We start from the raw sequence: 144179 nt of genomic DNA on the forward strand, positions 1-144179 counted from the left end.
ATGAAGAGAGCTTTGTGGCTCTATTTAAATGATACATTGAACTGTCCGAGCACAAGTAGCTCTGCTAACTCGCTTTTCTGTTGACCTTAAAGTTCCCTTTAACTGTTTTTAAAGGAAGTGTGTGTGTGTGTGTGTGTGTGTGTGTGTGTGTGTGTGTGTGTGTGTGTGTGTGTGTGTGTGTGTGTGTGTGTGTGTGTGTGTGTGTGTGTGTGTGTGTGTGTGTGTGTGTGTGTGTGTGTACTCTGATTGACTATAAACTGTGTGGAGTTGCTAGTCCAAACTTGTAGCTCATCACCTAGGCAGTCGGGGTTAGAAAGCGATTTTGTTTGAATGTTGTCACAATGTATTTGCGGTCAACGCTCATTTTAAGTCACCAAGGTGATTTGGAGGAAAAAACGTGTAAAAAAGTAATAAAGGCTTTGCTGAAGTTGTCCATGCTCTCAGTGGTTCATATATCCACTCTAAATAATCATTTTTCTTTCATAGGATCATATAACGCCATGCCTTTTCCCAGTTTTTATTCATTTAGACTAAATGAACCAAAGGTTTTATTTCACCTGTGAGTGGAAGCGCAGGAGTAGAGTAAGAAATGTGAGTGAGCGATAGGGCTGGGCAATATATCGATATTATATCAATATACAGTACAGGCCAAAAGTTTGGACACAGTCTCATTCAATGTGTTTCTTTATTTTCATGACTATTTACATTGTAGATTCTCACTGAAGGCATCAAAACTATGAATGAACACATATGGAATTATGTACTTAACAAAGTGCGATATAACTGAAAACACGTCTTATATTTTAGATTCTTCAAAATAGCCACCCTTTGCTTTTTTTGATAACGCTGCAAACCCTTGGTGTTCTCTCAATGAGCTTCATGAGGTAGTCACCTGAAATGGTTTTCACATCACAGGTGTGCTTTGTCAGGGTTAATTAGTGGAATTTTTTCCCTTATTAATAAAAAAGCAAAGGGTGGCTACTTTGAAGAATGTATGAGGCTAGATATCATCTTAAATTTTGGATATCGTAATATCCTGAATATATGACACAAGTGTGGTCTCTTCCTGGTTTTAAAGGTTGCATTACAGTAATGTAATTTTCTGAACACACCAGACTGTTCTAGCTGTTCCATTATTTGCCTTTACCCACATAGTTATTATATCAACATAACGGATGATTATTAATCAAAAATCTCATTGTGTGCATATATTGTGAAAGCACCAATTGTCAACCGTACAATATCGCCACAATATCGATATTGAGGTATTTGATCAAAAATATCGGGATATTTGATTTTCTCAATATCGCCCAGCTCTAGTGAGAGATATTGTGTGCAATTTGAGTCAAAAACATACGTCTTCCCTGAGTCAATTTCTTAACACACAGACACGATGCCCGTCTTTTAAGATTCTGTGTGACTTACACTTCCCGAGGTTATCATTATTTCCATCCATTGTGAATAAATGTGCATAAATCTGCTTAGAAATGGTAGGAGAAAAAAACTCCTTATAACGCCAGAACTTGCCTGAGAATCATCACGTTTTTATGTTTCCTTTTACAAAGTAGTATCAAAGCAATCCAGTGATGGCTGTCTGTATATCCATAGGTAGATTGCAAAGAGGAACTGCTAATAGCTAATTCTTATATTCCTGCAATACTTAACACTCCTCTTTCCATTCAAACGGGGCGCGGTTGTTTTGTTTTTGAACAAACAGTCGCGGCCATCAAGCACACATAAACCACGCCCGTAGCTGCCAGTAGCTCCTCACCAGTCTGTACATTTTGTAAGTTTGGTTAGCTGGTAGTTCAGACATAAACTCAATACCTGAAACCTGATGAGATGGATTTTCGTGTTATATGTGATGTCGCGTTTCTCGCGTGATCTCGTGGTATTGCAAGAATTCAGCTGCTGTCCAAGGTAACTTTCTCTGGGCTTAGCTGCACCTTTTGAAGGAGACTGTCGACCTAAATTATTATTACTGTGCCCTATCACACACAAACACACCTTCACCTTACAACACACCCTAAATCACTTTCTCTGAGTTGCAAAACACTTTCTTTCCCTTCCCTAATCCCAGAAATGTTTTCATCAGAAACCTAGTCTAAACCCTCTTTGACATGGTTTACAATTAAAAGTGACAGTATAGTAACGTGCCAATCCGTCTAAAAGATTTACCTACAGCCCTCTATGTCTGCTCGCCCTCTCTATCTACTCCTCACTGGCAGTGTTGTATCCAATAAATATACAGTAGAGAGCCCATATGTAAAGGCGTGTACATCTTATCTCAAAGGCTCAAGCTGGGGCAAATAATCAAAGGCCTTCCCTGATTGTTCTGTACAGTCCCGACTCTCCCAGAGGGGCTGGAGGAAGAGGGAGCTTTTTTTCTTTTCTTTATCTTTCATGGTTGGATTATTAGCATCTCTCTCTCTCTCTTCCCCCCCCCAACCGGTCGAGGCAGATGGCCCCCTATCTAGAGCCAGGTTCTGTTCAAGGTTTCTCCCTGCTTGTCACTGTCGCACCAAATGCATGCTATTGAGGGAATTGTTGGGCCCCTGTTCGTTATAGAGTGTGGTCTAGACTTACTCTATCTGTACAGTGTTCTGAGATAACTTCTGCTATATGTTTGGCACTATAAGTAAAATTGAATGAATTAAATCTCTTGGTTTACAAAATTGCACCACTGCTGTTAACAGATTTTCCAAAGGTCACCCACTACAAACGCGTTCAATCCTCCATTCAATCTGAACATCTAGAAAGCACTGGAGGACTTGTTTAGCTTCAATTAACTCAGCAGTTAAATATGAGACTATATATATATACTAAGTCCAATATGATATAATGATCTGTTTTGAGTGGTAATCCAAAGCGACACGAGTCATCGCAGCTGTTAACAGATTTCAAGTGTCAGTTCAGTTGTCGGTTGATATGAACATACAAAACAAAGCCTAAATATTTGCAAACTACTCGTAGTCTGTGGGGTGATGCTGTGTGAAAGAAGTGCAATGAGAAATCCTTGTGTCGTTTAGTTTGTTGCCTTCCAATGAAATTGATTATTCCATCATCATGATGGCCAGATACAGGCCAGCTTAGTGAAGCTTAAAACTACCTTTTAAGGATGAGATACCATCACTGTGCCTTTCACAGATATTGCACAAATAAAATTTCAGCAAAAGGAGATCTATTGAGATTCTTATTTCTGTTTACATTGACAGACAGGGTCTGCAGGGTGAAGGCAAATAAATGCAGTCCCAATATTGCTAAATATCGGTAAACAAACCAGTGTTATAAAGGATATAAAGGATGGAGGTGTGAAGAGGATTGTCCCAAATGAAATACTTCTTGAAGTAAGGTTGCAGTTCAAGACCATCTCTGCTAAAACTTTGTTTTCCGAACACTACAGTTTTTTTTTTTTTTTTTTTTTTAAATGCTTGTTGGTCCGTCAATATGTAAGACCTAGCTTGGGGGGTGGGTGTTATGGGAATGGGGATGGTATGGGCTTGGGAAAACAAATCTTTATTTTATCCTCATTTATGTTGTATAACTATTGTACAATGTTTGAATCTATTGTCCTGACTTCATATTATTATTATTATTATAATAATAATAATAATAATAATAATAATAATAAAAAAAAAAAAACCTTGAACAAAAAGAAAAAAGTATTTTTTTAAAGGCTTTTCTATAACTAATGTCTTAACTGAACTTCTCAATGAATCTCTGTGATTGATCACAAAATCAATACGAAGAATTTCAAGAAGAATGCAGGTGTCTTTTCGGGACATTAACAGACATTTGAACAAACCCATTAAACCCTAAAGTTTCATTGATTGTAACCTGCCATCGACTCAGTGTGTCATCATTACTGTGTAAAAGTTTGTTTGTCTTAAAAGAACATGCAGGAATTCATGAAAAACTGCTACCTTGCGGATTGACTTTGTCTTCCCTCGGGTACTCTTACACTGTAATATCGTTAATCTGCAGTGTTCAGTAGGAATGAGGGGGAATCCATTCAGTTAAGCACCAAATTAATAACCAGGTTGTATCCATGACACTTTATAATATAACATAATGCAAAACGATCTTAACAAATTCTAGTATTATGAGATGTTTATTTGCAACCTAACTTTATTTTATTTATAGAATGTTTAGTTTTTAATTTTATTTTACTTTACCCAGTCCCTTGTTTTTCTGTCTACTTATATTGTAATAAACAGCATACTACACACACAGCTGATTTATTGATAATTTTTTTCAATTGCCCACTCTCTTGGATTAAAGGCTTTATTATATTGTTAAAGGACAAGCCTCATCCCCAATAATCTTCACACAAGAATTTCCTGGCAACCTCCTGAGGTGTGAACTGGAAGCAGGTAATTCCTGTAATGTAAATGTGCCACCCAGCCATGTAGCAGAAATCTGAATATACATAATACTTTGCTATCTTTTGACGTAAATTGAAAATCGTCTCATTAGCATAAATAAATATCAGAATATTATATTTTTTAGGGCGGCTCCAGTTTACCCGCATTACTGCCTTAAAAGCGCTATAACTAGATTATCTATGTGTGTGTAAATCGAGACTCTGCTTGAATGTCTGCAAAATGATGGGTCTTCAGAAAACTCTTGGCCTTTTGAATTTGAATTCGAGAAGCTGACGAGACAAGATGACATCTACAGCTGAGCTGATTTTAGAAAGCAAAAAATATTGGCTGTATTAAACTCTGAATGTATAGTGAGACATCATATCACCTGCAGTTGATACAAAATACAACAAACAACCCCCCCCCACCAAAAAAAAAAATCCATATCATCAAATGGTTGTGTTATTGTGGTGACATCAAAGGACTTTCTTCTTTCCAGTTCACACCAGTGATCCTGCCGTGGGCATGCTGGGTCTAGTAGTTGCCAGTAAGGCAGTGATCACACTGAAGCTGTTAAACCTCTAAATTGTGGTAATAGTAGACCCTGGAGGGTAACCTAACATACATAATATTAATATTTGTTACAGAAAAGGATGCTGTTTTGCTTCATGGTACCTACATTTCATGAATTATCTTGGAACCATCCGTGGGAAGCTCGTTAGTCCTCCGTGGGAGGCATAGTGATTGGGTGCCCATTCACCAGTATTCAAGCTAGACTGTCTCCTGCAGTGATGGAGAGAGGGAAATGGGCAGGAACAATAGCAGTTGGGGGTCGAGCGGTGGAGGAGGTCCTTGAAAAAGCTGGATTATTAAATCACATAAAAAATAGAAAGAATAGAGGAGGGAAGGCGGCAAAATGAGCAGCATTCTGATGATGAGGATTAAGATATTGTGAATGGGAGCACGAGGACAGAGAGATATGGTGAAATCGTTTTTGTCAGAGCATTAGGGAGGCTAACTAGCTCACTTTAATTTTAGGTCATGATGTCACTTAGGGGAGATGAAAGGGCAGAGATTAGAGGAAGAGCTAGAGGCGAGATGAAAGAGGAAGGGGACGATCTTTAACAAAGTCGTCGTCGTCAGCCATGCAGTCTGATCTGGAATTAATATCCGCTGACTTGATTAGACACTGCTCGGTTTTTCAGTCCTTTCTCCTCCCCCTTGTGTGGTCCGTGAGTCAGCTCCCAGAGCTCGTGGAGGAAGAGACCGTCACATCACACGCAGGCAGGAGGATATGAGATGCCGACCCAGGACCCTTTAAGATCTGAAAGCTGGGCGGGCTGCTTATTTGATTGCTGTGACTTCCATTCCCCCGGCCCTCCAGGTGGGCAGAATGATACATGGTTCACAGACGCTAGCCCACTTTCTGCAAACAGTCCAAAGTCTGTGTGAGAGAGCGGGCCGCTCCACACATGGCCCCTTGGCACAGGACCTGTGAATATTTGATGCTTGTTGTGAGAATGGCCTGGAGTGAAGCTTTTGCTAGTTGTTATTTACAATCTGACAAATCTGTCCCAACAGAAACAATCCTAGACTAGACTTAGAAATCTCTAAATTCCACCAATAGTCAGCATTATTTACAGTTGTTCCAAAGCTGACATGATTCATTATTAAGTAGGGCTGTGGTCGAGACAGTTGAATGTTCTGCTCACTGAGGATTAAAGCTTTACACCAGAAAGTGGCACAGCAAAGTTCATCTCTGCATCCCAGCGAAATATGTAATGCTAGAAGCCATGGTGACGTAGAGATGGCTCGCTAGGCTAGTTTATGAACCCCTATAGCTGGTGAGTTAAACGCTAACAGGCTAGCCTAGAACATTGGTTCCCAAACTGGGGTACGTTTACTCCCAGGGGTTCGCAAAGTGAAGTAGGGGGTACGCGGGGTAAAAAAACATATAAGAGTGCAGGGGTGGGGATGTTGAAAGTATGAAGGGGTATGGAACTGTAAAAGGTTTGGAAAACACTTGCCTAGAACATGTATATGCTAGTCAGTCACATAGCTCTCTGAGCTAGCTTGGTCGCTAATGGGGACTAAAAATGGGGGTTGTTTGGTTCGATCCCTGGCCCCTCAGTCCCGTGTCCTTGGGCAAGACACTGAACCCCCCGAATGTGTGTGAATGTTAATCTGATGAGCAGGTGGCACCTTGTACGTAAGGTGTATGTAATGGTGAATGGTTCCTGTACTCTGTAAAAGCGCTTGGAGTAGTCGTTAAGACTAGCGCTATATAAATACAGTCCGTTTACATTTACATTTAATGGGTCAGTATTTGGAGTTGAAGTTACTCTAAACTGTGAGCCAGGTACCATGACTACTTTTAACTACTACTGTATGACACAGATCTGTAAATATTCGATTTAATTCTGCTCACTTGGCTCTAGATGGGTAACATTCCTACACATTCCACTCCATTTTCAAACTAGCAGCCACTGCAGTTGCATGTATTATATTCTCTGTGAAGGGAAACTTTTTTCATATTTATTCATGCAGACAGGAGAGGCATAGATGTAAAACACTAACTGACCACCACAGAAACGGGGCTCAGCTCTTGAAATTGTTCAGGCAGATAGTGTTAACCATAACATGCTCTCTACTGTTTCCTTGCTGTCAGGTCAAAGGAGCAGCTGCAGACTGCATTGAGGAGGCATATGGTGGTCTTCAGACTCCCCAGGCTTAGCAAATGGTTGAGCAGTGAAAGTGCTTAGTGAAAATTGGCAACAGCTAAATTTGGATCAGTCATGCATATCTTGAGAGAAAATTCCATCCTGACAAATTTATAATTTGTTTTTGTCTGTCACATTGACTTTGTCTCGTAGCTATAAATAATCATCAAAGTTAGGAAAGATTGAGGCTGTTTGTAGCTTTTGCTACAGTAAATGTCCCCACAAGGAGAGCTGTGTATTACTATGCTCTGTATTAGTATGTTGTGCTGCAGCTTTCCCTCCGCTCCTTCAGCCTGGTCCAGTCTGAGTGACATCATTAGCCCAGTTTTAGCTCTGGCATGTCTGCATGCCATATGTCCACGTGGGCCGCAGCAGTGTAAAACTCTGACAGACTCCCTGACACGGGGCAGCAAGTTACAATTCTGTGGATTCAGTTTTCCAGACGCTCTACTGTAGTCCTCTCCATGGATTGATAATCTGGACCGTTTTGGCTGTGCTTTTTATAGACTTTGTACCTTTACAGTCCAAGTTGTGTTAATGGCATGGAGGGCCATTGGAAAGATGCCCAGAGAGGAAGAGCACTGTTAAAGTTCCTCAAAAGGAGCAATCCCATGCCCCGCTCCGTAAATAACCGCTTTAGGAGGAATTCACAGCGGTTTGTGAGACACTGTATGCTGCCCTGGATGTCACCTCGCATGCTCTCAGCGAGCAGAGACACAAGCATCAGTGGGTCAGCTCTGCATCAAGGGAATGTTGGTAAAACATGCACTGTTCTAGCTTCTTTTTTGACCATTTATGGTAGCTGCTTTGCTGTCATATTAACTAACAATCACAACTCCCCCAGGCCCTCTTATGGTTTTCAGTATGCAGGGAGAGAATGTATTAATAGTCTTTATATGACAGCAGATTCCTAAAAATTATATAATCATGCCATTGCTTAAATTGTGAACCCAGACCCACAATGATCCCCTGATTTATCAAAGTGCCATGTACATTTGACTGTTTTTTTTTTCTTCTTTTGCATCCATCTTGTAGTCTGAGGGTGTGAATCGTTTGGCTGCACCTTACAGCAGAATGTGTCACCACTGGCCTGTCCAACAATACTGCAAATTTCACTTCACCTCATCGCTCACTACAAAGCTTAGAAGAAGAAGAAGGACCAAGAAAAAAACAAAAACACTACCCCCAGTTGAGATTAATAGCCACCTGGCTGCCTTGAAATTTAAATTTGACATTTTCACTGTTGAGTTTTTCTGCATGTTTTGTCTCGGCTGACATTTAATTATCCAGTCACTCAACTTCACAAGTCCAGTGAAAAGCTTTGCGCCTCTTGAAAAATTAACTGAAAGGTGAACACTGTTGATTGCCATTCTCAGAAATGTAGTATGGAAAAGATGCAGTATTGCAAACTTAAATTTTGGGCTGGAACCAGCAGTTATTGTTATTATGGATTAATCTATTGATTACCTTTCAGATGAACTTTTTAGTCTATAACAGAGGAAGGGCCCTCCCCAGGGAGGCACGGGAGAGTTGAAGTTGAGATGAAAGGGACAGGTGCATGCTGGTATTCTGTAAACAACAGGAAGTCATTATAAAAAAAAAAAAAGCCAGAACAGAAAACACTGTTAACAAACTGCTCAAACAGCTCTGTTGTAGTCCAGCCTTTACTTCCGTGACAAACGTGCGTCACTTTGTAACACGCGTTATAATGCTCGCCTAGCTGCTAGCGTGGCACTCCCTCATACTCTGCAACTGAAAAGCTAGCAGTACTTACTGCGCATGTGCGACTCCCAACAAAGATGGTACAGAAGTGAGATGCCTCACTCTGTTGCTAAAACAGAGAGCTCAACACACAGGGTGAAAAGAGGAGCTGCAGCAATCTGCAGTACAACAAATATATGGTGTTTTCTGAAAATTAAACCACATAAACCTATTCTGGTACAACCTCTAAATACAATTATGAATTTGAGAATGAGCATAATATGAGCACTTTAATTACTTTAATGGCCTTACGGCCTGATTACTGTAATGTGCGTAAACATTTTTGCTTATTTTTGGAGTCATATCTCAGTGAATTCTGAACACAAGGTCATGATGCACATAGTTTTAGATTTAATGTGACTTACACTTCCCGATAATATAATGTATAATTATTAAGCGTAAACCTTCATAAATCTACTTAAAAATCATAGAAAAAAGACTCTGAAGAACTTGCCTAAGAATTATCACGTTTTTAAGTTTTTTTTTCTTATTAAAGGTGATAAGTTGTGTTGATAGTTATGTTATAATAAGTTAAGTTATAATGATAGAGGTCTGTATATCAATGGGTACACATTGCAAACAGGATTTGCCGATAACTCATTTGGCATAATGGTGACATCTTCAAATTGCTTGTTTTTTTTGACCCATTGTAAATGACTGTATGAATGAATGAATGTATAGATTGACTATATCTGTCAATTGACCATCAATCAATCAATCAATTAAAATTTTTTAGCACTACTAAAAATGAATGATGCAGAATATTGAGAATGTTTTAATAACCTGGAATATAAAGCATTATATCTGAATTGTGAACCCAGAACACAATAAATATATTTATTAACCATGATTAGATGACGGTACAAAGCTTGTGTGTCTGGCTTTTTGCCAAAACATAACTTGGGGGGGTTAGATTATGAAAGCAAGGCAAGAGATAAAAGCCGCAGAGGGAAAAGTGGAGCATCTTGCACCCTTCAGCATCCCAGATGAAAGATAAATCGGCGATGACCTTATAACTAATGCGTGTGCTCTGAACATGATATTTTATTCAATGTGGGTTCTAATAAAAGTGATCGTGAACTTTAATTCCTGAAGGGAAGGTTTTTGCCAGGAATCCTTCGAAGAGTTGTGCTTTGTGTCTTTTTTATTGGACTGGTTATATCCCACACTTAGAAATCATGGCCGTTTCAGAGACCATCCCGAGGCCAAACTTTTCTATAAACCTAGTGCTGTTTCTCCGTCGCCTAAAGCAGCTTCAGCAGGAACAATCGGTGTGGTGGTCACAGAGGACCACTGCGCTGTCTGAGAGAGAACAAATGGGAGGTACATTACTCCTCAATTCAAAACAAGTGTTTTATCTTCCACTATAATTAAAGCAACCAAAAAACAATGGGGAACGTTGTTGCAAAATGTGTCTCTGCTCTCAGAGGTGTGATTGCAAAGAGGATAACTATAATGGTGGATAGCAAGGCTTCTCAGGACAGGAGTGGTGGTGGGAGAGAAGAAAGCGAGGATGATGAGAGGTGAACAGTGCTTATTCAGCAGCATTGATCGGTGAGTACATATGATGTGATGGAGCTGCAGGGAGCTTTTCACACTCTTGAGGCTTAATCTGGGTTGTTAGATCACCAATCAGACTTAGACTGAGTGAGTCTGTGTAGTGTGCATAGTGCAAAGCATTCCTTAGATGCATGTTTATGAACATCAGTATGGTCTCACTTACTTTCAAAGGGGGAAAACTGCTAAAGCGAGAGGGAGGAAGAAAAAATAAAAGGAGAAGAAGCAAGGAGAAGCTCCTTCATCTTCTCCGCCACACTAGGTGAGGGGCTGAGTGTTGCGTGACCTGACCTGAAATTAACACTGACACAAGCAGTTAGTGCCATCAGGTGTATGAGCAATCAAAGAGGGTAGGCAGACTGAACTTACACACACTAGCACGCATACTGTATAGGTACACGTTATGCATGCAAACACACTTTTCAATTCCTGCACCGCTCTGATTTCAAACAGGACCCAAGGAAGTCTGAAAAGGCAGATGCTGCCCCTGCAGCCGGATTGAGTCCTTCGAGGAGCAGAGTTGAGAAGCACAATGGCCGAGCGCTGGTTGTCTTCAAAAAGAACGCACCATTATGGTGCGTTCTTTTTGTCTTGTAATCGCGACTAGCTCGAGTGTGACGTCACATCCATGTCGAAAAACAAATAACCGTGGGTTGTTGCGTTCTTTTTGTCACACAATACTATGAGTCGGAGAAAAGATGGACTTTTGTAACATTTTTAGTAACATTTAGGATTCTATTCACCCAGTTATTGACATATTACACAAATATATTTCACAGTTTGATACATGAAAATTACGTTTTGATTATCGTTAACGTTAGGCTACTGCTCTGCTTTCTGCTCAAGACTCTGCTTAAAGCCATTGTTGTCATATAGCAACCGAGCGTCTCTAGCCAATTTCAGCTGCACAAGCTACAAAATAACTAATGAGGCGGTATTTAACTCCTAATAAGACTGTAGCGACATGCCTATAGGTAGCAGTATACAGTGCTATGTGTACGACTTCTTCATTTGGTTACAAGAAAGACAAAAGTGCTTAAAATTGTAAAAAACCACAATGTTTACTACGTGTGATGCACGACGTAGCCATCTTTGAAAGTGAACTCGGGGTCCTCTGAGTTCAGACGACTTGACGATACGACCTCGGTGGCGTTCTTTTTGCAACTTCCGGTTCGTAACTCCGGAAAACAACTCGTAAATCGACTTCGGTGGACAAATAGAACGCACCATAAGCTCATGGGTTAAAAGCCTGCACCACTGTTGTTGGTCCCAGGGAGGGGTGTAGGGATGGTGTGAGGATAAGGGGCCTTCTGGCCCTTCTGAAGTAGCCCACGTGCCATAGAAATGGATTCATTCACAGCTGAGAGATTTTATCCCATGGATTAAGCAAGCTATGAGTTGGCATTAATTAATCAAAGCATGTCCAGGGTCTGAAAGGCAGTTTATTGAAATGGGATGAAATATTAAGATGGGATTATTTATATCTTGCTGTAACTGGTATGGGGGTTTGATGTTTGAGCCTAATCAGGTTTTCACCATCAAGTCTGCATTGCAGTGGAGAGGTCACATTGGTCCAGGCCTTTTTGTGGGACGTGCTGTGCTTTGTTGAAGTTTTCCCTCTCCATGTGTGAGCGGAGATTACTTAATACTGTGCCGTTCAAGGATGTGACTGCAGATTTCATATCTGTTAATGGCTTTTACCAGACAAGGAACACAGCGGAGAGAAAAGGCAGCATTTTCTTTCATTACATAAGCTCGTCGTCGCTGAGGCGCGAAAAAATGACTGAGTGATTACTGTCACACTGTACTCATGTCCACTTTCTTCTGTAGCAATTGCTGAGTGCCCGCCTTATCTAGGTCTATATGTATTTCTGAGGGAACGGAGAATGTGGGAGTGTGCAGGAGGATTGTGAGTGGCTTTGAACGGGCGCAGCTGTGCTTTTCAACTTGTTAACCCCACAGTGGGAAAGTGGAGGCTGCAAGGAGCTGAGTGGGCAGGACCTCGCCCCCGGAGCAGAGCAGATGGAGGAGATGGCATGCGGCACAGGAGTGAGATAGAAAACTGGACACATCATCCGTACTTTACATATCACCTGTATAACTTCCTGTACGTGTGAGTTGCGAGCTAGCAGTTTAATACGTTTTCCCTCAGTGTGAGGGGAATTCAGTTTGTCAGTCAACAGAAAATAAATCTATTTGATAATCAATTAATCACAAAAAAGAAAAAAAAGACAAAACATGTTCTGACTTTTTGTCTGATAATCAATTTGAAGATGTCCCCTTGGGTTCTAAGTAACTGTGAGGGACATTCATACTATTTTCTGACATTATCGATCAATTAAACCAAACAATAGTCTTAACATTAATTGGTTATAAAAAAGAATCATTTGCGTCTTGGCAGGGATGAATTAGGAGTGTCCCGGCTAAGATTTACTGTGTTCAGTTCTGAATCGTCAACTTAAAACCCATGTTCAATTGTCAAGACAGACTGCTATTTCAGAACATGTCTGATTGTGTACCTTTTGAAAATTGCTTCCTTTGTTTGGGGTAGGATTAAATAAGTTTACACTTCTTCCTACTCCATTTTCGCGCATGTAAATTAAGGAAATTCGCTAATGATATTAATTATGTTATCTCTTTCTTTTAACCATTTTTATAAATTTTTTTTGGATATGTTTTCAACAATTGATGTAGTCTTTTTTTTATGTTGAATTTGACATTCTCTAAATAAATAAATACAAAAATACAAAATGTGTTTGTGGTAGTAGTCTGGCTCAACTGGTCATTGCTGTCCAGTCATTGTCGCTATCTCCACTATCTATTTTGCAAAGAGCACCGTCTTAATGCTGCCCAGGCCGGTTGTGATTGGTTAAAAGGAATATTTGCTGACACAGCGCTATAGTGAGATAGGTAAGATGTAAGACTAGTAAGGTAGTGAAAAGTATACTCACGCTTTTAAGTGATAAAATATAAATAATATATAATCATATAGTTTAGTTGATATTCAATTATTTCTGTAAAATAAAATACTGCACATCACTGGAAATGAGTTTTCGAACAGACACAGTCAGCAGTCTCTTAATGTGCTATAAAAGAGTAATAAAGTTAGAAGGATACAAAAAACTTAGACATTACAATAGGTCAATAAATGAGAGCGTCGTCCACACACATTCCTTCCAGCAGCTGAGATAGTGGACATGGTGTATTTCCAATTGAGTAGCTCATAAACCTCATTCGCATACTCTAACAATCCACATGGAAATAGTAAAGTTGAGTCGGCAGCTTGTCGCAGCTGATTATTGGGGATGTACTGTAAATTCTGTTCCTCTAGGTTCAGTTATATAAGGCACTGAGTTTCTTGTTTTTTAGTCAGCTTTTTTGGTACACCTCTTGGATGAAAGTAGGGTGCTGTCTGTCCTGTCCTCCAGACTGGATTTATATTTATCTATCCCAGCATGTATTGTCATCGACATACAGTAACCTCGCACTGCCCCCACCTCCACCATGCTCTCCTCTCTCAGCTTTGCCTGTCATTGTAGCATGATGGAGCACCACACCACACCTATCCTTGACCCTAGCCTTTATCAAACCACTGGGCCATTGGGAAATTGATCCCAGCTCCTTTGATTGTAAATCTATTACGTTATGACTTCTACCAGTGAAAGGAATTGAAAAGAAGAGATGAAAAGATGATTTAAATATATGTGTGCAGTGATGCCTAGAATAGTATGTGCACTATTGACATGGTTGAGGTATCCCTGAATGACTTTGTATGACTCTGGCGTTATCTGGCCCATAGGCGCTTCCCAGGACAGCACATTACCACATAGATGGATGCAGTCATTGTGTAGATAAATGACAGAGGTTTGCACTCCCCCTGAAGGGCACCATGAAATGGGAATTATGTGACTGACATTATTCCTCAGCGCTGGTGTCTGTTACACACTTACCCACACAAACACATTTTTTCGCCGTGCTCGGCAACCAGATTTTCCCTTTGGCGTTTCTGGAGATAAAAGGATGTGTTCTAAAGGGAGAGGGGATTTTGAAATAGCTGTGTCATTTTGTGTTCAGATCCAGCCATAACAACAAAACTAAAAGAAGCAGCAGTCCATATATGTACAGTAATACTTTGACAGCCATGGGTACTTATTATGCCCCAGGGGACACTTCTGCAGTTTGTCGTGTGGCTATTAATTGGATTGCTGTCCTAATTGCCTTTATATGTTATCAGGCACTTCTGTAGTTGCCAAGGGGTACGTGGACAGATTGGAGAGAAGCTCAACTAATTTGTAAAAATAGAAATTATGATTTCATTGAAATGTCTAAATTGAGTTAGCTATATCACCTGAACACGTCATACATTTTCTCACTTGCACAGAACTGCTAAAATAATTATAAATAAAAATAATTTCTTTAGTATTTCTTTGGCACACTGGCAGTAGTTTCAGTTCACACTCAAAGCGGCTCTGCTAACAGGAGGAGGAGCCTAATGTAAATCAAATTCTCCACATACATAATATGGACCGAAATGAGAACAATGATTTCATTATGTTACTGAAACACATAGGGGAAAAACTGATAGTAACCAGAGCTGCAGCAGTTTCACTCTCAAATGTGTCGATTCCCTCCCCCAGGTTTATACAGTGTGAATGCGTGCTTTTTTTCACTGAAACCTGGCACGTCTTTGTTACAGTCATACTGTATGAGGATAATTCATCTTTACTGCAGATCAATATCATACCTCTTGTGTGTGTTACTACGTTACGTGAGAGCAGGGAAGGACTCGGTATGTAGCACCTAGCCTGTGCTACTAAGAAGCCATTTATTTGTCTCAGTGTATCGAAAAATTATTTTTGTCTCCCAAAGTATATACTGTATGATCTACTGGGTCCTTGCTCACTGGGCTTTTACTACACTGAAAGCGAGGTTATGAATTGGGGAGAGGTTTTCTTAATTGAAGGGAAATGCACACACGTGGTATGATGAAATGCAGTGGAAGTTAAAGCGCAGTGCAGATGAGATTTGAGAGAAGATCAAAAACAGCACGTCAGGATTCAGTGCGAGTAAGACAGAGATGGAGGGAGGGAGATATGGAGCAAGGGTGAAGGCGAGGGGCAACCCCCCTTTTCTAGATGAGGGATTCCTTTACTGCAGTGATCAGCAGTCCCCCCTCCCCCCCCTCTCCCTCCATCCCACCCCTCCCAGCACTTTCCTCCGTTTCCCTTCATCCCTCCCTCCCCCTCTCTCTTTCTCGCCACCATCTCCACTTCACACACAGAGTACAGTCACGTTCCAGTGTGGAGGGATTGTCTGGTGCAGGGTACAGTGCAGCACATGGTTAGAAATGCAGGCGCACTCGTGACTCACACCGTTTTACTCCAGCCTTCATTTATCTCTATCGCTCCCCTGCTGCTGCTCCATTTATCCTCAAATTCTTTTTCCTCCTCCTCCACACCTCTTTTCTCTCTTCCAGCTCATCTGTTCATCTTCCCAGCCATCGTCAATGCCCTTTTTCTTTCTTTCTCTGCCCCGCTTACCCTTATGACAATGATTCCAAGGTTGCTGTGCTATTGACTGCTGCTACGCTGTTAAATATTTCAGGCAGTGTTTCAGTGGCTGTGTGCCGAGGGAGAGGAGGCGGGGGGGCTTCGCTCAGTTGCTCTGCAACTACTGCTGACAAACAGGCTGGTGAACAGACGGGTGGACACACACACACACAAAGACACACGCCACCTGCAAACACACAGAGGTACATTCACACGTATATGTCACTCCACAGATGGATATACACACGCCAGCGCCATATTTGCTTATGTGTGCAATGCTGCCCTGTGTCGGGGTGCGTGGGTCGGTGCCACTGGTGTTGTGGGTATTTCAGTGAAATCTTTCCTCCTGGCTTCAAGCAGCTGAAATTAATGAATGAGTGAAACAGTGCTAGACTGCTCTCTGCAGACTGTGCAGTTCTTCAGTCATCTTTGGCCTGGTGAAACAAGAGTTTTACAGTCCTGATGCGTAGACACACACATGCATACACCCCTCTGATCCCGGTGGTGGTGCTTAGTTTACACTGGAACTGCATCACAGCTGCAGTGGTAGAAGTTACTTTTCAAAAGATGCTTTCAGACTTCTTGTTCTTCACTATTCTCTGCATTTGCAAGAAAGTTTTCACGTTTCTGTGGACCCTCACTGAGCCTCTGCATGGTGGATAGTCAGTGTAGCATTGCTCGCCTGGTGAGAAAAATCTCTCAAAAAAGAAAAGAAAATGGAAGTCGTAATCCTGAGCTGACCGCAGACTGTTTAGCACCTCATTGCTAATTCATGTCAGTCATGGTAAGCTACTGACAATCCTCAACAATTTTCATTGTATCAAGTAGTGACAGGTGGCTAACTGTCATTGTTTGTGTTAATCTTAACATTTATCCCTTCCACATCATCTCTATGGTTTGAAGATGTGATTGGCAGTCTCATCCCCTGATTGACAGCCGGGACATTTAATCAGCAGCGCTTGATTGGCGGCTGTGTATGTCAAGTCGATTCTGAGTTTACAGGAAGTTCCACTGCTGGCCCTGTAAAAAAGTATTTTCAGTTTTGTGGTGATGTGCATGGTTAAGACCAGGATGCATGTACTGCAAGACATAACAAAACATAAAAAGTTCTGAAAGTACTATTGTAATCTGACCCAGACCTATGAAACACGAGCCACTATATTCCACCACCTTCATGCTTTGTCACTGGGCCCTCTTATGAGGCATACAGCGAATAAAATCTATCTCTATATCTCTCTGTTGTTGCCTGTATCACAGAGTTAGCCAGGATATCTACTGCTGACTGATGATAGAATCTGGCCTCAGCTGTCAAGCCTTGATCTTGCTTCTTTGAAGTCGACCATTTGCTGGCTGCCACTGAAGAAATGCCTTGACGGGTGGATGCTGGGTATCCACGGTGCTTGTGTTTAGCTCAGTGCTACGGATACAGAAAGCATCGGTTTGCAGTGACATCATATACTAGGGCTGTGCTCGATTGAAGAAATTCTTAGTCGACTAACACTCATTCAATTGTCTCGACTAATCGAATAGTTGATTTAATCGACCAATCTGTAAATCTGAGTTTCTCCGCAAGGAGTCATGCAAAAGCACCACTTTAATTCTTGTGTTTACCAGAGATGTGCTCGTATTTTTCTTGGAAATAAGTCATTCAGCATGAAAAAAGCATAAAACATGACTAATCGACTAAAGAAATCTAAGTTGACTAAGACCAAAATGACCGATTAATCGACTAATCGACTAAGAGGGAGCAGCTCTATCATATACACATCAATGCACAAACGTGTACACCTGTTCTACCTGGAGATAAGTTTTCACTTCATAACTGTCAGTGTGAAGTCATAAAGAGACGTTGTGAAGAGCTTTGAATCTCTGCTGATGTGGTCGGGCTCAGTGGCGGTCAGATTGTGTGCATATCGTAAATCAGATATTACCACAGTTGTACACAGAGTGAGTGCATCAGACCGAGGCCTGATGGGTGCTAAATGCCATGCAGACAGGTCTGTTTTGAAAGCCTGTGGTGACTCTTTGCACTCATAGGACAACATACTGTATAAACATCCAGTTGACAGCACACACACATTATATACACACAAACACTTATGTTGTATTCTAATTTGGCTTTTCCCTTGCTCTAAGGGTTAGGGTTATGGTCGTGGGCTTGTGTTTGGTATCGTGGCAGCATTTATCACAACAGAAAAGAAAGCAATATTGATGTAATCATTTACAGCTTAATTTCAGATGATTGTTCATTTTCTGTGGTCCAGATGGTTCATATTACAGCACTACGGTGTCACAAATCAGGACCAGTCGGTAGACAAACAGAGCCTTTTTTGAGGTGCAGTAGAAGCAGATTTTATTAACTAAAAATAGGGATGTAACGGTATGAAAATGTAACCTCACGGTTATAGTGACCAAATTTATCACGGTTTTCGGTATTATGGCGGCATTTTTAAAAGTGTGTTCAATATGTTCAGAAAGCACTGACAGGCCTACACAAGCTGAACTAGTTTCAAAAAGTGTAACAGTGTTTATTATATTACAAAAAATATAGGCAAAACCTTATCAAAAGTGCAACTTTTAACATCAAATGTCCTGAGCGCCCGTCATCTCCTCCTTCCGCCATGATTCCAACTTCAAGAAACGCACGTTGTAGGCTACGCAGTGTGCCTGCGCGGCAACAGGAGACTCTGATGAAGCTGGGAAGGATTAAACGCACGGTTTCCACACCGTGGTAATCCACCGTGATAATCATGATATTTTAAATGAAAACGGTAATTGTTATCGTCAACATTTTTATTGTGGTTTACCGTTACACCGGTAATCGTTACATCCCTAACTAAAAGTACATTTCTGTTTTGGCACTCTTTCTTTCTTTCTTGCTTTATTTCCGATGTCTCATCCTCCTCCCAATCGCTCAGTGTAAGTGTGAAGGGAGACAGCCTGTCTAATGCCTTTTAAAAGGCTCCATCACCGCTCGGCAGAAAAACGTGACGAGCTCTGTAATTCCAAACGTGTGCAGACACACCTACTTTGCTGTGCTGACTGTATACAGTAGCAAAACAGGAAAAAGAAGGGTTTCCCCAAGCTCTGCTCCCGCCCTCCCTCCCTCCCTCCCTCCCTCCCTCAATCACACCACTCTATGACACAAGTGGAGAATTCATACTAAACTACATTGTTGTTATTCAGAATGCATTTGGCTGCCTTCTTTCTGTGTCTCCCACTGGGCTGATTTCCTCCAAGTGGTGGTTTGTATGTCTGAGTACCGGTGTATTTAGATGTGAGAGGCTCTGCTTGTGCGTGTGCGTGTTTTTATGTGTTATCCCGTTGTAAAATATTTGCGGGCTGCAGTTGGATCTCCGCTTCTTGGGTGTGGCTCCAGCCTAGATATGGTAATGTTTCTAGAAACTGCAACAGAGGAAGCCATTTTGTAACATAATACTCAGGCAGTCTAGCAAACAAACAATTATGTAGAGAAGTAAATTGCATAGAGTAGGGTAGTGTTAAGTTGTGTCACACACTGACTTACAGCACACTGAAAAATAACGGAAACATTAGATAAGAAGAAGCTGTGCACAAGTGGAATAAATGAACAGGTTGTTGCCCTTTGGTCTTCCTGTCTGCAGGTTTGGAGGGGCGCCCCCTCATGGCATGGACAGAGACTGTTGTGTTCCTCTGCTGCTCCAGAAGGTAAGTCCTTTCCCCCTCTCAGTTCATTCAGTTTATTTCGGTCCATATGAGCTGTATCAAAGCGTTTCCCAAATCAAGCCTCTGTCTGAGACAAATTAGTTCTGCACGTAAATAAGTTCTGCATTGATCATTTGGAATTAACAGCCAGTAGCCATGTTAATATGGAATCTGTCTCGGGGAAGCATCTGCTCGTCTGTGTGAGAGGCGGGAGAGATGGAGAGCGTGAACAAAGGGAAGAAGAGAGAGGGGGGCTGAGATGAGAAGGCAGCAGCAGAACATGCTGATGTGATTTTAAAGTGGGATTGATAGCTGTAGGAATAGGAGCAGAGATAGGCACAGGATCCTCACACTTTTAGCAATGTGGCTGTGATGACAGGATTTTGGAGGACAAAGGGAACAGGTGCAGAAACAGCTATGATGCTCAGGGCTAAGATTCAAAATTGTCACCGTAATGAAGAAGTAGGCGTGAAATGAAATCTCTGCACCTCTGCGTCTTTGAACATGGTCAAGAGACACTTTTGAAGCCGAGCCCAGTTGGTGCTGCCAGTGGCAGCCGATGATTCTTCACGTTTTGGAGCCCATGCAGAGATCTGCTGATTCACTGCAGTGGTCCCCCTGAGCAGGAGGAAGAGGTTGTCGTGTGCAGCAGCAACAAGGCAGCTTGGATCACCTCCGCCGTGGGCGCACAGCTCGCTACATTGATTCATAGCTCTGTCATTAGGGGACATTCAGCATGGTGATGGTATAAGCTGTACGGGCTCATTATAACCAGAGTTAAATACGGACCAAAAGAGCTGGAATACAGACCATTAACAGTATGCTGGAAAAATAAAGTGCAACTAAGCAGAACAGTAGCTCAGCTGTTTGGGTTAAAAATTACAATTCTTATGGTGGTGCTACAAAACAGCGCTGGAGGCCCACACTAATCATTGAAACGCACCACGAACTTCAAAATAGTGTTTGGAGTCCATTGTGTTATTCCCACGCACACTGATTCATTTCATTCTTTTTCCCCGTTTGTTTGCTACTATGAAAAGCCAAAACCTTTTCAAGAAATGAATGAATAGCATTGTGTTACCTCAAGGTATTTCTGATTGTCAGTCCCACCACACAAGCATCATTTAGAGATCTTTTAGCCTTTCTATGGGAATGAGAAATATCAATAGTTGGCATCAACAAATGGAAAGGTTAGCAATATCATACTGTGTTGATCTTCAGAACCCGACAGTCGAGAGTGGGCTTATTTTTGGCAAAATCAGCAGTCGGTGGATGTCTGTGTCTACATGTATAAGCCTGTACTTGCATGTGTATGAGCAGCACACTGATAAATAAGTTTGAGTCATCTATTGAATCAGATGTCCTGTATTTACAAATTACTCTTGAATTAGTTGCTGTTTGCAGATACTGTACGCAGTGTTTACAGCAGTTAGATCCTATCAGATAATGTCAGTCACAGAAGAGTATACTAACTAAGTAAATTCAATTTTCAGTTTCTTCAATCAGAGGGAGCAGAGTACATGGAAGCTTATTTCCATGGTTCATTTAAGACATTGGGGTGTCATTTCACATTTCGTGTGTGTGTGTGTGTGTGTGTGTGTGTGTGTGTGTGTGTGTGTGTGTGTGTGTGTGTGTGTGTGTGTGTGTGTGTGTGTGTGTGTGTGTGTGTGTGTGTGTGTGTGTGTGTGTGTGTGTGTGTGTGTGTGTGTGTGTGTGCGAGCGTGCGTGCGTGCGTGCGTGCGTGTGTGTGCGTGCGTGCGTGTCCACAGAGGTGACAGTGGTGTATCAGAACGGGCTGCCGGTGATCTCAGTCAGTTTGCCGTCCAGGCGAGAGCGCTGTCAGTTCACCCTCAAGCCTCTCAGTGACTGTGTGGGAGTTTTCCTGCAACAGCTCCAAGCAGAGGACAGAGGCATCGACCGGGTAGCAATCTACTCCACGGGTATGTTCGCAAACACAAGTAGTGTACACACACACACGCCGCCACCGCTGTATCCATTTACCTCTGCAGGTTCTACATATGCATGTCATTACATGAAGTGTTCTTGTGTTTTGATACTGTTAAGGGTTCCTGCAGCTGGGGCTTTGTATCAGAATTTAATACCACTGCATGCACCATGACATTTTTCATTCCTAACTCTGCACAGAGGTTTATTATTATACAGGAACAACTGGTACTTGAAATCTTACTCGTAGTGTGTAAGGGCATCTGCTTTTACCTCCAGTGACAACAAGCCTGATTATCAAGAGATGTCAAGGGTATTTGAAGTGGCTATCCATCACTGCATCCTTTTACATTTCTCTCTGTCTCTCTCTCTCTCTCTCTGTCTCTCTCTCCAGATGGAGCGAGGGTCGCCTCCTCCACAGGCATAGACATCCTGCTGCTGGATGATTTTAAGCTAGTCATTAATGACACCACACACCTCGTGCGGCCACCAAGGAAAGGTGAGGACTGGCAAAGAAAAGGCAGAGTTTGTACTGTTTGCTCTGAGTCATTTGCACACAGTGGGAGTCACTACCAATAAGAGGAAGAAATGGTTTGTGGAGGATCGTATTAAAGACGCTCTGTATTTGTTTGCATTTGTGTCTCTGTGCTTCAGAGCTGCTGCCCCATGAGGAGGCGGAAAGGCTGAATGACGTCAAGTTTCTGGTGCAGCAACTCTACACCACTCTGCGCATCGAGGAGCACCAACTCGGCAAGGAACGGGAGCTGATTGGACGACTGGAGGACCTCAACTCTCAACTCCGCCCCTTAGAGAAGGTCTAACTTCGTTTGAATATACTGACATTTTTGTTGCTGGGTGTACATGTTCAATGCTGCTCTTAGCTAGACCCACAAACCATTGCAAGGTTTTTAACCAGCCAACCAAATGTTTGACAAATAATTGAACAGTAAAACAAAGTGACCTTGCAATGAAAATCATCCGATTTTGTGATTTTCCATGGAAGCCAAGAGGCGTGGTAGATGCTCAGAATTTTGATGTGTATAATCCTTTTATCTGCAGATAATTATTATTACCTCCACCAGATCGGGTTGTTTTTTTCAGTTTGGTTTGTTTGTCTGTTTGACAGCAGATTTTCATTAAAACCCATTCATTTTTGGATCTGATCCGAATCATGAAATATATGAAATAATCACTCACTTTCGGTTACATTGCGAGATAGGGCATGGCCTTGGCGGAGGTCTACGCTATCCGAATGCCCTCCTAGTTATTTTATTGTATCATTAGTTTAAGATATCAGGCCTTGTTTCCACTCAGCCATTGAGGATTACTAATTAAGGTCTGACCAGTTGATTTATCTTAATTATGGGTAAGGGGCTATCAAGGGTTTAAATAACTTATTACAGTAGCTCCCGGCCTCTATCCTTCTTCCTAACTCAATTCTCATATCCACATATCCACTTCTTTTGTTCTATTGAAACTGGCTGACTGCTTGCGTTCTTCTTGACTTCTGTGTAGGTGAAGGAGGAGTTGAATAGGAAGGCAGAGCGGCGTACCACCTGGGTGCTGTGGGGCGGCATGGCGTACATGGCTACCCAGTTTGGCATCCTGGCCAGGCTCACCTGGTGGGAGTACTCCTGGGATATCATGGAGCCCGTCACCTACTTTATCACTTATGGCACGGCCATGGCCATGTACGCCTACTTTGTGCTTACACGCCAGGTAAGACCCAACGAAACACAACAAGTATGCAAATACATATTCATAAGTGTAATAAGCATCTTCTGCTGGTGCTTGGGTTAGAGCTAAAATGATTAGTTGACAATTGTGATAGACAATTAATCATGTAAGTCATGTATTAGACTTAAGGTCAAACTTTCTGTGGCTCAAGTTTCTCAAATATGAGGATTTGCTGCGTTTTGTATTACATTTGTATTGTAAATTAAATCTTTTGGTTTTTGCAATCTGAACATTTTACCTTGGTCTGATCCTATTTGTGATTTCCTGACATTACGGTATGTATTCTAAACAATTGGCCGATTCATCGTAAAGGTTTTCATTTTATTATGTCTATATCTATCTATCTGTCTATCTATCTATCTATCTATCTATCTATCTATCTATCTATCTATATATATATATATTAGTGCTGTCAAACAATTAAAATATTTAATCGCATTGTCATAGTTAACTCGCAATTAATCGCACATTTTTATCTATTCTAAATGTCCCTTGATTTCTTTTTGTCCCATTATTTTTTTGTCATTTTAATGCTCTTATCAACATCGAAGCTTTAATGAGGGGATGGAGAATTTGCATCAGCTGTGTGCTTGGCCATCAAGTGGCATTTCAGACTGGACGTGGTGCGAAGATAGTTTAGTTCACAATGACAAAACACACAGATCACTTTGGTCTTGTCAATGGAACCATTTGGCAACTTTGTAAAAGTAAACTTTCCAATCAGAATCTTATTGGCATCCATTGCGGTGTCTCGCGCTCGCCATCCACTCAAAACGTAACGTTAGCCTACTACTCTTTTGGCCGGCTCGCAAGCCCAAACAAGTGTGTGCAGCGTGCCTGTTGTTTTGTTTCCGGCCTAGCTAGAGCCGATGTTGTGTTGTAGTTTTTCTAACGTTACTAGTTGTTGCAACAGCATGTGAAAAAAATGACAAAGTTTGCTAGGCCAAAAAGAATGTTAATCTCGCCATAAAAATATTTACGCCGTTAAAATAGGTTTGCGTTTACGCCGTTAATAACTCGTTTAACTGACAGCACTAATATATATATATATATATATATATATATATATATAAATAAACATATTTATAACCTTTCCTCTAGTGGGCACTCACAAAACACTTGTGTTTTAGGTGCTTCCTTTGTGCCAAATAATGTAATTTATTGAGGTAAATTTTCCTTTTTTTAACGTTATGCTGTAGCAACTAGAGAACAAAGCATTACGCTAATGAAAACCAATTGTTGTCCTTTCTTTGCAAAACCCTGCATTCAATTGTAATATTTGTAGCTATTAAACAGGCTGGTCTGGTGATTCAGCATTCATGAATTACCGCTAGCTTTGTACTCCGAGGACGTGGAGTCCATCTGATGTTGGATTTCTGGTGTGTTTAGACCCATGGGATAGAAAGCAGAACATGGATGATATCTGATAAACTGGTTCTTCTTACAAAGTGCTCCATCTGTGTTTCTTCATAACCTGCAGGAGTATGTTTACCCCGACGCTAGAGACAGACAGTATCTGCTGTTCTTCCACAAGGGAGTGAAAAGGACACGCTTTGACATTGAGAAGTACAACAAGCTGAAGGATGATATCGCTGAGGTACAGTCGCTTGGTGAAAGCTGGATGTTCTGTGATGTAACATGAGCACTGCAGTCACACTGGGGATTCTCACATTTTACAGTCCAATACTTTGATTTGTAACGGCTGTACTAAGACCTAGTTTCATACCATTTCCCACTTACTTTCTTTTCATATTTTTTACTCTACCCTGTCTCTCTCTCTTTGTGCGCCCTGTCCAGGTGGAGTTGGATCTGAAGCGTCTTCGGGACCCGCTCCAGCTCCAGCTCCCAGTTCAGCAGCTCACCGCCAGTAAAAATTGATAGGAATTGATAGGGACTTCCTCCTCTCTCAGCTCCGGCAAACCCCCTTTCCCTCTTCCCTCTTCCGTCCAACACCCTTCTCCCTTCCCTTTTACCCCCAACTCTTTCCTCAGACTCCTCCCTCCCACACCCAAAAATCCCATCCCTGTCTTGACTGTGGGAGTTAGTTTTTTCTCCTTTTTTTCTTTTTTTTTTTTTTTTTTTTTTTTTACTTTCCTGACTGAAAACTTCAGTTGGAATTGCAAGTGAAAACCGCTTAAAGACGAAGAAGGATGGCGAGAGTACCGGGAATTTAAAAACTCTCACGGCTGAAGGATGGCGAGGATGATGAAAAGGACAATGATGATGAAGGAATAACACTGGGCACTATGGGTATGCCTAAAGTCTCTGGAGGGACAGCCTGCAGGGAACTCCAGGGGAATTATTACACCTCTAGACAATCCAGAACAGAGGACATGCAGAGGGGCGTTAAGTGACGTGTGTGTGTGTGTGCATGTGCGTGCGCATTTGGTGCGTGCGTGTGTGTGTGGGACTTTTGGGGTACACTGGGACATCGACCCTGGCCACTCAGCCCTGGTCAACACAGCAGTGTAGTCCTGCTTCCTCTAGCAGTCAAACTGTCAACACACGCACACCTACTCTTGGTAGGCTCCAGAGAGAGTTCCCACCCCACACGTTAAAGTTTACAAGGAAGTCCTTACTGCAGTCGCACCATCAGGGGGGGCCTTCGTCTTCCTGTGGCTGAACTCTGCTGCCTCCCCCTCCCTGGGCCACGCCTTCTCCAGGTGACGGACAGCTGTCCCTCCCAGTGTGACCTTTGTCAGGAGCTTGTCTCGACTTGCAGGACATAGGCATGACGACGCCTGGTTTCCTCTTCCTGTTGACGTCTTGTAGCGGCCCGGTCTGCGTATTGAGTATGAGAGTACTACCGACAACAACATCACTGTGTGTTCTTTTATTCCAAAAAAAAATATTTTGGCACTTTTTATTTTGAAAGCCATAGTATATTTGTTATGAAAAGAATATAAATATATATATATATATATATGTATACAATCAAATAAACAGATGACCAGAGGCTAGTTTTTTTCAGTGGGGGGAGGAGCTCTCTTACAAACATCAGAAACTCATTTACATCCTCTGAAGATCTCCTGCCATGAAGGACACCCGCTAACAGTCCAACGCACACACACACACAAAGCATAATAATGTATGCATTTACTAACTTGAACTAACTATTTTATATTTTGTTATGACAAACGCACACAATTTAATTCACAGTAACAACGTCCTAGGCTGGATGTAAGGCTCCTGTGCATGGCCACCAAAGAGAGGGAAACCATGTTGAAGCCAAATCAGGGTGAAAATGGCTTTGATTGGAATTGATTTTGAGCAATGCAGATGGGATGGGGATAAAGCCATGCTTGACCTGTATAATCATCTCATGAATACAAAGATTGCTGCGGAAATGCTTAACATAATGGAGGCGTTAAACTGTGTAGTGACCATTGTCTCAGACGAACCCACAGGCAATGTATACAGTAGTTTAATACATCTGATGAACTGAGAGGCTTTTAAAAAGAGTAAAGCCGCAATATACAGCAGGTGCAGGATTTGAGTAAATTGCCTGCAGTTCAATATTTTCTCCTTTTCCAATCGAAAGTATTGTTCTTAGAGGTGTAGGTTATCAGATTTTCAGTGACCTGGCCTTTAATTTAGCAGCATGTGATGTGCATTTCAACAATGTTTTCATTATTCTCCCTTTACAACGCTTATTGACAAAATAACAGAAGGCTACATCTAAAAAAAAAAAAAAGCATCATGGCACTGATTCCCAGAGGCTTTTTTGAGTTTTCTCCTCCCACTGTTGCTGTAATGCCCCCCTGCTCCCCCCCGATGACACGGCAGGGTAGACTGCATGCTGTGGTGTGCCCTCAGTAGAAATTTGTGAATGTGTAGGAGCATTATTGCAATTTTGTACCTAATTGGACACTTTTCTTTGCCACATCTAGCTGAAGTCTCATCCCCTCCCCGATGGGTTAAATCAAAGGTTATAGAAGCCATATGTTTATGTTGTCCATTTTTTGGGGATGGTCACTAAATAAACCTTTGTCAGCTTCACTTAGTTTTCTGTTCAGGGTGAGGATTGAAGGCCCCTGTAAATGACATGACGTCCCCGAACATAGTCTAATTCAAGATCCTGCTTGTGTGTCTCGTGGCTGAATCCTACTGAACAGATCCTTGTGTTTAACTTCTGATTTTCGATTAAAATGCATGCTTTTAGGTCAAATCAAAAGTTAGCCATGCAGATCTCAAGGCAGGATTTGGTCGTGTGTGTGTGTGTGTGTGTGTGTGTGTGTGTGTGTGTGTGTGTGTGTGTGTGTGTGTGTGTGTGTGTGTGTGTGTGTGTGTGTGTGTGTGAGAGAGAGAGAGAGAGAGAGAGAGAGAGAGAGAGAGAGAGAGAGAGAGAGAGAGAGAGAGAGAGAGAGAGAGAGAGAGAGAGAGAGAGAGAGAGAGAGAGTGTGTGTGAGTGTGAGTGAGTGATCTCCAAGGGAAACCGTGCCTTTTGGATGATTTTAAAGGTATAGATAAGCAATTTGGTAAATGGCAATGATATGTCCATTGACATAGTTATTAATCTCTTATTTGGAATGAAACCTTTAAATAAAAGGAGGATTACATTTAAATGTTTAGGAGTGCAAATGGGAACCTGTGTGTTGATGCGTGAGTGCACTGTGGGCAAAGTTTAGACCACCATATTCATGAATCCTTCGCCCCTAATCACCAACTGTCAGTAGTGGTAGAAATCAATTCTGCCCTCATCTAACTTCATAGCAGTCATGTGTTTTTCCTGAGTAGGCCAGTTTACACACACACAAACACACACACACAAGGACGGCGGCGTTTCCTTGGAGATGTACTGTGGCAGGTGAGAGTCTCTGTCTGCAGTCCAATCCTTCCCTCTGCTGTTTCTACACTTCTCGCCATCATCACCTCCTTCTTTTTAATCACACCATCCACCTTTTTATTGCCTGGTTTTTGTTTTCTTGTTTATTTAAAAAAAAAAAAACGAAATATATCAAATATAGGGAAACTTTATTATAAAGAGGGTGTTGCATGAATGTATGTTTACATGAGAAGTTATGTGAAAATAAAAAAAGATGATTTTATCAAAAAAAACTGCAAAGATAATTTAAGAACGTTGTTTGTAGAGATTCCTAGTTATAAAGGACAGTGGACAGGGCTGCGTCTTTAGAATCTGCCCTGCCAAATCTGACTTAAATTCCAGCCAACCAACTGCTCAAACTACCATCTTCACTTGTTTACTCCCATAAACTCCTCCCTCAGCGTGCATTTATAATCCCCAATGAACGGAACAACACCCTCCATCCTCAGTGCACCTATAAAGGAGGAGACCTCTTGACCTCAGTTACTAACGTCCTGGATTTAAGTCCAAAGGAAAAGTGTCATGCACTCTCGGTTAGCTTATTGGGGAACGCCTCCCATTCTCGTCCCTCTCTGCTGTCATTTTCATCCACCCTCAGCCTTTTTTCTCCAAAGCGACATTATTATTCAACGTTCTGAATATGTGTTATGTTTTGAATATCTTGTTTGTGTGCAAGTACAATAACATATGTTTAAAATGCCTAAAGAGTGAAGCAGAATGTAGGAATTGAAATGACTCCATTCTGACCTCATATTTTTATTTGATTCGTTTTTCTTGTCTTTTTTTTTTCCTCTTCTGTTGACATATGATGCTGTAATGTTGGCAAAAAAAGAAAAATGTAAAATCCTGTATCATTTATGAAATATGTATAAAAGAGAAATGTAATTCAATTATCAATAAAATCCTTATCCAGTTTTTGGAGCCAGTGGTCCACTTGAGGTTTGTGTTGTTCCCACTGGAAGTGAAGTGATTTATGGACATACAGAGCAAGACACAGCTTTTCAAGGTCTTGACCACGTCCTCCGACTCTCCTTGGCCTCCAGCTTTTCCTGTACAGGACATCCTATGAGATAGAACTGAGGGGATAAACTGTTCTCATACAATAGGTACATGAAGCATGACGGTCTATTGAAACTCCATTCACGTCTAAAAATCGAAAGGTTTATAAAAAAATGCCAATGGAAAAGAAAAGGCTATGATATTTTCCTTTAAAATTTGTTTAAAAAAGTAAATCTTTTGTAAAATATTGGTTTGATTATTACTGTAAGAAAGTTTTTCAAGTATGCCGAGTATGCTACGCAAGCGGCTCTGTGAGGTTCTGTACTCAGGCACAGCAGTGCTATGAGCTAAATTCTGATCTCAGCATGCTATCATGCTGCTGTTGAACTGATAAAATCCATATACCATATCCACAATCTTAGTTTTACATTTGAACAGTTCCTACGTACAGCTGGGGGTAATGGGAATGTCATCAGTTCTGCAGGTGTTTGGTCATGAACCAAAGCATTGGACAAATGTTGACCTGATGATGGTTCTCGATAAAAAGTCAGGGGATCACCAAGGTTGTTATGTTCATCATTTTCCAAGTTCCAAATTGTATGACACTCCTTTGACATTTCACTAAAAGCCCAAAAAGTTAAGCGCCTGTTGGCGCTAGAGGAAAAGTACAGGGATCACTAAAGTTACCAGGCTTCAACCTCCTGGGACCATGAATGTTCGTTCAAAATCTGTTGAAAATCAATCCAGTTTTCGAGCTATTACAGCCTGGCCCAAAGTGATCGACCAATAAATTTACTTTGCCTTTCATATGCCTCGCCTTTAGTGTGTCTAAAAAAAAGAAAAGAAAAAACGACCAGTATCTTTAACCTCATCCTGCAACACATTTCACAGTAGTGATATCAGTAAAACAAACCTAAACCTAGCCTCCCAATGAATATTCGAGAGGCGCAGACTATATATACTTTTAAGTCCCTGCTAAAGAACACCTTTTTACCATGGCCTTTGGTCCTAGGTGAGTCTGGGCGTCAAATGTCTTTTAACATGTTTTGTCATTTTATGTTATTTGTAACGATTTATTTTAAGTGATAACTTTTGTATTTTATATTTTACCATGTTCAGCACAATGGTTAACCACAGTAGTTAAAAAATCAAAACTCGTAAAACTAAATTAAGCTGAAATGTAGAGGAAAATTGAACACAAGTGAAAAACAAGGGGACAATTAAACATGAAAAACTATATACACTGTATGCTTTTCCTGTACAATGTGTGGTTATGCAGTAGTACAGTATAATAAAGTGCTGATTGATCTTTGGCCATAGGGACCTGCCGCCCGGTGGGCTAACGGTGTCTTACTCCCAGGAGTAATCAAAAAAGAAGAATGGAATGTTCCACCTCATTTCTTCTAACAGCCTGTTGGATCAACGTCTCCATTGATTTATTTACATATGAGAAACAAAAACTGCAAGCATCCGGTTAGTTTGGGCACTTTCGAAATGAAATGGGCTTGAATGGGCTTTAGACATTTTCTGGCCAGGAGTAATGGTAAAGTAATGACTTAGATAAGAACATTTGCACTCTATTGGCACAGTGTGTCCTCAATCTACTCTATAGTAAATCCTGAATGTGCAAACCTCACTGTCGCCTTGGAGCAAAAGATGCCTCAGCACGGCATTAAGCAGATTAATCAGATTGGTTTAATGCTGCCGCAGATCAGATCATTGCTCAGTTTTACACGCCCTTTAAATCAGGAAGGGTGAGACAAAAGATTAAGACACAACCACACTTTCACAGCATGGTTATCAAAAAATGATGTAGTTTAAGGTCATGTGCGCAAGGATGGAAGGAGTAGACTGTGAAGACTGAAACAATGGGAGGATGGTCCTGTCACTGGATTTGGGGAGACCGACAACATGACAAAATGACACACACAGATAAGAGGCGCCTATTAAAAACAGACTTCCCCTAAGGATGAACCAGAAGAGGGACACACACATGCACACTCAGTCCTGAGCTTGGCTATCATTTAGACAACACAGAGAAAACGCATCACAATGTTTTGGGTAATTACCAGTCTGCTGCTGGAGGTTGTTGCGGTTGCAGGTGTAGGTGAGTTAAGATTATTGTGTGAATGCTGATTTAGCAGCATACGCAGTATTGTTAACCGATTCTTCTGTATGATTGTTGGTCACCTACTACTTCTGCATAGTTTCAGCTACAAAAAGCATTGAAATATCAAAATGGTCAGCTCTTTAAAGGACATTGTGCTTGTATTCAACTTTTCTCCACCATTTATACTTTTTAAAATATTAAGCTTTTTTTCTTTTTACATTGAAAGTCAATGGAGCAATCTTTAAATCCTCTTCAGACTTCTTCCACTTCTAAATGCTACTCTTCCCACATACTTTCACCTACAGATGTCATTCAAACTTTAGACTGTTCACAAAACCTTCATATATTACAGTGTGATTCAGCTTTTCAATATATTTTACAATTATGTTATCACTGTTTAAGTATAGTGCTTTTTTCTGGCTTTTTCTACGTTTATAATGTCGGTGTAGAGTAGTGTGGACCATGCTAGGACTGTTTTTGACATGCTTTATTTGTTGGCACTGTAGCTCAGTGGTTAGCACTATTCTACCACCAGCAAAGTAGGCACTGCAGACTCTCACCCTTTGTCGATTCCCAGTATGGGCTGGGCCTTTTTGTGTGGAGTTTGCATCTTCTTCCAGACTTTCTTTGACATACTATACAATGACTTTTTTCATCACAATTTTTTTACATACAATACTACGACTTTTAATCACTTTTTTTGAATAATATACTACGGTATAACATTTTTCGATGTACTATTCTATGACTTTTTTCGACATACTATACCATGATTCTTTATCACTTTTTCGACTTACTATAACTATTTTTGACATAAAATACTATGACTTTTTTTCAACATACTATACAGTTTCTTTTTATCACATACTATACTATGAAGTTATGTTTTTTTTTCGACATTCTATAATAGGACTTTTTGATATACCATACTATGACTTTTATAATTTTTTTTCAACATACTATGACTTTAACACTTTTTCGACATACTATACTAGGACTTCTTTTATCACTTTTTTTGACATGCAATACTATGACTTCTTTTAAGATCAATTTTTTATTATTTTTTTTCATTTCAAACATTCAGAACAGACAAACACACTTGGACAGGAACAACCACCCTCTCCCAACCCCCACCCTCCGCGGTCAAGGAAAAGAAAAAAAAAAAAATAATAACCAGATATCACACCTTGCCCAGTCACTTTCCTCTAATTCTTGTGATGCTGAAGTCTTTAGGACTGATAATACTATGACTTTATCACTTTTTTCAACATGCTATACGAAGACTTTTTTTGATATGCCATACTATGACTTCTTTCGACATGCTATGACTTTTTTATCACTTATTTCGACATGCCATACAATGACTTTAATAAATTTTTTTCAACATACTATGACATTTGATATACCATACTATGACTTTTTAATGGCTTGTTTCAACATACTTTGACTTTTTCAATATTCTCTGTTTGATATCACAGTGACTCAGTAGTTCCAAATAGCACTATCGACTAGGAACTACAGAGCCAGAATAAATAACATACATCCATCAACATACTATACAATGACTTTTTTGACATACTATACTATGACTATTTTTGACAGACTATACTGTGACTTATTTTTTTTCAACAAAAACCACACACAGCAAAAACACACAGTAAGGCCAAGTTAGACGGGCACACATTGTTGCTTTCAGCAAATGTTACTCAAACCGAGGTAAATAGTGCATTTTGGAGGGACTACTTTCAGCAGTGGATTAACAAACATTTGGAGCTCTAGTGAGTGTTTACAGCAGTAGGTTAGTGTATGTGGATTTTTAGAATGGAAGAGGTCTTCCAGTGTAACTGTGGCACATAGAGGAGTTACATACAGATGTAGTCTTTCCCATTTTTTGTTGTGAAAAGAATATACTCAGGTGCCTCAAAGTCATCTATAAAACTATTAAAAAATATTTTGCAGAGCTTTCTTTCACTGAGAATTTTGTTTTCTAACTTAAGAAAAGACGCAGGGTCCCCATAAATCACAGCAAAATACCGTAGATGGGGCCTTAGGAGAGGAAGTAAAATTTGTCTTGCCAAAAGAGTGGTAAAGGCTAATATGTCTCAGTGAAAAATTAAATAAGAAACAGATCCCAACTATTGCCATTTAAAAAAAAGAAAGAATAGGAGGCAGCTGGTGAAGCGCCAATCAAGTCAGGCACACCTGACTCTGCTTGAGTAGTCAGCTACACTGAGATAGAGGGAAAGGTTAAGCAGAGGGCTTTTACCTCAGGATATCACTTCAAATGCCATCTCTGTAGTGACCTATAGTGAACCAAACAGGTCTGGCAAACAGGTGGCTTAAAATGCCTGTAAAAACAGTAAAACCAATCAATCAAAAGTCAATTTAAAAAGTCAGCCTTAACACATACCTTCCAGAACAACCTGTTTCCTAGCCACACTGGACCATAATACATGACGAGGTTCTGAGTGCTCCCTATATACAGTATAACCTCTTATAACCAGGTGTGTGCTTGTTAATGGAAAGGCAGAGGGTGGAGCTTCCCTGAGGGTGAGGAGCTAGATGGTGGCATTACTAGACCACAAGCCTACCTATCACTACCTATATCAGGTTACAAGTGGAAGCGTGACAGCTCTCAGATTTGTGTCGAGATTTTGAAAAATGAACTCTGTGTAACACCTTGAATTGTATAAGTTCCAGCCTGGTACAAGGTGTGCTTGATCGTATGAACAACTTTATCCCACCACTGATCTGTCAAATCCACCCACAGTTTCTGTTCCCAAGCAATTCTAGTAAGATTTGGCAACAGAATGAATGTCAAAAGCCATGAATTACTCATATATCTTGGATATGAGTGATTTATGGTGGTGTTTTAGGGTTAGAAGGTCATCGTATGGCTGGTTACAGTAGTGGGGAGGGAAGGATAGCATGGAAAAAGAGAGGAGGCACAGTGTCTAACTTGAAAGTAACGAAACAAGCAGGATGCAGGCAAATTAAAATCTGAGGATACTGAAAAGCTACAAACAGGGCCATCTCTGTAGAGGTCTCTAAAAAGTGTAACACCTCAACACAGTAGCATCAATGAGTGATGGGAGAAATAGGAGATTCTTCACTAGAGGCATCAGGGTGGAGGTTGACATAAACTTAAAAATGAATGACGTCTGAATTAAAATTTTAAGGGGAGACAGCATCACAGGGCTGTTTGTAAATCTGGAAGGATTAATTGGTAAGGAGGAGGGGAGTAGAGCCAAGGGAAGATGAGGAACATGATTGATGATTGAACCTCCAACCTACACTTAACGACCCTGGTGATTGAAGCCAGTAAGTCAATTTGAGTGTCTGTGCTGACCAATAGTAAAACAGAAAATTAGGTAGGGTAGGTCCGCAGCTGAATTTAAATGTTTGCCATAATGATTTCCTCAGCCTGGCTGCTTTCCCACCCTATAAAAACCTGGTAATGATTTGGTCTATAGATTTGAAGAAATGTTTGGGCAAAAACAAAATATTCAAACAATAGGGAAATCTAGGCAGGACATTCAGTGTTACCGCATTCATTCTAATTGATGAGGTTTTAACAGTTTTTCGACACTACTGGCACAGAGGAATAAGATATACGTATCAGGTGTTGGCCACAAAGGGAGTACAGGTGTTAGTAGGATCAATTCATTGTTGTTTTTTGTCTTTTCATGGGATGTTTAGAAATTAGGAGAATTAATAGAATATCATCAGCTACATCCTTTTTTACTTTTCTTTTTAACATTAAATTAAATAATTTGTTTGCCCATTTTCAGCCTTTACTTTGATAGGACAGCTGAAGACATGAAGGGGGAGAGAGGGGTGGAGGGGGGGAATGACATGCAGCAAAGGGCCGCAGGTTAGAGTTTAACCTGGGCCTGCTGCGTTGAGGAGTAAACCCTCTATATGTGGGTGCACGCTTTACCAACTGAGCTATCCAGACACCCAGCTTCATCCTTATTTATAAAAAAATATTTACAATGAAGAACAATGGGGTTGGACACTGTTTACTCTGGGTCTTCATCTTCATCTGTGCAAATAAGAGGCTGGAGTCTGACTCAGGTCAGGCTTGGCTCCACGTTTCCTTAATAGCCATATTAAGTTATTCAAGCCCCAACTGGAAGATTTAACGCCACCATTAGCATACACCTGCATGATTCAGCTATGTCCTCTGCCCCTTCTGTGCTGCTGGAGCTGAAACACAGTTGGTTAGTCGTATGTCTCCAAAACTGGTCGTTTCTGCTGTCAGTGGGCCGTGGATTGATCCCTCTGCTTTTGTTGGAGCAGCAGGTAGCAACAAGATGGACTGTCCATTAGTGGATGGAGGGTAAAAAACGTGTGTGGTGACATCATTTATGGTCACAAAATGAGTCCCATCTTACACACATATTTCTTCATAGATTCCAGGAACTAAGATGTCAGTCAATTTTTCTAACCATAGTTCAGATGTGTTTTCATGTTTATTGGGAAAGGAACTGTTACTGAATGTGAGATAATACTCATATAAGACTCATATAAGGCAGCATGGTGGCCCAATGGTTAGCACTGTGGCCTCACAGCAAGAAGGTTCTGTGTTCGAATCCAGGTCGTTCCGGGGCCTTTCTGTGTGGAGCTTGCATGTTCTCCCCATGTTTGCGTGGGTTTCCTCCAGGTGCTCCGGTTTCCCCCACCGTCAAAAACATGTACTAGGTTCTCCAGTCAGTGCCCTTGATCTAGGCTCAGATCTGGAGTTGGTCCTCGGGCGCTGTCATTGGCTGCCCACTGCTCCCTTGAGGGATGGGTTAAATGCAGAGAATGAATGTACGTATGTGACAAATAAAGTACCTTTACATCACAGCTGCACGTTGCACAACCTTGCCCAATAGGTTTATCTACATCCTATCATTACTAGGGAAACAGTTGTTAATTTTTACTCCCCAACTTGCACATTAAGTTTTTCTATATCTATTGAAACAGTTGTACATTTTATTTCCAAATTGTATATATTTTAAATATTGCTCTTGTAGTATTCAATTATTGTTTAATGTATATTGTTTCCTATTATTTAATGTATACTCTGTATGTGTTCTGTGTGTCTGATATTTTGCTGCTGCAACACCGTTATTTCCCATTTCTTTGGGATCAATAAAAATCTATCTATCTATCTATCTACTTTAAACCTCTGGTCAACCTTGGCCTCCATTAGATGTCACACGGAAAGCACTTTTGATTAAAGGTACGGGAAAGCGTAAACATGGATACTTTATATAGATCAATCCAACTAAATTGAGTTTGGTTACATGGCTGGTTACTGCTCCAGTAAAGCTGTCATGTTTCTTGACTCCTGGCCTGTCGCTGAAGTTGCTTTACTGCCGGTTTGATCAGCCTCCAGCTGTTTCTTCATCCCTGCTGATTCTTAGTGATTAACTCTAACTCTTGCCCACTTTGCCTCATCTATTGTTCTTTCCTTTTGTTTTATGCCTACCTCTTAATTACACTGTTGAGAGGGCATGAAGGGAGGGAGAGACTATTGATTGTTTTTGCTGCACTTTGTTTGCTCTGCTCATTCAGGTGTTCTCCTGATTCAGCAAATCTGGCTGTAGTGAAAAGAGTCACCGCTGACAAGACTGGATAAAGAGTTCTTTGTGGTTGGCTTTTAGTTCAATTAGAATTGACTATGTGTTACAGTTTATCTTGACGGTTCAAAGGTCTGCTTAATGGTAACACGTTTGCTCAAGTGACCTGTATAGGTTAAATGTGCAAAACATGAGATATAGTGCTTGGATTTGGACTGGGCAGAAATGTGAACCTTTCTAAATGGTCACGTCACCAGAATAACAAAACATATTTTCTCTATCTATCCATGCAGGTAGTTTTGGTTTCTGAGATTTTTTTCTTTTTTTCGGTACTTACTACTGAAAAGTATTGGCAATGAGGACCCTGTTTTGAAATAGTTTTAGCGCGCATTTTATGCCTTTCTTAGAGAACTGACTTTAGAGGAAATGAAGGGGAGCGATATGGTGAAGGACTTACAACAAAGGTCCCTGACTGAATTCAAACCGGGGGTGTTGTGGTTCATGGTTGACACCTTAAATCCTTAGAGTGTCCCTGTTTTGAATGTTTTTTTAAAGGTAAGTTTTCAATGCTGTGAGCACCAGAAACATTATTTATTTATTTATTTCAAAATAAAAAATACATAGATAATTTGGGTGAACTGGTCCTTTAACAGTGATGGTGGCAGTATTTAGAACCTTTAGTTAGGTAAAAGTAGCAATACCGCAGTATACAATGATCCTCTGTATAGTAAGTATTGCATTCAAAATTTTACTTAAGTGAAAGTAGGCAACATAAGTATTATTAGCTAAATATGCTTACAGTATCCAAAGTAGAAGTAGCTACAGTACTATACAGTATAGAGCATATATACTGTATATGTGTATATTATTAATGATGCATCATTGTCACAATAATGTGTAAGCCGCTAATTTTAACAACTCTGTTGGGTAATTTAACTCATATTTTGTAAACCTATATTATGTTTTTATGGACAGTCCTGAACTGAAAAATAACCAGTGATTAGAGCTTTGAAATATATGTACAGTAGCAAAGTAAAATTACCGAATATATAGCTCTTACATCTAGTGGACTAGAAATATAAAGTAGCTCAAAATGAACATACTTGAAAAGACTCTATACATTGCTCAACCAACTTCTCTGGCTCATTCTCCTTAAAAACACATTTACATAATGTTCTTTTTTTTTGTTCATCTTTACCACCTCAGCCCTGGACCCATGCTCTGCCTACATCAGCCTGAATGAACCCTGGAGGAACACAGACTACCACGTCAACCAGTCATCCGGCGTGCCCCTGTGTGACAGCCACGTGTCTGGAGAATGGTACCGCTTCACTGGTATGGCAGGGGATGCCATGCCCACCTTCTGCATCTCTGAGAATCACTGTGGCACCCATGCTCCCATCTGGCTCAACGGCAGCCACCCTCAACCCCACGAGGGTATCGTCACCCTGCCTGTCTGTGCCAGCTTCAATGACAACTGCTGCCAGTGGAACGCCAGTGCCGATGTAAAGGCCTGTACTGGAGGATACTTTGTCTATCGCCTGCCCAAACCCTCAGTCTGCTTCCATGTTTACTGTGGCCGTGAGTGAACATGTCCGATATGTATATACAAATATTTTTTTATCCAATAAATGACTTACTTTTAATTTTACTGGCTATTGTTCTGTGTGTGTGTGTGTGTGTGTGTGTGTGTGTGTGTGTGTGTGTGTTGCACAGATTTCTATGATATCTGTGATGAGGTGGACTGTGCAGGTCCCAGATGTCCCCAGTCTGACTGTCGCTGTGCACCTGGAACTGCCCTGGGACCAGACAGACAAACATGCCTGGGTGAGACAGACGGAGAGGGAGGAAGAGAGGGGACAGAAAGGTTGTGTAACAGACATGGAAGACTGATGGAAATGGTTTCTGAATATTAATAACAAGCAAAATCAATCAGACTGGCTTTGCAGTATGTTTACATAATTGTTTTAACCATTTTTTTTCCTAACGCTTTCAAATGTTGATCTGTTACTTTTAGCTAACTGTTTCCACAATTTATTCATTTATCTTGTTTTTTTTTTCAACTATCTATCCATACTTTTCGCTATTCATTTCAACATTTATCTATTACTTTTAGCTAGCTGTTTTAACGTCTCTGCTCACTTGCTAACTGGTTATCACACACTCTTAATTACAACATTGCTTAGATGTTATAGCTGACTCAATATGTGGATATACTTGTTTAAATCAAAAAGTAAATTCTGTTTTATCAAATAAGCTACTCTAATCTTTCCACATACTCCCTGAGGTTCACGGCTCTGTGACGGTTGTTCCAGCCATTTTATCTAGTCTCTATGACCTGAGTAACTGTAGGATGTGTTTACATATCCCAATTCCATACCAATAGAGTTATTTCTAGTTTCTAACGATACAGTACATCATAAAATAGAAAAGATGAGTGCAAAGCCTGATGAAGGGAGCAGCGATAGAGACAGAAAATATTGAAATATTGTCTTTTGTACACTGTTATCTTGAATTAGTTGACTTTACTAGAAATTTGGGTGGAAACCCATTGCCTTAACCCATCTAAGTTTTTACAAAAGGTGAAACTTAACTGGTCAAGTTGTATTAACACAGAGCAGTAAGTTGTAAGGAGTTTTATGTTGTCTAAATTATGCATGTTTGGTTAAATAAGCAAAGAAACCTAGCATATACAAAGATTTAGGGTAGTTATCAATACTAAAGAATGAATTTTTTTGAGATATTTGTTTTCCTTTATGACAGTCCAATTTGTAGAACAACATATTCCAAACAAATTCATGAAAAAATGCATAAATATGCATTCAGCTTTGTTATACCCTATTTGAATGTTCTATGTGGGAAGTTTCTTTGAGATTACAGAATTACTAAATTAGTTTCCAACTGGAAAAGCAACTGAATACTGCCACTGCCCAGAAGCCATCAGTCCCCACCCGGGTCTCAGTCATGGTGCAACAATGAATGTAGATAAACATTGACACTAATTCAACCGTACAAAACTAAAACCCAGATAACATAAATGCACACCCAGAACATTAACAGAACATTATTAAAACACACTTTAACTAGGACAGAAACCGTTCAGAACATATATTTTTTTTCCCCATGAGCCTTTGCATCGCTTCAGCGCAGAACAGTTCAAATGACCCCGCACCTCCCATCCTTGGTTCTGCTTAATGTGATGTGTGCCCTGCATACTTAAGCTGATTATTACAAACAACTAATGTGATGTAGTAATGAATATGGTTTTTAACAAAACATGAAAGAATAAGTAGTGACTGACCACTACAAAGTTTAATTAGCCTACAAATCTGGGTTTACAGTTTGCTGACTCCAGGTGTGTGTGTGTGTGTGTGTGTGTGTGTGTGTGTGTGTGTGTGTGTGTGTGTGTGTGTGTGTGTGTGTGTGTGTGTGTGGGGTACACCGGATGTTGCACAGTGATGGGTGACAGGCATGCAGTGGGAAACTAGCCAGCCTGAAAAGTCCAATTATCTCATTATTCACCCATCAACAAAATCTGCCTTTCTTTGTCTCATTTCACCATCCTTGCTCACTCTCTTTCCTCACTCCTTTGCACTCTCACTTTAGTCCCTCCTTTTATTTCACCCATCATTATTTCTTTACCAGTCCTCTCAGTATTATCAATGCAGTTTTAAAGTCCTTCAAAGTCGATTCATCATCCTCCTCTTGGAACACTAAGTGAACTCCACCCATCTGGTACTCAGTCGATTGAAAAAAGGACTCATCTGATAATTATACCTGACCCAGCTGTGGTGTGTGTCCTATGATCAGATGTAAATGAATGTGAGAAGGGCAACGGCGGCTGTGCAGAGGTGTGTGTGAACACCAAAGGCTCCAGACGCTGTGAGTGTGGGCCGGGCCGTGTGCTGGACGAGGACGGAAGCAACTGCAGAGGTACGCCTGTGTTGTGATCTGCATGCTGTATGACACATCAGACAGTGTTGTACCGAGATAGTTAAACCAGGGAACCACGCGGTGTGCTTCATCTTTTTCATGTCTCTTTGTCACCTCATGCAGAGATAGCAGGCTGTCATGTTAACAATGGAGGCTGCAGCCATGGCTGCTCCGCGCTGCTGGACTCCTATCAATGCCACTGTCCCAGAGGGCTGGAGCTGGGAGAGGATAAACGCATATGTCAGGGTGTGTATCAGTGTTTGTGTATGAGAAAGCTAGATATCGGAATAGTCCAAGGTGTCATCCTCTATTCACATATTCTTTCCAAAACCCAAATATATTTAGGGTTGTATCCATCATTTATGTTCATTATCAATTAAGAAATGTTGATTACTTTCTTAATAATCTATCTCTCTTTATGTACTTAGCCAATAAATAGACTGTGTGGTTTGTTTTCTTCTCTTTGCCTTTTTTTTCACGATTTGTGCCATTTTATGGGACCATAATAATATGTCATGTCTTTGTCTCCCTTTCCTGCAGTGCCAGTCCAGTGTGATTCCAGCTCTATTATTGTGTCAGTTCCTAAGGACCTTGTAGGAGGACTGGAGCTCTCTCTGTCCAACTCGTCTTGTCGAGGTGTTTCCAATGGCACACACATCAACCTCAGCTTCAGCCTCAAGACCTGCGGCACAGTGGTAGAGGTCAGAGGCATTGAGTTCAAAGTTTTTAGACGGAATGTGCTAAGGATTTAGTCTCTGCAGTTAGGGCTAGGAGACATCTTTGATTACAACAATATATTAAAGAGTAGTGCCTTAAAAGTGGGTTGTGTGAGGTTGTCACCGATTGATAAAGCTATTAAAACGCTGTAAACTGAATGTCGACCCCCTAGGTGACAGATGATAAGATTGTGGGAACCAACCTGGTGACAGGCCTCCCTAGGAGCAGCCCAGGCAGCAGCAGGGACCTGATAGTCCGCACCAGCAAGTTAGTGCTTCCAGTTACCTGTGAGTTCCCCAGGGAGTACCAAGTGTCGGACGGATACCAGGCAAGTCAGCGCAGCTCAGCCCTCGAACTGGCAGGCCACAGTGAGGGAGTCTTCCCCTTCTATCTGGAGCTCTTTAAGAGCGCAGAGTTCTCAGAGCCGTACCGCACCCCGCCCCAGCTCAGCCTCCACGACTCCCTGTTCTTCGGGGTGGAGCCAAAGGAAAGGGTGGAGGGCCTCTCTGCACTGGTGGAGAGCTGCTTCGCCACACCAGGACCTAAAGCTGACCAGGCCCTCAAGTATTACCTCATCAAAGACGGGTGAATAGTGTGGATGGTTTTATCAGTTCTAATGCCACATCTTGAGCTGCGTGACATAGCACACTTATTACAAGTGCCTTATGAACCAGAAAATAGCACTGCTGGAAGAGTATATAAATGAATAGGTTTGTTTTGCTACCTTATAATTCTAAAAGATATAATAAAGGATTCAAAATCACTTTTATATCTGCATATGTCTTCCTAACCCTGACACCTGATAGCTTTATATTAAGTAAACTGTGACTGGCTAAAAAGAAAAAAAAACCTGTATTTAAAGATACTATACACTATATTAACAGGAAAGCCAAAGAAAAAGTGATAGTAATAAAGTGGTATAGTAATGACCATTTTTTGTAATTTGGGTGAACTGACCCTTTAAAGTGTCTTGCTCATGACCACAATGAAAACTGCAGAACTCTGTATTTTTAATATTGTCTCACTACTACGAGAGATGTAATAAATGTCAACAGAATCAGACCCAGCTGCTGTGTTTCCAAAAAGCCTTAGCATCAGCTGCTTCATGGTTATATGACAGGAAATCTCTACTCCTTCAAGGAAATGTCAAATGAAAAATACCACTGGCCTCGTACTCTGATTTATGTGGAAAGAAAACAAGACAACAACAAACAACACAGAACAGCCTTACTATCTGGGGAACACTTTCTTTTGGCAAACCATTTCTCCACCAAAATCTCTACCTCTACTCTACGAACACAGAGCAGGGCAGCGATCTATTTTCTTGATTTTCCTATTAAAAACGCAAGAGTGTTTGATGGCCTTTGGGCAGCTAACCTTGATGAAGTGGCTTGTTAGAAACATATCTGGATCACTGAATACTTTGTAAGGATATCAAACACATGTATGACTCTATTGTCCCTCTTTGGCTTCTAATTCAGGTGTATCTCTGATGAAACAGTGACACAGTACTCATCAAAGGACCAGCTCTCTAAGCACTACCAGGTCCCTGTCTTCAAGTTCATTGGCAAGGATAACCGAGTGAGTAAAGAAAGAGCATGCTGGGAGCCAGCTGGCAATTGTGTGTGGACTTATTTCTGTGTAGCACTATATTGCAAGGACTCAAGTAGCCAGTGTCCTTACACTGTGGGGGTGGCTCTATCTGTACTCAAAACAAGCTCGTCTCCTCTGATTACAGCAAGTGTTCATCCACTGCCAGGTGTTAGTATGCGGGGTAGGAGACTCCCACTGTGCCCAGCGTTGTCAAAGACGTGTCCGCCGAGAGGTTCGGTCCGGTGAACCTCAGGAGCAGCACACATTGAGTGGAGGCCCCATCTTCATCCTGCCTGAGCCATGATGCTAACATAGAGCCATTAACTCAAACGTGCAGAAAAACACCATGAGAGCCAACAGCAGCAGCAAAATTACATTTGCAGAGTAACATTGAGATTAAAGGATACTTGCCATTTCAGTTTATTTAGATATTAAAAATTCCTCTTATACACATATACATGATGTATAGTATATACACTCTTTTTTTATTCTTATGTAAGTTCCTGTGTCAGTCACAGTGCTGTAGATCACTTAAATTCTGCTTAATACATCCACGTTTGTGCGTGTCATTGCCACTTTGCCCGGCAGCACAATTTACTGGCAGTAAAGTGAATGACATTTCTATTAGAAATCATTCTGAGGGGCCACAGTTCATTTGTAACAACTAAAGCATGAATGATGTTTTTCTAGGTCAAACTTTCTGGCATTTCTCAGGCTTGATTACAGCTTAAAGATTTTGTGGATTTATAGAAGTGGTTTATCCTTCACACTATCACTGACTTGACAGATACATGTGGAACACCCATAGATGTAATTCTGACTCGTTTGCTCAGTTGGCTGGGGGATCATGTCATACATCCCAGTGTGTTAGAGAAGAGTTAATAGTGTGCCCTGCCTGAAAATGATTCATGCGCTTCTTCACTGACAATTAATCTACAATTAATCAGTTAAACTGCAATTAGTCATTTATTCATTCATTACAAATAACTGGCAAATAACTTACATCAAGCATTAACATAGTACAGTAGCTGTAATAGGCATTACATTTACATGACACTGACTTAAGGTTTGAGCAGACTATTTTGATAAATAGCAGAACACAACAAACCATGTGCAGCGTAGGAATTGAATTATGTCTTTCTATCTAGAGGAAATTAATCCAACAATATCCTTCCCATCAGGCAATTTGTCTGGAGTTATCATAGTAATTTATGGTAATGGAGTCATAGAGGCCTAAAAATGGCCTAAAATGAAATGGAGTATGGAGAGTAAAACATGCATAGGGCAGTTAATTAGGAACTTGAAAGTCATATTCAGATACATAATATGTGTTAGTACTGCCTATGAATAATACCTAAGAAACTATTCATCTGCATTGCCCATTTATGTCTTTTTTTAAACTCCCAAGCTGTGAATCTTGAGAGGGCTCTTGTGAAGTATCTCTTTGACAAAAAGCCTATAAATATACAGTATAATCTTTGGAAATACCTATGGCTCTGTTATTTGTCTATGAAAGCATGCAGGAGTTTGTCCATAGTCTTTCTGTGTCACAGTTCATCCCTCTCCTCTCCCTCACAGACACACGCTGCCCTCTGGCTGTTCATGTAAGGCCTGCAACCAAGAGTCCCCACTGTGCTGTGGAGAGCGTCCGCCATCGAATCACAGGCTAAGAAGAAAAGACATAGAAATAGAAATAGAGAGAGGAGGGAGGCAGAGATTAGTATGATTTTTTGATCACTCACAATTAGGGCTGGGCAATATGTCAATAATATATCGATATCGTAAAATGACACTAAATATCGTCTTAGATTTCAGATTTCGTAATATCAGTATATGGTAAGTGTTGTCTTTTCCTGGTTTTAAAGGCTGCATTACAGTAAAGGGATGTCATTGTCTGAACTCACCAGGCTGTTCTAGCTGTTAACTATTAATTGACTTTAACCACTTATCATCATTATATGCACATTATTGATGATGATCTATCTAAAATCTAATTGTGAAAATATTTTGTAAAAGCACCAATTGTCAACCCTACAATTTCGTCGCAATATTAACATTGAGGTATTTGGTCAATAATATCGTGATATCTGATTTTCTCCATATTGCCCAGCCCTACTCACAATGTATGTGAGATGTTAATAATAATAAATAATAATAATAATTTATACTTTATTAATCCCGCAAGGCAAATTAAAATGTTTTCACTCTGTTGTTAGAATACACATTACACACAGGCCTGAAATACACACGCATGCTCAGTACCTATACATGCACTAATGGAGAGATGTCAGAGTGAGGGGGCTGCAGCTGTCAATGGACAGGTGCCCAGAGCAGTTGGGGGTTCGGTGCCTTGCTCAAGAGCAGCTTGGCAGTGCCCAGGAGGTGAACTGGTACCTCTCCAGCTACCAGTCCACCACCATACTTTGGTCCCGTATGGGGACTTGAACCAGCGACCCTCCGGTTCCCAACCCAACTGCCTACATACCCTGGTGGTTTTCATTCATACACACCTTTATATGTAAATATCTGCAAATATCTCACCTTGTACCTTCGACACAAAGCCCAGACTCTTCTTAAGGTCGGAGCAAATGCCATGCAGACACAAGCGAAACTCTGAGTCACAGTCGTACTTGCTTGTGCCACAAGTGTCATAGCACATGTCAAGCTGGTTACAGCACTCAGTCATAGCAGGGATCCCCAGGTCAAGCTGTCAAAAGAAAGAACTGTATTGTCAGTGCAGTTTACCAAGAACCTAGCATTTTAAGCCATTATGGTTGTGGTAAGCTCCATTATTATGTGCTTAATGATGTAGTTCTGGGCTGTTGGTGCTATGTGGGCCACCTACAGCGGCATTCACCTGGAATCCCACCAGAGAGGAGCTGCAGCCGTTGGGCTCTGGGAGCTGGTAGCCGGGACGAGGTTGAGGAGATTTACCTAGGAAAACAGAGACGTTCCACTTAATTCTCAAACTAAAGTGAAGGCCCATTAACACACTGATGTCATAATGTACTCCTTGGGTCTACAGGATATCTCTGTTCTTGGGTTTGTGTTGTTTCACAGATAAGATGTAACTTCTGTTTGAGAACACATGTATTGATTGTGTAACTGTACATCTACCTCCTGGACTGATAACCAGAATGTTTTCAGGTTTCATTATCAGCAGCCTGAGGGTAGATAAACTGACACCAGAGACATCAATTTGACACTCAAAGTGTGCTAATAAAACACATGTATAACAGAAGGAGGAATATGGGGTGTGGACAAAATATAACTAGCATTTGAAAATCTACAGTGAACCAGGTGCACTGAAAATGTTTTGGCTCTTTTGAAAACAGCAACAACTCGCCCCTCCGGGCCACTAAAATACTTGTGGTTCTCAGTAACCTAACAGTAAAAAAAAAAAGTAAATTCAAGAGATTAGCTCTTACCATATCTGCAGCGGTACTGACACACACCATTGTGTCCCCCAACCAGCTCCACCAGGGAGTCAAAGTATCCGTGCACATTCTGGAAACTATTTCTAATTGAGTTGATGCTCCAGCTGTTGTCGTCTTTATGAGCCAATGGCTCGTTCAGGGACTGGTGTGTTTCGACTGGTCTAATGTCATTTTCCTCCGCCTCAGAAGAAGGTTGCTCTTGGGTGACAGCTCCACCAGTAAGAGCTTCCACAACAGAGGCGTCTCCAGCAGGCCTATCACTGTCTGTCTCTGGCTCTCCGGCTGTTGCAACATCTGCTACTGGGACATCCACTGCTGGTTTGTCAGCAGTTGGGTTATCCACTGCAAGTATTTTAGCCATTAGATTGTCACCAAAAATGGAATTAGCTGCAGGTTCCTCAACTGCAGGCGAATCATCTACTTGGGTATCTGCAGGATCTCCAGCTTCTTCAGCTGCATCTACAGAGGCAGCTGCTAAAACACCATCAGTAACAGCAGCTGAGTGCGCAGCAGGGACTTCCTCCTCTTCCTTGGCTTGAGTCTGGTAGTGGCCTAAAGTGGCACACATGCCCGTGCACACGCAGAGGAGCAGCAGAACCGCAGTCCGAAGCAGCATGGTGTTGAACTGGTGACAATCCAAGCAGAGGAAGCTCTGCACAAGGTGAAGGTGTTGTTAACAGTGTGAGAAGAGCTTAGACAGTGAGGGACATAAACACACTGTGCTCCTACTGGCTCTGCCAGCCAGAGAGCAGACTTTGACCTATGATTACGTTCAGGCAGACAGCAAGGCACTCTCTCCCACTGGGGGCAAAGGTCACCCCATATCAATCCAAAGAAAGCTTATATAATTTCTTTAATCCGCTCATTTTCTGTGATTCTTGAACACATCAAATGAGTAATTTCATCAGTTTCATCCACAAAAGCTATAATTGGATTTTTATGACTCAAAACGTCACATGGAACTTGAACCCAGAGGAAAAACCCTCTTCGTATTTTGTTTTAAACTCGGCACATCTAATGCTGGTATTTCAGCCTGTGACCTCTATCAAGACATCAAAAGATCTTTACTGTGTTTTGTTAATGGTCACAGACTAAATGACACTTAACACTGAATAAGTACAGAGACAAACAGAAAGTTATTTTATTCATTTGGCATATCTCTGCTGCCCTCTGGTGTTTGAAGAGTCATTTTTTGTCTTCCTATTTAAAGGTCCCATGGCATGCTGCTTTTTGGATGCTTTTATATAGACCTTAGTGGTCCCCTAATACTGTATCTGAAGTCTCTTTCCCGAAATTCAGCCTTGGTGCAGAATTACAGCCACTAGAGCCAGTCCCACAATGAGCTTTCCTTAGTATGTGCCATTTTCTGTGTCTGTAGCTATTGAGGAGCTCGTTTGCAAGCCATGATGTCTCTCTCTCATGGATGGGCCAAATTCTCTGGGTGGACAAAGCAGGGAAAGGGGAGGTAACCTTGCTCCTTATGACCTCATAAGGAGAAGATTCCAGATGGGCCCATCTGAGCTTTCATTTTCTTAAAGGTAGAGCAGGATACCCAGGGCTCGGTTTACACCTATCGCCATTTATAGCCACAGGGGGACCATAGGCAGGCTGGGAGAACTCACATTAATGTTAAAAAAAACTCATAAAGTGACATTTTCATTCCATGGGACCTTTAATGTCCCTGTCCAACAACAGAGGTCTCTTTTAAGGATACAAGTTGTAAAGTATGTTAGTATTTTATGCTACTTTATACTTCTATTTAACCACATTTCAGAGGCAAAACTGTACTTTTACTCCACTACATTCATTTGACAGATATAATACTGGTCAGGGACATCACTAGGATTGAAAGACAGGGGGTGCTTAGCCCTCGGGTATTTGTAACTTGCGTTTGCAAAATCTTTGCACTCACATCTTTTGTTACTGTATTAGAGTTATACTTATGTCAACAACCAGTCAAGAAACAAAGATGTCAACAAGTAAATAGTGACAGACATATCTTCTTCCATTTCTACTCTGTTCAACAAAAGTTACTGTAATGTAACTTTTAGACACATCAAAGCTGCATGGGGGAATTTGCTTAGGTCAGACTCCTGATGAGTTCTTCTGTAGGCAATCACTTAAATGCTATCTGTCTGCTCATGTAAATGTGTGATAAAGTAATAGCATAATATATCTAATTCCTCTCTCTATAAGATAAGTTGTCCAAAGAATGCTATTTAATTACACTAATTCCAGTAACTGAGCTGTAGATTGGTTCAATCAGTGTCATTTCGCTTTGGCTTGCATACAGTATAACTCAAGAACCAGAATTTAAAGGTTACAGTGAAATTTGACAACACAAGTTTGAGCGTTTCTCAAATAAAGATGATTTATTCTGCCAAATGATGTATACAATGTATGATATAAATCCACAATGAAAAGGCAGTATTCAAATAAAGTAAAATTGAGAATGAAATAATGTTAAAAAAAATAAGTTTTTGCATTGCACTTTGTGGGTGGAAGCATCAATGAATGCCTTCTGTTTTTAATTCTAAGTCTATCACTCTGTTGTGACTTAGGTGCTTCAGCATGTCATTTTCAATCGACATGGCTGCAAGATTGTGAAGCCATTTCTGCCCCATTGTTTGACGCAGCCAGGAGTGAAGCTGACGCAGTGAACTAAAGGACCTTTCACAAGAGCAGCTGCTCACAGGCACTGTAATGGTTGCCCTCAGAGAGGGAACCATGTCTTGGTCTAGGAGGTTATACACAGCTAACATGTCTTGAGGTGGACATCCAGTGGACAGCCGGTTTTTAATTATTTTTTTTTAAGATAATTTTTTGGGGCATTTTAGGCCTTTATTATATAGGACAGCTGAATATGTGAAAGGGGAGAGAGAGGGGGAATGACATGCAGCAAATTTCCGCAGGTCGGAGCCGAACCCCGGCCGCTGCGAGAAGGACTGAGCATTTGTACATGGGGCGCACGCTCTACCAGGTGAGCTATCCAGGCGCCCCTGGACATCCAGTTTTGCGGGCAAGAATGTTTTTTTCTGTTTTCAAGTCAATGCTCTAGTGCCTGGCAAGGTCATCCAAGTAGGATTCACTCAAGAAGTTCTCAGATTTAGGGCTGCATGCCTGGATGCCTTTTAGGAGCCCTGAATGTACACTGGACAATCTTAGTTTGAGCTCACTAACCATCCTGTCCACACAGGAGAAAAGCAAATTGGTTTTCAAGGTCTCTGAGCTGATCAACTCAGTGCCTGAACCCAAAGTCTCCAACACAAAATCCTCCATTTTCTTCTGTTTATGCCTTTCCTTAGCATGGGTTCTGGAATACTGTATGTGTGGCACATGGCCTTGGTTCTCTCATACAGGTCTGTCACAGACAGCTTCTTTGCCCATAAAAGCTTCTGCCAGGTCTAAAGTCTCCTGTAGGAGCTTATGGAGTCCTTGAGTTACAGACAGAAGTGCCTGAAACATCAGTAGTGCATAGACTGTTGAGAACTGGTAGAGCTTTGCTCTAAGACCAACAGTTACGGGGGATCCAATGACAGAGAGACACTCACAAATGGCAGGTAATGCCTCAAGAACGGCATTAATGGATCGCAGCTGGCATGCCCAGCTAGTGTTTGAAAGTTGTACGCGCTCAACTGCTGTCAATCCAAGCCTGGACTTAGCCTCTGTGAACTCACGATGATTGACTAGAGAGGTGCTTAAAAAAGAATACACACTCTCCAACATGCTGAAAAGCTCCGCAGAATCTGAATCAGACCTGCAAGTATGGCACAACACTAGGTTTAGCTCATGAGCATAACAATGCACATAGAAAGCCTCAGGATGGAACCTTCTAAAATATGCTTGCACACCTCCAGTGGACCCACTCATAACAGCTGCGCCATCATCTGTTTGTGCTATACACTTAAGTTCTGCTACAGCATTGTTCTGGATCTGCTGCTGCTGCATCAAATGACTTTATCTCTGTAAGTGCTAGGAAACGTTCCTTCACTTCCCCCTCTGACACGTACCTGACACAAACAGTCAGCTGCTCTGACCATGCATCTCTTGCCTCATGCCATCATGCCACATAATGGCATAGATTTTGGATTTTGTCATCTCAGATACAATGACATTGGTCACTTCTTGAGCACAACAATCAATAATCTTGTTCTGAGATGTTGGCGAGATATAGGTACATTTGATGGAGGGTTATACTTTTGAAGGAAAGGATCAAACTCCTTTAAAAGCTCCATCAAAGAAAGAAAGTTGCCTATGTTTGGGTTGTCTTCACCTTCATTATTGCCACAAAAGGGGATTCCCTGTCTCCCTAACATGGAAATGACTGCAACAATTTGCCTTAGATACTCTCTTCTCTCCGCTATCTCACTTGCATTTGCAGGATGCTATCATCTGTGCAATGTCTCCTTGTCGGCTAGTTGCCTGGTAGCTTTTCCATGCAACAACACTATCCTGTGTGTGTGCCATCTCATGCTTGCCAAATATGAACAAGGCTTTCCTCCAGTTCTGTGTGTGTGTGTGTGTGTGTGTGTGTGTGTGTGTGTGTGCTGTTGTTTATATGTATGTTTATATGTATGTTTGTTCTTATGCTTTGGCAACACAGATGTATTTTTTGTCATGCCAATAAAGCAACATGAAATTGAAAAAATTGAGAGAGAGAGAGAGAGAGAGAGAGAGAGAGAGAGCGAGAGAGAGAGAGAGAGAGAGAGAGAGAGAGAGAGAGAGAGAGAGAGAGAGAGAGAGAGAGAGAGTCACAGCCCGCCTTGCTATGTTTTACAGTGGCAGAGAGAACCGGGTCGGGCCCCTTTAAAAAGAGTCAAAAGTTTCAGTCACTCAGAATGTTGCCTAAATTTCTACATTAAATTTAGGAGTTGGCTTCACATTGACCGTGCGTAATTCTCAATCTCAGGTCGTGGTTCCAAGTTCAGTAGGCACCAAGTTTTAGTTCACAGTCAACGTTCTACCAAATGGTTGCAAAGTGTAAATTACACTTTCACAACTTATTGAAAATGAAATTGTCATTACCTTATTCAGTGCTCATCCTCTGAGGGAGACAGTGTAGGCCTGATGTTTTTTTTCAAGAAAAGAGTCAAAAGTAGAGAAGCCTCTGACGAACTGACCGGCCAACCCAGAGCTTCACTTTTTATATTGCCTTATCACAGGCCTCCTACAGAGTCCTAATATGGGGACAAGTGAGCCATTTTACAAACGTCATGACCAAAGAAAGTGTCTTTAAAAAAAGTAGAGGCGAGAAACGTCGCCCCACCTGCATAAGGCCCCATATCCTCTCCTCTTCTTCATGCTCGAACTAAAACAGCTACGGTTTCCTGTCAGCTAAATGCTAAACCACGATTTTCCGTCCCCTGTTCACTTGCTACGTTCTAATACAATGTTTAAAACCATGATACGTGTTTTAGTGCACAATGCTTATGTCCACACACTTTCACTATCAAAAGTTGAAAGCACACTTTAAGAGTGTATTCCGCCAAATCTATAAAGGCTTAGTAAATGCAAAAGGGTTACAAAATTCAAAAACACTTTGAAAGTGTTATTCTGCCAGTGCTATGAAGGCTAAATAAAAGGCTTACAAAATTCAAAATTCTTTAAGAGTGTAATACTAAAGCCATCGACTATATATTCGAAAGCAATCAGCTAACAAGCATACTTTTGAGCAGATCATAAACACACAATACTGTGAAATAGTAAGAAAGACGGGGTGATTACTTTAAGGTTTCAGAAGATGTACTGTGTGTGTGTAATATGACCGCAAACCAGGTCACTTAGCATGTTTTCTTAAAAACTTCTTTTTTCTTTTGTTTTCAGTAAGCTCTACTTTCATTCAGAAGGCTTTTTGGGAGACAGTGTCCCTCTCTCTAGAGCTTCTTTTCTATGAATGCTCTGGTCCCACTCTGCTCATTACAACTCTGAATTTTCACAATATGTTCATCTCCTTCAACAACACACAAAACACATGATCATCTTTTAAAATAGGATACTTTATTATAGATTAAATTAATACAGTAGCTAATATTAGCTTGGCCTTAACCCACCACATCTAAATACTTCTAAAACATTGTATGAGTAAGAATAAAATAGTAAAAATGTATATTCAAGAATAACACTCTTAAAGGGGCCAGTCTACTTAATGAGTATTTTTTAATCTAATGTACATTTTACTAATATTTATGTACTTTTGAATGCAGAATTTGTAATGGAGTATTTGTACATTGTGTCATTGCTTGCTTGCTGATACTGGTGGTAGTTTTAAGCTATGGTCTACAGTGTTATTTCTGGACAAAAACATTTTTATATGTACTAAACTCAAGTGCTATAAGCTAATATACTTAAGTTGTTTGCTAATCAAATATGTGACTCTATTTAATACATAGTCCTTTGTTTTATTGCACTTTGGAATGTCCATATCAAGGAATGATCCTCTGGTTTACTTGCCGATTGAGCTATTTACTCTCTGTTTGTAGATCACAATGTATTTTGTCCCATAACATCCTGGTGGAAAAACACAGAAAAGCAGCAGCAGGTTAGAAAGAGTCCCTGAGTCAAGTCTCACAGTACAGTATGTGCAATATAACATGTACCGTCTTAACGCCCTGCTTGCTTTCTCTCTGTCCAGCACCATGTTGATGTTGTTTTCCAGATCCTTGAGAGAAAAGTTCAGTAAAAAACATGTCCCACTTTCACAGAGCAAGACATGCATTGTAAATCTGCAAATCTGCAATGCTTTAAAAAATTATGATATGGTAGGAAAAAGATCAAACTCCCTTGCCTTGTTTGTGGTCTTCAGACAGTCATTTGAGGCTATCAGTCTCATTATCTCTTTCTGGAAGCCAACAGAAAAATACATTTTAAATAAAAACTGCAGCCATATGCATTTTTAGCAATCAGTTCCTGCTTTAATTTTTATTTCTGAAGGAACACAAAGACAAAATTGATGCACAATGCGATGCAACAGTCTAGCTGTGCTGTTCATAAACTTATGTGGAACAGGGAAGAATACTGTATATGAGTATAAGCAGACAGTTTATCTCCCAGCACCTTTAGGTGTTTGATGCGTCCTTCAGTAGCAGTGATTGTGACAGAGGACACCAGCTTCTCCTTAATCTCCTCCTCCAGCTGTTGGATCTCCCTCCACGTGTTCAACACCTGAAGCCTCTTGGATTGGAGATTGTTGGTGCAGCTGTCCTGCAGCCCTGAAAGATATGTATCTGTCCAAACACAGAAGAGCTAGCATGAATGCACTGTGTGCTACATGTGCACTAGTACATACACACCCCTGCAGGGATTATAAAGTCACAGCTGACTCACTGAAACTACAAAACTCTCTTTATGCCTGTTGGCAAGACAAAGTCATTATTTGTTCGGTCTGTCAACATCAGAGACACATTGAACACAGGACATTGAAAGGTTAGCATGTGCTGCTGCCTGCCGGCTAATATACAGCAAGTGCTTAGAAGTGGTTTACTAATGATTAGATCTACCAATGCAGTCTTGAGACTTACTCTTCATATCACTGTCCTCTGGGCCTATGATAGCTGGAACATTCTGTGACTCATTTCGGACTCTGAGGTTAAAAAAAGAACAAACGTGCTTAAAATAATGACACAGTATGTAATTATATATACTTTTTTTAGTAGACAGATCCTTGCAGTACCGTTTATTCTCCTCTAGAGCTCTTCTGGCCTCCTGCTCCAGCCTGCAAACCTCTTTTTCAGCGTCTTCCAACTCCATTTGCCTTACTTTGCCATTGCCAAAATCTTTGAGTGAAGTATCCAGCAACTGTAACACAACAACAAAAACATATTAACACTTGTATTGTTTGCGACAAGCGCAAAAGATGCTTGAGAGACATGCTTGTTCTGTGACTATTGCAAATTGATTTGAGGCTCCAAGACATTACAAAATCTTAATGTACAACTCTCCAACCTCATTAACATATTCTGCTATGTCAAAAAAAATCTTTTCACTGAATAAAAAGACCCCATTGCCAGCAGCCCTGTTCGGTTACTAATAGACAAATTACCATCAAAATGAATGACATGAGTTAACTTTGACCCTTTGAACTTTAGGTGCAGTTTTGTTACATTACAAGGACTTTGTATTCAACTCAGTGCTAATGTTACTCCTAGAAGATGGAGACATTCTCACACAGTATGAAAAGCAATTCAGACTTTGAAAGTGCCTGAGCTTGATAATCCATCACAGTAAACATGAAGCCATTACTGTATGTTATGCTTGCTGTCAATCAGCTGACACCCACAGAAGGGACTCAATGTTTTTGACAGGAAATGTAATGTCTTGTAATGTCTTATGTATTTATTTGAATACATTATGAGCATTGTGCTTTACCGTGTCATGTAGTGATGATTGGGAAGCCATCAAGTGGTTGACATACAAATCATAATCGGTCTGGAAGAAGAAAGAAAACATTATTTCACTCCTATGTATTTTGTGGATTGTTTTTATGGTGTGTCTTTGTAGATGAAATCAAAACTTTACTGAAATTGTGGAATTAATAATATATTTCGATGTACTGCTCATATGTTTGTTACATTGTTTTAATCAACACAAGCTTTACAGCTTTGCATTACAGGTGATAGTGGAAACATTTATCATGAACACAACTGCCGGGTACAGATCATGAAATATCCAGCTACTGGTGTGTTAACAAATAATACACCTCAGCAGGTTACTGTAACAGTTTAGTTGTTTACTTATACAGTATGTACTTTTTGTCCTCATAAAGGATAATCAAAAGTCTTCCTGTAGTTTTACGCTGTAGAATAAGATTTTATATATATATATATATATATACATATATATATATATACATATATATATAATCTTATTCTTTTGATTTCGGCTGCTGGACCACCTCACTGTCATTAGTCTACAACAAATGAATCTCAAGCAATGATCAGTTTATTTTGTTTCACGAACAACAATGTGCAATGCAAAATTATAAACATGCAAAGCAGTTTTACTGACAGTGTGAGCAAAGCCATTGTGTGCAAAAAAGAAACTTGCAAAACATTTCTTGAATGAGCAGTAATGCAACCGTTGCCCGGTGATGACCTGCTCCCAGACGCATCATGACCGGGTTTCAGTGGTTGCTCTACTTCCGTTTGCTACACCAGGGACTCACTCTCTCTTGGTTCTAATACGTCTGACGACACATGCTAAAAATGTGCTAGTGGGTACAGAGGAAATGGAAAAACCTTAATTTCCCTCAGGATGCGTCCAAATACTGGCGAGCCTTCACATACATCATCAAAGACGTCACTGAACACTGCAAGGCGGTCTCTGCTGGGCAAGCTGTGCACTGACAACCTACTCAGCTCCTGGGTATGACAAGAACACACACATACATGCACGCACGCATGCATGCACACACACACACACACACACACACACACACACACACACACACACACACACACACATATACACGTATGAGAGGCTCTGCATGTCTTTATTCATGCACCTTCTGCAAGAGTTTGAGCGGGCATTTCAGAATTGCCATCTCATGTAAAATTGACACATTAGAAATATGTGAACTAAACTAGTTGTGTGATGTCATGGTTTGTGTGACTCGCCTTTTGTAGTTTCCTCTCATGCATTTCAGCAACATGTCTTCCAGCCCAGAGGTCCTGCTTGGCTATGACTTTCCTGCCAAATCGTTGTTTTGTCTTTAGCTGGCCGTCATTATTCAGGCCTTCCTGATCAAAATGCTGTTTCCCCTAAGGATCAGATAAAGAGTTAGACTTTTTCCGGGAGAAGGCTCTAGGCTGGACTGGCAGAGAGTTTGAGGAACAGTAAACTATCTTTGGCAGACTCACATCTTCTCTTTTGTCTGCACGGGATGAGCAATGAGTAGCCTGATCTTGTCTTGACCTTAAGACTTCAGACTCTACTAAAGCAGTGCCAGTGGAGAACTCAGGGGGACACTCTTTCATTTCTTTCTTCTTTACATAGACCAAAGCCTTTGTCCGTGTCAGCTGGGGTGTCAGAGGGTTTGGGGTTTCTTCTAGGCTGTGAGACATCCTCCAGAAAGACTGCTTTGTCTCCCTGTGAGGCTGACTCTGGTTCAGGCAGCGTGGCCCCAGATGACCTGAGGAGTAGGTCAGGATATCAGCCTTCTGACCAGCTTCAGCAGCCAGCAGCAGTCTTTGGATGTCGCTCCTGAAGCACCCGGGCTTTGGCTTACAGTTGCTGGACATGGCTGAAGGCACAGAACAAAATGATTGTTAAGTCTGTTGAAAGACACACAATGTGACAGTACATTTCCTCTATAATGCAACAGAACTGCGATGTTCACATTAAATAAATGTAAACCAAAATGAGTTTGAATTTCTATAAACTGCATTTACTTATATAGCTAGCTAGCTAGCTAGCTAGCTATACGTTATTTAGCGCTTTTATCCGAAGGGGCTTCACAAATAGGTGTAAAACAACTAACTCAATGTTATGTCTGTAAATGAATTGTCTGTCCTAAAAACACAAATCTGTGAAAACAAACTGAATTAGCTAAAGTAACATTAAACTTGTATTTATCAGTTATATAACCCTAACCCTAGTTACGATAACTTTTATAAATCCATAGCTAGCTAATCAAATTGTTTTTGCACAATCCAGAGGCACCTAGCAAAGAGTCATTAGTGCTTTTACATTACTTTAAAATATTGCTAATAAGCAGTTGAAGCTTGTGAACAAAGCAGACATACAGAAACGCCCAATAATAACCTCACCTGCTAATTTCGTGCAGTGACGACAAAAAAAATTACAAAAAACAGACTTTCTTCATGGCCAACCTATGTCAATGTGGCCAACCATGTCTATGTGGCCAACAGTCTGTTCTTTACTCGGTTGCCAAGGAGACCAAAGCGCGTATGCCAGCGTTGCATTCAATGTCTCGATAATAATCGTACCCATGAGCTTTGAGGTTCTTGGTCTCATTTAGGCGTTATTATGGATCCCACGTAACTTCTCGGCAAGTCCCGCCCTACGAAGCAGCTCGATTGGTTGGGGTTAGGCATTGACCTCGAGTGGTTAAGTTTATTTAAAAAAAAAAAGATTTCAGTTCTTGTAATTGATTACAAAGATGAAAGAATTCAACCAATCAGAGAAGGTGAAGTTAGTTTTCAAGTAGGCTTAGGCTATCACCTACTGATAGTTTTTTTCCTTGAAAATTGTCAGTAAACATAAAACAAAGAAAACAAACATGAAAAAGAAATAAGTTTGTATTACACATCAGGGCAGAGATAGGTGTGGAGTTCAGGCAGCTGACCACATTGCAAAGCAGGGGCAGATTGGAATATTTGACCATGACCAAAGGCAGGAAAGAGTTTAGCTGGATTCCAAATCTCAACTCATCCTTTCCATAACCCCATTCTGCTTTATTTTGCTACCCTATCCATTACCTTGAAGTTAAGGATTATGCATCACATCAGAAAGGTGTGTGTATGAGCATGCAAGGACACATGCATATATGACAACGTCGACTTGGCATGACTCTATTGAAACTGAAGGAATTAAAAGGATGAGTTCTGACCAAAAATAAAATCCTAATTTTCAGGTTTGACAATGGACACAAACACACTAGATGTTTGTCATTAGACTTAAGCTGGCACGAGTTGTGAAATTCAGTCATGAGCCCGAAACAATACTAAGTGACTGTGGTGTATAACACTGCAAATAACAGAACTAGAAATTCTCCAACAAATTCCCCATATTTCCTCTTATTTTTATTCAAATGTTTCCTGTGGACCGCCACAAATCCATGCACACAGTAACACAATTACAGATTGTGTAAACTATAGTTATTGGGGAAATCCGGTTACAACAAAACTCCTGTAAATGCTTTAATCAAACTATTATCGTAATCGGGTTATTTACAATAATTGGGTTATTGTGTGCAAGTAAACACACAGTAGTGAGTGTAGCCTACAGAGCAAAAGAGAGGGAGGAGGAGAGTCGGGGCCTCGGGGCTGGAACGGCCAGAATAGGAAAGCACCCAGATGGCAAAGCTGAGCATAAGGGAAAAGACAGTATAACATGTTATGCTTCATTTAAACGTAGGGCTATATAATGGAGTTTGCATTCATTTGCATTCTTGTGTGCTCCATTAACTTTTGATGTAATGATGTTACACAAAATAATGCTGTAGTAAAGGATGAAGAGGCTCCCATACATTTACATGCCTGAAGTTGAGGATAAATTTGATGATGAAAGAGAATTTACTAAGAATATGAAATACTAGAGGTGTTGGACATGGACGATGCTGCATCGATAATCGCCAGGCTCATAATTGATTATTTCTGTTTACAATTTAATGTAGGCCTAACAACATTTCTATTTACATATTCTGTTATGTTTTGCACATTCAGGAAGTGCCATGTGCTCTGTGCTGTAGTTTTATGTATCCGATTTATTTAGTATTAGAGCACTGCAGAATGTTTTGTTTTTGAAGCTTGAAAGCTATGAATTAAATATCCTAACATGGCTTTAATAGAAAAATGTATTTGACGCATCGCAATGCTTCGAGATATCGAATCGAACTGAATCGCTGACATGATAATCGTAATCAAATTGAATCGGGAGATCAGTGAAGATTCACACCTCTATGAAATACCAAGGTTCATTTCCAAATGTATATTACATAACAAATTACTTTGTAGAATAGAGGGTCAGTGGTTATGATGTTATTGCCTCAAAGCCATAAATGATTGCATTTTAGTATTTAATGTCCATTGGTAATTTAGGAATTTCCGTAAGTAATAGAATGTAAATACAAAAACCTCTGTGGCTCAAATGCCATCAGGTAAAAATTGTTTACTCCCATCAAGCAGGTTTTTTTTTTTTGAAGAGCTGCTATTTGGGAATTTGTATTTAATAGCACCATATAGTATAAAATGGATAATAGGGGTATGAAAAAAAATCAAAATACTGAGCACTGCAATGGACAGAAGGAACTTGTTGTGATGAGTCATCTCTCACCAACCGCGGTTGGCAGCTGGTGGATCTGTAGTGGTAGGCAGCCATCTTGTGGAAATGAAACCTCCATTGTTGGTCTGAGAGATAACGATACAAACATATTCATCCATGATATCCTACTGTATATTCAAAGACAATGAAATCTACCATATAGGCATACACTGGTAAACAATTTTAGTTTCATGAACACACCTTCCATGGACCCCTCACACAACAGATCCAAGCATGCCATCAGATGAACATTTGAAACTCATACAGACATACTGTATGTACAGTGCAGCAGGGATTTCTAAGAAAATTGTTTCATTGTATTTATCATAGTTTGGGATGGCAGCAGTATTACTGTATTTCCTGCAGTAACGAATAGATAAAAAGGGTTAACCTACCAGAAACTCTGATTTAAGGTTAAAACGTATGACTGTATTACACAGGTTAGAAATGGGACCAAAGTCACGTTACAAATTTCTTAGATGATTTGAAATGATTGTATAGTTTTAAAATGGGGTGATGCTGATTTTCCTCAACTATTCTGCATGCACAACATACAGCAGAGACGTTACGTAGTACGTACAGCAGGCTGCACTCATCTCAGTTCGTCCAGCAGGATGTTCTCACCCTTGCCAGTCATTTTTGAAGATTTATATTTTGACTTTCACAAAAATGTGTACGTAATTGACCTTCACCACTGTGATAATTAAACAAATGGACCTGATTAAGTGCAATAACATGCTGCTGACCAATCAGGAGTGATGCATTGTCGCCCCAACACTGTCTCTGCAGCTATACAGTATCAATAAAATAGCAGGAATTAACAGTCAAATACATGCTTATTCAAACAGGAAATAAAAAAATCATCTGGCACATTGATGCATTTTTCAGGTATTTAATAAAAGTCATTTGGGCTACTGCTCTTACATTTACAGTTGAGACATTCCGCAATTATTCTGGGTAACAGTAACATGTCTAGACCGTTTTGTTTATTTGAATGTTTACTTTGTACAAAACAAAAAGGCCAACATTATTTTTCTTTGTATAAAAAATATAAGTTAATTTAAATTTAACTCTAATTAAGAAAATAACAATAGTAATAATAGCAATAATAATAAGAATCATCAATAATAATAATGATAAAGATCATAAGCTTAACATAGTGCAGACAATGGTGTATATCTGGTGCTGAAAAGTAGAAGGGACAGTGCAGTGTTATGGACTTAACCATGTTCTCAGGTGGGGTTGGAGTGGGTAAAGACACAGTCAAAAGCTTTCTCTCTCTCTCTCTCTCTCTCTCTCTCTCGCACGCACGCACGCACGCACGCACGCACACACACACACAGAGTCTGAAAGTGCACAACCGCCATTCAGTTTAGTGCCATCAGAGCATACTTCTCAGTCTGTGCAAACTAATTCTTAGATTGCACGCAGTATACACCCATTACCATATATGCAAAATTATATAAAAACTTCCGTTCAGGTGCATGCTAATTTTTGCTCCTCTTGGTTGAAGCTTACTGGAAGCAATTCTGAAAAGTAAAGACAGAGCACATCATGGAAACTGATGGTGCACTGACCCACATGCCACCACCGAGTATCTGCAACCAGCAAAACATTCATCAAAATGTACATTCACACCATTCGGGGGCCACAGTACCAGTTGTAAAACAAATTATTTGAGCGGTAATTTCAGTCTTGGAGGGACAATGTCCACTGGAATGACAGTTTCAGTCAACAAAAATTGTCTTTTGGAAGATCTTGGAAACTCATTTTAAAAGAGTCCAAATGTGCCCCCTTGCATGACGTTGGAGAGTAAGCGTAAAGGAGGAGGATTTGTTTCCTTCGACAGGCCATGGATATGAGGGGATCTTCTGTCACATACCTGCAGAAAGTCAAGCAAGCATTCTTGAATCCCAGAGATAGACATACGATGCACTTAACAGGTTTGACATTGTGGGAAAATATGAAGCTGTACCTGCATCAACAGCAAAACGTGTTCAGTGTCATAAATGTTTCACGCTACGGCTTTGAACCTGCAAGGACACCCGTCTACGTCAAAAAATAAAGTCTGTATAGTTGACGACTAATCCCGCCCTTCACTATTGATTTAATTTATACCTCAATAATTCAGCACATCTTAACCAGGTGTTATAAATCAGAGTGCTAGAGTAATAAGCTAGTCAACATGTAATTGTGTCACCTCAAACGAAGAAATCTTTCAAATCCGCTGGGACACTTAACCAACTCTTTTTTTTACTTTCCTCTTTACTGTTTTATTCATGGTTCTAGAAATGATTACTGATTAATGAGGAGAAACCAGATTGTTGTGTAAAATAATTCATGATGTGATAGTGGCGTGAACAATGTTATGACAGTGAAAATTCAATAGAACGCAGGCTTACTTAAACTGATGCTATTTGTGCATCGTCTCTATCTTGTGAACTCTGTCCTACGCACATTATTATTAGTGCTGGCCTGGGGTTAGATCCTGATAATCCAAAAAAAAAAGTAGCTGTACTATGCAGCAGGTTCCCAAATACCAGAATGGGCAGTGCTGTAGGGTCCACTTCAGGGAGAAACATTGTGACTCTCTTGTGACTGTGTTCACAAGTGTCGACATTATCTAAAACTCCTCTCGTCACAGTTCATCCACGTTTTGTAGAATATGCTGACGGGGCAATTTCTCCACGTAGAATAGGCTGTATGTCTTTATTCAAGTACTGCAAAGGATTTTTGCTCAAAAAGTAATAAAAAAAACATTCCGACGTCCACCTTCTCAATAAGGTGGCATTAAACCATACATCTGCTCTACACATTCCTTCTGTCTCTGGAAATACCTTGCTGAGTAGTGCGCGTATGATAAACCTACCACAGAAGGCAAACAGTACCATTTAAAAAAAAAGAAGAAGAAAAAAAGCCTGAACCAACAACAAGATTTCACATATGTCTAGTCTGTGAAAGGTTCAGAGTAAGGCCTCTGCAAATACAAGACCGTAAAAGAATCAGCTCATATAAAAAAAGAAAAAAATAACATAACAGCCAAAATAAAACAACAAAAACAGCACAAGTCCATTCTACTAAATGAATTCCCAAGCTGAGTAGATGTAGAGTGACGGGTTGAAGTCCCTCCCCATTGGCTGTCTGTCAGTCTCTGGGTGAAACCGTCAGTGTTTACACCTCTGTCACCCAATGAGGTAACTGTGTGTTTTCAAAGTCAAGTCGCCTTTAGCTGATCTGTCTCCTGCTAACACAGGATGTGGGTTCTTCTTCCCCTCTACAAAGTTCCAGGTCCGTGGCAGGATTCTAGTTGTATTCCTTTGGTGGGCCAGCAACCCCTTTGGTAGTCAGTTGTCCACCTTGACAGGACCTGAATCACAAGGCCGGATGGGCAATATGTCCTGCACTTCTCCCCGCGATATCTTCTCCCACTGGCACAGGTTTTCCCTGCACACACAAAACATCCTCTATCAGATTCAGACTCTGCATGTCGTGGGTTTACAATCAGGTCTGTGCCACTAATGCAGACATTTCATTTCTTACTGCACAAAGACATGGCTTAGCATCTGAAATCAGAGGATAAAATCATGTCAGCATGAATCAAAGACATTGTGAACTTCATCAACAACAGGACAAAATTATAATGTATGACAGTTATTTAAAATCAAACACGCTGAATGAAATTGACTAATTTTATTTTACTTTAAATGCTAATTATATTAGGGTAGTAATGGCTTTTGATCAAGTTATTTTCAGATGTATATTTGTTACTGATAAACAGCTGGTATGTGAAAGTTGTCTTGTTTGAGAGAAAATGAAATATATTATATATACTACTAAATAATATATACTACTGTAGCTACTGATGGGGCAAGCTAGTTAGCACACTATAGCAGCAGTATAACACTTTGTTGCCACAAGGGTGTGCATCTGATGTGAAAAATTGTATGGACATAATATTGTTAGAGACAGACAGAACTTTTGAAACAAGATAGATCAAATTATGCTTCTATTTTATAACTGTAGTAATGATATTAAGACAGAAATATCAGAACATAATCAGAATAGCAAATTATGGTTCTGAAGATATCCATATTAATATCCATATGTCCACACACTGCAGCAACAAAACAAAATCTACAATAAACCAAACCCAACTGTATTTAACAACTAAATATAATGAATTTGTACCGGCAATTTATTCAAGATAGAAATATCAAGAATAATGCTAAAATGAACAATGGTCAAATATGTGTCTCCACAGTAACAGTGTAACTCATTAGTCGTCTGTACTGTATCAGTAGCTGTCCCATCAGGTCGTGTTGTCACCCCACCCCACTATAATCTATAAACCTGACACACGAGTGGTGTCCTTCCCTTCACTTAGCTTAGCTGATGCAGTTTACACGTCTGTGGCAGATCCCACAACAAGCAGCCGGGCTCCGCAGGGTCTAGGCTCGTTGCCCACCCAGGGCTCCGGTGCTGACGTACACCCCAGGCTTATATATATTACACTGCTCACTTTGTTTGCATTCCCCGCAGATCAAGGTCACAACTTTTTAAAGACCAGCAGGTTACATGCAGACACACTGGTGCGCCATAGAAGAGCAACCATTTCCTGTTACTACACTGCCTTCTATATTGAAATGTGTCTTACTGAATATGCTTTTCAGAAAGTTCTAGCAGTAGCACATGTTTTGTTTGTATTTTCAGTTGAAAGTGGAATGCACGTCTATACACACGAGTACTCCTTATGACCTCAAATTTTATTTGTCTGGCCAACTGCTGCTGGTCATCACACACAGAAGTAGTCAGAGCATTTATCGGCCATAGTGAAATCAGCACGACAAAATGCACGACCAAAAAACTGTAAATTAAAACACCTACCTACAGTTATTTAATCTTTTATTGCTAAAACACATATGCTAGATATATTCAGCATCACTCCCAAAATCCTGCTTGGCTTTGTGTCAAAGCACACAGCCAAGGACGAGACTTTCCCTTCTACTTTAAAACTGCAGCTTCGAAGACTTACTTGCAGGCTCTTAGAAGAGGACTGGATGGAGGGAAAAGCTCCGCTAGTGTCGTGTAACATGGAACTGCAACAGCATTGTAGAATCCCACCTTAAAAAACAAACAAAAATACTTAAGCCAACAGAAGCAAGTTTGCATTAACATGTTCACAAACAGTATAATGAATGACTGTCATGACATTAAGGAATACTCAGAAATGCAGCACATGATTTTAATTTTCTCTGTTGTCTGGGATATTTTGATAATTTACTGTAGTAATTAACTGATCTGATTTCATGGTCTTTGTTCAAATGTGCTGTATATGGGGCCAGACATAGTTTAACGCTTATTATTTATTAATAATGCAGCACGGTGGCTCATTGGTTAGCACTTCTGCCTCGCAGCAAGACAGTTCTGGGTTCGAACCCAGGTCGTCCCAGCCCTTTCTGTGTGGAGTTTGCATGTTCTCCCTGTGCTTGCGTGGGTTTTCTCCGGTTTCTTCCCACCATAGAGACATGATGTTGATTAATGTTCATTGTCCTAATCAAATAAATAAATCAGCAATATGCAAAGTTTATTACACTACATATACCCATAGCATTCTGTAGAGGCTTCTTACATTGCATGCGATTTCTAAAGGAATGGTAAAACTTGTTACATTGTTATCTGAATATAAAGTGATCCTGGTTATTGTAAGTAATTATTTACACTTTAAGTCAACTCCTAGTAATCCTACTTCAGAGACATTTCAAATTTTTTGGAGTGTGTGTGTAAGTTAGAGAGTGAGCCCAGTTAGACACGTGAGTAAAAGTGCTGGTCTTACTTGGCCCTGGGGAACCTCGTCCTTCTTGTCTCTGTCCAACATAGGGATCGGCTGCAACCCAATCTTCTTCATCTCATCTCCCTGTGGAGGAGGAAAATAAAGAAAGAAATTTCCTTATATTTTTGCACACTGTGGCAAACCTTTTGACCACTAGACGACACTATTTTGCACTTTACAAATTGTATGACAGCTAGGTGTAGCAGCATTACCAATTAAAAACAGAGGTTTGACTGTCATAGTGGCGGCTCTAAATGAAACTAAAAATAAAACTGTTTAAACTCCAGCAGTATCCCACTGTACCTCGGCCCAGAACTCAGCATAGATGTCGTTGGCTGTGAGTCGTGTGATTTGCCATTGCTTGGTAACAGAACACAGGTCACATGCTGTCATCATCAGACCAATCACACGGTCCCTGGAGGGGAGCAAAGCCTCGTTATCGCCATGAGGAGAAACTCAATGTGCCGTGTATGTGCACCAGGTCTGCGTGTGATACAACGAGACCTGGTGTGAACCTGACCCGACCTGCGTACCGGTGCGTGTCGTGACCTGACCTGTGTGAGTGGTTGTTCAAGTCCAGCACACTCGAGGTCAGCAGCTCCGTCAGCTGCTGGTGGTTGTTGAAGTACAGGGCGAGGTCTGTGGCAATGATAGCCTTCCGGATGATCTCCAACACCTGCTCGTACTCGCTGGAATTCAGGTTGGAGAAAATATTGTGCCCTTCCAGCTATGAGAAACAAAGAGATCAATAAAAAAGCAAAAGCTCCACTTATGAGGCGTTTGGCTCAGCTAGACTACAACAGGTTGTAATCCACGTTCATCTCAAGCCATCGCAGGTTCACCCAGATCCCTGGACGTTACAGAAGAGGGCACTCAGAACTAAGTCATATGATCCTATACATAGATCTGTAATTGACAGTGTGTGTGTGTGTGTGTGTGTGTGTGTGTGTGTGTGTGTGTGTGAGCATTAGATTTCTAGAAATTATGTGGTAATAAAAGTAAAAATTTACTTATAAATGTGAAGACTATCTCCGCCAACAAGTCAAGTTGCAGTTTACATCCATGTCTGTCCAAACGCATTTAATATATGTAGTGAAGACACTGAAGGAATTCCATGAAAGGTTTTAAGTGTATTTTTTTGGCGAAATGGAAGTTATCACTATATTGACATGTATTCCAGTGTAATTTCCAGTGAGAAACATGTTGTCTTTACTCAGAGACTATTTTTTACAGAGGAGTACAGAGGACTGATAGATTAGCTTCCTCACATGCTGCAACAATCACCTGAAGCTCAAAATCAGCAACGGTGATGAGCTTGTGGTGGACTACCAGAGGAACAGGAGTGCCCCTGTCCTGGTTGCCATCAAGGGAGAGGAAGTTAAGACAGTGGACTCACGCAAGCACCTTCGGGTCCAATTTTGCTCATTAATGGGAGTTGTTCTTCATCTGAGACGAGGGTCTAAGGATAGAGGATGTTGTTGGATGTACAGATTGTGAAGCCTCTTGAGGAAAAGTTTTGATTTGTGATATAGGGATATATAAATAAAATTGATTTGACTTGACTTTGTTAAGTCTTGTTGTTCTTGTTCTGCTGTATGCCATATTAGTGTGTAAGTTCATTGAGAGACAAACAAAAACAAATGTCTTTTATGTGTTCACATGCTTGGCCAATAAAGCTGATTCTGATAGAACACAAAGTTGTTGCCATGACAGAAGACAACGATTCAAATATAGATGTTCCTGCAAAGAAGCTACAAATTTTAAAACGTGGATGCTTCAGAGACATCTTCAACCCAGCAGCACAGAAGATCTATACAATCACCACAGTTTCAAGATTAGTCTCCCCTTCTGTTCCTGAGTTACGGCGTTGAAAAATGGTTAAAACATTATGATGTCACAGTGAAGTTGACCTTTGGCCTTTTGGATATAAAATGTCACTTCTTCATCATTTTGTGTTAAATGTTGTCATTATTAGCATATTAATTATTGATTCATGGCCACGAATGTGTTAATTGAGGTCACAGTGAACTTGACCTTTGACCACTTACCCCCAAATTCTATTGAGTTCATCTTCAAGTCCAAGTGGACGTTTGTGCCAAATTTAAAGAAATTCCCTCAAGGCGTTCCAGACATATCGCGTTCACAAGAATAACATACATTGTACATTGATTTCTGCATAGTGGAGCTCTACCTGTAGGATGGAGACGGTCTGAGAGAAGTGGTGTTGCTCCATGGTGGAGGTGGAGTACAGAGCAGCCAGCGGATGGTCAAACTTCTGCAGGTATGAGTTGCTGTACCCCCGATGGTCCAGATCATGGCACAGGCAGGCGATCAACAGACCTTTCTTCTGTAGACCAGAGTGGAAAGACAACGGGGGACACAAAACTTAAAATCAGGAGCCCCTTGATGCTGCTGATCTTGTTTTTATTTATTTTTGTCGTCTTGAAACAGTAAAACCCAGACTAAATAAGAAGCAAACCTCTAGCTCTGTGAACATCCCAGAGGTTTTCTGTAGGATGACGTACATACAGTGGGCCACCGTCACTGCATGCTTCCAGTTGTGGTAGGGCACACGCCGGTAGTTCTTCCGTACAGACATGGTGAACCGACACAGCTTCTCCAGCTCAAAGCTACACACAACAACAATACAACAATTAATCAACCTGAGCGTTGATGAACAGGTGACGCTGACATGGTCATGGCCTAGTTACACCTCACCTGGTCTTTCCACAGGAGTTATGAACCATGTAGATAAAGACAGCAGGCCAGATCTCCTCAAAGGGGCTGATGTCAAAATGAAACCTAGAGGAGGGAGAAAGAGATGGGAGGGGAGTCTTAAATTAGCATGTACAGAGAGACAGATAAGGGGACTTCTGAAGTCCGGGTGTGTTAAACTGACAGGCTGTCCTCCAGAAGACCCACCACTTCCTGCACCCCCTCTACAGAGCTTCTGGACTCTGTCATCGTCACTTTCACAGACACATGGCTGTAGACCAACCACACGCAGAGCAGAGATAATAACCACAACCTGAACCTCAAAGGGCACTCACATTTCGATCTCTTTATAAATGGGTGTAGGGAGGTTGAGCTGGGTGAGGGTCTTCCATTCTTCTGATGTGCAGATGCTGTGATAAGACAGCTTTTCCATCGTCACTCTGTAAATGCATTCAGAGTGCCGGATCCTGTGGTACATCTGCAGAGAGGCACAGAACAGGAATTAGTATTTAAAATGTCAAGAGAGGAAAATGAACACTCCAGCGCTATAAATACCTGGAAAAATATCTTATATCTTTGTTGAATTCTTTAAGTATCACTGTTGGAATTTCCAAAAGGGTCAGACAAAGTTAAGTTGTCCGCAACAGTCCTGTATCATATTTGATCTGTCTCCAAAAAGTGTCTCCACATCTGGTTTGTATCCCTGTCCCCGTTCCCAGACAGACAGGCAGGTACAGGCGCCAAGCCTCACACCTTCCACCATAAATCAGCATAAATCAGGAGCCGGCCCAAGCGAGTTTCCTAGAGACGCGAGGCATAAATTACAGCTAAACATAAATCCTGTCAGTGGACGGATGCAGACTGCTTGTCTTAAAATATTAACACGCCTCATCAATTTTAAAACCAACTTTGTGACGCTGCTCCTGCGTAAGTTTGTCGCACGAGATGATGGTGAGTCAGGCCCCCACAGAGAGGAGAGACTTTGACAGACAGACCACACAACTCAGGTTTCCAGAGTTTATTCATGAAACGGCTGGTGTTTCATTTAAGGAATAATCATGACCGTCAAAAAATAAGCTTTTATTCATATTGCATAATGCACATTTTAAATAGAAGCTGGCACTGTCTCTGTCTCTTGAAGAAAAATGAAATTACTTCTCTGACAAAGAGGGAAACCTACAGCCTTCTAACAGCTGAAACAAGCCTTCCAGCTACATTATGAATTTAGGGCGATACGTCAAAGGTGCAGTTCTCTGAAAATAAGAATTAAGTATTCATGGCCATGAAGCATTATATAATCTACCTACACTGCAAAAGATAAAGAGCAGGTGTGTGCAGACAGATATTAAGAGAATGGATCAAGTTTTTTGCTTTTGCAGAAAATCAGTTAGTCAATTAAATATTTTAGGACTAATTCAGTTTACTCACATTTGCACAGTGTAAGGCCAGAGCACAAAAGACAGCAAACATCTTAAAGTTGTTCTCATCTGTTTTAGTGAAGGCACTTCCGCTTAGCTTGTTCACCATCTGTACCACACCTATAACGGTCCCCCTGCTCACGATGGGCATGCACAGGATGTTCCGCGTGGTGTAGCCAGTTTTGAGGTCCACCTCTCTGTTAAGGAAGACATACAAAAATATGATATGACATACATCATGTAAGCGAGATTAGAATGTGAATCATACAGTGTTTAACTCCTGGTGTACACCTATAATGGGTAAAAGTATGACTACAGTGTTTTTATCCCAAATATAGAAGAATAAGTCAACCGAAGAAGAATTGTCCAGGACATATCATAGCAAAACTTCAAGACAGTTAGTTAGATTGTGGATGATCATATAAAATGATAAATAAAAAAGATAAATAAAAACGGCTTGTTGCAGAGTCTGTTGGAGTTTACCGGTTGAACCGGGGGTCTGCATAGGCATCTGGGATATTTAAGACTTCCCCTGTCTGAGCCACTTGGCCAGCTATTCCCTTCTCTATAGAAAACCTACAGGGAAAAAGAAGAGAAGAGGACAAGAGTTAGCTCTGTGGACTGCCCTTCAAGTCTTCTCAGTCTGTCGGTGCTGAGTGGATGAGTGAAAATCAATAATAAAAAATCAATCATAAAAATCCATGCAAAAACCTTTAAAAATGCAATTTACAGCACATACAGTGTGTAGATTTACTATTTTTACGTATTGACGGTAAAAATGATGATGTTCCACTGGAATAGCACAAAATCAGCAGGTCATTTGATGTTTTGCTGCTTTTCTATTGACTTTCTATTAGTGGAAGCATTTTTTTCTGAGCTGTCCTTTTTTTCTGAGCTGTCTGTGTTACAGGACCTTATTCACTGTACACTATGGTAAACAATGTCTTCTATGGGCAGGACACACATTTTTAAAAGTGTGGAGACAAAAAAAACATTTGAAAATGAGTTCCAACTGTTCTACTCCTTCAAAATAAACTAGTATTTGTCATTGTTTTGCATAAATGGAAAACTGATACTCATGTACTGTATATCAAAAAGAATAGACGCTATCAAAATCAAATGAGTATACAATTTAGCACACTGTTAGAGAAAAAGGTAACTCTTACACACCTAATTTCTTTGGTTTTCCTAAAGACAGGTTTGCCTTCTTTCTCTTCCCCAATATCGAACAGGTCAGAGTATAGTTCTTTGTTGTTGTGATCTACCTGGAAGAGTGCGCACCTGTCCGCATTCACCAGGTTTTTTGCATATATCTGCAAAACAACACCAGGGACAGAATCTTATTAGCAACACTGAGGGTTTAAAAGAACTGAAAAAAAAACAAACATGGAAAATAACATCTAGCACCTCCAACTTCATTTAATCAGTATTCTTTTTTTTAATTTTTTGGATGGTACAGGACAGTTAAATGTAGAGAATTAAAAAACACACAGTAAAACTACAAGTCATTACAGTTCATTTGAGTGTTTGAACCAGATGACTTGAATGACCTGAGATGACAACACAAGTCACAAGGCAACAACATACATACAAACAAAGAGGCGGGTTTTAGTAGAAAAACAGGGAAATCATGTTCACCCAGATCATATTTGTTTTAAAATATGGCAAGCTGGAAAAACGTCCCTAATTTAGGTTAAGCCCAATTCTAAACATTTATTTAGTATGTCTATGTATCTATTATAACAAATTATTATCTTGTATTATTAATGCCAACAAACGTATTGTCAGAAACATTAGCAGTGCCCCTCAGGTATTAAGATAGCCTGTGTGTATCTGTATCACAGCAGCATTATTACTCGTTTTAACACACATAACCTAACACACTCCCAGGATGTGTAGCCTTGAAGACAATGTGAATGAACACATACTTGCAGAAATCACACTCACCATAATATGTTCAAGTAGAGAATCTATTGCCACAATGTTATCAAAGTATGTTCTGTGCGAAAAGAAGAAATGGCGCATTGAGATGTTGACAAATGGGAAGCTCTGATGACGTTCACATTCAAGACATGAAAGCTAACTTGCCTAAAATGCAGTCATTTGTTTCTATTGTGTGAGCAAAAACGTGCTATTTATGTTTGACCTGACATGAGAAAAAGATACAAACTCACTTTAGAGCCCAAATCTTAATTTTGTTCTACTTAGACTAAACTAAAAACATGGTGTAAATACACTTTTAACATGTTTTCATTAGCATTCGTTTAGTGTTAGGTAAACTGTCCCAACAGCAGCTCTTACTTTGACACATCTAGTAGGAAGTCATTGAGCTCAGTCTGTTTGGCGAGGCCTCTGCACACCTGGAAAGAAAGAAAGACGGGTCATGACCCGGCACCCAGACGTATCGCACATTTCTCACAGAACACATACAGCATCGTGCGTGTGCTGTAAACAAGCCAACTTGCTGTCTACACACTTGGCTCATGAGTTTCAGTAACAACAGTGTTTTGCAGCAAGTAGCTGACCCAGGAGCACAGTGTGATGCAGTGCTGTGGCTAAGGCTCAGAGGTCCACTGTGGCCAGTGCTGCAGTGGGACGCTGCTTCTCTGAGGTGTTGTGCTATCTGTTCGTATAAAAACAACACTCGGGTGTAATGATGTCCTCGGGGAGCTATTAGTTGAATCTACGGCTCAGTTGATTGGACTGGGCCCAGTGACAACCAGTTTGTGTACACAGTGGATTTCCCCCATTAAAAACACCAGAGCATCAAAGATCATAATAAGTGGGCATCACCTTGTTTCCAGACAAGTCTTTAGTGAAATGTTACAGCATAGTTTGCTCACCTGTACTTGATGAATGGCAACTGATGCCCATGCTAAATTAGCAGTTGCAACCTGGAAAATAAAGTGAAGATTAACTCCAGAGAACTGCAGAAAAAACATATCACAATTAACACAAGTTATCATACATTTGCAACGCTTAATCAGTTCTTATCAAATTTCTGATTTGTATAGCTCAACATAATTATCTGTTCTGCACATCAGGCCGTCTCATAATCATAGAAGAGCCAGTTGGTCTACAGATTTAGAGCCACTCTGGGGACACTCACACCTCACACCAGTAACACTGCTGTGTTGCTGTGTTCAGTATTGTGGATTAAAGCTTTAGGGCATAACTTTTTGATATTAATGAACATCCGTTAAATTCAAGCCATTGCCAAATGAGTTGATACAACGCTAATTAAGATGATCAGCTCCATAAAACTCTCTCTTTATTTCTCAGTATGAGTATGTTTAGAAACTGGTGTTGTCCGGCGACCTCTGCGGAGGAGGGGTGGGGGCGGTGCGCGATCACGGAAGGCTTGTATCATGTGGATGTGCCGACAGTTTAGTTGTCATTACTTAGAATTCCTCATGGGGGCGACAGAAACTACTCACTATAGCTTTAAAATTGAAGCTGCACTAATAGTAGTGCTGGGCAGTATGACCAAAAGTTTTCTATCACAATATTATTTAAGATTCTGACGGTGTCATGCTATATCACGGTATTTTGATGTTGTTGCATGACTGGGCTGTAGTAAAGGTTTGTAGTGGCTTATGCTAATGTCAGGAGTGCATTGGATATAAAAACATGCTGTAAAACAATGTCATTTTGTAAATCAAAATTCATCAAATCATCCATCATAGAAAATAAATGACAACTTCAAATGCTTGCTCTGCATCTGCTATGATGTGTATGTTTGCTACCACGTGAGCCATATCACCTTATTGTGCTGCCAACAAGTGGCCAAAACAATCAACTGATGAAATGATAAAATTAGACAAAATGTCACAAATAATTGTCAAGTCACTTAAACCTACTGTATTCTGCTTCCTAATATTTAATTAATTTACAAAAATGCTAAAATAAATGAGATTGTTTTTTTTAAGTACAAAGTGGGGAATCATTATGTATTTTTATTAAAAATGCTGTCAAGAGATGTTTATTATGGAAAGTTTTGAATTTGAAATGTGAATCTTTAAAGCTTATTCACTGTGACTATACTTGCTTGAGCCATGGGTATGTTAAGTAATTTTCTAGCTCATTGCACTGCCGTTTTACTGAATCATCAGCAACAAGTAGAAAGTGCTTGGAGACAAAAAATACAGCATTATTAATTATTTTCCACAATCAACTGAACCCCATAAATCTATCTTTAACAGAGCCAGATTAAGGTGAATACCAGGCTAACTGTAGTTCTGTGAGCCATGCTCCAGCCTCCCACTCTTGGTGTGTTTTGTCTGGGTCAGACTGACCTCCTGGTGGCTGAGGTTGAAGGGCTCCTTGCCCCACTGCCGTTGCAGCTCCAGGATGGCAATGAGATCCCCGATGGCAGTGATAATAGGGAGGCACAAGACAGAGTGAACATGGATCCCTGAGTCCTGCCCTGTGCCGTCTGGGAAGCGCTCGTCCTGCAACACACAGATCAGTGAAGGACATTATTGCCTGAAGTGCACAGGAGCTCAACAAAGGAGGTCAGTGTAGCTGGTACAGTTGCCCCTCAGCAGAAAATTAAAACGATTAAAATTCAAAGCATACTGTTTTTTTTTTTTTTTTTTTTTTTTTTAGTGCATCTAACCAGGTTCATTTAATGAAACATAAATGGAGAGCATTAAGAGATCTGTAATCAACAAACATCACAGCTATGCAGTGAAATTCCTGTGATGGGAAAATGTGTACTGGTTGCAAGAAAACAGCCTCACCCCCATGATGTCCTCTACTAGCAGTGTTTTGTGAGTCTTGGCAACATGAGCGGCAATGGTCGTCCCAAATGCGATGGGGCCGGAGGGAATGAGGCTTGGAGGGCCATCCTTGGCACCCGTTGGAGTGAACATACATAAACTCTATTGAGAAGCATGATAAGAAGAAAAAGAGAAACAGAAATGGCGGGGGGGAAAATAATCAAAAACACGCACACAACTGCATTAGCATATAAAATGTATTCAGCCAATGTCCTCTGCACTTACATTGTTGCATTCTCCCAAGAAGTAAAGTGCGAATCCATCTGCTTTTGTTGCTGTAGAAATAAGAGACACACAGTTCACATGTGTGTAGTACGAGTATGACATTAGCTGTCAGTGTATGCCCGTGTTACATTCTCTCATGTAGATGTGTCCAACAATAAATGGCAGGTATACCTGGGAGGAAAAGTGTAATAGGATATAACAGTTACAATCTAATAACAGTCTATTAACAATGTCCCACATAACGACAAGGGCGCTCTGACCGAGGGCTTTGACTGCCATCCAGTTCATCTCATTCCCAGTCCTCTTTTCCAGTCCCATTTCACCCTCATATATTTAGGTCACATTATCATACAATGTGACAACAGGGACACTGGTGGAGCATCAGTGAATATGCAGATGATCAAGAAGATAATGAGTGGTGTGGTCTGGCTGAAATCATCATTTGGTTTGATTCACTGACAACACTGTATTTATAAAATGCAACATATCAACATATCTTTGTCAAAACGATAAAGTCCTGGACATTCCAAATTTTGAACTAAAATGCTAGAAAATTGAATCATATGTAATTGCATTTATTGTGGAACATGATACAAATTGTTTGATCATATAATTACATTTTCTAGTTTTTTAGACCATTTTATTCACAAATTTGATTTTGGTTTGCCAAGATGAATGGGGAGAAGAACTGGGACTATTCATTTACAAACAATTCTTTCTGCATATTTTATGTATTTATTATTTTCAATTAAGCAGAATACAGGTGGAGTTCACCACAGTGGGCAATTCAGTTGTACAAAGTACATTATATGTCTGAGAAGTACACTAAATTGGATTTACATTGAAAAAACTCTCTATTTGGGTTATCCACCACAGCAAATCCTCCTCCTCCTCCTCCTCCTGCTCCTCCTCTTCCTCCTCCTCCTCCTCCTCCTCCTCTTAAAAAACAATGCTTAAACAAATGCTATTTAGAGTCTTCGATCCTAGTCTCATAAGGAGGTGTTTGACGGCAACAGTGTGACGTGAAGAGAGGATCAATAAGCTGGATCATGTCTACTTCTACCTGTTTTGATGATGTTGCACAACTCATAGAGCAGGAGTTTGTTGTCTCCTCCAGTGTCCAGGCGCTGCTCCATGTAGCTGTTGAGTTCGTACACAACACCCTGCATATTTGTGTCCTGGTACTGCTGGACACAAGACAGAAATTGCAACTCCATAGCCTTGCATAAACACTGAGATGACAACAACCAACAATCTGCACCCAGTCTAATGCTGTTGCAGCAGCTAGCTACTAACTCACTAACCTTTTTATGAAAAAGGATTATCTTCCTGCCATTGACTAAGACAGAACCATTCATCACAACATTACCCTCCACCCCACCCTTACACTCCCTTTTACTGCTGCATTCAAGCCCAGGGATCCCCCCGCAGTCCCAAGAGGAGGCCACCCGAGCCCCACAGCTCTGATTAGAGCCCTGGCAAACTCTGCTGCTCAGCCTCAGCTTAAAAGTGTGGTTATGTAAGAGGCAGACCTCCTGCCTTGTACGGGGCCAGAGAGCTGTCTATTTCTGCGCCTGCAGAGAGGGTGAGGGAAGGACGGCGGGAGAGTGGCACACTAGAAAGCCTCCCCCACGGGAAGCCTTCTATCCTTCCACATCCTGTTTGCACAGACGTATGGATGACGCACCGAGGGGTCGAGTGGCCCTTGTTGTTTTTCTCTGTGAAGTCCCTTCTAATCAGCTCAGGGGCCCTGCTGTGGGTGCTGACACTGGCCTGCTAAGGGCATGATAGTGTCAAGATGACAAAGGTGTGAATATATGTATGCGGAGCACAGGGGAGCTACTCTTTTCCATAACTCTTTGCCACCAACTGTCTCACACCTGACCTGGCGAGTGTACAATGCAGCCCAAAACATTCATGTTGTTTCTTATTATCCTTGTTAATAATCATCCATTTGATGCTGACAGGAGCCTTAACTCCAATGTTAACATCCCAAGCATCACTACTGTACTGCATCATACCGAAGAATGCACAGGTATGAATTTGTAAACTGTTTCAAGCTTTTTATATGAGACAAAGTCACAATGGCACTCAAAGTTAGCACAAGGACAAAACAAACTGTCAAAGAGCATAGTTAATCTGCATCTAAATTAATTGGTGCAATTCGTGAAGGACAGTATTGAGTTCTGTGCTGTGTTTGAATTAGTTCAGCCATAGTGTCCATTGTTGAGTAAGAACTCAATTCAAGTCTCTAAGGTTAGCTTTGGGAATTAAGGGGCAAGGTAATAAAGTAATAACATATCTACAGTGTGTGAAGCTATAAAGAGAAGCTTCATGTGCCTTGTCACATAAATATGTACATATAAAAAGAAGCAAAAACCTACCCTGCTGACGTTTTTAGCTGATGTTTCATCTGTAAAGAAAAAAACACAATGTTAAAACATGACTTGAAACAAATTTAGATTCTATTTTAGGATCAGATCTGATATAATTAACAGGTGAACAAAACATGAAGAATCGGGTTGTGTATAAACTTAGACTTTTCGCTGTGCCTGTGTGTAGCCATAGACTGTATTAATATTAACAGTCTATGTGTGTAGCTAGCTAGTGAGCTAGCTCTGCAGGGTTTAACAATAGGTTAGCTTAAAGCAAGACAAAATAACTTTTGAAAGACAAAATAAAACATTTCTTTCTACAGATGAAAAATTATATAACATATTAAGCAATAAAATGCATCCCTGCAATATTCAATATACTGTTTTTTGCATGGAGCTTACTTGGTCTGGTATGAGCAGTAGTTTATGTTGGCTAATGTTAGTATTCTTTAGATAGATATTGCAGCCAAACTGAGGACATTTGTAGACCTGAGGACTCTTCTACACACTGTAGTTTTACTTTAATAAATATGAATTAGTTATTCATATGTTATATACAGTAAGTGTTGTTTCTAATAAGCTGTGGTGTAGCAATTAGAGAAGGAAGGAAGTTGATGCGACTGTCCGTGAAAACTCTGTTCTCACAGCCCCTGCCAATGTGCCACTGAGCAAAATACTTCATCAAATGGTTAAATGGTAGATGCCAAGTCTGTGTAACTATACAAAGGTAAAGGCAGTCATTGCTAAAAAAGAGCATACATGCACAATCAACTGTCTGCATTAAAAACTGGCCAGCCACATAGAAATCTGGCCCAGCTGTTTGGAGGTTGGGTGGATAACGCAGTGGCTTCTTGCACTGATGGATAATAAAGGCACAACACCAAAAGCAGCAAGTAAGCAATATCATGTTGTCCTCACAACAGTAGTCATGTGAATGGTTAATGGCAAATGCACATTAATATGCAGTATTTAAAGCATTAATATACATTATGTATAAATCATGAATTAATATTTCATCTACTTTTGATGCATTGAGACATTTGCTATAATTATGGTCCTAAACAGAATTAGGAGAGATATTAATCTAACTTGACAAGTGCAATATTTTGCGGCCTGGAGTGCAAATTCCTGGTGTGATTTCAGGCTGTTGGAGAGCCAGTAGACATATGACTATTGTGTTTGGACGTAGACGTATGTGATAATAATGAAAGCCTCAGCCAATCATAACAGTTTCTTGCCTTATAGTCTGGGAGTGCTACTTGGGATGAAAATAAAACCATTCACACAGCTACAAACGGGGTCACCAGCACATGAGAACAGTAACTGCTCAGATCTCTTTGGTAACATTTCGTGTGATCAAACCATGCAAAAAGCTAAGAAACATCTACTGAAGGGCTGACTCGAAGCTGGTCCTCTTTAGAAACAAACCCATCTGTACATGAGAAGAAAGAAATTACAGCCAGCTACACTGTTTGTTGTTTTAAACATTCCTCCACTATGCCATGAGTTTCCTAACTTAGCCATGAGAGCTATTTTAGAGTGAACCCCTGGCCGGGAATGACGTCAATCAGAGGACAGAGAGCTGCACTTCAAACTCATTTGAAATACAGAGAGAATCTTTCTATATAATGACTTGTTGAGGCCAAGAATATTCATACATTAACCCCTTTGAAGAACACAAATACAATACAAATACAGTAAGCCTATTACCTGTTAGAGAGTAGATACAAAATTGTATACTACCAGACTGCGGCATAACACCACCAATTTAACACTATGACAGTCATTGATATTGAAAAATATTGTTAAAAAATTAGAGAAAACAACCTAATCATACCCTTCAAAACCAAATGCAAAGCAGACAAAAACACACACAGCTGCAGAAACTACAACCATATAACATGCTGTTACTATAGAGTTACACACGATGAATGCATTTTAAATAAAATAGGTGCAGTCCTTGTAAAGGTAAACGTAATTTATTGTCACATTATGAGTCCTTCCAGAGTTTTTTTGTGATTGTTGCGGGCAAAAATCCTTGATTATGCGGCAAGTTTTCTTAAAAAATGCAATGGAATATGCGGGATATTTATGCAATTTTATGCGATGAAATTGCAAAAATTGCGGAAACTTGCAAAAACTGTGTTTTGATGAAAAAGAGAAAAAAAAGTGATTCCCCCAACACCCTGCTTTTCGATGATGTTCACGTCACTTCATAACGTTCCCATGGCAACAGGGGAAAATGGCTGCTCTTGTGTGAAGTAAACGCAACATTTTTCAACTTTCTGCTAAGATGTATGTGACTTTTTTGCAACGAAAATACGGGGATTATGAAATCATGCAAGCCCCGCATATTTTTTTAAAAAAAATTTAGACTTTGGCTGATTATGCATTGAATTATGCGATCGCATAATCGCGTTTTTCTGGAGGGACTGCATTATACACATTAGGGGTGGAACGGTACACTTAATCGTATTGAACCGAAACGGTATGGCGTCACGGTTCGGTGCATGAATTTATGTGGAGAATACACGGCATAAAAATAAATAAAACTTAAGAAAATTAATTAATATAATGCGTAACTACTGTTAGATACGCAGGTTCTTTAAGGACACCTAATCTGTAGCCCCGCCATAGCTCTGAAGCTCCGATTGGCGCGCCACCTATGTAGCCGAGCTCCGCCTATGCAGTAGTGAGTCAGAGAGACAAGAGTTTTAAGATCGCAGGTTTGAGAAAACTTTGGTTTCCCAGTCAGTTACAGTAGTACAGGCAAGAGAGTGGTGGATAAGACTGCTGTTGTAGATTAGTGTTACATTTCTAGCGTCGCGGCTCCGAGCCGTAATGTTAGTTGGGACAGACACCTTGTTTCTTCAGGCTGACTATATTAGCTTTAGCCTGGCAGGGAGCAGCTGCAGTGAAAAATGGCCGAGAGACGTCGTGATAACGTTGCATTAATCAGGTAATTTAGTTTGTCTTTGCAGAGAACAGAGATGCTGTATTTTCAGTTTTATAGCTGATTGTCTTATTTTGTTTACAAGTTACAGATGGAGTCTGGAGATGATGTGGGGACTTATTGTTTACTGTTTACATCTTACTTTACACACTTCAGGCTGTTGCAGCTAGCTCAGGGGAGAGTATGACACTAGAGGTGTCATACAGTCTCGTGTGAGACATGCACAATAAAAAAAGAAATTGCCTTCTGCATTTTTGTTTTGCTGATCTGAGCCAGTGCCTTGATCAAGAGCACTGACTGAAGAACCTAGGACATGTTTTTTGATGGTGGGAGAAACCGGAGCACCCGGTGGAAACCCATACAAACATGGGGAGAACACACAAACCCCACACAGAAAGGCCTGGAACGACCTGGATTTGAACCCAGGACCTTCCTGCTGTGAGGTAGAGCCGGGCAATATAGTGATATTATATCGATATCGTGATATGAGACTAGATATCGTCTTAGATTTTGGATATTGTAATATGGCAAAAGTGTTGTCTTTTCCTGGTTTTAAAGGCTGCATTACAGTAAAGCGATGTCATTTTCTAAACTTACCAGGCTGTTGTAACTGTTCTATTATTTGCCTTTACCCACTTAGTCATTATATCCACATTACGATGAATATTTACCAAAAGTCTCATTGTGTAAATATTTTGTGAAAGCACCAATAGTCAACACTACAATATCGTTGCAATATTGATATCGAGGTATTTGGTCAAAATGATCGTGATATTTGATTTTCTCCATATCGCCCAGCCCTACTGTGAGGCCACAGCGCTAACCATTGGGCCACCATGCTGCTTCTTAGGGTTGATGTTGACCCTTGTACGTTGTAAAGTGTGGGCAGAGAGTGGAGGTTTTACCGCCCTGCCTGTTGATGTCAGCTGCCATAACGCGGTTGTTGATTCTCACCAACACATCATTGCCACTTAACATTATTGTAAGGTGTTGCAGTGCCAATGACTCCAGCAACACTGATATGGTACCAGTAAACTGGTAGGGTAATGATATGATCACATAATGGCACAAAATCAGTCACTTAGGTTAGTGTTCTGCACATAAAAAAAGTCTGATCTAATACATAACAAGGAGTGGGACACATTTATTGCAATATGTTTACGGCTCAGTTTGTCTGTTTATTTGTCTGTCATCAGCATTACGGAAAACTACAGGCCTGATTTTTATGAAACTTGTTGGAAGGGTGTAGCATGGTCCAAGGTAGAACCATAGAAGCTGTGCCATCTTGGCAGTGCCTGACATCGGCTAATCCGAAAATGGGTAAAGAGGTGGGGGGTGGGTGGAGTTGAGGCATTTGGGCATTATAACATGAGGTCTATGGGGATTGACTCCCTATTGGAGCTTTATTTATTGGCTTCATTTTTCAGTACCGGCCGCTTGGGAAGAGCCCATTGAATAGAGTAGATCCAAATCACAGGGTGGATACTAGGGTTGGGCATCGAGAACCGATTCCTACTCGGAGTCGTTTCAAAAATTACGATTCCATCGGAATCGTTTCAAAAATTACGATTCCATCGGAATCGTTTCTTTATTGAAATCGTTTGGAATCGTTTGTAGGATTTGGTTTCAAATCTGATCATGGATTCCAAATTTAACATGCGCAAGTTATGGTTTCCGTAGAGGCCAGGCGCTTGTTGTGTTGCAGCCATGTAGCACAGTAAGCTGTGCTCTAGTGTGGCTTTATTTTACGTTGAAAAAGCCCGGTAATCGAGAATCGATAAGAACCCGAATCAAAAGGAAGAATCGGAATTGGAATCAGAATTGCTAAAATCCAAACGATGCCCAACCCTAGTGGATACACAATTTAGTTTTTACATTGCGAGATAGGGAATTTGTGCTGGCTTCATGTGGTGTCGGAATAATCGGATTAGCATGCCTTGGCGGATGTCTGCACTCTCGAAGTGCCATCTAGCTTTACATCTGATTTTGCATATATTTGCCATAAATCATATATTGGACACATATCATTATTAATATGTAAATCATATCACTCAGTCCTACATAAGAAACTTCCCATTCTCAGAGGTATTCCCTCTGCCAGTGTGTGGGTTTGCCCCAATAATCAAAGTACCTCCTGGAGTAATGAATCACCAGTCCCTGTTTGTGGTGTTGCAGGTCCAATTACAGTCTGGCAAACCACTGCCGGCATCTCATGTATAGCAGTCCCAGTGGAACCACAGGGTGAGCACTGAGCACTGTGTCCACACACAAAAATGTCTAAGGAGCCAAAAAGGAAAAGTAAGCGGTTGTACTTGCAAGCTATATACCCTGTAAGGTAAAATAAATAATCTTCCTGTGCCTGGGAACCACAGAGATATCAAAGCAAGTGCCGTTTATGTCTGTTGTGCTGAACCAATTGCCTGGTTGGGGCAGTTCCAGCTGTTTCTTTAAAGAAAGCATGCAGAGCCATGCCCACATTCAGCAGGTGCAGGTCCAGCATGGCTCTCATATTCTTGGTTTTCCTTGAAACCAGAAAATAGCTAGAATACACCCATTTTGCAACAAAAACATTGTTGTTTCATCAGGTGTGTGTCTGGGGAATTTTACCCTAATGATACAGATACCCCTGTGGCGAAGGGGAAAGGTATTTGTACAGGTGTGTGCGCATGTCTGTGCACGGTGTGTTTTATCACCTTACAATGTGGTCCATCAACTGCACAAGGACAGAGACCAATAGCCTTTCCCAATGCCATCCCATATTTTCGGGGTCCTGCTGTTTTTTTTTTTTGGTAAACACAGGAGGAGAGGGCTAATATGTCCTTAGAAAATATACAGCCAGCTCACTAAGCAGTGAACACTAAACACAACTGTATAGCAACTCCTAAAAGCAGCAGAGGCTGAACAGACCCCTTCTAGTAAATTCATCACTCCATTCAAACTTTTCCTGAACCAGAACAACCTCAGTCTAATGATGATGTCAGCGTTGCAGCCCTGGGATTTCCAGCTTTAAGTTGACATGTTATGTATCAGATTGTAAACCAGGGTTTAGTGGGTAAGGCTCCTTTAAAGATGTTGTTGATAGGGTGAATAGTACTGTACTGCACGTACTGATTCTGTTAATTGCCTACAATCCTACATAAAATGTTAAGAATAACAACTTTAACATATTTTGTTAACAGCATGAGAGGGGCTGTATGGTTATTGTAGTTAATCATACATATAATAACTTGATGCTTTTGTGAATACTATTAGGTTTTTTTGTTAATATTAAGTCTGTTATATTTCCAAGTCCTTTTGTGGCACTAGTTGTTCTGAAATAATTTGCACATATTGATTTTATGGTGTGTAATGAAAGCTTTTGCATCAGTGTGGGACATTTGTGCAGCAGACAAAAACAAACACAGCACCCCCCATTAGTTGTTGCAGATTTCTGTGACGGTTTAACCAATAAAATCATCAGATAGTCGTCACAGTCTGCAACAAGGAGTCAAGCAGACCGTTTATCTAATCAGGAAAAAAAAAAACAGATTCAAACTGTCACAAGGAATTTTCTTGAATTTCCTAATCTAAACAAATCATAGCATACACAGACTGTAGGTCTATAGTTAATATTTATTAAAACACAAGCAGTAGATCTTGGTTTCTTTCTTACAACCACTGTGATGTAGCACATAATACTTCATCTACATACTAAATCTAATCTTTTGAATCTTAAATTATCAGTTACTTTGATGATTTGATAAATTCCTAAAGTGATTTCATGAATGAATTTTATAAATGCTGCACAGAAAAAGGTTAGGCAATTTAAAATATTTTAAAGGTAACAATTGCATTACTGAATACTGCAATTTGGACAAATAATGATTAATCCGATTAATTAAAACTTGTGCCGTAATCAAATTTCTTGAAACCACATTTAAAAGAAGAGAGACGTTTGACTTAACTCTGTACTTTTATCCAAGTACATACTGTACACACCAACACACCGAAAGCCTGCAGTTCACATCAGCACAAGGGTCTCTGGTGAACTGTTTGATGAGACACGTTGAGAAATGATTTGGAGAAGCACCCACAATATATCAGCAGCCCCAGGCTGAGGCCTTTCATTGGGGGAAAAAAAATCCCTCAGTCAGCTGGGTCTAATGTGCATGATACTTGACGGGCGCTTTATTGATCTGCCACCACAGATACACAGCTTCCCACAGGACGGTCAGCTAGCAGTGACTCAGCGGTCAATGTGTGTCGACCTAGTGGCTGTCCTGCATAAACCTGCTCTATAGACAACGTGCCGCTGCCAAAAGCAGCAGTCTTCTTCTTCTGTGCCATGCTCCCTGTTTACCGACACACTTGTCCATTACTTGCTTTGTTTTTTTACTTTGTTTATTTCGATTTTTATTCAAGTTTATTTCTGTTTGTTTTATCCTTAAACAGAGATCTCAGAGACTTTCTGTTTAAACAAGTTAGTTGTTGTAAATTAGGACAATTTTTAACAACTTTGACAATAGATATTTTTTGACCTTCTGAAGATACTTTTGGGTGAGAAAACCTTTTGCTTGGCATATCATTTTAGTTGCATTTCAAACAACGCTAGCACATCTACAATGCTTTTCCTCCAGTATTTTAAACAGCATTCAAGGAGCGCTGCGTAGGGGGCCCCCTCCTCCCTCCTGATGTAAAAATGCCCTGCAGGTGAGACGGCTCTCTTATCACATTGGCAGGGTGTGAGGTTCTGCTACACAAGCACATCTTTGTTTGCTTGCGACTTCCATCCAAACACATCTGAGAAACAGCATCAGCTGCTTAACAGCTCGACCCAACTCTTGCCCTCTGGTGCCCAGGCCAGAAAGACTCACTCATACCTCTTCCACGAAGTTCTCCACTAATAATCAGACTGGCAGTCCGACCTGTCAGGGATATTCAGCTTTTGAATGATGTTCTCATCATGAATGCTGACAGATTTAGTTCAGATTGGCGCAGAACTGATTAGTCGATTTATCAACCCAAAAAATCCAAATATCTTCTGTTTGCAGCCTCTGAAATGTGAGTGTGTGCTACTTTTTGTTCAAAAAGGAGTTGAATTGAATATCTTAAGGATTTGGGCCGTTCTAAATCCATCTAAAGCTGTGATCTAAGCTCTGGAAACATGAAATTGCTAGGCCTATTTGTCACTATTTTCTGACATTTTATTAATTAAATCATTAATCGAAAAAATATAAACAGATACATCAGCAATGAAAATAACTGTTAGTTGCAGTCTTAGTTCAGATATATCTGATTCTGATACTGCATCTGAACTTCTCTTCCTTGTTCACAATTTTAGGGAATGAGGACATCTGATGAGAATATGAATGAAACACAAAATTTAAAAACTGTACATGTACAAAGGGAGAACAAAATATAGCATTGTTAAAATTATAACAACAATCATAGCACACGCTGCAACACACTGCAGACTTTATCCAGCCTTCATTCACAACTTTGTATGAGCAGAAATTTTTGAGCTAGAAAACCTTGCACAGTCTGACTAACAGACACACCGTGTGTGTGTGTACGTGCATGCGTATGTGTGTGTGTGTGTGTGTGTGCGCATGCGCGCATCGCAGAAGGCACTGATGAGTAAGGAGGGGCCTCTGCATGGGAGGGTTTGGGATTTATTAATTACCCCATGACAGTGTGTGGTGTGAAGTAAACATTGCCAGTGGGACATTGGTCAAAAGAGGTGTGATGGTCAAATGATTCTGGAAAATCGTGTTCTGCTTGTCGTGTTGCAGTAGCCGGCTGCTGTAAGAGCGATCTGCTCTGTAACACTGTTATGCTGACATACCAACATCTTAATACATAACCATATGAAGCAATAAAGTCATAAACAATAAGACAAAAACAAGATAACTATAGAAGAAAATTTTAATTTTGTTATTATGACAAGGCCCATTTGTAATATTACCACACAGCAGATTCAACGCAAGTGTGCAAATGTGAAGGCTTTATCTAGAATTAGAGATTGTAACACAACCTTTGCACAATCACACACTTGCATGTATGTGTACAGACAAACTGGTTTATGTAATCCAATGTAGCCCATCACATGATAAGTGAGAACGGGACTGGCTGCAGGGACTGCTTCCAGGAAGCAGTGGTTATCTCAGTGACGATCACATGATGACAGGTCCTGCTGCTGCTGCACTCATAAAGAATATTATCTGATCTCTAAAAAGTGTCACTGCAAAAATGGACACAGAAATGCATCTTTAGAATAAATGAGCTACTTGTATCAGTACAAATATATACATTAGAGGTCAGGCTTCTTTAAAACAAGCAGATAAATGTGTCAAATCCACGAGCCAGGTTCCAGCCATAATCCCAACACATTTTCTAGTGTCTTTACTCCTCTATGACAGTAAACTGAATATGAGTTGTGGACAAAACAAGACATTTGAGGACGTCATCTTGGGCATTGGGAAACACTGATTGACATTTTTCACCATTTTCTGACATTTTATAGACCAAACAACTAATCAATTAACTGCGAAAATAATCAACAGATTACTCAACAATAAAAATAATCGTTAGTAGCAGCCTGAACCAGAAATTACACAGTGCTTGTCATTTGAGTGGATATAGCCACTGAGAGGCTTCAGAGACAACTGCCAACAAGTGTCCGCTAACAGTGGTCTAACAGAGGAAGTGGACTTGTGGAGGGATATTACTGATGTGATGTGAAGATCAACCCAGAGAGAGACATGCAACATAACGAGAGAGCTGTCAGGCTGATTACTGATGTTACTGTTTTCACTCTTCTCGCACAGCTCAAGAGCCCAACTGCACAGGGCTAGTGGCTGAATATTGTTCCTGCATTTTGTTGAGTAGTACCCTAACCCTAACAACTTGGTTAGGACCAACTCAGCAACCCCAGTGTGAGTCTGGGACAGAATAAATATACAAAGTCAGTTTTAACAATTTTTATATATATATATATATATATACAAAATAAGAAAATAAATAAGAAAAAAGGATAAAAATTGGTGCAGCAGAACCAGAGAGCTCATCTTTTTTATTGCATGCATTCTTCTTAGTAGAAAAAACTGGTGCCTACATTACCCACAATGCAAATTAAAGCTTTAGTGCGTAACTTTTTGATATTAATGAACGTCTGTTACATTAAAAGCCATTGCCAAATGAGTTGCTACAAAGCTAATTAAGACTTTCAGCTCCACAAAACTCTCTCTGTATTTCTCAGTATGGCTATGTTCAGAAGATTGTGGCAGCCGCACAGAAACTCGAGTGAAGATAATTACCTCTTCTGAAGAGTCCATCATGTTGTTTTAATTCTCCGTGTCCTCCTTGGCTACTAGCAACTGCGTGGAGGAGGGGTTGTGTCAGTGCACGGTCATGGAAGGTTGTATCATGTGGACGCGCCGACAGTTTAGTTGTCATTACTTAGAATTCCTCATGGGGGCGGCAGAAACTACTCACTATCGCTTTAACTGGCGACTAATAAGTATTAGTAGGCTAATGTGGCCTCAACCTCAAGCAGAGATGAGAAGTGGGTAACAGAGGTCTGGTAAGCTCCCATCTTTTCAACTCCAGAGACTCCCAGACTTTTCCAATTTAAGGTTTTCAGGCCCAACTGATGCTGACTCAACTGACATCATTTGAGGCAATTTATCAGACTTCACACAGCTTTGTCTAGGGACACATTTCTTCACAAATGCAGTAATATCAGTGTTCTACTTTAGGTTTGCACCGAATACTGCATTAAAAAAGAAGCTGCATACTGTGTGGCTTTGTAATCTACATGATAACCAGCTGAGTGTAAAACAACTTTTCACCAAAACAGCTTCTTTAGCATTTTTTGAACAATGTGGACTGCAAAATCAATTTCCAAATAAAAGTTAGGGAAGTTATTAGCCAATTTAGATGATAGAGAAAAAGACAAAAACTAATCTAACAAGATTAAAATCCAAGAAATAGGGGCACCCTGGTGGTCCCATGTCTCTCTCTCTCTCTCTCTCTCTCTCTCTCTCTCTCTCTCTCTCTCTCTCTCTCTCTCCCGCATTTCCATTCATCTCTCTACTGTCCAATAAATGCATGAAATGACAAAATGTAATTAAAACAAGAAAAGTTTTAAAAAATATCCAAGAAATATCAACTGTAGGTGAAGTTGTTTGACATTTTAGGATTAATATGGGTTCCATTAGCCATTCACTGAGAGGGATTCTTTGAGACCAAAAGTCTAGATGCTTGTAGCAGAGCAGCATATGACCATCAGAAAAAAGTATTGGTACTTAATGAGAACTAGAGGTATGCAGTTGGTCAAATTTGGTAAATGCTGTTTACAACTAGAGGTACAAGTGGTATAGCTGCTTATGTCAACGTGGCAAAAGCTGCAGTACGTCCCTGATATTCTCTCTGTCACTGCATAAAAAATATTGTTATAGCATGAAACTGTGTCCTCATCCAACAAACAGATGTGGGTTACCACTTTACTAGAAGCTTTACACCTATTAGGCGACCAGTATTATAGTTTGCATTACTGTTCACCACTTGAGCATTTCATTGTACTCTAGAGAGTTTTTTTCTACCTTCCAGGCAGTCAGCGGTTAGCATGCATTTCCGGACAACATGAGAATCTACTTTGAAATTTGAAACGTGCTTGAAACATGCAATCCATCATAATGAACGTCGGGTCTGCTTTTGTTTTTTGTCAGAAACATGTTATGGTTAGGGGCGCCCTGGTGGCTCGCTTGGTTGTGCATGCACCCCATGTACTAAGGCTCAGTCCTTACCGCAGCAGCTGCGGGTTCGATTCCGACCTGCAGCCCTTTTCTGCGTGTCGTTCACCTTCTCTCTCCCCTTTCCTGTCTTCAGCTGTCCTTATAAATAAAGGCCTAAAATGCCCAAAAAATAATAATCTTTTGGTTGTGTGGTAATGCAGTGCAGACTTTTCAATTCAATCACTTGTGAGTGAGTTTGCACTGATAACTTTGGCTTTGTTGATTTTCCTACTGTACTGAAATACTGAAACATGCTTTGAAAAACAGTCAGCTGTCATGTTAAGTATATGTAATTTGTAGTAAACAAAGCAGTTTGTATGGTTCCTTAAATTGTTGAGTCTTCGAAAATCAGAGTTATTAATTAAAAGCTGAAAAAACTTGACCTTTGCACTGAGGGAATTAAGTTGTATTACTTGCATGATAACTGAAAACTGAAGGAAAACCCAGAAAATTAAGCCAAAAATCTTTTGCATTTCTGCTCTGCGATGAAGTTTTGTGAATCAGTGTTCTGCTTTGCATGGGCTTCATCTGCTCTGACCTGAACTACATCGGTGAAATTAGTTCTTAGTTGGCGCAAGAAGGACTAACATGAGGGCATCTATTTTGTACCTGTCAACCTAAACACACACACACACACACACACACACACACACACACACACACACACACACACACACACACACACACACATATACTGTGTATACAGGAGGAAACTGTTTCAAATGCAGGCTCAGACGTCTCTGCATGGCAGCAATGAACACTACTGTCTGTAGACCTCATGTAGAAAGCAGCTCCAAAATGTGACAAATCCATCCTCCGCCAGTTTCCCCCTTCACTTCAACACACCCACACTCTGAGCCAGCGCAATCCCCCACCACCATCCCTACCCATCCCCTGGGCCCCCTTCAGCCGGCTGCGTGTCTCTGGAGGTCGCCTCTGACGTCAGCAGCTCGACTGGGCAGAGTGCCAGCCCTGTGGGCCCTTGATGGATGCGGTTGGTCTGAGAAACAGTCCGCTGTGTGTGAAGCGCACAGAACAGACTCAACTCGGCCCACTCTAACACATCTAATGACCCGTAAACACCCGACAGGCCCGTTCCGTCTCCCTTTCGTCTGTCTATCACACACACTGGCAATTAAAGGAGACATGTAAAGATGAGTGATTTGTACTGCAAATGGCCGGGATAACAAATACAACCCGCAGAGGCACACTCTGGTTATTTCTTGGTGTTTAAGCAAAAAGGTTTTAGATTTTCAGTGCAATAAAAGCCACCGACTGACGTTGCTGCAGCCTGTATTTGTGGTTGACCAGTCAGGAACTCATATGGGATTATGTGAGCTAAAACGTACAAACATTTAACCAAAGCAAAATATCACAGAAATCACAACTCTGCGTCAATATCCTGGAATCTGCTGATCCAATCACTATGTCACAGTGATCTGGAGAGCTACAGCATGTGTGTGTGTGTATGTGTGTGTGGGAGTGGGTATACCTGCAGGCCTGCTGCTGGTCTTTCTCTTCAGCCATCTGTCCAACGTCTCTGCGCTCACACTCTCCAACACAAAGTCGTCCAGCATCTGCGGGTGCAGCGAGAGGTAGGCCTTCACTTTCTCATCTGTCAAGCCTGAAGAGCACAGAAATAAAACGTCTTTTAGCCCTTGCACTACACAGCTTTATTTATGACTAAGCGAAGTGTAAAAAAAACAAAAAATAACACTGGGAGATGTTGCACAAAATCTTGGAAATGCTAGAAAAGTATAGAGGAGAGAAACATAAGACATAAGAGGATGGAAACGTCATATGACACGCTGCCAAAGGCCCACAGTGTTCCCGACAGTCACCCAAACAAATGCACAGGCTAGAAACAGCCAAAGGTCATCTCTTTCTATTTGCTGTGAGGTAAGAGCGGCAGCAGCAGTGCCTATGTCCTAGCTAAAGCTGTCAAATAGCTGGGCTAGTTCACCTATGTTTACTGTAAAGCTGTGTCTCCAGGGATAGGAGCCCCCAACAGAGGCAGCAGGATAAAGGCGGACTCGATTGTGCTTAATAGGCAATTAGGTTCTTGAGAGCTCGCTAAGTGCTGCTGTTTACTGTCTTTGTTGTCAGGGAAAAAAGCCATTTGCCAGACCATCGTTGAGGGAAAGTTGTTTTTAATACACCCGCTGGCGTCTGAGTGGCCGTCATGATGCACTAGAAAACCATCAAGTTTAGGTCACTCACACAAATGGAGTGTGTGTCTACGACAAAGACTTGTAGCTGTCTAAATTCAGCCGTGAGACGTCATCGCATCATGAGACCGCAAACTCAACGCTGACATGAAATGCAACCTAAATGCAACATAATGAAAGTTATAATTCCTGTAAAGGAAAAATCCTATGGCAGTGCTAAATTTACATGTTATGCTGTGGCACACAGTAAACATATTTGTTATCAGATAAGAGTTGAAAGCAGGCCGATGTATTCAGATTAGGGCTGGGCGATAAAACGATAACGATATGTATCGCGATAGACACAATCAATATCAATAGAACATTTTCTTCATCAGAAGAAACCAGAGGTTGTGAATCAAGTTTGGTTGCATGAACAAAGGCCCTCACTCTCTGGCAACCTAGCAACGTGGGGTGTGACACTCTAACAGCCAATCATGTAACAGTATCATGTTTGGTTGCGCCACATCACTGTCTCGTGTTCTTCAATAACAGAACCGGCGTGGAGTGGAAAGTGAGTGCCGCAGCGAGCGAGGAAATCGTTGATAAAACAAGAAAAGTCAGTATGGCAGTTTTGGGGATTTTATAAGTCTGACCGTAGTCAGACCAATGTCGTCAGACCAACACTGGTAATACCATAAACTTGTTTTACCACTAGCCGCGCTCACACTTTCGAGCACAGCCGTATTCGCCATCAACGTCCAACAACATCTGCAGCTGCAACACGGCACAAGCAGCAGACTGCCATGGAGAGGTACTCTGCATCAGCGCCTTACTAAACACCACAAGCAGCAGAGCGCCATGGAGAGGTACTCTGCATCAGCGCCTTACTAAACACCACAAGCAGCAGACTGCCATGGAGAGGTACTCTGCATCAGCGCCTTACTAAACGCTACAAAGAAATAACGGAGGCAGACATGCTAAGCACTGTCCAGAAGTCAGGTTACCAACCTAGCACTTAACCTGCAGAAAATAGTTCCTTCTCAGGTTTCTTATATTTAGCTAACACTTTGCACTATTTTATCACACTTTATTAAGCATTTCTTACTTATTCTTTAATTTTGCACCTTAATGTTAAGAGATAATTGTTAAGTGTGTTAATTGTGATTTTAGACCTGTTTACATTTTAATTATTTGAGTGTTTTCCATGGTTGTGTTGACATTTCTGCTTTTATAACTGAGGGGATTATAATCAGAGCAGGTTTAAGTTTAAAATAAAAATGTTTAAATTTAATATATTTTTCTCCTGGTCCTTATTTTAAATAGGTCATAAAAAATATCAATAATTATCGATATCGACCGATATGAAAAACTTATATCGTGATACAGTTTTCAACCATATCGCCCAGCCCTAATTCAGATAGCCCTGATCGCTTTCTCACGAAATGTCTGGTTATCAGCAGCATCTGTGTAGGCTCCCTTAAAGTTTGAATCACAGGAGGACATGCAGCTGAAAGGCAGGTGTTCTGCCGTCAGACATACAAACATACACACACACACGGCATAAAAATATTACTAAGTTGTGTCTGTCTAATATGCTGTATATCAGGGTAGTGAATGGCTATAGACTTGTGGACAATAGAACTGTACATGGAGGGTGGCACAGCACTGACTGTTGCAAGAGATGATAAAATGAAACCAAATGCAGGAGTTGGAAGCATCCACTTCAGCTGCAGGTAACTCTTGTATGGCTATAACAAAGCTTTAAAAACTTGCATTTTACTTTAAATTTAATTTTGGAATCAAAGTGCTGCTGAACATTCTGAGCAGCTAGCTACGACCTTTGATCTATTCCCTCAGAACAAATAATTTCATCTTCAGTTACGATGGATCATCTGCTCAGTGTGTGAGTGGATGGGTGTGTAGGTCGAGCAGGCTTGTGGTTGCAGCAAATAAGGCAAACAGAGGTGGGGGTACGTTTTTTTTTTTTTTTTTTTTTGGGGGGGAGGCTGCGGTCTGACGCTGTCCAGACACGAGACACAGATCTTCAGGAACGGAACGCCTCACGAGCCTCCTGGCCAGCTCTGACGCACATCGGCAGAATACGGCTTAATAAATCAGAGAAAGTTAAGGGGGGGTTGGATGGAGCTGCAGGGGACAGAAAGACACACAGACAGGAGTAAAATGGGAGCACTGCAAAATACCCTTACGACTTTGTCCTATTTGAAACACAAAGAAGGCACTGTGATTTGTGACACTAAAATGAAAAAACAAAGAGGCTGTGTCAATTTATGAATACAGGTTTTGTGTCGAAAATTATTTAGCTATCATATGTGTGCACATGAACAAAAATAGTCAAATGTCCTATTTCCATGGAGCGAAAAACAAACTGCAGTGCTAAGAATTTTACAGTGGGCATATAAATGTTGCTAAAATGGTGTTCTGGGTACATCCCTGTGCTTAAAATGACTAGCCAACACTGGTAAATGTGGAATAAAAGGGGAGTTTGTAAAACCTTATTGTCAAAAAATGAAATAAAAATGGCTCTCTGGAACAGCCACTGTTTATTTCTGACCCTAACTCAACCCATAACTTTGGCTTGGGCTGATGGACTTCTAAAAAGTACAAGAATGTGGAATGAAAGTTTATTTTGTTTTTACTAACATCATAAGATTAGTGACCACAATATATCTGTCTTTTAATCAGTATTAGGCCAATAATTGCTTAAAGGATAAGGCTGACCATATTCTATTTTTTTTTGTTGTTAAAATTACATAAAATTACCAAAACCAAGTGTTAGACCGCCTCCCCATACTTTCCGACATCTCCCAACAACTTCTGCGACCCTCCAAGCCCCTTTGTTCCTATAAGACATAAATCTCAAAACAGGTTAAAAAATATATGCTTTCATAAAAAAAGGCTAAATAATTTCCTAAAAGACGTGGGCATCGTAGTTTTTATCAAACATTATTCACACATGAGTAAATAGTGCATTTTTGGGACTTATTTTTATCTGCGGATTAATACATATTTGGTGCTGTAATTATTATTTCAGGCAACAAGACTGTTGGTTAGTTTTGGTCTTTTCATTGTATTTTTTGACAGTGTAAAAATATAGACCACCCTATTAAACTATGTTATGATTTAATGTAATACAATATCATGATGCATTAACGGAAGGTAGTACATGACAGGAAAGCCTTCAAGTGTTGACTTCCTCTCGAGCAAATTCAAGAGCAAAGATGTTTGAAAATGTTAAATCTATTTTCAACAATTTCTTTTCGTGAGTGCAGACAGTTTAAAACAGTATTGTAGTCAAATAAATTGGGCCAGATTGTAATAAAGGAGTGTCTGCATCTGCTCTTAGCATCACAGACTCATTAAATATGTTTCTATTCAATTCAATTCAATTCAATTCTATTATATTTATAGTATCAAATCATAACAAGAGTTATCTCAAGACACTTTACAGATAGAGTAGGTCTAGACCGCACTCTATAATTTACAAAGACCCAACAAATGCAGTAATTCCCCCAAGAGCAAGCATTTAGTGCGACAGTGGCGAGGAAAAACTCAGTTTTTATCTGTATCACTTTAGTAGAAGAAAGCACCGGTTATTTGAAAAAATCAAAAAATGACTGGTTTGACCCAACAGTCACTATATTGCAGCATTATGGTGATTGATGGCACTTTTTTCCTAAACATTCCTGCTACTTTCTGACGACCTCACAGACTTTCCTTCTGAAGTCTTTCAAGCCACAGCTCAACCTAATGTGACCGCAGTGACACTCAGAGCTGTGGGATATACGTCAGTGTCCTGGGCCTGTGACTACGACAGCTAATCAAAGGTGCAGCCAGATTTGTCCCACATGCTGTGGTCCAAGATGGTTAACCCCACTGGGAACCACATGTGCTCACTCAATCAGAAGCGAAAGGCTGCTGTCGTAGAAGCAAACGCTTGGTCACTGGTTTGACCAGTCTGTTTTTTTTTTTTACCTCAGTCAAATTTTCCTTCACACAGTGGCCAACGCCGCTGAAGACAATGGCGTCATCGAGATACTATAACACAATGTCTGGCCCGCCAAACATAAACAAATCAAAATGAACAAAATAAGTCCAAATTTGTTTTTTAGATTAGTCACATTTTAACTTTTTACCAGAGCAGTTGGGTCTTCCCATATTCACAATATACAGGCTGTGCAAAGACTGCGGCAGGGGATAATTTCCATTTAATTAAAATAACTATGCTCAAACAGTGGTGGAATAACTATTCAGATCCTGTACTTAAGTAAAAGTATCAGTACCGTTAAGTAAAAATACTCCGTTAGAAGTAAATCAGGCCTTGAATTGTTATTTAAATGAAACAATCTGAGACACTACATTTGTAAGGCATCACAAGCCAAAAAGGTTTGGAACCATTGGTTTAGGATTGTATTTTATCGTGTTTTTTTTTTATATACAATTTTTTTTTTTTTGATGCAAGATAAATGTAGTGGAGTAAAAAGTACAATATCTCCCTCTGAAATGTAGTGGAGTAGAAGTATAGCATAAAATAGAAATACTCATGTAAAGCAGAAGTACCTTAAACTTGTACTTACTGCCCAGTTGGCAGAGCTTTTGGTGCCTGACTCAGACTTGGGCTTCCTGTGTAAAAACTGAAGCCTGAGTTCATGTTCAGTGAGGTATGGTTGCATAACACTTATCTTGACTACAGCACACCACACCCTGGGACTGGGAAGGGAAGGCCAAACCAGTCGCAGTCTGTCTGGGTCTCTGCACTCTCACATCCAAGTTTCAGTATGAGCACGGCAACACGCTCCTGTTTGACGGGGAAGGTGCTTACAGACTGCCTGGGCTGGTTATCTATTTTGTGTCTGCACCAGTTTGTGGTATTCATATACTATTTCATGCATCAAGCATGGTCTGATTTTATATGGAAAAATAAATAGCTTGTTGAGATGCTGTAAACTGTAAGTAATTCACTCCATATAAAAAAAAGTGCTTTCATTAAATTATTCTTTCATGCTTTGTTTTAGTATAGCAACTTGAAAGTATTGAGACACGCATCAGCATTGAAACCTGATGCAGAGTCAGTTGTGGTAAGATATCATATATGAGTCATAATAAGACACTTTGCAGATTAACATTTATCAATGACACACAAGAGGGAAAGCCTCAAAGTATTGTTTTTCTGATGCTACATGTCTTTATAGGAAGCTCCTTCAGATAATAGAAAAAGAGAAGAGGCATCATTTCTCTCTCTCTATTCACGTTTGTCCTTATCTTACAATTTACATTTTGTTTGATTTAAGCCTCCACAACGTATGTATCTCTGTCACTGTTTTAAATGCAACGCCCGCTTTATGTCATCACTGCAGTCAACGATTTGATTCGATATCCCGATGCATCACGATGCGTTACCTCCTCAATATTATTATATATTGCTACACATGGTTTTCATCAGCAAATTCAAGCAGTCAGGTATACATGAACTCCCCTTTTTATCGTATCTGCTCCTAAAAAATACACTTCCTGAATGTAGCGGAGTCTGAACACAACAGACAAACAGACAAAAGGCAAAAAAAGGCAGCGACCGGAAAAAAATCAACAAGTAACTAATAATATTATAGGTGAGTAATCAGCAGGCAATAATCGATTACGGTCTGTCACTGCATCTATGCAGAATCCTCTTGGTCTGCATCGCGATGCATCGATGCAATGATTAATTTTAACCCCCCCTATTATTTAGGTAAAAGGATGATTTTTTTTTTTATCATCAATTAATCCATTCAATTATTTATTTGATTCACTGAAAATAATCGTTTAGTATACAAAATGGCAGAAAATAGTGGACAATTTTAAATCTCCAGTGGTTGAACTTGCATAGGTGCAGGACACTGTAACATCACGGTTGGGTGTGGTTACCGGTGCAACACTTCAGAACACGCCCATCAGTGATACTTGGGGCATGTTCCATCTCAAAACGGTGTGCATCGTTTTGCTAGGGTGTCCGGATTGAACGGTGTGAAACGTGCAACAGACTTTGAGGTTTGTTTTCTCTCGTTTGGTGGCTGTGTCTCTTGTGTAGTGGCTGTGTCACAGGGGACACCCAATCAGCAAAGATGTGTATGTAAACTCGTGGTAATAAAAAGGCAGAGCTCTTGACCACTGTTTCAGTTTAAATAAATGTGTTGCTACATTTTTGTCAGGGATGAATGCAGCCCTGGTGTTGAGTTACTCTTACAATCATATTCTAAACAATTATGGTAATGAATGATCAAAATTGTATTCTACTGTCAGACAAAACTCTTTCCCAACAAGTTCTATCAATAAGATGGATAGTTTGAGGTGTAAGGGTTAAAATGGTTAAAGGTGATCTAAGTGATGTGACGCGTTTTTTAGGCTGTTTTTAGGCGTTTTTTAGGCTGTTTTTGTTGCCGTTTGTGGAGCCTGGGCTGTCTACAGAGACCGCGTTTTTTTAACTTTTTAACTTTAAGGTCAGAAATGATTTGGTAGGTGAAGCTTTTTGGCTGCAATAGACATTACACTCCGAGAAAAAGGGCTGTTTTACAAGGCTTCTCAGCTAAGAGAAAGTTAAAGAGGCATCAGTTTAGAATGACGTGTGACTTTCTTTGACCTGAGTTGTTATTTGTGTTACCAGGATTTTATGCAGAAAAGGAGTATACATGGATACATTTGCAGGATTTGTTTTATTTATTTTTGTTTTGCTGATATACTGCAAGAATTAGACAAAAGTGCAATGTGAGGTTGCTAATTCCTGGAGGGGCTGCCAAAGGAAAGTATTGCTTCAATTGAAACAATAAACTTGCATATGCAGATAAAAGAAGGTTTTAAGAGCTGCTAAAAACAACAGCCAGCTCCACCCTATCTCCATCACTCATCTCTATTTCCCATGAAGCAGCCAGCCATCTGTGTGCCAGTGCCTGAACAGAAGTAAACCTGTGTCTTCAGCGCTCCTGTCAAACGATGCCGGGCGGCAATGTCAACAGCAGAGGCCGACCCCGGCGGTGCTGATGTTTAGTGAGCAAGATGTTCCTCCTCTGCAACACATAGATGAAAAACGCACATGAGAGAAAAAGGGAAAAGACCACTTCTCTTGAAGCGCACTCCTTCTGGCAGAGAGTCAAGGGCAAGCTGCCAAGGTAGTACTTTTCACTTTCCTGACATGAGGCTGAGGCAGGAAAGGGGAGGGGAGGGGAGGAGGGGGGCGCGTGCGTCAGCAGGTCCGCCTGGGACTCCCTTGCCAGGAGGTGGGAAGAGCATGTGGTTCTTATCTTATCTCTGGGAAGGCTGGAGTGCAGCGTCCAACACTGAGGAAAAACCGCTAAGGATGAAAACGCTTTGACTCCTCTTCCCCTTCACCTCAATTATTCATTGAGCCTGTGCCGGTGAACCTGGGTATGTGTGTGTAGATATCATAGACTGTATGGTAAATATGGAGGTGAACATACACACACCCCACATTCCACAGTAGCCAAGGGTGAGGTGACCGGTGTGGCTAAATCAATGGGCAGTCAGTGAAAAGGTGTCAAATTAAGAAAACGCCGTTTCACCCTGGACTTTTACTGCAGTCCGATCACTTCCAGAGACACGCCCCCACATGGTAAAAACAAACAACACTGCACAAACATGCAAGCTCACACCTCACACACACAGAGAGAGAGAGAGAGAGAGAGAGAGAGAGAGAGAGAGAGAGAGAGAGAGAGAGAGAGAGAGAGAGAGAGAGAGATTTCCATGGAAATGTCATTTGCATTATTACCACTTCAATGGTCCAGGTCGTTAGATGTAAAGGGTAAGTAATAAATGGCAAACTGAGTTGTAGATAAAGCATGTCCCTTGATCCACAGCCTAATTGTGTAGTCTTAATGCACCTGTAGAAACACAGCAGGTCGACCTTCACGTTCAACTCAAATTATAAACTTTCTTGTGAAAGAACGACAGCCAGGGGTGGTGGATCACACAGCCTACAACAGTGAGCCTTAAAGCTGGCTTTCTGCCTTGGAGTTAACATCTCTGGTTTGATGCAGCGGTGTCTCTGTTCCCCCACACCCAGAGCAACATCAGTGATCAGGGGTCATGTTCCCCGCTACACATCTGGACTGATGCTGAAATCTGCAGCCGCTCTGCAGAGAGGCCAATGGGGACCCGGTAATGAGAACCACAGATTTGTGCATCTTCTCCAGCGCCCTGTTCTTTAATGAGCCTTGACACGAGGACAAGTTGTAAAGAAATCTACATGCATGTGGCCTTTTCCCATCCCCTTAGATACCAACCCACAACAAGCTGACGAGAGGTCAACGGACGCCTTGAGGAGAATGTCATCTGTTTCGCCGCTTAGATTGTGCACTGTGCCCTGGCACTGACCCAGTCCTGCACAAATCTTGATATAAAAAAGTGTTCAAACTTTATAACAAGCAAATTTTCTTTGGCTTGATTATCCTGAAAGCTTAAATAAACACTGAAGACAAATCACAGAGAGAGACCATTTGGCAGCCCAGTCTGGAATTATTTAGCCATTCAAATTCCAATCAAGTTTTAATTTTCATATTAAATCATATCAAACACTATGTATGTATTCATATATTCAGTGACTGTGCTAAGAGTAGTCCTCACTGTGAGAGAGAGAAGGCATGCGGTGTGGCAGGAAATGTCCAGCGTGAGAGCTTCCTGCCTGACAATGCAGCCTTCTTCACTGAGTAAAGCAATTCGTTGAGAACCAATTGGGTTTGAAAATGCCTGAGAGATAACATTAGAGCTTACCCAGACTGACCTCCGAAACTGACCACAACTATCCACAAACAACTCACAAAAACACGCACACACACACATATATATTTTCCTGCAATGTGAGGCTATAAACAGCTATTTATAATAACCCAAGTCTAACTCACTGCTTCAAATTATATGAGCAATTAAAGTGAATGAGCAAACACGTTGTCTTTTCAAACTGGAGTCTGTTGGACAGTCCAGCAACCAGTCCCATTTCAAAAAGGACAAACAATGATAGGAGGATAAACATGCCACAGTTGCCATTATACAAAATAACTACTGGGTGTTGGACACATTTAAAGTTATCTATCACATGTCTAATATTTGTAGAAAGCAGTCTGTATAAATGAGAGAAAACATAAACCTTATATATTAATGTATTTATGTGTTTAAGAAAAGCCTAGGATAAAGTATAATTAAATTATTTCCTGATCCCCAACCAGTCACAGGGAAATATGCCGTGAGAAGGCAAACAGTGTGTCAGATTAATCCTACATTTAACCTAGATTAAATGACAGCTGTACAGTATAACCTTACAGCATACATGTGAGCTATGAAACTCACAACATAATGACATTTATAGCAAAAGTGGAAGCAGGCAGTCAATGATGAACTTGTATAAGAATGAATATTCAACCAGCCGCAGCAACCTGCATCTACTGACGTTTTATCAATTCAAAAAGAGTGGAAGCTTTCTGAAAATCTCAAATTCTTGTCCTTTTTTGGTCAGTATGAGGGCAGGATACCTAATGTACCTCAATCATACATTCCATGACTGCAGTTTACTATATATGTATTTTGGCGTCACTAAGAATGCAGGGCCCAAACTGTTAACTTGTTATTACAGGGTTGCCACTAAAGGTCACTTGAGGTGCCATTTAAAACAACTGGATCCACTGACGGAGGTATTCGTCTGGCACACAAACAGTGTAAGTTACAATCACAGAAATTATAAATTACAATAATTCCTAAAGTCGAAGTCCCCACTGCAGTATTACAATGATAAAGTACAGAAGATATATGCAACACAGACATGGAAATATTTATATTATAGGTGAACATTAACTGAAAATTACAAATGCATTCACTGTTGTTTGTTGTTATGCTAGCACCATTTTTTAAAATATATTTAATACATTTATTTCAATAAAAAATATTTTAAATTGTGGAGGATATCTGCTTCTGACAATGATGAAATATATAATAAAAATAAGCAAATAGGTGTAAGCTATGAAAGCCATAATACATCTTAGAAGGACACTAAACATTTATCACAGCTATGGAATAACAACATAAATATTATGAGTGTTATATGAAAATATGAAATAAAATATTTGCTAGTATAGGCCAATTATAATAATAAACTAATTTCTATAGGAATAGTAACCCTGAACTCATATTTCTACAGGAATATTTTTACATTATATTTTCCTTAAGGAGTAAACTATATTTACATTTTCTATTCACACAGCGGCCAAGCTGCAGACTCGCTTCGCGTTTTAAGGTCAGATCACATCCAACATGGGATTCATAAACCCGCTCTATATTTTATTAAAAAGGACTTTAGAGACAGGCTACATTTTCCGAACTGCAGTCCTGTCTGGTCTCCCTTCAATGAAGTCCCCACCAATCTAGATCAGCAATCAATCTGTCATTCACAAAGTTGGGTAGACACATGGGTAAATAACGTACGCCTGCAGGACCAAAATATGTCAGTATTTTCGCAATTTACTGCCGTGTTACTGAAAATTAAAGCTTTTAAGATTTTTTACGTAAATTTCAGTTTGATTTTTGTTTCACACATTAACAATATTAGTCAAAAATACCTACTTGCACCCAGGAAACAGTCCGTTAACCTTCTGAAACAGCTTGTTGAAGACGGGCCATCTTCCATGTCGGATTGTGAGCGCCAAAGGAGAGAAGAGCCACGGAGAGAAGTGCGCCTCTGCAGCTGCAACTTGGTGCGTCTCGGCAAAAAAAACAAAACTATTCCAGTACGCGTTGAGGTGATGGTGTCCTCAATGCTTCAGGCTGTGCACGGTTTAGGAAGGGCAAGAAGAGCAGTGTGCTGCCCCCCCCATCCACCAGCGCTATGACCCAGCACCGCTGGCCGAGGTGTAGCTACAGTCGGCCCGCCTCCTCGGCGTGGTGGCTCCGCTGTGGATGTGCAGCAGCAGACTGGGGCAGCGGAGACGACGACGCACAGACACAGAGAGACGGAAAACGCGCGCGCACACACACACACACACACACACACACACACACACACACACGGGGAGAGAGTTCTCAATGCATCCATGGGAGAGGGAAAGACAGGAGCGCGCCAACGTCAAGTCAGCCACAACCATAGCACAACCCCCGCTCTAATTTTCAAAATAAAATCCAAACCAAAACAAGATTTAAGGGTGCCATGTAAGGAAATTAAACACACCGATAAATTGACCTACGGATATTTTGTCAAGAATTTAAGTATAAAACAATATTTATTTCAGGAATTTCCTCTGAACAGATCCACAGTTTTGATGCCATGGCTTAATTGGCCTTTACGCACATTAATGTGAGATATTACTGCAATTACACCAAACATCACACACCAGGGCTTGATGAGGTGTCATCTAAAACATTTATCTTTAAGTTTTTTTTCTACAACCCAACACATTTATTTCAATTTGAAGGGCAAATCGTCTTTGTTCCGGTGTATTCGCGCATTTGACGCGTCTGGTAAGCGCACTCTTGACGCTGCTGAACTACTGTTCCTGTTCCTGAATTTGGCTGCGTAAAAGGGGCCGAGCCAAATGCCCAGCGCTCTCCAGAGACACGATGCTGTTTCCTGATCCACGGCTCAGTGGTCAAGGAGGAGACGCCGACAACCTCCAAATTTACGGCATGGCAGAACAAATTAATGGACACATAAAATGACTGAAAAGGTCCAGCACGGTGGCATCTTGCTGTGCCATTTAGCAATGTACTGAATTCCTTTCAGGTGCTGACCCTGACCTCTGACCTCCTCAGCAGAGAGAGAGAGAGAGAGAGAGAGAGAGAGAGAGAGAGAGGAGAGAGAGAGTATGATTAGGTAGCCTACTACCAAACCAAATGTTATAATTTGCTTGTGTCCAACAAGCACGTTCATTCTGAAAAGCCTTACATATACAGCCAGGTAAAAGAGATCTGTCTGGTAAAAAGAAATGTCAAACATTTGAACACATTCTTTATTATGGTGCAGCATAAGAAAAGCATATTAAATGTACAGAAAAGACAATGTGTGTATGTATGAGAGACAGTCCTAAAGTCTAGACTCTAAACATTGATCATACCCAGATTTAATTTGTGTCTTATTTATCTTGAGATTAACATAAGGTCCTTTTGTGTGAAGTAAATACGATTTGTCTTTCTGCCTTTTTCGGGGCCACTGTTGATATTTCAGCTCCTGACTTCAAATATCTGCAGAGACTGAAGGAATGTATTCAATTGATTTATTTCACCAGGCGGACATTTACATAAATTATAATTGTAAATAAATCAATGTAGTCCATTCCTTTAGCAAAAGCATAACTCTGCAAATTACTGCTAAATCTGCACATCTGCAATGCAACTGAAATAATTAGACTTAAGTTATAATCCTTACTAATAATATCCAATCCCATAATGATGATGATAAAAATAACCTAATTAACCTCAAATTCAGGTCAACCAGATGAACATTTTACATTCTGCGCTGACTGGAGAAGACAATCTGGAGACAAAAACAATGGAAGCTGAATACACAGATTCACAATGCTGAACAATCATTTGGTTTCTACAAGGTTAAGATTACAAAATGGCACAGTTGAAAATTGAATTACTCCAAAGCAAGTTTTCTTTCTCTTCTTGTTATTTTCAGATTCAAACGTCAGTCAGAGCATTTCCTGTATCAGTTTGAGCTGTCACTGACGTCTTTCAGGCTATAGTTCCTGTTAACTGTAAAGCTAGCCAAAGAATGCATCATCACTGACGTTTATATTTCCACTAATACTATCCATGTAGAAGAGAGACTCATAATTCATTTACAAGACATTGGTAGAGGAAAACAATCCTGACACAGAACTAAGTTTGTGCCATAAATTGCAGAACTACACTATTATATAGCACACATAAGGATCTTTGATCAGATGAAATATATGAAACATGTCAACAATATCAACCTGCATGTAAATGATTCCTGTTTAAATCTGTTGTTCTCTCTGTGTGAATAGTTTAAATGAGGATCCAGCATCAAGTTCCAAATGAATTGAGCTCCCTATCTCTGCAACCTTTGTAGATGTGTGCTCGTGTTATCAGTGCTCACAGTGCACCTCAACAGCTCTGAGTCGGCAACGTGATACAGCATACAGTGTTCCAGACTCCCTCACGGCCGCAGCATTACATACTGATCATATCGGGGGAGAGAGAGAGAGGTGTGGGAGCTGTGGCGGGTTGCGTAAGCATGCGTGCTATCAATCACTGGCATTCCTACACTCTCGAGCAGCTGGTCCATTCAGGGGTCACATATAACAATATAATATGGATTCTCTCTGACACACTGTGTCGCTTTTCCCTCTATATTCAGCCACAATGAGCAAAAACCTTAAATGAGGAATGTATCTTACAGTGACCCATCCGTTTATCTCACATGTATGATGCTGCCTTTCGATTATTTCAAGTGTAATAGTATTGCTGTATGATTGTAATAAAACATCTGTTCATTTGAAATACTAATCTAATAATATTTTCTGATAACCAGGAATTTGGTCGGTCGAATAGCAGTGTGATGCTAAAGTGAAAGCCAAATAAATTCAGCCATTTAGGTGAAATATAACAACTAACATGCAACACATTGTTAGCTTTTTATTTGAGGATAGATACACATACTTTAGATACATTTTCATCTGAAGAATTCATATATATAATATATATATATATATATATATATATATATATATATATATATATATATATATATATATATACAGACTCTTTCCAAACGATACGTCAATTTTCAATACTTGGTAGGGAATCCCTTTGCCTTAATCACTGCCTCAATGCGCCGTGGCATTGAGGCAATCAGCCTGTGGCATTGCCTGGGAGTTATGGAAGCCCAGATTTCCTTGATGCTTGCTGTCAGCTCTTCTTTGTTTTTGGGTCTGGTGCCCCTCATTTTCCTCTTGATAATACCCCATAGATTATCAATGGGGTTTAGGTCCGGCGAGTTGGCTGGCCAGTCAAGCACTGTGATAGCATGGGCATCAAACCAGGTTTTGGTGCTTCTGGCAGTATGGGCAGGGGCCAAGTCCTGCTGGAAGATGAAATCTGCATCTCCATACAGATCCTCAGCAGAAGGAATCATGAAGTCCTCAAAAACTTTATGGTAGACTGATGCGGTGACCTTGGATTTAAGAAAGCAGAGTTTACCAACACCTTGGTTTCTGTTCCTCACCCGTCTTCCTCCAAACCCTTGGACTTTGATTCCCGAATGAAAGGCACACTTTAATTTCATCGGAAAAGAGGACCTTGGACCACTGGCCAACAGTCCAGTCCTTCTTATGGTGATTTTTTCACAGTATTCAAATTTTTTGAAATCCTGTTTTCGTGGGTTTTATGAGCTGGATGCCCAAATTATGTACAAATAAACAACTAAATACTTGAAATCGTTTAAGTTGTGGGCCCTGAATCTATAATCTATGGAAGTTTAACGTTTTAAATGGAATTATGGAAATAAATAAACTTTTCCATGATATTCTAATTTTTTGGAAAGGGTCTGTATATATATATATATTTTTTTTTTTTCTCTGACTTATGTAACTAATGTAGCAATTGTAAAATTGTTGTCAAATGTAACACAAAAAATTAAAAAAAGCTCTGAGTTGGAGAAGCTCAGAGAACTCTGTCAGCTCCTTCAGGGCTCACCTTTATGCATCCTCCCTGTACTTCAGGCAGCTTATGCACGGAAATTTAGATAGAAAACAAATGCTTTCAAACGTTCACAGCAAAGTGCATGACTGGAAGTTTATGAGCTTATGTGAGACGGTTATGAGTGAACAACTTATAGGGAAATGCGGTAGATCACAAAGGATGCGACAACTCTGTCTGTGACCCACCATTGAACCCTTCTGATCCACGGCTCTTCGAAGTGGCTTTAAAGTTTGAATAATTATTACATAAGAGGAAGTGAGCTGACCAGCTTGACCTGTCCAATCAAACTGATATTTCAACTGTGTTTAGATTAGTCCACTTTGTATGAAATATAAACATAAAATGTATTAAAGTAATGGTTTTATCAATGGAGAAGCTGTATTTCTTGGCCTTGCACATAGTGTTTGGGTGTATTTATATATGAGACACAGTAGTCTTATATCTAAAACGACACATAAGCAACAGAATGGTCCTGGCGAATCTTGAGCTGTCACATGTTTCCTGCACTATTTTAAGAACACAAAGTACGCTGCATTTTGTTAGGAACACATTGTTGGTTGCTAGGGAGGTAGCTACCTGGCATCTCTGGCAAGTGGGAAAAGGATTAGTTTATCAACACGCTGACATTTTAAGATTTTGATCAATACATTTCCAATTACTTTTAATTTGAAATTGTGGTAATGTAGTCACAGTTGTATAGCTTCTCCATTGATGGTAAGACAATATATTGTAGTATGTTGCTAACGACATATATATATTTGTAAAATGTATGTACAGTATCAAAGGTTTTATTATTACTAGTCTATATCCTTGACGTTTCACTTCCGGGATTGCTCTGGTGTCGCAAGAAATTTCACCGGATGCATGTATTTTACCTTTCTTTCTTTGTGTTGGAATTTTAAATTCGGTGGATTTATGAGGACTATGGTTGACTGCTCCTCAGATCTCTGCAGGGTAATCCCAGACAGCTAGCTAGACTATCTGTCCAATCTGAGTTTTCTCTCGCACAACTATTTTGCAGCGGCTCTTTGCAGAGCTAAGCGCCGCCCATGACGATTCTGATTGGTTTAAAGAAATGCCAATAAACCAGAGCACGTTTTCTTCCCATCCCTGAATGCTATGTGGAATAGCCAGACCCTCTTTCAGGGTGCTTTGGATGAGGGTCTGGCAAAGCAACACTATATTATTACTAATGCATTAATGAGCGAGTAGCATTTTGACATTGCAGTTGCTTGAGGTGGAGCTAATTTTTCAACTATTTCATGAAGGGCTGCAACTGATGATTATTTTCAATAAAGATGAATTTGCTCATTTTCTCGATGAGAGAATGTTTTCTCCAACCAAGATGTATCTCTAACAGTGCACCATATTTTAAAGGTGCATCATGTTTTGTATGTAAAACCTTAAATTGTAATGTAACTAATAATTGTCAAATAGTTGGAGTAAAAAGTACATTTCCCTCTGAAGTGTAGTCTAGTAGAAGAATAATGTAGAATTGAGAATACTCAAGTAAAGTACCTTCAATTTGTACTTATATATAATACTTGAGTAATGTACTTTGTTACAGTCCACTGGTCCTTGTTGATTTTGTTGCAAGAGGATAATGTAACAAAATATATATTTGCAGAAGAGGATAGATCATAGGTAGACAGATCGGGCAACAGATTTTGTGGCTAATTCTGCATTACAGTATCTTTTTATCTTCGGTATTTGGATACAGCTGGAAAAAAACGAAGTACCACAGACCCGAGAAAACCTCAAAATGTCCGCCAGGTCTCTCTCTGGCTTGATCTGTATCAATTTGGACAGGCAGTGCGAGTGCGCACTCTTTTCTCTGTCAACATTATTCTGCCACCCAATCTCATATCCATCGGTGGATGGATAGCATGTGTATTATACTGAAATTTATGGAAATCAAAAAGGTGACGATGAAAGAGGCTGAAATCTCACGTGTCTTAATGTGTGTGTCACATGCAGAAGGGTCTTATTGTGGCTGTTGGGGAAAGATCAGCTTTACTATATCGACACTGAAGAGTGTTGTGGTCGACAGCCATGCTTAACTGTTCTCCCCTCTCTGCTGTTTTTAGCAAACATCCTCCTGATGACTACAGCCTCTGTCTCCCAACATAAGAGCTACACATCTTCAGACGTGTGTGTGCTTGTTCACACACACAGCCTTACCCCCTACCCCCACATTACAGACCTCATCCACTTATGCACATTTCTGATTCAAGGCACTGTACAAGCTTTTTGCACTCTGCACACACACACACACACACGCACACACACACGCACACGCACACGCCCCAGATGTAAGTGAAACATTTACAGATCACATGCAAGCACACGCAAACATGGACATAGTTACATCCACGTAAGCACACACACATTACATGCGGCAGACACACACCACAGAGACTTCCAGTCCCCTCCCCCCAACTGAATAGTCTGTTCTGACAATCCACAGGACAGCCGGAGCATTGACGTCAGAGGCAGGCCCATGAAAATACAGGGTCCCTGGGGGGCTGAGGGAGTTATGCACATCTTCACAGCTTGGCTCACAACTAGTTCAACAACCAATGAGCATATTACTCTGTTTACTCTTATTTGTCGGAAAATGCAATAAAAAAAAAAGGAGTTCCACATTTACACAAAGCCAGGCATGCACAAATTTGCATGCGACTGCAATGCGGATCGTCTGAAACGTGACGTCAATGGACGTCATTGCACTGTGATCCATTAGGACAAATGTGAGATAGGTGCATAATTTAGGTTAATGGAAACACAAATCACAGCACATCATTGCCTGCCCTCTGCCGTCTTAATAATTGTCATTTTGAATCACTGCTGTCAGATTGTAGTATATTAGACCGACCCAGAGCAAAGGATTGTTGCTCGCTCAGACGTCCTCACAAGTCGTAGGAGAGAAGTTGACATCTTTGTTTACCGCTTAATGTTCTGAACCTCTTTCTGTTTTTTTCCCCTTGTCTTCTAAGACATCATTAGAACATCAGAGCCATTAATCTCATTGTTCTCTCTCATTCTCCTCCTCTCACCATATCTGAGATTGTCTATGGGACATTATGTAACATAGTTCCTGTTTGTTTGTCTGTGACCACATACAGTATGTGTTGCTGTGGTCTTAGCTGTTCTTGTAAAAAGAAATGATCCTACACGAATAAATAAAAAAATATTGTATCTAAATTGGTCTATATGGGTAGAAACCCCTATGCTGTAGATTGAGGCTATGTTAATGACGCAGTAGAGGATCACTACATGGAAGAAGTATCAGCATGCATGTTTAGGTGTGTTTAGATATCACAAAAGCAAGATGAAAAATAGCAGTGTATAATAATACATATAAACATAAGTAATAAATAAAAGTACACATATTAGTTAATGTCGCAAAATTCACAAAAGTTGTCTATTGAACGTACAGTACTTTGTAGTAGATTTTATATTTGGAATTTTATTCCAAAGTGAATAACTTTTTCACGTGAGATAATCCACAACTAACCAATTGAATTATATTCAAAATAATTAGCATGGTCATTGAATTGCTGTGACATGAATATTTATTATATCAAACTATAATAGTCAACAAACATAAATACCTAAACATGCAGTATACACTATATTCATGTGCATGAAATGTTAGTGGTACGCAGAAAAACAGCAGCTTGAGTCTCGCCTCACTTATTGACACCTGTCACATCTATCTGCTTGTTATTTTTTTCATTAGCTTGTAGCACGTTAGCTGAATCAATCTGTTGTTGCTGTTGTTTCTCACAGAAAATGGCAACCAAGACCAAAAGGGAGAATAGAAGGAAGCATGAATGCAATGGTGGGAAGCCTTTTCTCGGCATTACATGTCTCCTGAGATTATTCCCCACTCAGCCTGTCTGGTTGCATTTGAATTACTGATGTCACTGCAATGGATCAAAGTCTTGGCTTTCATAATACAAACACCCACTTCTGTTGAAATTGGTGAGAAAGTCCATCCAGATGGTGTTTGATTATCAAAATCATGACCATGCTGATGTGGAAGCTCCATCAGCCAGGTTCAGAAGCTTTGATGGTTTTCTCCCTGTTGCAATAAAGTTCAATCTGGATCTCTCAATGAGATCCAAACATGTACGTCAAATACTCAGGCATTTATAGGTGATGCGCCACCTCTTTTAATTGCTGCAGCCAATCCTGATGAGAAATAAGTCAAAATAACCCAGTCAATGAATATGTATGCCTGAGCCCAGTTTGTGGCCTGCACAGCTGCCACAAACTGTACTGTACTGACTCGGCTGTATCTTGAAGGACTTCCTTCCAAAATGAGAGTCCGGTTCAATGTAACCATAAAAGACAGAAGGATTTTTTTTTTTTGCCAGCATTGTCGCATCAGTGAGTGGAAGTCCTGTGTAGATTACACAGCAGGGATTACATATTGTGTCTCCAAAGGCCCAAAGGCAAGTGTCCTGTAATAAAAGTTGGCTCTTCAGCTGCCTGCATGTCCCTCCAGAGAGGCGCAGCACTGGCTTGTCAACAGGAAACAGGCTGATCTGGTGAAGGTTGCCTTTTATGGACTCACTGACAGAAACAGCATGTCCAGGAAAACCTGAGGAGGATGATGGGCCTAACTTTCACTTGGGGTGGAGCTGATTAAATGACTGACCTTATTTGAAACACAGTCCTGTTCTTTCCATTATGTGATATAGAATTCTGCTGTCTGCTCTGCTTCCTCTGCAGATATCTTAGACACATTACAGTTGTGCTCCCCAAAAGAGGCACATCCATCTCCATCTCATGAAAAGCCGTTTGCTAAAAGCTGCGTTGCCCTAACAACACAGGTTTACATGGGAGCCTTAAGAGTTTTCTGGGTCCCCAAAATGACAAAGCTCGATACCCTCCATCTCTACCGCTATCTGCCAATGGTGCTCAAGAGTTTAATGACAAACAATGATGAAACTGCACGACTAGTCATTTGACAGCATGCATACTTATTGGACTGACTAACTAGATAATCCAACCCAATTTTGTGCAGGCCATAATAATATACCTAATCTAATGTAGTCTAATTCAGGCTAGACATTTCATTAGTCTCCCTTCCAGAGACAATTTGGTAAACTGATCTTTCTGAAAGGATATACTATAATGTGACATTTGTATAAACTAAAAGGATCCTATTAACAGCTGGAGTTTATTTTTAGCAGTCTGGTGGGTAATGGTGGTTAAGTCAAGTCTGACAATTATCTGGTCAATTCATAGTCAGACCCCAAAACCCGACAACGGTTCAGTCAGTCAAGTCCAACTAAAAAACATCAGCAACAAGACTTGCAAAATTACCACGTGCCCACATCTAACTTAACCCAGTTTAAAAGAATGTTGTTGCTAAATCAAGTATTTTAGTACAAGTCTAGTAGACAATATAATATCTTACTGGTTGGTCTTGGCACCCTTACAGCGGCAGAGGGCCTGGCTAGTCCACACAACATTCCGGGATGGGAGAAAAACGTCCTCTGGCTTATTGCCATTTCTTTAAACCACTCAAAAATGTCTTGGGTGGCGCTAACCCCAGGACACAATGACGGTGCCACTGCAAAATAGCCTTGGGAATAACTTGTTTCTGTGGAACGGGTATGTTCAAAAGTTGTTTTAGTTGTGCAACAGAAAACTTAGATTGGACAGATAGTCTAGCTAGCTGTCTCAATTTACCTTGCAAAGATCTGAGGAGCAGTTAACCATAGTCCTCATATATCCACCGGAGCATAGAATGCCAACAAACATAAAGCGGAAGGTAACGGGCATCCGGCCTAAAAAGAGGGACATCTGGCAGAATTTCAGGCAGCACCTGAACAATCCCGAAAGTGGAACATCAATTCTATCAATTCAGAATTCAAGTTCAAGCAATTGCTAAGATCTAGGAAGATGGCGACATTGCTATAGCGAAGTCTGACAGGGCAGGAGACGAGCAGTTAGACAAAGCAGAAGTCTAGCCAGAGTATATAAACCACTTAACCAAAACCAAAGTGAGCACACGTAAAATTGTCAGCAATAATCCCTCGTCACAATGAAAAAATGTGTGTACGCAATACGGCAAGTACAGTAGGTCAAAGTTAAATGAGGAAATTAGCCTGTAAAATGTTATGAGTTGACAGTTTGGGCGATCATTTCACTGTGCTCGCCTCTGTTTCTCTTCAATTTAAGTTTAGCTAAACTGACTTCTCATGTTTGTTGCTCAATGGGACTTTTTCCCAGATCACAGCGATTAACTTGTGGAGTATAATGTTGTTATAACCAAGAGAATCAACAGCCAAGCTACAAAACAAAATTGTAATGTAATAAACCAGTTTTCCTTTAGCTGTACCAGTGAATCTTATTGTGGTGAAAAGAAGCCGTTCCATGTGACACATTGAATCAAATGTTATTCTGAATGATTAATTATGTAATCCCTGCAGGGAAAGTCATATAATTTCCCATTTATCTACATAGAAGTCAAAAGTCAGGGTAAACTGTAGCACCCATTGGAAGCTGAGGTGTATTCCAGTGCAGCACTGCAGCCTGAAGAAGGGCACTCTAGGCAGTAAAGAAAAGAAAAAAAGTATCCAAACATTAGCAATGTAGGTTTGTAAGGAGGCACTCGGAGCAGCAGGGCTTACACTGCCAGAATTCCTCTGCCTAAATTCAGAGCCTCAGACACACTGCTAACAGACAATGTGGAGAACTGTGGCTTAATGATAGCATACTAAATAGCTTGTAAAGTAATAAACATATATATATAAATACAGTTTTTTAGACCCACACTTGATATGGCCTTTTAATTTGCTGCTATGGGGTTTGTTCAGGGAGAGACTGATACAAAATGTAATGTGTTTTTCAGTTTCCCTTCCAAAATTACATCTTACACCTTTGAGATTGGATTACATGCTTGTAGTTATTTAGATTTCAATTATTGTGATTTATTAGTAAAGTTGTCAACACAAAAACTGTAAATGAGACTGAGAGGGATATATTTCTGGCCAAATGCAAAAAGGCATTTGATCACTACCTGATTGCGCTTAACAAAACTACACTGTGCAGTTGGTGGAGAAAACGTGATGCTCCACGATATTTAATTGCACATTTCAACAGTTTAAATGCATCAGTTGATTGAGTTGAGAGCGGAAGCTGTCTTCTGCTCATGTGCCACATGCTAACAAATTTGTTTTGGTTTAATAATGCTGATAGGGTTTACATCAATGCATGAAACAGAGAAAGCCCGTTCATGGGACAGGTGGTGCAGATATATGATGTGGAGCGCTGCAGCGGAAGGAACTGCAGCTTGCACATGACTCAAAAAAAGAAAAAAACAACATTTAAATGGGTGAAAAAAAAAAAAAAAGTGATGAAAGAAGTGTGCAGTGGGGTGGTGGCGGGGTGGGGGGGGGGGGTGCGTGTATCTGCGTCAGAGCTGGAGCCAATGAAGTCAGAGATGTGGCAGGCTCGAGCAGGAGATGCTGTTACTGCCACTTACAGCACCCGCCTGAGCCTCATGTCCTCACAGAGCTGGCACAAATTATGCCTGCCTGAATGTTTGTCACACACACACACACACACATGCACGCACGGTTATATGTAATTTATGTGCATTATACACATATACAGCACCATTCAATTATATTTAAATTAGCGCACCAGCAGATGTGTCTTTTATTTCCTCAACCATTTCTTCATTTCTGGAAGAAGAATACAGTGCTGTTTTTGCATTTTCTCACAAAGCAACAGTTTTTCCATACCTTATTCTTTGCACCTTATTTTTAACACCAAGCTGTTCACCATCAATCATCATAATGTTTATGTATTTAAGTAAACGCAGCATATAGCTGATGCAACTGCCGATATTAAAGTAAATACAGAGGAACCAAATGGCTTTCTTGCGTCAGTATCAAAGGATGCATTGCTAATAAAGAAACCGGCCAAGAATTATTTTATAGGTTCTATTTATGCTATGTTGTTATTATTATTATTATTATTATTATTATTATTATTATTATTATTATTATAGCATTAAGTAGTATTGTTAAGGATTGCTCTGTGTACTTAAAGATAAATGTATTTATTATATATATTTTTTCTTTTTTAAATAATAATTTTTTTTAAAGTGCAGTGTTGAGCCAATAAACATTTTTTATGTAATTCAGAAATAAATTCATAAAAACATATATCTAAAAAAGAATCCTCTGACACACACATAGTATTTACACACATACAAACATGCGCTCATTCATGACTCACATATGCAAATCCTGGTTATTTAGATTAGCGGGCAGTGTTTTCTGTTGGCACCACTTCTTACCTAGATTATCACATCCGTAATTCTAGCGATGGCTATGATGAGCATGTGGTCAGGGGTCTGTGGAGGGTAAAGTAAAAACAAAACAAACAGTGCGCATTTGCTGACGTCACTGCGCCATGTGAAACGCTTCACTGTGCAATCTTGTAAAACTGCTGCATGCAAAACAGGAGGTCAGATGTGTCTCCTCAGATGTGCACATGAGAGCGGGTACGTGTGAGCATGTGTTGAGCACTCACATGTATAAAAAACACACAGACAGATGCAAATATTGTCCTAAAACTAAACTTAAATGAGAATGTAAAAACACAAATGCTTTAGCTTATGATCCTTGTTTTTTTTTTTTTTATTCAGGGAAATTTTGCTTTCCACTGCAAGTCTGCTGGTGTGATGATTTTTGTCAATATGTGCTGTAAAACGTGATTCAGATGTAGTATTTTTTGCCTCTAACACTGTTAGAACAATGAGAGCAGCAGCTGTAGCCCTGCTAGCGGGAGTCCACATCCTATAGGTGAGGACGCAAGCAGGAGACATGAATCAAACCGGTGCTAGAGTGTGACTGAATACATTTACTAATACATTTAGTGCGATTTTGAGGTACTTGTACTTTACTTGGGTATTTCCATTTTACAAGTACACTACTTTATACTTCAGAAAATATTGTACTTTTCACTCCACTACATTTATTTGACAGCTTTAGTTACTAGTTACATTGCAGATTCAGATTGTAAATACAAAATATTAACGACTAATACATTATACTATATTGTTACTGCAGCAGTCAATACAATTTCAATTACCCTACCTTTAGCTGCAACATTAGTGACACTTACATATTCATCACTAATTATAATCGAGTAATATATATAATTTTCTGAAATGAGCCATTCGGCATAATGAGTACTTTTACTTTTGGTACTTTAAACATCCCTTGATGTTATTACGTATGTATTTTTACTTAATTAAGATTTTAAATGCAAGACTTGTACTTGTAACTCTGGTATTACTACTTTTACTTAAGTAAAATATCTGAATACTTCTTCCACCGCTGCATCAAACCATCACTCTGCAAGTCAAACATCCTCCATATGTGCTATATGATACCACTCTGGTTAACACATGTGTGCTGATCTCTGAGCTGAGAAGCCAACAGCGTCCTGGTCAAATGTAAGCCTTTTAACCACCAAACACACAGTTGGATCATTACTTACAGCTGAGTGATGTCACACAGCCTGTCACTGTGTATTTCTTGTGACGCTGTATGGTGTGTATACAGTGAGGCGCTGCTGACTGACTGTTTGACTCTGCTCATTGCACAAGCATTATACATGGACACAGCAAGAGGAAATTATCTTTCACACAACAACAAAGCTCACGTTTACAAAAAAAAGATATCATTTTTTTCACGTTTGATTTGTACTCACTTTGTTTGATTTTACCATAACCTGCATGATGAGCTTTTTATGTCATAGGGACAAGAAGGCTTATTACTCCTAATTGCATTGCTATACAAAATGTGCGAACATTGTGTTTCTCATGTAAAAATAAGGATCAAATTTAATTTAATTTTGTTATTTTTTAATCATTTATTTTTTCTGTTCCATTCAGTCTTAACAAAAGCTCCATGGGGGGAAATAACACTGTCTGATGCAAGAATAAAACAGACTCAATAAAATGTATCTGACTTTATTTTTAATTTGTATGAGTTGATATAAATCAATTTTGTGCCTCAGAAAAGAAAAGCTTTAAAAAGAGAGAGAGAGAGAGAGAGAGAGAGAGAGAGAGAGAGAGAGAGAGAGCAAGAGAGAGAGCTCCTTATTAAGCTCAAATAAGTTGGGGAGTAGCTGAGGAGACGAGTGGTAACTGGCTGCCTGCAGCCCTCATCAGAAGCCAAACAAAATCAGTGTGAATCACAGGTGAGAAATATAGGTGCTGACGTACAGGCCTATCAATCTCTCCACACAGCAGACATTACAACAGGCCAAGACGGCCGAGCAGCCAGACGTCAGGTCTGCCTGTTTACTGATAACACATGGACACAATCCATTCATGAACTAAACACACTTACGCACACACTCTATCCTTGTCTAGCCCTTACTCACAGGTCGATTTAAGACAAGCTTTTTTTTCCTGATTTAGTGTATTTTATAATCCAATTGTTCTATCCAAACTTGTAACGAGAAGACTTAACCTTGTTTAGCACTGCAGTCAAATGAAAACCAATAACCTCAGTGTAATGTAACAACAATGATTTCACTTAAACAATTTTGTTGAATTATTTTTCTGCCTTCTGCTAGTTCACAAAAAACTGACGTTGAAATCTCTTTTGATATTATAAATATATAATTTTGTGGAACCTTTCGTTAGTCATTATTAAGTCTGCAAATAATACTAATAAAGAAATATTTTTATTCAGAATTACTGGTTGTCTGCTCCATGGTGAATTTCTCTGATGCCGCTCACTGCATTTCATCTTTATACTTTAGCCCCACCTAGTGTCTGTCTGTCTGAGGACACTGATGGAGACATCTAATAACTATTGTCAAATTACAGAGAGGGCAAAGTCCAACATTTGGTAAAGATGTAACAAATATGATAAAATAAAGAAATTTAGATGATATCCTTATAAACTACAAATCTTTGTTTGCACTGTTGTGGCCAGCAGTACATGTTATGACCACTAAGTGGTATCCTTGTACAAGTTGAGCTTGTTCCAAACAGTCTGCAGCTGCGGCCCTCATGTAGACTGAGGCTGTGAGCTGCTGTTCAACTTCGTCGAAGAACATGGATAAAAGTATTTATGAGGATATGTGAGTGTTTGAATGTGTGTGAGGTTGCATGCGGCTTATACACTAAATGCTCTGTGGCGTCACAAGAGTGGCGAACAGCCCTGCTGCACTTTCACAGTCTTTCAGCATCGTGGGCATAGAGCCAAGCTGAAGAGACACACATGGTGCACCGCTGGAAAGCCATGGCGGTGTATGACGCTGAGCCGCTCCTCAGTTTTAATCTATGAGGACAAACCAATCCACAAGATCTGGAACTTTTCTCTCAGCGGTCTAAATTCAAACTGAAAGAGAAACTCTATCTGGCCTTGACTGCGCTGGTCTTCTGTCTCATTGGAACAGGGCCTTTTTGTTCATGTGAGCAGAGGCCATTTTGTAATGTTATTCTTGATGTATTGTCAATGAGGTGGCAGCACCATCATTGTTATAGTAGGACTATTTGCTAAATGGTCTGATGCAGCAAGGATGACATAGTCAAATTGTTATCCTGCCACCCTCCCTTCTTTAATATTCTGCTGGTTTTATTGACCCATTAAAACAGCGGTGTGTTAGGTGTTATATTGATAAATATTTCATTTTTCATTCATTCATTTTTATGGCTATGCTTGAGCTGTTTCATGCTCTTTTGGTTTGTTTTGTTGAAACCCGGGTTTTGCCTATTATGTAGCCTACTATTGAATAATGTGCATATTTATAACACATCCAATGATGTAAAAAAATTAAAGCTGCAATATTTATATATTAACAATGGATCAAATTACTGTTTTGTAACGTGAAAGGGGTCACTCGTGTGGACAATTATCACCAAACTCTGCAGTTGCCTACAGCTCTTTGAAGCATTTTAGCTCATTGTTTTGATTTTACGACCCACAACTTTACCGTTCAGGTTCACTCTCCCTGCTCTTATTGGAGTTGTTTTCATCAGCAGTCGGCAGCTGTTGTCAGCAAAAAAGCTCTGATAAAGACAAAGTTAATGACTAGCTGGTGAAGAAAGTGGAGCATTTAGTTGCTCAAGAGTTGGTGGAGACCAAAACAGAGCTAAAAGGAGAGTGAATTTTGGACTTGCCTTCAATGGGTTGCCAGAAACATGACTCCAAATGAATGTTAATATTGCTGTGGGGGGGCACCGAGGAGTGGCCCTGTAATCGACAGGTCGAGGCTGCACACAGAGGCAAGACAAAAAATGCCTTGTGGTCCTGATACAAATCTCAATGCCCCTTTTTCCACACCTCCCCTCAAGGCCTCACCAGGGATATCTGAGCAAACAAAAACGATCTCCATGAGAAAATAAAAGCTTGAGCCCTCAGAGGCGACAGTGAATGGAGCAGCGACAGTAGCAGCACCATAGTTACTGCTGCTAGTTTTCAGATTCTGTTCATGATGCACAAATATATAATCACTCTATACAATCAATATTTGTCAGCTTTTTGTAACAGCAGCTATTTAGTTTGGACAAACAATTGTATCACAAAACTAGTTAACTTTAATTTCATTTTAAGATATTACGCACTACTGCCTGATATTTTAGGTTACAGTATATTAGTATATATCACCCCTTAGTGTGCCTGAAAAGCCTAGTGTTATATTGGTTTAAAATCTACATTTGCTTTGACAGTGTGCTGTACAATATTAGTGCTGCGATCCTGCATCAAAGCATGCAGAATCTTGAGTGGGAGGGGTTCAGTGGGTGTGTACCCCCTAAGTAGTCACAGATGCCAGGCACAGTCGGGGAAGGAAGCGCCCAGCTCTTCTTCTGCGTTAGCCAAGGGAAACTCTCATTTGGGCATGGACCCAAAAAGATACAGAGCCAAAGACTGTGATGCAAACAGGTCACGTCTTCAGCGCAAACAAACAAGTCTGCAGGCCTTAGGAAGCCGTAATGTTTACAGTAAATCCTGCACTGCAACTGTGAGTTTCTATGGAGAGTCAAAATTTGTGACACAAAACAAGAGTAATTCAGTAAGTTTCAGAGGTAAGATGACTGTGATCTAGTCTTTAAAAAGATACAAAAAGTAAAAGACAAACAGAGATGAAATTATGTATTCATGCTTCATTAAGGATAAGTATTTTCCAAATCTAAACATGACAAATGCAGCTTTAAACTTGAATAATGTGATGCGAAGGAAACACCACACACGTCTAGCCCTCATGCAAGCCGTTTCCGTCGCAGAGCACTATTCATGCGAGCAGGCATGACTCTCTGCTTTAAGGTTCTTGGCCTTAAACTTACAACTCATGTCATGTGTTTGCCAGCATAATGGCAGCCACACTGCCGTTCGATGTATTGCAAAAGCTGCCTCTTGAAAAAGGGGGAATTGCTTGAACTAAAAGATAAGCTGAACCAGTGTTTTCAACTAATAGGATCACAGATCACAGGCACTTTGAGGAAAGTAAAGCATAGCATTCCTAGAAACAGGACAGATTTTTGTTTAGACTGGCTTTTTGCCCACATTTATATTTTATACTAAGTCACTGTGATTTCTGGTGACCTGACCTGCAATAACAATTTGTTACAGTTGGTGTGTGTAGTGGCCTCGTTTTATGTCTGTTGTTAAGTTTACCCGATGCAGAGGGCAGTAAGTAAGTAAGCAACAGTGTAAAATAACCCCTCTTCTACTCAATACAGGATCTGCATCAATCAATGAGAGCCAATCCATGGCGGCGCCAGAGGTTTCAGAAGGTGATAGGTAGTATACTTGTTAATAATGGATTACTGAACAGGCCCAAAGCCCCTGGACTACAGCCCCTGCATGAAGTGACTTTTAACATTTCTTGTTGGAAAGTGAAAGTCACTCAAATGACCAAAAAGAAAAGAGAGAAAAAAGAGACACAAAACGGTTTTGCGTCTCTTTCAATCTGGTGTGGGGTCTTTTACATGTCTATGGCCATTGTCTCATAATCCATCCATGACTGTGGGCTACTTGGAGTAGCTATTTATTAATATTGGTCCATATTAGAATATTTAAAGTTGTTTATTCGGCAATCATTTATTACACTGAATAAACAATGTGACTATTAATAATGTACAGTTTATCATTGCCAATTACGGCTATTCTTTTATATTAAGAAAATGTGTTATTTTATTTTTTGGAATTTCCCAATGGAAATGTTCATGTAGTGGTTGTTCTGTGCAGCTGGGTTGCTATTTGTATCCACAGTTTATTTTTATTTTCTCTGTGCACATAAAAGGGCCCATTTGCATGCCAGGCTACACCATGATCCCTCTGAACTCACACAATGCATGTTCATATATCAACTCCACCTCAACAGCTGTAACAACTGGACTGGAAATAGTAATCTAGGTGAACCACCATTTTACTTTATATGCGTATAATCCAGTTTCTGACTCAACAGGTCTTTCTTAGCCTGAGTGATGACAGCCATACTACCAACCAAGCTGAGTTCACCCAGCCTCTACAACTCTGATGCCACACATCCATCATATACTTCCTTCTGTAGCTGAACATTAGAGTCTGTTCTGCAACCAAACCTGATGTCACACAAATGTGACTCCACTGAGGATTGATGAGAGATTATAAAAAGTAATCAGCAACACACAATATTGTTTTCTATAGGGATACAACTACTTATTTAGGGGAGAGTGATTGCATGACAACGTGGCCATGTCACTGTACAAGTTTAACACTTAATGAATTAATACAGCAGCTGTAGTGGCTGGGCATCCCGAGGGTATGACTAAGTCCTGGTGCCTCTCACTTTGCAATAAACCTTTGGTTTCTACTCAGAAATTGCTCTGCAGAAACATCAAAAACAATCCCTGAGGATATCACATGCATGCCCTTTGGCAGCAACAGTTCAACTTTCACACTGTCATTTCAGATCATGACTCCTACCCTGGTCGCTGCATCCTGCAGGCGGAGATTCCTCAAAGTCCTGGTCGTCAGGACTTTTCCGTTTCTTCGACATTTGCTGCTCCCTATTCGAGTGATGGATCTATCCACCGCTGACTCAATATCTGCTGATAACGTGAGACGCCTTCAACCGGCAGGATATACAACACATGCAACAGTCTGGGGGAGGTGAGAAGAGAAATGCGAATAAATCTCAATCCCATTCATTCAGATCCCTTCTCTATGTATCCTCTTTCCAGCGTGCTATGTGCGCAAGGTTACCATGTGGTGGCCAGCCGAGCACCGACAGACGCAGCGAGGCATGGAGCCGGTCAGCTCCTGTTTCCCGCCGTAATCGGACAAGATGTGTCTCCACACGGACAGTCTGGAGAGTATTTCTCTTGACAGATGACAAATATTTGCAGATGAAGTGATTTGTCGATCACGTGTGTCTCGGATTATGATTTAACCCCGTTTAGATGGAAGTTGGAGGTAACTTGTTGATCCGCGTCTGAAGGTAGTGGTTTTCGTCACTCTGGATGTTTTCAGTTTTTTTCATATCAATTAAGTTTTTCAACGTTGTATGAGGTGCATGCTTTACTTGAATGGTGCTCGACGACGTCAGACAAGTCTAATCAGGCATGGATGACGCACAGCCGATACAACGGGAACTCTCGGGTATCTTGAAGAGTATAGGCCAATGTAAACTGAGATTATCCGGACGTGGTCTGCCCGCTAAAGTACGCCAAAGCGCGTGTCCCTTTGGTAACATTTGAGCTGCGCACTAAGTTGCGGGTAGAAAATGCTCTCCGGCAACATCTGTGAAGGAGGAGAGGATTCCTCCCAGGCAAAAAATTGGAGAGACTGTTCTACAGAAGTGGTGTGTTGGAAGCGGAAGGCACGAGACCTTCTCTTTTACAACACCAGTCCAGCGACGAGTAGAAAACACATTTGTCTGTGACGCTTCTTGCGCAAAACCTCCTAATCCATGTGCCAGAGTAACATAAATCGAGCAAACACGCATTGTGTTATGATCACCAGTCTTGGGCGAACGGGTTTGCTTTCACATCAGTGTGCTGGAGCCACAGAGCAACTTAAGAATAAGATGTGAATAAAGGCAGCAAGAGAATCGTTGTGTTGCGCGTATGCTACTATAGAGAAGGCAATGACGCCACCAGTCTGGCTTTTACAAATTGCTTGATGACAGTTTTCCCCTCCGGTCGACTCAGCCCTGAATGCCAGAGAATAAAAAAAAAAAATCAGCGCTTCTCTATCACTAACGCAAGGACTGTGCGTGTGTTCAAGAAAGGGATATCCACTTGAATAAAACTGCACAGACCTTCTCAGAGTATTACTGACTTCTACTTTCACACATTCATTTTCCTTTCAAGAGAGTTACAGATGGGTGCCTGACACCAGTTGAGCAACAGCCATCCCCACCTCCACTTCTCTTCATTCTCTCATATGTTGATTTATTTATGAACACTCCCGGGTCAGGGGATTATATTTCATTTACTACATCTGGTTTAGATTTCCAGTGCAGGACCTATACTGTTTCTCCAAATGGTGTCACTTGGATTTCAGGGCAAATAGTTTTGAAAAAAAAAAACATTTTTTTTTTGTGCGTCTATATGCGCACATCCGCGGCGGGTTTCTTGCAAAGAGCTACAGTTGCAATGACGCTGGTATTTCGTGGTATTTTCTAAAAGCAAACACGTCTCTCTCTCTCTCTCTCTCTCTCTCTCTCTCTCTCTCTCTCTCTCTCTCTCTCTCTCTCTCTCTCTCTCTGGCTCTCCCCCCTCCCATCCCGCATTCACTGCAGCTACTGACGTCAAGACATGCTTGCGTCAATGCTCCCTGCTTTGACAGAGAGCTTTTTTTCCCCATTGGGATCATAATGGGATTATTAGGCTTAGAGAAATACCCTGCCTTCATGGCTTTTCAGATTTTTTTGATAGATGTCCCATTATCATTTCTTGCTTTAAAACATTATTCCTTATAAAAACAAAAGGACATAGGAAATTGGATCATACAGCAAATCACGAGGACTAAATGATCATTTTACAATACGATGATGTTTTGCAATACAGCAATTAATGTACACCTTTAAAGAAACTATGTACATTTATTTATAAAACACCAAGACAAATAGTGTTGATGGACATGAATCTGCACAAATATTAGGAAAGATTTTTGGTATTATCTTGGTTTTATTTGACACAGATATGTATTAATACTCAGTTTGTCTGTACACAGACAATCAGCGATTGGACACACACAATAGGCTACGCACATGGTGACAGATTAACCGTGCAGACAGATACCATTTCATCCAGTGGGTTGACAGTAAAATGCTCAGAGGCATCAGTGAAGCAGTCAGTTGTGTATTTGATTTAGTGGATTAGATGTCTGTTCCTTCCGGTCAGTCTGTGGTTGCTGCTTGTACAGGGGGGAGGATGTCATGATGCCCTTATATGCTGACCTTGATCTTCTGGGCTGAATGGGCTCTTGACATAATGGCTTTCTTTACACTTTCTTAGCTCAACTGCTCTGCACTTTGTGTCACTCTATTCAAATACCATATGCTCGGCATAATAACATATTAATGTGGTTGAGCTTTTTCTTTAAAGAGCCCCTATTATGCTTTTTGGGGGGTTTTCCAGTATTTTTGTGTTAGTTGTTTGTGTATGTAATAGATCTATAAAGAATAAAAAACACATTTCAATCCAAATGGAGCTTTCTCTCCCAGAGACAGCACATTTTCTCAACTGCCTAAAAACGCCTCGCCCACATTCCTGTTTGAAATTCCTCAATTAGTGATGTCATTAATTGAGAATGCCAGCCCAGTTTTTTCTATGTGCTGCCCATTGGTGCTGCCTGAAGCTTCGGATATACTCGCTTGCGACACAGTGTGCGGGCCTCCGTAGACGTTTATGCTCAACGCATACTCTCCGAAACATATAAGGTTAGAAGTAGTAGAGAAGAAGTAGAGAGCGGAAGTAAAGGAAAGCAGGCACAAGAGAGTTCCTGTGTGATAATCTGTCTTTCCCCTCTGTCTCACCCCCTTGCCCCTTCCTACCTGTCCATCAAGCTGTTTAAATATCAATATGACAGCATCCTGGTGGGCTTCATCATTAGTACAATAGAGTCTACAAACAGGAAGAAGACTACCTCATATCATTTTGTGCTGCCAACATTTTGTGGAGCCAGAATACCTGTAAATAACTTAGATAATTTACTTCTCTAACATACTGCACCTAATCATCAGCACTTGAGGTCATATAAGGTCCACCATCAGCAACAATATAGAGTGGCACATGAATATATCCTGCACGATGGCCTTCCTGTGGCAATATGTATTGTCTGCAGAGACCATACAGCAGTTGCCCATAATGTATAAGTAGTTATTTTGTGCATTTCATCCAGTTTACTATAATTATCTCTGTAGTACATACGGTGCTTGAAACAGAAACCTGATGGGTGGAGCCCTCACTGATATCAAATACTGAGGGATATTCACATGTTTGATTAAGGTTGGTCATATGTATGGGTTCAGAGACTATCTTGCCTTGAATGCAGCCTCCAATGCAACACTTTGTTCCAGGCTGTGTACAGTCTCCATTTAAGACTGTATAAATGTTTAGGTGTAGTCAAATGTGGTTTAGCTTAGCATTAGAGGTATAATGTGTTCAGGATCGGCAGTTGTAGTGAAGGAGGCAGGAACTGTAGACTAAACTTAAAGCTAAAAATAACCAAAGTGATCTTATTCTTTGCTGGTGTAAAAGCCAGCTTGGCATAACTTGTGAGGCCAAAATGATTAGAAATAGAAGCTTCTCATTTGATTTTGCAAGTGTGGAGGTCCAGATTTAAAGTGGTGGAGTGTGGGTGTCCATAAAAGAAGAGGTGAGTTTTTGGTTTACTCAATTACGGAAGCATAGTGCTGCCACGGCAGAAAAATTAAAACGTATCAGTATCACGTTATTACGTGAAAGGTTTTCTGTAATAACAAGATGTTTTTCTTGTTATTACAACATACAAACTTATTAAGTTATAACAAGGACATTTTCTTGTTATTACAATATACTATTTATGACATTCTAACGTGATCATTTATTGTTATATATTGTATATATACTTTTCACGTTTAACCTGAAACTTTTCAGGTTATGACGTGATCATTTATCTTGTTGTATCTATATGCCTCATATACACAATTTGATTAAATTCTACTTTATGCTTGGGCTGAGACATGGCGAGATTCTGCAGCTATTAAGGACGGTGGATGATATTGTGATAAGTATCCGCACACTAAGAAGGATTTTGAAATGGATGGTGTACTACAGAAGGAAGAATGAGTCTTAGCCCAAGCATGAAGTAGAACTTAATCAAATTGTGTATATGAGTAATATTACGCAATTTATCCGTCCACACACCGTGTCTTTATTCAAAGAGGAGTTTTGTGTTCTAACAAGATACATTATCACGTTATAACATCAAAAGTTTCACGTTATAACGATAAATTATCACGCTATAAAGTGATAAATAGTATATTGTAATAACAAGAATATGTTCTTGTTGTAACCTAATAAGTTTGCATGTTGTAATAACGTTATAATATCTTGTTAAAAACGTGAAAAAATCTTGTTATAATGTAAAAAAAAACACAAAACTTTTCACGTAATAATACTGATAGGTTTTTCTTTTTCTGCCGTGGCAGCACTACACTTCTGTACTCAATGATGCAGTGGCAATCCAATAAATAGTGTGATTTGTAGTTGTCATGCTTACAACAGCTTATTATAAGCAATACCAGTCTTTAGTACATTATGTAAGAAATATTTTTTATTAGAAAAATCTTGTGTAATATGTGTAAGATTTATTTATTTGATTAGGACAATGCACAACTGTAGTCCTAGTTACCGAGCATGCATGTGTTTTTGTCAAAGGTTTTAGTTGATTAACGATGGTCAAACACAGAAAAACACACTGTAGTATGTATCCCAAGGTCATTTTCATGTCATGCCAGTTCTAACAAGTCTTAATACATTTTCTCACCTAATTACCGAAATGCATGTCTAGGCTTGCACTATGACAGGATGGTGCTAAAAAGCTCTGTGCATACTTACTAAAGGGAGATGGAACAAAGAGCAGTTCTATAATTTTAATAAATAGCACATTGTTTTGTATATGAAAACACTATTAATGTAATGTATCCTTGACTGAAGGCATCAAACATTTTTGCATGTGAACATTAAATACATTTTAATAACTTTATTTGAAATTCTATTTAAGATCACAATGTTTCAAAGACGTCAAATATGTCTGGGATTGATGGTTAAATTACAAGGTGCAAAAACCTTTAGCAGATATGACGTACTGTAAATAGGACAGCCATAATGTGATGTAAATGTGAATAGGATGTGTATATGTGATTCAGTGTGATGTAGCTTTACTAAACACCTGGAACAAGCAGATAATAAATACAGTGTTCTTTTGTCAAAAGTGCAAAAAACATGTTTTATCCAACTTTGAACTTTATAAAGATTTTTAGAATGTTTAACCAAGTGGTTAAACTGAATATGGCATAAAGTAAGTTGGTCCCTTTCTAAGTAAATGCACTTTAAAAACCCTTACAAGATCCCTGACACAGGAGATGATCATTTCACCAATATCTTTCAGGAGTTGACTGCCCTGACATCAGGGAGATGTCAATGGAAACAGAGTGAGAGAGCTAAAAATGAGGCTTGATCTCGGGGGTTTCTCAACCCAACATCTACACACTGTCTATACAGCCCCAGCAGTCAACCCCCCTCCTTCAGATGTACACAGTTGTAATTCCTCACTCATGTGTGAAATATTCTCCTTCTCTACTACTCTCAAAAATGGAGCAGGAGGATGAGCTGAGTTTTGAAGGTAATGTCACTAATTTTAACACTACACAACAACTGTAATAACCGATGTTGAAATGATGAGTAAAAACACTGAACAACTCTTTTGTGATCATAAAGGATGACAGCAGCGTGTTGTTTTTGGAAAGTCAAGTTCATTTTAGTTTCAGGTGCATTAATCATCTTCTGTTCTGTTCTTTTTCAGCAGCTGCCGAAGAGAGGAGTCATCAGCTCATTTGATCACAAACAGCTGACTGAATGTTCATTACAAAGAGAGACAAAAACTAACAAACACGCTTAGGAAGGCAGGAATTAGTATTTTGGGACGAGTTTTGGAGAATCTTAAAGGGTTGGCCTTTATTATTTATGGGGGGTAGGTTTATTATTCAACAAAACAGGTACTTTGGACTTAACACCCAGTGAATTCTGTGGAAATTATGGAAATATTATCAAGAACTGCTAATGAGATTGGAATTAGACCAGTAACCCAATTTTATCTCCCGAGGAACCAAAAAACACTTATATCAAACAGTCCCTTATGTTGCTGTGGACCTCCATTAATCTAAAGCAACCCTGGAGGTCCCTGGACCTGACTTTGTGAACCACTCGTGTAGATTATAATTAAAAAAACGCCCACTGGAGGATAGTCCATAGCCAGATACTGTATCTAAGGATGAAATAAATGGGCCAGAAATCTGGTTGTGTCCCATTTATCAGTGTAATTAAATCACATGGTGCAGTGTGGCATCACAATGGCACAGAAAATGAAAAGGACACTGTGACCAAGTTGGATGAATTTGGACACCTTAAAAAACAATATAAAGAGCAGTGTAGTGTGCAATGAGCAAGTAAGTAAAGCACATTCAAGTATTTATTGTCATGGAGATGGCATCAAAAACGGCCATTTGAGAGACTTTGACTCTTTTTAATGATATGGAAAGTTGCACATCATCTGCATAGCAGAATATTGACATTAGATCCCTCTTCTCATTTCATTTTTAAAATAATCTGGAACATAATATCTCAAACGGCGTCATTGTGGTACAAAAAGCATAATTTTCTATTCACATGGTAAACCTCAATTGCTTTCTCTACACTATGAACAATGTTTAATATCATTTAACATTTTTAAACTGTAAATTGTTTTTATTTGCTTACTGCTGTGAATATCATGGAGTTATGCTTAATATAAGCAGGTTAAAATAGATTTTGGTTCACAAACATTAAAATATATGTATTCCCTGCTATGCTAAACAAAAACATTTGCTGAACCAAAAACAAAAGTAAACATAAAATATTAAAAACATATAGAAACTCTCTGGGATTTATTGAGACCATAGCACATTTTTAAAGGGCTACTTCAAAAATTCAAAGTCTCTGTAGCTTCTTATTAGTACCAATTGAGAAGTGAAAAATTATTTTCAGCATTAAATCAAGCGCCCCAAAACAGTCTTTTGCCTGTGAAATCTGAATTGTAAACAAATAAAACTTATTTATTTTGGGGTTGATTTTTCCCTGACGTCAGATCAAAATCCTGCAGACATCATTTCATGGCCATACCTCTCCAAGCTTGCAGAGACACACTTCCATCACAGGGACGGAGGTGTCACAGGAGTCCAGGCTGAAGGCAGTCGCCCGTGTGGAGAGATGTCGTACTGAGATGTGTCATGCATTTCTGTGGCTGTGCTGCTGTCGTACATGGGAGAGCCAGAGGAGGGCACTGTGACTGAGTGAGACAGGCTGGGGTAGTGGCTGCTGGACCCTCGAAGGAACTGGGAGCTTAGGCTGTTGTTTATCCCCCCATTCTGGGACACGGGAGTCAGGGGTGGGTTACTCACAGACCACAGGCTGGTGTATTGACTATACAGAGACAAGGATAAAAAAGGTTTTTAAACATTTTAAAGTGTGAAATATATGAATGAGTTACAGAATCAATAAAGTGCAGTGAAAAAGATCGAACTGAAAGGAGAACATATAGGAAGAAATATACAGTTCAGACAATAAGTTGATTCATGCTCTATTAAAGATTCAGTAGGTAAGCCTTATAAAACTAACTTTCTGTTTGCTGAAACTGACCCTATGTTCCAGTAGAACTACAAGAAGCAGGTAATAAAAAAAAGAATCCAGCTCCTCTGGCAACACCTACAGCCTGTTGTGCGATTTGCAAAAATCCACAGCTCCCCGTTCAGATGCACCAATCAGGGCCAGGGGCGGTGTCTAACTGTGTGTCAATCACTGCTCATGCAGACGCCTTCATTCTCCCTTGTGGGGGGAGGGGCTTAGAAGACCGTTTTGGGCTTTAGCAGAAAGGGGGGAGGGACTGAGAAGTTGTTGATGTTCAAATTTTTTGGCTAAGTCCTGGATTTTCCCAATCCTACCTACAGCACCTTTAAGGTGTTCAAATTTGACAGCAAAGAAAACTACGTGATAGTTTTTCAGTGAGTAAAGATGGTTCATGTCACAGAGAAGGTCACAGCAGAGTAAAGAATTTATAAAAACCCCTATTTGTCTGTTTTTAACTTGTAAATTGTGTGACGTCCTCAGTCTTTTTCTTTTTTTCTCAAAGTCAACTCCTCTTTAGCCTCAGAGATACATAGTTAATTTATTTAGTTAAGCAGAAATAGATTTCTTACACAACTCTGCTTAAAAACAAAACATGCATAAAACTCTTGGACTCGTATAGTTCTTTTTTTCCACAAACATCTGATATACAAGCAAGCTTTATTTGATCTTTTGTATATGTTTGTACTTTGTACTGTTCTGCAATAAAAAAAGAAGTTGAAAACGGAGATATTTATGGAGAGATGGACACTGCTTACCCAAATAATGCCAGAACTATGCACCTAACCATCCCTAGTTATTTTCTCCAATTTAGTTATTTTCTTTGTCCAGATCATCTTCTTTGTGTTTGTGAGTTATACTGTTGAACTGATGCAATACAAATAAACACAGAGATACACAAACCTAGAGTTGGTACCAGAGGTGGAATTGTGGGCCATGGGCATCATGCTGGAGTGTGTTGGCATCTGAAGACTGGACCAGTTATCGTGGCTTGATAGCATTGACAGGCAGGCTGACGAGTTATCGGAGTAACCGACTACAACACAAACAGAGGCACTGGGGTTTAGTAGGTACAGAGGTCACTGGTGATTTCACATATATTAGTCAGAAATGATGTTATCAATAAACCTGTTATTTTCGCAGTATGATTCAGGATGTCCTGTCCCTCTGATATTGATATGACAGTTAAAGGTGTGAATATTCACTTCATACATTCCTTGTCTGAAGCCCAACCATTTACAGCTCTGTGGCTCCACTCACACAAAAGCCAGAGGAATGCAAAACATTCCGTGCTCAGCAACATTTGTTTGAGTTTCTTGTTAATAGCCAGGGAGGAAGTGGTGTAATTCCAGGATGGGTGACAGTAAAGGGTGAAACAGAACACTCACTGGGCGAGTTGGTGCGATGGGCGTACGGACTGGTGTAGGGGGCAGAGCGGTGGTTCCTTAGGGTGGAGTAGTGCTCACAGCCATGGGACGGCGAAAGGGAGATTGGACTCCCAAACTGGCTGTGAGGACTGGCAGGAGGGCAGAGAGAGCCTGTGCCTGGAATAAACCAACCACCTACTGGCCCCACAGATGAGAAGAGACATGATGAAACCATACTGTATGAGCACCATAACTTACAATGTGTGAGATGAAACCAGAAAAGATAATTCAATACTTACAGTGAGAGTAAGTTGACTGCTGGCTTTCATTGACATCTTCTCTTATGTCTTTGTGATCACTTCTGAAGAAATGAAATGATTGATGATATACTTTACCTTATGTTAAACTAAACTTAAAAGACATCAAAAACATTTCTTGTGAAAACAATGTGTATGCTTACCTCTCCTTTGCATCTAGGAAGGCCTTGGCAAAAGGGTTGTGCTTTATTTTAAGAGAAGTTATCTAAAATCCAAACAAAAACAACGAAAAAATAGTTAAGATTGTGGTTTTCTACCAATAAACATCATGAAAGATATACTAAATACCGTGCGTAAATGTTGTGCGTAATTTACGCGCATACAACAAACATAAACATAACATATCGCTGCGTTCATTTTAGTAATATTAGTTTCATATCAGTTTTTTTTACTTAAAAATATATAATTGCCAACCTCTTCGTTTTGGTATGCCGTTACTGCAATGAACTGAGTCTCTGGGAAAGAGTGGCTGGTGATCATCCTCCTCGGGCCTCCAACTCGCACGATATGGATGCGTGGCTCGTACTTGTGTAAGGAATTTAACATTATCTGAAAAACAACAGATCAACACTTTTCATATGCCTGAGATATTATTTTCATATGTATTTTATTTTGAAATTAAAGCATGAAATTAGGAAGAGACTGAACTGTTTTTATCTGAAGAAAAAACAAAGAAAGTACAACATGGAACATGCTCTCCTCTCCTTACCTGGCCTCCTCCGTTTAGTTTGTTGGTGAGTTTGACTTTACTAAAGGAGACGGGCGCTTTCATCCAGTGCGCCCCGAAGTTTGGAGAGTCCGGGTGAATGTACACACAGCTGGGAGTTTGAGGCTCAGGTTTGCCACCGGGGACCCACTCCCCGTTCACGTATTTCCACCTGTGGTTGTCCGCAGATACGAAGTCCAGCAAAAAAGAATACATGGCGTTCGGGTCCAATCCAGACACGTTTACTTTCAGCACCGGAAACATGCGCCTTGATAAACAATAAATTTAAAAAAATGACAAAAGTAATTGTATTATTATTTAAAAGTGCTCTGTTTGATCTGATATTATATACTGTTTGTTTGCATGTAAGCTCACCTGCCATTCTTTGTAACTATCATTTCATTTGTAAGATCCTTAAATTTCTGCCAAAGCTCGTTCTCATCCAGGGACACTTTGAGTTCCTTCTCCGTGGGGTCGCCCTTCTCGCTGCCGGCCTGCAGCTCACTCTCCACGGCACTGAGGAGGTGGTCCACCCGGTTCTGACTGGCCTTCCCGGGACACTCGCCAGCGGCCATCCTGTCCAACAGCTCCAGGGCTGAATAGTTGTAATCGCAGTTCTTATTGAAAAACTAAATCTCTTTCCTCTTCTTGTGTCTTCTTCACAAAGACAAGCAGTTATCTCAGGACGCTGGGCGACATGAAACGCCCCCGAATATATAGGCTGAAGAGAAGCTCCGTCTCAGGATGGGTGTTTGGAGCAGAGATGGTTGGCTCATCTCCTCTTTGATCTTTGCGGGCTTGTCACCCATTGGCTGGGAGCGGCCATATCATTGAGGCCCACAGGATGGCAGCGTTTTGAATAAAGCAGTTTAACCTACTTTATTACATCAACCTGTAAACATTGACACTTAGATCAAAGCCACACCTGCTGAAACCAAACCCCTGTGCGTCGACCATGGCTGGTCTTCAGTCCCTGCTGTTTCTGATTCCTTGAACTTTTAATGAGAAATGTTGCCCAATTGTTGTGATTAAAAACAAATGTTGATGCATTTTTTTGACTGGGATATATTTAGTAAGCCACATTTTAAAGAAAGCCCCAAAATCAGAATCAGAATCAGAATCAGAAAAGGATTAATTGGCAAGTAAGTAACACTTACAAGGAATTTGCCTTGGTGGGTGGTGCATACATAACATATTAAAAAGAAATAAACAAAAATACAAAAATAAATATATGCAATATGGCTGTTTAAACAAGAGAAAAAGGCTGGAAACCTGAAACCATTTAAGTCCTGTGTTAGTGGGTTAAGACTGTGCCAATTAAGGGACGAAAGAAGAAGTTATTCTAATATTAATGAATTATTTAATAAATGGATGACTACATATATAAACACTAACAAATAGATGACAAATTACACTCTAGTGCAACAACCACATCCTTAATAATATATAATAATCATCATCACACACCAATAGATTAATGTTATTATAGTATAACTTTTATTTCAGAATATCCAAACATGAATGTAAGGACTTTACTGTATGTATAACTAATATCAACAATTGACATATTAAAACCATTACTTACACATAATATAGTATTATTATTGTCAGTATAAAAGTATATACTAGTAGTTAATCAGTACAACATGAAATAAACACTATAAAAAAATGTATCTTTCATATACGTGAGACATTAATGCATCCATAAACTGCACTTTACAGATAACTGATACAATAATAACTGCACATATTCCCTGTAAACAGATGGTGATAGCTTCAGTGATCTGTGTTCTCTGTATAGTTTCTCCATAGCTTGAAGCCACGGTCTATTATCTAAAAACAGAACAGAAAATTATGTGTTAAAAAAACAATACAATCTTCACAATAATAATCAATCTGAGAGATAATTCTACCTCTACATGCTTTTGTTGACACACATCTTCAATGGATAAGGGATCAGGTGTCTTACGGCGGCACACTGCTGAGTCCCAAACCAGAGTCTCAAGATCTCGGTGGCTGCCAAGAAACACCCACAAATACAGAATGTCAAGTGACAATCAGTCTTTTGTCTCTAACAAAGTAAATACATATGATGGATGTTTGTATTGACATGCACCTGGCTGAAGTCATTCTGCCCGACTGCTGGGGACGTGAAGGTCGGTCATTCCGGACACTTCTTGGCTGTTTCGGAGAGCAGAGAGGCGGCTGGTTGGTTTGGCTTGTCTTCCCTTGTTTGGAGTCAATGCCCGGAAGCATCTATGGAAGGATAAATATGGAAAAAAAATCTCTCGCTGATTACTCAATTCATAAAACACATGATTTACATACAGACATGTAGTGCCGCAGTGTCATGCTCAAAAATAACTACTGTATTCTAGTCATTTTATTCGGTGTGACCTGTTGCCATGGTGGCTTCCAGAGGAAAAAAACAAACGTTAAAGGCAGATAGTGTGTGACAGCTAGGTGTTAGCTTCCATAGAGCTCTGTGGTGTTGTGTTGTGTTGTGGCTGGTTTGTGTTACTAACCAAATCTTGGTTGCCTCGCTCCTCCTGCCAGCACAGTGAGTCTGTCTCCCTGTCCAACAGTCTGGACCAGAGTTCACAGCAAGCAGAGAAAAACAAACCTCACTCAGTTTAAAGAGCAGTTGAAAGACTCCTTCAATATGCTTCTTTTCTCCTGTCTCCTCATTGGTTCTAAATGGTACTAAAAACAAAACTTCTAGAAAAGATTCAATGATCCATGTCAGTGCATCATTTCTTTTATGTCACTGCCTGTATTACCAACCTTTGGGACGAAGCCATGTTGGTTAAACAAAGATCATGCATTTGTCTCAGCCGTCTCAAGTAAATCTCTGCTTTCCTGCTCTTCTCGGGAATCTCAAGGCTAATCTGTGATGGAGAGAAAGTAGTAAACATGAGCGTTTCCCTCTGTTGTTTTGTGCTGGGCTACTACACACACTGGAACTAAAGGAGGCAACTGCTGACCTACCAAATCAGGCATCTTGCTCTGGAAGTTCTTCATGAAGTTAGGCTGTAGGGTTGCAAATGTGGGGACTTTCATCTGTGGGTGGCACATATTACATTCATCTATCATTTCCTTGACCATTAATCATTTTGTAATTTAAAAACAGACGTCCCCTTGTATACAAGCTGAGGTAACCATGGTGTAAAAGTCATGTGTGTCATAGTCAGTGTCATTTCCCACAGTCCTAGTGTCCTGTTTGGCGCCTCTCTGTCCTGCTCCAACACCCCACCCAGCGCTAACTGTCACACCAGGCCACTTCCTGATGTGGGACTGCAGCACCCACTGTGAATTAACGTTATTGATCTATATGGTGCTATATAGATCCCCAAAGCCCATTCCCCCATCCTCAAAGGATAAAATGCAGGTGCAACTCAAATAAACTTCAGAGAACACATTCAAGTCTGTATTCACTTTGCTTTGCTTCTATTACAAGTGCATGTTTGAAACCATTCAATACAAATCACTTTACTTTACTGCTAACCACTTTAAACCACGTTGTGTACTGTATTTCAAATTCTGGTATTCAAAATATGCTTTAATTGATCTTATAGTTTGGCACTGATGTGTGATAAAGTAGTTAATATGTGTAGATTGATTTGAAAAATGTAAACTTCTATGCAATAACAAAGTTTCAAGTCTGGCTGCTAGCTAATTGTTATATTGAAATAAATGGAAGCCAACATTCATGTTGTGAAAAACACATATATAAAGCACTTTGGAAAACTGTTGGCAGTTATAAAAACTATACATAATGTGTAGTAAATGGGATTAAAGATACTGAAACACAGGTATTGTCCTTTACTATGTCCTCATTAATTTATCACATAAATATAGTGGATTAAATCATTGAAGAACATGACAATATAATGTAATTCAAATAAATATGAGCAAAAATCACCATTGACTTAAGACAACACCTCCCTGACACTGTTTTTATAAGGCTTAAAAGGAAGGTAGTACTTTTTTGCAGAGTAATTGAACTGTATCCATGCACATATTATTGTGAGGTAAACAAGAAAGTAAGGTGCCTCACAAACATTTAAAGCCTGAACCCTGTATCGACACCCCAAAGATGTTAATAGGTGTGACAGGCCTCTCCGCCAGAGGAGGATCTGAGATGTCAGCATGGAGCTGTGGTGAGTAATACTTCTGCATGTCTGCTGGCTTTCACCAGTCTCGTCTGACCACTGTTTGCCTTCCCCTGCTCTCCCTCCAGCCAGGCTCATCCTCTGTTTGCTCAGGCCCGTTTTGACACAGAGGTGAGAGAAAAATGAGTCCTGCGTGTTTGTCCGTATATGCTCATCTCGGCACCTGAGCATAACCTCATCTCCAAAGTCTCTTTACCAGCCTCTCTCCTGATCTCTGTGAAGATGTGAAATAGTGCTCTATATCACCTCTTTATATCCTGTTTCTGCCTTCTTTAATTAATAAAAAAAAAATGAGATGATATAATTTGATCAATAAATTTAACAAGTCTTCTGTTCGTCATGTTATAGGCATGGTGAGCCTTTTCCTTGACACAAGCTACAATTATACTCTGATTTGTCAAGAAAATACGCCTACCAGCACCTTTAAAGCTCACTTTAATTAACACCTTATATCTCGTAGTGTACCAAAGTGTAAAAACAACTACTTGTGGTTTTACAGGGAGTTATGTGCTGGATTATTTCCTTGCCGGGAGCAGTGACTTTCACTGACATGCATCCAGCAAAGACTCCACATAAAACCACACATTGTTATTTAAACACATTTTTTTATGTTTATAAAAAAACAAGATGTAACGTGTTAGTTAGTGAACTTTTAAGGTGCTGGTAGGCAGATTTTGTTACTTTTGGACAGAACCAGGCTAGCTGTTTCCCCCTGCTTTCAGTCTTTACGCTAAAATATCTGCAAACTATTCCTTTAATATTTTGTTTAATGTTACATACACATTTGTGGGAGAAAATAGGGGAACCGAAAACGAAAGCTAAGCTAACTGCAAAGAAGATGAAAAAATATTAAACCTACAATAATGCATTTTACTGCTGAGTGTATTCTATCAGTGTGGGTTTATGTGTGTTGGTTTGAGGAGGCAGTTGGGTGATCACTGCTCCAGGTGTGTTTGCCTCTCACTGCCCTTGTTAAGTGGGATTACTGCCCCTGTGGATTTGACGCTAACCTTGGGAAACATTTGCTCAATTTCATCCTTCTCCCGGCTGCCACTGAAGATCAGCTCTGCCGAACCAGAGCCTTGCTCTGATAACCTACACACACACACACACAAAAAAATTAGTTCATTTTACAGCTGGAAGAACATAAGACCATCAACAGGTAATCATACTTTAACCTAACTGATAATTAGTGAGGAAAATGGTGTCAAAACATCTTTATCGTCCGGTCAACTTGCTTACTGCTGGAATGTCTGTCCTACACACAAAATGTCAGGTTGTTAATATATTCCTAATGGTATGCTACTTCTCAAGAGCAGCCATAGTGTGGTGCAGCTCACACCCAATAACACTGCGCACTCGGGTGACAACACACTTTGTCTGCTGGGTGCAAACTGGCTTCAGGGAGGACTCCTGAGCAAGGCAGCGTTTACTCACAGGACAGTGCAGCAGGTAACAGATCTATACAAACCCCATGAGCTGCACAGGAGGAGGAATGAGGATGTGAAACTGTGCACTCATTTATGTACAATATTATTGCTGACATGTTGATGCTGCAGAAGCTTGAAGATACAAAAACTCTGATAACTCAATAAAAATGTTGCCTAGATGGATCCTACAAAATAAAGAGGCCAGCTCTGTCTTATGTACATTTTCCACTGATTGAAGTCAATTTATAGTAATAGACATGGTATCTTCTGGCCAATCTAATTTTGTGGACCTGTAATGCATACTTGTGAAATTCAACATGTTGAAGAGACCATGACCAGATGGCCACAAAGATAGCAAATTACTGCCTCAACTGTCCAATAAATCATAGCAGCTAATAATAATCATATAAATAGCCACAAAGCAGAGCAGATTGGATGAATTGGCTCCTTACTTAAAAACATAAACAAAGACTTTGAAGACTCCATATTTTCAACTTCAGCTCTAATTGCTTTTATTTTGGGTATTTCTTATGGATGTGGGGAATGTGCCTGTGGCACAGTCGGGTTGGGGGCGCAGGGGGACCGCTGTCTCACCCTGTTTGTCTCTGGGGCGGTGAGATTTCACACTGATGGAGGACTTGTCAGCGCAAGCCTTCACTCGCCTTCTTACCAAGCTCCTAATGTCCCCAAGCCAATGTTCTGTTTAACGGTGGCAGCCTGGTGCTAACATCATACATGCTCCTACTAAACAGAGTTCAGCCCTAATTAACAACAAGGGTGGCAATGGCCAACACTGTTCTGTTATACATTCACAATATGTAAACACAAAGGACGCTGAAGGTGCAAAAATGTAATGTGGATCTGAACATCATCCAGCAAAAAAAGTGGTAGAGTATAATTTGTATTTGAAACTGACAGCACTTATGTTATTCGCCAGGTGTTTGACAATGGCAGAAAGCCCTCACAATTAGGGAAAAATAAATGTTTTTGAGATTTCTTTCTCTCCTTTTCTCTAATTTTCTGAGAATGGATGTGCTGAAAGAAGCGTAAGTTTCAGTTTAAGTGTAAGCGCTGAATGAAGTTGAAGTGTGAATTTAAGTGTAAGTGCTAAGTGAAGAGTCAGTTGAAGTGAAAATGCTAAAAGGAGTTGAAAACTTAAATTTGAAAACTGCAAGAAGTTGAAATGTCAGTCGATATTAGTTGAGAAATTGAGCTGAAGTGGAAGACCTGAAAGAAATTAATGGTGGTTAGAGTGTATGAACTGAAAGATGATCTCAGTTAATGGGTCAGCTAAAGAAAAAGCAAAATCTTCAATAAAGTTTCTTAAAACTGAAGCATTTGTAGTAAAACATTCATAATAATAGGGATAATGCTTGTATAACTAGTGATGAGTGGAACCACAATACAACTCTAACTCTCTAAGCTCTTAGATTATCTCTGCCACGTTTTGGTAAATGGCTTGCTGTTTGCCTGGAAGCTCATACAGCTTTAAATGAGAAGGAACTCTCCAAACAGTTCAACATCTGCTCGCAGTGCAGGCATCAGGTGACACCACTGGCCCAATTGCTATATCTCTTTTGTAGTGGACATAATTACAACATTTTCCCCTGGATGATGTTTGTCAGAGTCAAAGCGACCGTCCGAGGAGGTGAGTCTCCACAACAGCCGGGTCAACTTGTGTTTGGTCATCTCACTTCTACGTGAGTAATCAGCTCTCTGCTCCAGGAGGGTCCATGCTAAACAAGCCTCCAGTGGAGTCGGTGTTTGTTCTTAAAGGCAGTGCAAACAGAGATCCAGAGTGCTTACAGTTTTAGACCAAAGGCCTTTACAAATGAGTAGGCCTACCATCTCCCTGCTGACCCACCACAACCTGCATCTTTGACACCTAAAACCTGAGACATGTACTGTATGCCCTTAACAAAGGATCTTATCTTATCTTAAATATACACAATAAACTGCCAGATGATTGATGAAATTGTATCCTGCTACCTAATACTTAGTTGAGAAGTTCGACACCACTCTCATGTCTGTACAATAAGACTAAACAACAGCCAAGGGGCCAGTTAGATTAGCTTATAGTTTAGAGTTTGTTCACTTTATCTTTTACAGATTAAAGAAACAAAATACGTGTTTAGATAATAATTAATATTTATAATAATTAGTGAGTTTTAGAGGCAGATTTTGTTAGCTTTGGAAAAAGCCAAACTAGCTGTTTCACCCTGTTTCCGGGCTTTATGCTAAGCTTAGCTAACGGCTTCTGGCTCCAGACTTATATTTAACGGACAGATATGAGTGTGTGGCATCAACCTTCTCTTCTAACTCTAAATAAGCTTATGGTCCAAAATGTCAAATTATTGCTTTAAAAGTACCGAATGGTGCAGTTTTGTTTAAAAATAAAAAATGCAGAGAAAATTATTATTTGAATAAAATAATTGTTCAGTGGTCAATACTCAAGAAAATCGAATGCAGACGTATTACAGTGTAGGCAGTCTCCACCTGGAGTGGTCCTCATGTTCTCTCTCTTTAGCGGTGCAGGGATGTTTTTCTGAAGCTGCAGGTCTGCTCTCCAGCACTGTTAACACAGATACACATACAAAGTCCCTATTGTTTTCCCATATAGATCTAGAAAGAAAGTTGTTATATATATATATACACATACACACACAGTATCTCACAAAAGTGAGTACACCCCTCACATTTTAGTAAATATTTCATTATATCTTTTAATGGGACAACACTGAAGAAATTACACTTTGCTACAATGTAAAGTATTAAGTGTACAGCTTGCATAACAGTGTAAATGTGCTGTCCCCTCAAAATAACTCAACACACAGCCATTAATGTCTAAACCGCTGGCAACAAAAGTGAATACACCCCTATGTTAAATTCTCATAGAGGCAGGCAGATTTTTATTTCTTAGGCCAGTTATTTCATGGATCCAGGATACTATGCATCCTGATAAAGTTCCCTTGGCCTTTGGAATTAAAATAGCCCCACATCATCACATGCCCTTCACCATACCTAGAGATTGGCATGGGTTACTTTCCATAAAATCATCTCTCAATGCAATTCAAACCAGCTATTAGGCTAAGTGAAATAAAACCATTCACCACTCACTTTTGTTGCCAGCGGTTTAGACATTAATGGCTGTGTGTTGAGTTATTTTGAGGGGACAGCACATTTACACTGTTATACAAGCTGTACACTTAATACTTTACATTGTAGCAAAGTGTAATTTCTTCAGTGTTGTCCCATTAAAAGATATAATGAAATATTTACTAAAATGTGAGGGGTGTACTCACTTTTGTGAGCTACTGTATATATATATATATATATATATATATATATATATATATATATATCAAAGTGTAACTCAACTCTTTTTCCTGACATCCTCCACACTTTTATGTAGCTGTGATGGGTGACGGTTATATGTGATGCACCTATAAAAGTCCTCCAAGTCGTGATGGGTTTTTAGATGTCCACGCTCAGCTAACTGCTTCTGGAGTTCAAAAATCTCAGAAAATAGATACAGTGACAGAACGCTTTTGATGAATGTCACAGTGAGGGATGTAACATCAATCAATGACGGATTAAAGCGGATTAAAGTCAGGTGTCATATACTTCCGGTATTGGGAACAAAACCTACCATGTAATAGCTGGTTTTAGGGAGGGACTTCAGGTATGAGTCATTGTGCTGCAGCTTGGAGAAGGCCAACTTCTTTTGTTTCTGAGTAGAGAAGAAAAGAGACGGAGGCAGACAGACAGACAGTCAGAGAAGGACAGAGAGGTGTGGGAATAAGAGATTTAAAGTGAGCCTCCCTTGTTTCAGGGGCTGGGAAACAGAGTACACAGAACAAATGAGAAGTAAACATGCAACCACAGGAAGCCATTAACAGCAGCAAGGACCAATTAGGCCCCAGCAGGTGTTCTTGCCGTTGCCTGCTTTGGTCCTGCCTCACTTCTGTGTCTGTGACAGAGCCTTTCGATCCGAGCTGAGGAAACAACGGGTAGTTTCATTTGCTCAGCCATTTGAAACAAAGGAGTCCTACTGGAGGGCCTCTATAGTCCTTTATAGTGCTCTTTTGGTCTCCCCCCCACCAAGTGCAAGTCATTAGAGAGGACAATTACATCCTCCAAGCTCAACTTTTACAGGAGGGGAAGATAAGACAGGATCTCTCTCCTGTTAAAGCCCCTCTATGCAGGCACTCTCTAAAGCTTATTGATCTTTTCACACCCTGTCAGAACAGAGACGAGTCAAAATTAAAGTCAATCACAGAAACTACGTCAGAAGGAGAATTATACACAAGAACAGGAAATGAAATTTGCAAAGGAGAAAAAAAGAAGTGAAATAATGTATGGAAGTGAAAAAGGGCCATAAAAAAGTCCTATAAACAACTTAATACCTAATTGTGAGATGTCACTGCTGAATTCAAAGCATTGACATATTTTACTTTGAAAATCATATGTCTGAATTTGTGGTTTGAATCCCGCTCTTACAAATATCTAGAGAATTTCAAAACGTGATTTCAAGTATTTTCAAGGGTTCACCAATTTATGCAGAAAATTAAATTGTCCAATGTTCAAAAATCTTTATTTAAAGCGACTATACTTTTTTTTTATTTTATAATGAGAATATATCAAATGACAAAGTAAAAACAATGTGACAATGTGAAAGGGATCACTCGTAATGAAAACAATGAAACGGCAAAACGTGAAATTACCTTCTGTACATTTCAAAGAGGAAAGAGGATTCAAACTTTGTACATTTAGATGAGATGGTTTTCAAAATAAAATATTTCAATGCGATAACTTCAACAGTAATTATTTAATAGTTTATTATTAAGTATTTTGTTGTTTATGAGATTCAAATTATTACGCCTTTCTTTGCTTCCATAGAACATACATCATAGAACCAAAAACACTTGCAAATAATTTGTTTTATCTGCAGCAAGCAACATTTGACTAAATAATAATAGTTGCTACAGAAGTCACATTCAGCAACAGTGTTAGCCTGCTATACATACTGTGCAGGACTTAAAGACACAGGATTAAGTTGTAAACTGCAGCTGCAATTGTTTTAATGATATGCACGTCACTTGAAGAGTAAAAGAGAAAGTGGAGGTGTTGTATTCAAAACAGGGAGGCTTTGATTTGCAGGGTTGTGTATTTGAGCCCAGACAAAGTGTAGTGCAGTGGTAGGTAAATAGGGGCCTGTGGCCCGAATTAGGCCATCCAGCCTAATACTTGGCCCCCTGACGGAAGATGAAGTTTTGACTTTCATAGTTTACGTCATGCCCTAAGATAAAGTCCCAAAACAAACAAGTTTATAACCATTATTGTTGTTAAATGAATTACACAATAAATAAACAAACAAAACATATGGAAAAAATACAGGCCTGTGTTTCCACTGTGCCTGTAAACAATAAAATACTGACAAAACTGGCCCATGGATGGATGTAATCACTGACCCCCAGTCGTAGTGTACTGTATGTAGAAAGAAAACCAGAATGTACAGTCAAGACTGGATGGCCAATTCATTTCATATCAGATTGTTTTGGGTATTTTTTACCCCCCGAAAGTTTGTGGTGCAGGTATAGTAATGGTGTGATAACACTGCACGCAACTAATAAAACGATAAACTGGAAAAAGTTAACCATGGCTGGGCAATATCAGAGACAGCAACGATTAAGGTATATAATCTTATGAGTTAATACATTAAAAATGTAATCTGTCATAAATAATCACCACAAGGAAAACACTGATCTCTCATTTGAAACCATTAAATGTAAATGTCAGACAGAGTTTGATCTCTGCAATTCATGCACATGACTCAAATAAAGCACTCAGTTCTGCGTCCTTAAGTTTGAATGATTTACCCGCTTAGTTTCATTCTCTGACTTTGCTGGGGCGGTCTCATTTCTCCTCTGCTGCAGCAGTAATCTTTGTGAGTGGACCTTGTCCTTGAGCAGGGCAGCATAGCGGAGACCGAGAGCGTCTCGGAGACGGTGCAGGTTCCTGTAGGCCTCTAGATGGCGCTGGAGGATAAACAAAGAAAAGGAACAGACACTAACTGAAGAGAAAAGAGCTATTAAAAAAAAAAAAAAGAGAGAGAATGGAGGCAGAGAGCGATGCTTTAGTATTGACTACAGAAAAGGAGATGGGGAAATGATTGATTACTGGTCAAAGACCAGTGGACATTTCATTCTTCAATGTTCTCTCACTGCATCATTGTGCCTTCTCTGCAGACGGCAACAGAACAAGTGTCTTTGTGACTATGAAAGTATCTTAAACATTCTATCATTGGTACAGTATTTATCAACCTGCTCGAGCTGAGCCTGACGCCAGGCCTTGGCCTCTTGGTCCGGTTCTGGAACGCTGTCACCCATTGCCTTCCTCCTCCGGGGCTCCGCTTTGACATCAACCCCTGCCTATCAACAGTAAAAACCCAATTTAGATGCGGTGGGAGTGAATCAGTCAGCTTGCCTGAAGATGATTAAAAAAAAGGAATGCATTTTTGGTAATCCCTCTTGTCTGCCAGCAGCAACCTCCCACACAACTGCCTGATATTGTGTCCTTGCTGAAGATACGCAGGAGGAATATGCCCACTTCCTCTCCTACAAAGCCCCCCATCGTATTTCCTGTCTCTAGAAAACAATTTTGGAAGGCTGTGATCTGCCCTAAGCATATTATTGGGCAACAGCGTCCTCATTTAATCCTGATGAAGACCGATACCCAACAGATGTTGCAGAGGGAGGTTTTAGAGACAGATTTCAACTACAACATCTTTAGGCAATTGTCTTGTCTCAGATTATAAAGACAAAATATAAGATGAAAAGGAATGCAAAATATGGATCATGTTACCAAAAGAATGCAAGGCCAATGGTGGTAACAGCATGCATGCCAAAGCAGATTAAGTACACAGAAAAACATGGAGCTACTTGCTCCCTTTAATAACCCTTAAATGAAGATTGCTTTAGCTTTAATGGCAGGACTGTACTCTTTGATCCAAGTCTTCTCTCTGAGGTCGCCCTGGTTCTGGGAAATGCCTTGTTCCCAACAGGCTGCCACTGAATGACACATTAAGTTTATGGGCTGAGTCTGTTCAGGAAGTGTCTGCTTTGTCTTTTCTCACAAAAGCTGCTGGAAACACGGGATTTATCAGTTGGGTTGCCATAGTAATACTGTCTTGGCAGAGCAAAGGGACCTGCAGTTCTTTTGCTCTCACTGCTGTGTGTACCAGTGTCAGTGACGGGGCGAAGGCAGCATCCATCTGTGCTATCCTGCCACTATAAATCAGTGGAGGATAATGCAGCCATACTGTACCACATCACTCCAGACAGTGATCATGATACTGCAGGGAGGTGGACAGAAGCATGCGGCCATTTTTTTTTTTTACTCCTGCTCCAAAGATTTACAGTTTTTCTGAATTGCTAAAACACTAAACCCTATTCTCTGAACCAAATGCCCAGTGGCCTAAACTCATTTGTCAAATCAATCACTCTTTTTGCAAAACTCTCACTCTCTATAAAACATTTCACACTGTGATGCACTTTTGTTGCAAAATGGTTAACACAGGCAGCAAAAGTGAAACACAACTACAACACATTTGTCATTGTTTACACACGACTCAAAACCAATTGTAGAGAATATAAGCTAGTTCAGAGTGCACAGGTGGCACAGGAGCATTAAATAAGTGCTTTTCACATGTGCTTTTTATTTTGTTTATTTTGTTCTTTGGCCTTTTGCAGTTGGACTACTGTATTGTTCTACAAGTGGCTAATATACAGACATTCAATATTTTAGAACTTGCAATGTACAAGATATTCACTGTACAAGTTGT

The 144179-nt window shown here is 40.2% G+C and overlaps 7 protein-coding genes across 18 annotated transcripts in view; 2 read left to right on the forward strand and 5 right to left on the reverse strand.

Moving 5' to 3' along the window:
* mcu (mitochondrial calcium uniporter) overlaps positions 1-27579 on the forward strand; it is a 64481-nt gene extending 36902 nt beyond the window's left edge. For both annotated transcript variants that reach the window (XM_028604148.1, XM_028604147.1), the window contains exons 3-9: positions 19575-19638; positions 21405-21575; positions 21974-22078; positions 22234-22394; positions 23095-23298; positions 24797-24913; positions 25114-27579. In XM_028604148.1, coding sequence (XP_028459949.1) covers positions 19575-19638; positions 21405-21575; positions 21974-22078; positions 22234-22394; positions 23095-23298; positions 24797-24913; positions 25114-25194 — 903 coding nt within the window. In that variant the 3' untranslated portion in view covers positions 25195-27579. The remainder of the gene's footprint in view (positions 1-19574; positions 19639-21404; positions 21576-21973; positions 22079-22233; positions 22395-23094; positions 23299-24796; positions 24914-25113) is intronic.
* A 7666-nt stretch (positions 27580-35245) lies between these two features.
* On the forward strand, positions 35246-43921 carry oit3 (oncoprotein induced transcript 3). The gene is made up of 9 exons (XM_028604198.1): positions 35246-35327; positions 38027-38401; positions 38537-38647; positions 40631-40753; positions 40877-40999; positions 41294-41454; positions 41643-42055; positions 42952-43051; positions 43209-43921. Exons 1-9 carry the CDS (start codon positions 35246-35248, stop codon positions 43365-43367), a joined length of 1647 nt encoding a protein of 548 aa, XP_028459999.1. The 3' UTR covers positions 43368-43921.
* A 689-nt stretch (positions 43922-44610) lies between these two features.
* On the reverse strand, positions 44611-46521 carry pla2g12b (phospholipase A2, group XIIB). Its single transcript, XM_028604149.1, has 3 exons — positions 46492-46521; positions 45605-45770; positions 44611-44729 (listed from the first exon to the last, which is right to left on the reverse strand). Exons 1-3 carry the CDS (start codon positions 46519-46521, stop codon positions 44611-44613), a joined length of 315 nt encoding a protein of 104 aa, XP_028459950.1.
* A 6024-nt stretch (positions 46522-52545) lies between these two features.
* Positions 52546-57352, reverse strand: LOC114572421 (uncharacterized protein C6orf118). The gene is made up of 11 exons (XM_028604046.1): positions 57264-57352; positions 56355-56737; positions 56112-56255; positions 55734-55856; positions 54865-54924; positions 54170-54294; positions 54018-54079; positions 53554-53723; positions 53285-53338; positions 53097-53158; positions 52546-53007 (listed from the first exon to the last, which is right to left on the reverse strand). Exons 2-11 carry the CDS (start codon positions 56733-56735, stop codon positions 52959-52961), a joined length of 1230 nt encoding a protein of 409 aa, XP_028459847.1. The 5' UTR covers positions 56736-56737; positions 57264-57352; the 3' UTR covers positions 52546-52958.
* Positions 57353-60581: 3229 nt separating this feature from the next.
* Positions 60582-121323, reverse strand: pde10a (phosphodiesterase 10A). 9 transcript variants are annotated; one of them, XM_028603835.1, is made up of 23 exons: positions 120678-121323; positions 120399-120575; positions 90063-90194; positions 76853-76881; positions 75532-75652; positions 74469-74518; positions 74205-74345; positions 73758-73913; positions 72306-72356; positions 71764-71822; positions 71410-71461; positions 70633-70775; positions 69946-70038; positions 69473-69659; positions 68380-68522; positions 68048-68131; positions 67809-67959; positions 67521-67676; positions 65863-66056; positions 65633-65744; positions 65333-65413; positions 64532-64620; positions 60582-62943 (listed from the first exon to the last, which is right to left on the reverse strand). In XM_028603835.1, the coding sequence occupies exons 2-23, from the start codon at positions 120469-120471 to the stop codon at positions 62844-62846; spliced, it is 2397 nt and encodes a 798-aa protein (XP_028459636.1). In that variant the 5' UTR covers positions 120472-120575; positions 120678-121323; the 3' UTR covers positions 60582-62843. The 9 variants fall into 9 exon arrangements, 7 of the variants coding, with proteins under 7 accessions (XP_028459636.1, XP_028459637.1, XP_028459639.1 ...); XM_028603836.1 differs by having other exon boundaries at positions 65863-66053; positions 120399-121323; XM_028603838.1 differs by having other exon boundaries at positions 65884-66056; positions 120399-121323.
* Positions 121324-127530: 6207 nt separating this feature from the next.
* tbxtb (T-box transcription factor Tb) lies at positions 127531-131461 on the reverse strand. Its single transcript, XM_028603874.1, has 8 exons — positions 131110-131461; positions 130738-131002; positions 130443-130577; positions 130172-130233; positions 130011-130072; positions 129733-129909; positions 129248-129380; positions 127531-128143 (listed from the first exon to the last, which is right to left on the reverse strand). Exons 1-8 carry the CDS (start codon positions 131307-131309, stop codon positions 127873-127875), a joined length of 1305 nt encoding a protein of 434 aa, XP_028459675.1. The 5' UTR covers positions 131310-131461; the 3' UTR covers positions 127531-127872.
* Positions 131462-132346: 885 nt separating this feature from the next.
* On the reverse strand, positions 132347-142758 carry si:ch211-130h14.4 (uncharacterized). 3 transcript variants are annotated; one of them, XM_028604017.1, is made up of 12 exons: positions 142660-142758; positions 142216-142374; positions 139986-140066; positions 139715-139838; positions 138815-138908; positions 135917-136001; positions 133723-133794; positions 133519-133622; positions 133260-133320; positions 132851-132990; positions 132648-132750; positions 132347-132567 (listed from the first exon to the last, which is right to left on the reverse strand). In XM_028604017.1, the coding sequence occupies exons 1-12, from the start codon at positions 142723-142725 to the stop codon at positions 132511-132513; spliced, it is 1146 nt and encodes a 381-aa protein (XP_028459818.1). In that variant the 5' UTR covers positions 142726-142758; the 3' UTR covers positions 132347-132510. The 3 variants fall into 3 exon arrangements, with proteins under 3 accessions (XP_028459818.1, XP_028459819.1, XP_028459817.1); XM_028604018.1 differs by having other exon boundaries at positions 138833-138908; positions 139715-139853; XM_028604016.1 differs by having other exon boundaries at positions 139715-139853.
* Positions 142759-144179: the final 1421 nt, after the last annotated feature.

Source organism: Perca flavescens, chromosome 17 (genome assembly GCF_004354835.1).
Source record: "Perca flavescens isolate YP-PL-M2 chromosome 17, PFLA_1.0, whole genome shotgun sequence".
Taxonomy (NCBI): Eukaryota; Metazoa; Chordata; class Actinopteri; order Perciformes; family Percidae; genus Perca; species Perca flavescens.

What these genes read in the sequence shown, in the direction of transcription:
- tbxtb (XM_028603874.1), bottom strand. Translation starts at nt 131,309, where the DNA reads ATGGCCGCTGGCGAGTGTCCCGGGAAGGCCAGTCAGAACCGGGTGGAC. An exon ending in GCAGTCAACTTACTCTCACT is followed by an intron (nt 129,910 to 130,010) that starts GTAAGTATTGAA and finishes CTGTGGGGCCAG; the next exon opens with TAGGTGGTTGGTTTATTCCA. An exon ending in CCATCGCACCAACTCGCCCA is followed by an intron (nt 129,381 to 129,732) that starts GTGAGTGTTCTG and finishes TTTGTGTTGTAG; the next exon opens with TCGGTTACTCCGATAACTCG.
- pla2g12b (XM_028604149.1), bottom strand. Translation starts at nt 46,521, where the DNA reads ATGGTGTGTGTCAGTACCGCTGCAGATATG. An exon ending in TCAGTACCGCTGCAGATATG is followed by an intron (nt 45,771 to 46,491) that starts GTAAGAGCTAAT and finishes TTCTTTTGACAG; the next exon opens with CTTGACCTGGGGATCCCTGC. An exon ending in CTTTGTGTCGAAGGTACAAG is followed by an intron (nt 44,730 to 45,604) that starts GTGAGATATTTG and finishes TTTTCTTCTTAG; the next exon opens with CCTGTGATTCGATGGCGGAC.
- pde10a (XM_028603835.1), bottom strand. Translation starts at nt 120,471, where the DNA reads ATGTCGAAGAAACGGAAAAGTCCTGACGACCAGGACTTTGAGGAATCT. An exon ending in CTCTACTTGAACATATTATG is followed by an intron (nt 70,776 to 71,409) that starts GTGAGTGTGATT and finishes GTTGTTTTGCAG; the next exon opens with ATATATGCAAAAAACCTGGT. An exon ending in TGGCCTTACACTGTGCAAAT is followed by an intron (nt 68,523 to 69,472) that starts GTGAGTAAACTG and finishes GCCTCTCTGCAG; the next exon opens with ATGTACCACAGGATCCGGCA.
- LOC114572421 (XM_028604046.1), bottom strand. Translation starts at nt 56,735, where the DNA reads ATGTCCAGCAACTGTAAGCCAAAGCCCGGGTGCTTCAGGAGCGACATC. An exon ending in GTGCAGACAAAAGAGAAGAT is followed by an intron (nt 56,256 to 56,354) that starts GTGAGTCTGCCA and finishes TCTGATCCTTAG; the next exon opens with GGGAAACAGCATTTTGATCA. An exon ending in AGAGGACAGTGATATGAAGA is followed by an intron (nt 53,724 to 54,017) that starts GTAAGTCTCAAG and finishes GTGTTTGGACAG; the next exon opens with ATACATATCTTTCAGGGCTG.
- si:ch211-130h14.4 (XM_028604016.1), bottom strand. Translation starts at nt 142,725, where the DNA reads ATGGGTGACAGCGTTCCAGAACCGGACCAAGAGGCCAAGGCCTGGCGT. An exon ending in AGGTGGAGACTGCCTACACT is followed by an intron (nt 136,002 to 138,814) that starts GTAATACGTCTG and finishes GTGTGTGTGTAG; the next exon opens with GTTATCAGAGCAAGGCTCTG. An exon ending in AACATGGCTTCGTCCCAAAG is followed by an intron (nt 133,321 to 133,518) that starts GTTGGTAATACA and finishes ACTCTGGTCCAG; the next exon opens with ACTGTTGGACAGGGAGACAG.
- oit3 (XM_028604198.1), top strand. Translation starts at nt 35,246, where the DNA reads ATGAAGAACAATGGGGTTGGACACTGTTTACTCTGGGTCTTCATCTTC. An exon ending in CCTGCGGCACAGTGGTAGAG is followed by an intron (nt 41,455 to 41,642) that starts GTCAGAGGCATT and finishes TCGACCCCCTAG; the next exon opens with GTGACAGATGATAAGATTGT. An exon ending in TCATTGGCAAGGATAACCGA is followed by an intron (nt 43,052 to 43,208) that starts GTGAGTAAAGAA and finishes CTCTGATTACAG; the next exon opens with CAAGTGTTCATCCACTGCCA.